Here is a 144,179-nt window from a genome sequence, read left to right on the forward strand (position 1 = left end):
CTCAGTCGTAGTAGCTGAATAGACAAGTTGTGCAAACATTATTATTGATGTAAAGATTAAAAACTCTGTCTTACCATAATTATTGATGACAGACAAATGGGCAAATGTGCCTGCTAGAAACAATGCTTCAAAAACATGTTGTAAATCACAAAAATGAATGGGCCCACGGAGTGACGGAGAAGCAATTGTCTACATTGGATAATTCTTGTACCAACTGATTGCTTATGGGTCATCAGTGGAGGCATTTAAATCTGACCAAAGAGTTCTCTCATCTAATCTTGAAGAATTGTCTTAAATTGAAGGACCTGTAACCAAATAAGAATTCATCATCATTGCCCCACTTAGGGGCTACTACTCACTTAGGGTAAGTATCTCATCAACAGTTAAAAATTATATTGCAAGGTTTTTAAGTTGATCCAAAAAAGGGAACAATATTTATCTTCTCCTGGCATCTGGCTCCCTTTCAGCTACAAAATTTTATAAAGTGTAGTGTTTACACCGAGTCACCAGATAATTGGTATACATGCACAATCTGATGCAATCAAATGCAGCAGTTTTGCACTACCCTTATAAAGCCCACCATATTCAGTTTTCTGTCATGGAGTTTTTGATTCAACTATATGGTCATTTTTGAGGTGGTACATTGGTTGGTATTGTATTGCATTATATAATATGGAAAGGTGTTCCCAATATTTGTCCACTTCATTAAGATATGTGAGAAGCAAAAATATTAGAAACGCACTAAAATATGATGCCGTCCACAACAGAGAATCAACCCCTCTCTGACACATGTCAACAGGTGGAGGCATTGTATTGTCACAGACACAGGTGTCTACATGTACAAATACGATTGGTCTTAGTTTTAGGCTACATTTCTCTTCCAAGTCAAGTGTATCGATTCCTGGCAGATGTAATAGCTGTGACTCAGAAAATTATACTTGAACTTTTTCCATTATTGGGGTTAAGTCTCTGGTGGTCCTTCCCCAGTCAACCATATTGATCTCCTGTTAAATGCAGCTTTCGCCTTCCTTTCACATCTTGCTATCTTTTTTCAGATCCTCCACAGATCTCTTGTTTTCAGGTTGATTTGGTTTTCTCAGCTGTTTTCTCACACCACAGTGTGCAGTTTTTCAACATTTGCTTACATAACCACTTGCAATTAAAGTGACTGGACTGGGGCCAGCTTTACATTTGTTACTCAGAATAAATGTTTGACATGCTTTTTTCAGGAAATTGCTAGGCCTGACATACCTCAGTTTTGTTCTTAAATTAAGAACTTCTTCAGATAGAAGAAAAGAGGGGGTGGAGAAGGTAAGAAAGAAGAGAGCGAAACGGAGAAGAAATGAGGATGAGGGAGGAGAGGAAAGTCGAGAAGGACAGCAAAAAAATAACAAAACAATGAAGTGGTGCCACCTGCCACTAGATCTTTGAAACATACATGCAACCACACGCTCTCTGCAACCACCCACTACACACCTACAGACTTACATGCTCACATTCCCCGGACACACACACAACTACAGACACATACACACCACTGTCTGGGTGTTCGGGGAACTATTTAGGCAAGTTGAGCAACGATCTGTCTCACTCATCTCCAGCGTAAACAAGAGCAGTTGCCGACGGTCTGTTGGCATAGAGACTTTGTGTGTGTGATCAGTTGTTTTACGAGTGTTTGCATGTGTGTGTATGTGTGTGCAGGAATCATGCAATGTGGGAATGAGAGAACAGTAAAGAGAGAGAGAGAGAGAGAGAGAGAGAGAGAGAGAGAGAGAGAGTGGGAAGGGGAAGCATGGAAGAGAATGAGTCTACTCATGATAGGTGACTAATGAGACAAAGAGACACTCAAGCCCACACTCCAGCATCTAAACACACACGTGCACCTGAAACACATAACCACACATTCAGCAACTACTTAGTATGGAATATGTGGGTCTCTAATATGGATTTGATATGGATTTGCAGACACTTTTCACACAGAGGCTTTTTAATCACAGACACACTAATCAATCCCCCACATTCATGCAGAAATCAGTCCTCCGAGTTGGTTTCTCACTGTCTCTTCCTCTCCCTCTCTGATGTGCTCTCACACTCACAAAGGCTGACAAACACATGTGCATACACACCTGTCTAAAGTCCCAACAGGGATGGTACAGGAAGCCATGACGCCAAACTGCAGCCAAGTGTAAACAGTCAATATGGTGCAAGGTTTTCTTTGCTACCCATATTGGCTAATAAAATTATTTGTTTTATTTTTACAGATATTGTAGGATATGTCATTGATGAGCATTTGCACTGCTAACACGTGATTTGTTTAACAATAGGCGTCCTGGGTGAAAGATACAGTGGAAAAGCAAATTCAAACCTGATGAATGGGATGCAACCTCCCATAAAATTTCCCTCAGGCAGAAATGAAGTTTCAGTTTATCTCTTAAAACCTGATACCAGTTGACCTTTATTCTACAATAACTTGCAATTCTTACATAAAAAATGAATTCACCTAGAATCTTTTATTATTACCTTCATCAAACCTATACAAACTGAAGAAGAGGCAGTCAATAAATAAACAGAGGTTACAAGGCAGACAGAAACTGAAGGGAGAGTATAGCGGATAGATGAATGAACTTGAAGAAATATTATTTGTATTGATCAGTGTGCCTCAGGTTGCTAAAGGCGATGACTACCTAGCTGATTCATTCTTGCATAGTCCCACTTTCACCTCCCTGTATTCCTCTTGTCATCTCCTTGCATTCATTCTTATTTTCTGGCTCCTTTGCCTCCCACCTAACCCCATATCTATCTATGACCTGTCACTTCCCCTTTCCCCCTACTTCCATCCAAAGCCCCATTAGTGTGATGTTAGCATCAATTATACCTAAATACCGTTGAGGGGGGAGGTTAGAGGGAGGAAAGGAATGTTGGTGAAATTTTGGAGATTTATATGTACAAAAGTTTCTATCTGCAGAAATTTGTCTTAAAGTAGGCTGACCTTTCAGGATAACTTGCCCCCTTTTTTCTAAATAAAAGTTGGTCTGTTGAGCAACAAAACTACGTGACTGTGAGATTTGTGTTGGATGTGTGTGTAGTTGTTTCCAGGAGTTAATACAATACAAATTGTTTGTGGAAGTATCTGTGTGATTGTGTCAGTTTGAGTGTGAGTATGTGTGCATTATTGTGTGTGTGTGTGTGTGTGTGTGTGTGTGTGTGTGTTTGTGTACTTGCTTTAGAAGATTGTGAGCATTATGTTTGTGTGCATGCTTGTGCATGTTAGTGAGACCACTGAGGTGATAGATGGCAAGTGGCCCGCCAGGTCAGTACAGCAACCACATTCCTCATAACCAATCACACCTCTGACAAAACTACAAGATCAATAACCATGTACTATGTCTGTGTTTCTCTCTTGCTCTCTGTGTATGTGTGTGTGTTTGTCTTTGTTCACCCTATTCACCCCATCTATGGTTACTACATAGTGAGTAAAAGCTTTTTAGGTGCACACGACTGAAGGAATCTGACAGTGTACAGGGAAAACCAGTGGTGGAAGAAGTATATATATATATATATATATATTTCATTATTTTTATTTTTTATTTTAAATTTTACTCAAATAACATACTGTACATATATGGAAAATTACATTTTCAAGTTTACATTATCAATTTAATATAGTCCCCTATAGACTTCCATGTTGAACATCAATTTGATTATTATACATATATATTATTATATATAACACTCAATATGTGATGCTGATTTTAACCCCCCCCCCAAAATGAGGCCTTAAGTACCTAAAATCCTGTACCTAAGTACAGTACTTGAATAAATGTACTTTGTTACTCTCCATTAATTTTGTTCCAACAACATTAGGAACTGTTGGTCTTCAGTTAGCACACGTGTGTTCAACTGCAGCTTATAGGCTGAGACACAAGTAAAAACACAACATTTGCTCATGCAGGGACAGAACCCCCTTTTGGCAGCCTTTAGGCATGGACACACACACACACACACACACACACACACACACACACACAGGAAACTCATTTCTACTGTGTTGAAATACTGGTTGAGAGGTTTGGGACAATGGAGAAGATTGTGCTGAAACAGCGGTGACTGTTCTTTGGTTCTTTCCCTGTGGATCTTTCTCCATGTCTATTTTATACTTTGCTGAAACATTTCATATATTTTGTCCAACCAGTGGTACGCACAAGGTACTCTTTAGCGTCTGTATGAGACACGCCGGGCAGTTAACTCAACAATGTAAAACCATCTGCAGCAATATTAGACGCTAAGAGGAACTGCTCCGGCCATCCATTCACTCCAATGTTAACCTGACCGCTGTGCTATAAGACGCTGTGAGCATCAGTCCCATTGTAGAACCTGCTGCCTGGAATTATCATGGACACTTTTTTTCTTTTTGTGTGGAGAAATGTTGATGATATTGTTGAAAGAAAACATTAACATGGGAATTAACAGTGAGGAAAATACTTTTGGCAGGCTTCAGTTCTCCAATGGGACTGACATCAACATTTTCAGTGGCCAAAGAACAGAACAAACCCTTTCACCAAACCTTGCTGGAAATTCAGAGTTCATTTTGCAAGCATATTACACTTCCAAGATCACTAAATGTCCCCATGTTAGTTTAACAAAATAGGCCTACCCACACACTAACACACACACACACACACACACACAACAGAATTTTCATAAGTGGCTTTCAAAGTGGCCATCATGGATTCAGAAACACTCACAAATATCTGTCCACACAGCAGTTCCTAAATACACACACGCAGGCACACACATACACAAACATGTACAGCGCCCCCGCCAGCCCCAACGGAACCGACAATACACACAAAGTCTGCTTTTAACAAACCACACACTAGTGGCTTTGTTCTGAGCGACTGCTTTAATCTTTAATGTGTTTTGGTTGCTGGTGGCTGCAGATGTTTGGGCCTTTAGATTGCTTCAGACTCTACTGTTGTCACACTACAGAGGTCAGTCCAATAACTTACCTCCCCTGGGCTGAAATACACAAACGACGTCAGGCCAATTACACACACTGACACGCAAACACATATCCATGGACACACACACCCGTGCACTCAGCCAGAAATAACCCCCCCTCCCACTGTCACACACATACATATACACACACTGTTGTACTAACACACAATCTCCATTCAGTTTAGTGTCTCTAATGCTCTCCCTTTTCAGTTCACATCAATTAGCGATGCTTTGTGTAAGTGTTTGCCCTGACCTTTCATAGTGAAATTGAACATTATGAGGAAAACTCTGCAAGGCATGTCACTGTGACCTGTCTCACAGCTTTAGTGAAACATAATGCATTTTTAAGTGTTGCGCATTCAAGCTCTTATAAAATACCTATATTCTTCTCACTTCCCTGAAGATTCTAATTAAACACATATATGCATTCACACCCTTAGACTGTCATTTTAATCACTGTGCCAGCATTGAAATGCATACATAACAACTTATTATGTAAAATGGACAAAAAGAGAGCAGTGTGTTTTGCGACACATGCAGAGACAAACACACACACACACACACACACACACACACACACACACACACACACACACACACACACACACACACACACACACACTTACCTTGATCTTAAGAAAAGCAATAGATTTCACAGTTGCAGGGCAGAAAGTAAGACCAAAAGAAAGTACAAAAAGATCAAATATTTAAAACACAGTGTATTCCTTTGATAATAATAGTAAACTCAGAACTTGCTTAATGTTAGTTGTTGATTTTTAAGTCATCTTAGCAAACATCCATTATGAACATGCCACAAGCCTTGGCTGTCACCATTAGTGGTCCTGTTTTATTTAACAGAGAGCTAAACTTGATTTGTGGATTACTGGGCTTACTAAAGTTTACATTTATACAGTAGATAAAGACAGAGACAAATAATCTGGTAAGGCAGAAGGAACATACTTGTTGGGTGATGTTACAAGGTTGTCAGCAAAGTCTTGACTTACACTAACTGTAGATCTGGGGACACAGTGACGTGGGAATTTGAATGTGGCAATCCACCATCACATTCTGGAGGAGTAAATGGCGAGTCTGATGCAGTGGCATGCACACTGCAATATGAGGAGATTGCTGGAAAAAGGCCCACTGCTGCCATCAAGTATAGTCTGGCCAGTCCTAAGAAGCCAGATTGCTAAGCACTAAGGCACATAAAAGAACAGTTACATATGCATCAGACAAACCAATGTTCAGTTATATTGTCATCTGCTGTTACTGAAGGAAAGTGGATGAGGAACGGGTTGATCGTTGCCATTTTATATGGACAGCTCCCAGAGGATTGAATTGGCTCTGGGTAGGCTCTGATTGGCTGGTCCCATACATACAAATTTTCATGATCCATAGAGGTGCTGTTAGAGGGACTAGCCTTTGTGAAATAAAGCAAGAGAGGCCTAGAGACCCCAATCTGCAGAATCTGTGAAATGTACTGTATTGGTGCTTGAATGTCTGTGTGTCTGTTTGGTAGAAAGAGACACAGAACAATGTTCCTAATGCCTTTCAAATGAAAGGAATGTACCTTCTCTGCCATTTATATATTGCAATTTTTGTCCTAACTCCAGAGTACAATAATTGATGTGTATACACTCTTGATAATCAATTCAAACAAGTTCACACACAATAAAATGTAGCTACAGCAGTGTGCCAAAGGCACAGCAATGAGCAGTGCTTAAGTAAAACAAACATCTGCGCTCTCAGTGCATTCAGGATCACATTATCATGAAAGCAGCAGTCAGATTATGATCAAAGGCCTTGCTGAAAGAGCAGCTTCTCAAATGCTGTGTATGCACAGAACTGGGATATTATACAAGTGCCTGCATTCAGGTCACACATGAAAATAGGAACAAAAGGACAAAAGCATTTCACATGGCACACAGGCCAATCACAAACATAGGTCTGCTCTACTATAGTTATATCATATATGTGCACATCTGCTCAGGGGAGAGAATAAAAGAAAGAAAGACACAGACAGAAGATATAAGGCTTAGCAATTAAAAAACACATCTTCAGCTTGATAAATAGCAATGCCACCTTGAGGCTAACAATTGGCCAACCAGCTGAGTGCAGTGACCTTACGGGATATTACTATATGAGTGTAGTACTGTACAACTTGTTGGGCATTGCTAAGCAATGCACTTTGTAATTTAACATATGCATAATTGGAACAACACTACTGCCCAATTGCCATTGTTCAGAGATGCTGCCAAGTGAAGCCACCGTTAAAAGTCCAGTGTCTAGGATTTAGTGTCATGTAGTGGTGAAATTGCAGTTTGCAACCATTTGAATACTGCTCGCCCAACCCTCCCCTCCCAAGCGTGGAGGAGAAACTACGGTGGCCGCGAAACTCATGAAAAACGTGAAAGGCACTAACTAGAGCCAGTGTTTGGTTTGTCTGGGCTTCTGTAGAAACATGGCGGTGCAACATGGCAGCCTCCATGGAAGGGGAGCCGCTCCCTCTCTAGATATAAACAGCTTATTCTTAGGTACTGAAAACACAACGATTCTTATTTTCAGGTGATTATACACTAATGAAAACATACTTATGAATATATTATATTCCATTTCTGCCAATAGATCATCCTAAATGTTACACAGTGGTCCTTTAAGACCTTCTCTTTACTAAAACAAAGGAAGTCTTTTGGTTGGCTGGTCTGATTTGTGACAATTTTAACCATTACAAAAAATATTTATGTGACAATGATGCAGCCACTCACAAACCCAACTTGACTCATTATTGGAAAATGTCTGGGAAATGTGAAAAAATAGGTTGAAAAAAAAAAAAACACTCAACAAGAGTACAATGCATTCTTTATTTGTAATTGTGTCAAATTGTGGGAAATGCTGATCAATATAGAGGTACGTCAGTTATACTTTAGCCATTGAATTTGACTGTCTATTTTCTTAACCATTGATTTCAAATTATATAAGCCTGCATGCAATCAACTCAGCATGCACACAGTCTGTCGACCTATACACATTACAGTGGAATAATGCAATGCAATCTTGTGCAGGCAAAACAGACACAAACACATACACAAATGTACACACATAGAAAAACACAAAGATACCAAAAACTTTTTCACAAAAATCTTTATGTTTGGAAAGAAGTCTTTAAACAAAGCATTACATTTGAAAGATTGTCAACAGGTGTAAAGACACTGAACTACACCTATTCTTTGCAGGACTATTACAGCATAGACTACTCATTTTAGTATTAGAATGTGTTAAAACTTTTACTAAAAAGGTTGTTGTATTATATGAAATATGCACATTTGATGAAATGCAAGGGACAATATAGTGTAATACTTTAAAAGTGTTTATCATGACATTTTCTACATTTTCATAACCCACAGTACAATGTCCTCTGCAGTGCATTGTGGCTCATATATGAATGGCTTTTTATAATGTGATTTTTTTTTAAAGTTGAGTTTTATTACAATTTTACAGCATTGCCTTTCATTAGGTTCAATTAAAGATGAACAACCATCAACTTTATATTTTGGTCCACTGTCCTGTTTTAACCTTTGAATCAGGTACAAAACATGGAAAAATAAAATGTTGGTACTATGGTACTAAATGTGTTCATTTAATAGTATCCATTGCTGTATCTGACAAAACAAACATTAACAGTTTTGGAGAGTGCTGCAGAAAAGATAGTATAAGCCTGAAAACACACTGAAGGCAGTCCAGAGAACAAGATCACAACAGCTTAGTTTATTTGTAGCCCTTTCCCTCTGATTTCATGCCTTGTCAACTACTCATGGGGTTGCCTAAAACATAACAAAATCTGTATTTTGTTTACACTTGGCCTGTTTCCTACTTAGTGGCACACTGCCAGTCTACATAAGCCCTCAACATAAGGCTGTTTTACCTGCAATGTATCTTACATCTTAAGCACATGCATGTTGTAATCTGTAGTACTACTCTTGTACACATCTCTTCATTCTTGCCCACTTAATGGCATTAAGAGTACTTACTTATTTACAGCAAAAACGGCAACCTCTGGCTCAGGATGTTTTTCTGTGATTTTGGAGTTGACCTTGAACTGTGATGTGTCAACAGTACATTTCCAACTGTAGCATTTTTTTAAAACTACAAAAGCAGTAATATAGCAGTAATAAAGAGCAACAATTAAAACAATCTGAACTGAAAACTGAAGTTTAGGCACAAGCATCTGAACCAACTTTGTCTGGGATTAGATTTGTTAGCTGATTTGAAAGGCTTTGGAAGCAGACGCAGGTTGCACCAAACAATGTGAACTGACACATATCGCATAGAAATTGACTAAACAGTTCAACTCAACTGATGCATGGTGAATAGCAAATGACATCCACTGCTGTATTTTACAGAGTGGTGAACATTTTCTTGGCACAGGCTCCCTCTATCTGTCTGCTTTGATTTTTCTCAGAGACACATATACATGTACACGACTACAGCTTGGTTATCCATTACATCAAATGACAAAGTTTGGTCTGCTGGACATATAGTCTCTGGTTCCTTAAATTATTACACAGAATAGAGATATATGGTAACAATGGCAAAATAAAGTTGTACTCCTGTTTTCTACAAGGTGAAAACATGTAAGACTTACAGTATATTCTAACCAACTTTTTCACTGATTAAATGTGAGACATAATTCAAGGGCACCACACACCTAGAATTTTAATACAATCAGCAACATTTTGGGGCTGTTACCCACATTAAAGTTAACATACTGCATTATCTATTTTTCTTTTTTATCTCAGAAGCAGATATTCAAATTCATCCCAAAACATCCATGAGAGACTTGAAAAGAAGAATTGAGTATCTTATCACTGTCAGTCCTGCCAGTAAAACATACCTCAGACTACACTGGCTGATAATATCAGTGCTTGTCATGAATCATGAACTTTGTTGAGGCATGAATTCCTACTTTTATTCATTGAGTTACTCTATATATATTAAGAGTGAATGTTTTTGTTATCTATTTCCTTCAAAACTTTATTCTAGTATCTATGTTTCCATATGAAATCACCCCAAACAAGGAATTTCCATCTGTTTGATGTGTGTGCTTCTCCCTGTCTCCCTCCCACTTCTTGCATCTCCTTTCCATATTAACAGAGATTCTTTTCTTCAGTCTACCTATCTGTGTAGTGAGCTATTCTTGAGGGAAAGCATGGCGCTTCAACACTTTGCGCTTTCTAAGTTAAAAATAGTGCTCTTCAGCAAACAAAAAGGTTATCCAATTAAAAGTAATTGCCTGAGGAGAGGAATGGATGCACTATTCTTCCAGGAAAATAAATAAATAATGACAACAAGTAGCCCATAGTGCCTGTTATTGCATTATTCAGCGTGATGTCCCCTCAATCTACATCCCCCCTGGTCCTTCTCTTTCTTTTCTTATATTTTAGCATGAAAATTGACACATCAAAGATTATTAACTCTTAATTTAAAGAAAGGCGTGATAATATGAAACAAGACAGAAAGAAAAAGGAGACTGTCAGACTTTTAGAAATTGTTCTCCACAAAAACACTGAATATAAAACAAACAAAAAATAAAGCTGACAGATGTGTTTTCAGGCTAAGAATGAAACACTTGATCCAGACTGGTGCAACATATAACAGGGGTCACTTGTGCAAAATATATTTATGACAATAGTCAGCAACACTTTTCACATCATCATCAGGCGTTCAGTCAAAATCCATCATCTTTTCTATTGCTCTGTGAACAGGGCTGTAATCACTTATAGTTCAGTTCTAAACTCCTCATAATATAATACGTTACTTCACTGAGTAAACAATAGCAGAAAAGATTTATAAATGTGCACTGCACCTAAACTCAATAACATTTTCTTGGAAATGTACAAAAAACACATTAAACATAATATGCGACAATAAACATACCTGTATGAACTCTAACTATAAAATACCACTGCATGATCTACTGGGTCTACTGGTCTACTAAACATTTTACCAGACTTTACTGACTCTAAATTATTGTAAACAGTAGCACTTTTACTAACTTGTGAATTGCATATGCTAATCACTTAGCGTAATCGCTAACACTTATATAGAGATCAACAGTGACAGTTATTATTAAGGAACTACACATCCCATAAACCATTGCAAACGATACCTTTCCAACAACTTCCAACCTAATGATTGTAGCACACTTCTTCAACATCCCCACAGTACAGCTAGCTATTGTGGGTAGTGTAGTACTTCTTCATGAGATCGCGAATAAAACATGTTTTTCTTAAAACAAAGTTGATTTCAAACAGACTTGTGGCTTCTACAGGAGCATATACCATTGTTTCACAATCTCATAGCTCATGGTAAGTCTACCTTGGATGGTTACGACATTATGGCTAATAATCAAAATCCCTTATTCAGAATATGAATGGGATTTTCACTTCTGGAACATCACTGTTGAGCTCTATTAGCCCGCAAAGCGCTAATGTTAATCGTTAGCACTAATCGCTAATGCCACCTACACATATCCCAGCCTGGCATGCAAACTGAAATTCACAGTATTATTTGTGACCAAAGCACATACTTATAGTGTCTACAAGAGTTTATACTGTATTTTGTCCCTTTGCAGTACTCTTACCAGTACAAAATGCATATACTAATGGTAATGGTCAGCAACACTGTTTAGTATTTACTCAAGGTGCATCAGCTCTCTGTCAACAACTTTGTACCAGCATTGTGTTTGCTTTGTCATATTACCATGGCTTCTGAAATGTGACAGATCAATCAAAACAAACAATAGAGTATGAAGGTACACAAGGACACACATGGACACACTATGTAAAGAAACTCTCAGACACAGTCACGCTCTCTTATTATATTTCCACACACAGTGTTAATCAAAACAGCAGTTAAACAGCCTGTAGACACTCTAAATCAATAGAGGTCCGTAATTGTAGTCATCACTGTGAAGCTGACAAACAAAACATGCATGTGAGAAGTAGGAATGCCCTGCAGGTTGAAGACAGAGAAGAGGCACTTAGACACAGAGAAGAGACGTGGACTCAGCGAGGGCCAAAGACGCCTTGCAAGATAAGGAATGCAAAAGAAGAGCAGGGTATTGAAACAGGTGTGATTGAAAAACCACAAACATTTGAAAAACCACAAAAAAGCAAGACACATCAAGAATGACAACAAGCTATGATGAGAAAAGAAGAGAACAGAGAGTAAAAAGGAATATCAGTGTTGTCCTCTATTCGTTCGCCGCTCTGCAGTCTTGTTGCCAAAAGTGGAACAGAGTTGTTGCCTCCTAGATTCTCTGCCTCCACCTCTTTCTGTTTCTCTTCCACTTCCACTATTAGTCTTGCTTTCTCCCTCTTGCCCTTATTCCTTTCATTTATCTTGGTTCTTTACACACAATTCCAACTCTGTGATCCTGCCTTTTCTATATCTGCCATATCTCCTCCCCAGTCCTCTTCCACTTTCCCTCTTAACTCTTTTTCCATCCTCCTTTCCTTTTCTGTTTGCCTCTGTGTTCTTCGTTACGTTTGTCTCTCCCACTCTCTAACCCTGTTTTCAACCTACTTACTCTGCCTTCTGCTCTGTTTCCATCTTTCCCCTCCCTCTGTCAATCATGTCTCTATCTGTCTTCCTTTTTCCTCCCTACTGTTCCTTCCCCCGTCTCTCTAGCCTGTTGCATTATTCAGATGTGCATCTTTCATTTTTTTACACCTCTCACCAGCTTGAGATTTCTATAGGAGGCCACAGAAAAGTGAAAGGACAGTCTAGGTCTGCCATTTATCCTGATTTGCTGTCAAACATCTGAGTGATGCCTGTTCAATATAACGGAGTGGGGTTGATAGGATTGGGAAGGGTAGATGAAAGGAAAGAGCTACAAATGGTCAGGAAGTCAGAGGACATCTTGTCTTTATCTCTCTCCACCAGATGCCTGTCTTTTGGCTTGTGTGCCGTTTAAACAGATGAATTGCAGTGCCATCAAGGCCCTTGAAAGGAGTGTGTGTATATACGGGAGGGGATGGGGGCATATGAGTTTTATATAGGGCATATTTGTATTTTTTGCCATCATCAAGTTGCTTTGTGAAAAGGTTGGAAAAGTCCTCGTCTCGGAGAGATTATTTTCTTTCTACTCTGAGTCTCTTTGAGGGAGAAACTGTTTGGGATTGGCAGTGCTGAAAAGGGGCAGTTGTGACCTGAAATCACCACCTCACTGGAATGGCACATACCTGTTACAAAAGCTGCAATGTACACACCACACCACACCACACAGGCGCACAAGCACACACACACACACACACACAGGCGCACAAGCACACCTTGCCACTTCAGCGCCATGGCCAGTGGAAGCCTCAGTGATACAGCCAATGCCAAGAGAGGAGCTTAACTCTCAGCACCTTGGACAACACTCACACAAAAGCTTACAGAACAAGTGCATGTGTGTGTGTGTGTGTGTGTGTGTGTGTGTGTGTGTGTGTGTGTGTGTGTGAGAGAGAGAGAGAGAGACCAAGCCATTTTCCTATAAGCTGCTATGACAGGCATGTATCAGAAAAAAAAGGGTTTTATCCAACAATACATGCGACACTGCTAGTGTATTGTGCCTCGCTCTATAAGGCTTCTGCCTGGTGTGAAATGACATTTGGATGTTCACATACAAGACATGAACAAGCACATACTACCAAAGGTCTTCTTTTTTACTTTATAATCTACTGTTTATAGATAGATTGATTCATTTATCCAATTATTATATGCAAAAATAAATTCCTTGTTCTAACTTAAGCTTATTCTTAACTTAGGGTTTATTCTTGGTGCAAGGGGTTAGCAGTCCAGTTGCAGATATATAGCATAGGTTTTTATCTATAGTTCACTGTAGCACCACCACAATACAGCATGGATATATTGTACATAATCAGATCACGTCATGCTTTAATTATATTCCCCTTAGTAATTGTGTTTACATTCTTTAATTTACCTTGTGATATAAAGAGACGGTGGGCTACACACATACAGATGGAACTGAAGCTATATCCACGTAACTTCTATTTTCATTTAACTTCTAAATGAAATAAAAATAAATAACTGCCATGCAATCATCATATTTATATTCTATTATTCACTATGATAGAGAGTGAACCATTGAGCGTTCCCTACCAATACACCATTTGGTTCAGTCCAAATACCAAACACATTCACACACACACAAACACAAGCCCATCTTATTTAGAATATAAATGCAATAACGCATGCTCATACTTCTTGTCACATCAGACCTAATACACAACCCTTTGTCACGAGTTTTTCACCCTGCTGCTAATTAATGCTCCATATAGTACACACACATCTAAAACGTATGAACTGAGTTCACTGGATTCCCACGCTTCATTTGCACTAACAAACATCAAGAATGTTGGGCAGGTGGTAAAAATATGATGAGTAATATTTACACCCGACATGTAAACAAAGGAAAATAGGCTTTGATGTTGTAAATATAACAGATATGCCAAATTATGAATCAAAGATGCAAAATACTCATTATACTTCCATTATAAAAATGTAATGTAATAATAATGTTTGTACACACAAGGACATAGGAAGGTCAAAGAAGAAAGTTGCTTATCATGCAATTTCCATTTTTAAGACAATTTTCATCAAGCATTATTTCATGTTCATTGCATTTCAAGTGCTGCGTGCTGTTAGCATAGCATTGGCGTGACATATTAATTGAACAAAGTTTTGAAAATTCTCCATTTGATTTACCCCTCAAGCTCAATTAAATGCTTGCACATTCATACACCCAATCTTCACCCATCTATCAGTTCAATTCAATTCAATTGGGCTTTATTGGCATGGGACACAGGTGTTAACACTGCCAAAGCATGTGTGAAATAAAAACATAAACAGAAAAAATGTGTTACTAGGATATATACAGATAATTAAGATAATATTGTAAAAAAATGGACTTGCGGTTAAAAATGCAAATACTACAAAAAAATTGCAACAATTTTGAGAGGTCATTTAGCTCTCTGAAATCTGAGATTACAGAGTTGAACTTGTTAAAGTAAACGTTTCTTATTTTATTGAATGTTGTACATTGGAGGAGGAAGTGCATCTCTGTCTCAACCTCACCTGTCGAACAGTGACCAAATATTCTGTTTGGTTGCTTTTGGATGCCAGGATTGTTTGTGTCTTCCTTTTTCGATTCAGTTTCAGTTTGTGGTCACTGAGCCTGTTCTTGGTTAGGATCTGTCTCTGCTTTCTATCTCTGACAGTAGAGAGATATTCTGCCAATTCGTAAACTCTTTTTAGGGCCAGATGCTGTTGCTGTTGGGTCTTAGCACTGTGCATGTGTCAGAGTTTTTGTGTACCTGCCAGAAGCTTCATCTTAAACTATCATAATTGACATTTTATCGAGTTTTTAAGCCAAGTTTCTACGCTACAATGTTTTCCTGGCCATTGTTTTTACCTATATGTTTTAACTTGGTAAATTTTTCAGTCATCAGATGTATGGATCTTCATTGTGATTTTAAGCTATCTGTTAGCTCAACGTGGTTTACCGGACTGCCTCCACTGCTGCTAGCTCAGCTAGGTTTGTTTTTAGCTCAGCAGCTAGACTAGCCGGTTGCTTTTATTAAGGTTCTTTAGCACTTTTATGGACTTAACTGTGGACAATGATCCCACTCTTCCGTGGCTCAGACTGTAGCCTGTAAGGACAGACATGGTGCCAAGCACTCGACTCCTCCGCTTTCATATCGGGACCTCCCGCTGGCCAACAGGTTTGACATCCTGGATACACAGGACTTTCCTCCACTGGAGAGACGCTCCGTTTTTCCAGCGGTCAAGTCTTCCTCCTCCTCTCGCCGCAAGTTACTGAAAGAGGCCATGATCTCATTCGTCCTGAGACGGCAGAGAACTCCTCTGCTAAGGAGGACGCCGCCCCCTCGCTGCAGCAGTCCCTGGCCACGACTATCCCAGGGACGGCTGATGGAACTCAGCGGTCTCCACGATCATCGACTCTGCCACCTCTCATCCCCCCAACTACTCTGATAGTTGGAGATTCCATAGTAAGGAATATCCGCTTCGTTAATGCGGTCACACACTGCTTTCCTGTAGCTGCAACCCCGACATCCTCGAAAAGCTCCCTGGACTTCTGGCTGCACTCCTACTATCACGAAAATCATAGTCCATGTTGGCCTCAATGACACCGCCTGTCAGCAATCTGAGCTGACAAAAGCAGACTTCATCCACCTCTTTGACCTGCTCAACAGCACCGGAAAGGATGCTTTTATTTCGGGTCCAATTACTACACTGGGGCGTGGAATTGGCTGTTTTAGCAGGATCCTCAGACTTCACACCTGGCTCCAGTCTGTCTGCAGCACCCATGACGTTGGTTTTATTCACAATTTTAACGTAGACTGAGATCGTTCTTCCTTGTTTGCACGAGATGGTCTTCACCCAAACAAGTCAGGTAGTCGCATGCTGGCAGCTAACCTGCAGCCCACTGTGCTGTCTTACTCACGTAGTTGACTATTTCCATCACCTGTTTCCCCTCTCTCTTCGTCTTTTTCTTCTCTGACCTCCAAAAACAACCACGCACCCTCTGCTGCCACTAACTCCCCCTTGTGGACTGAACATAGTGCTGCTATTTGGAGCCTGGATCCCTCTAGTGCTATTTTTAAAATTCCTGTGGTAATTTCAGATAGGTCCTTAATACGAAACAGACACAGCCGACACAGCAATAATAATAATTTAATAAAGATCAGGGCACGAACCCTGCCTCCAATCTCAACATCAGGTCTGACCCAGCACAGACTTTTTAAGATGGCTCTTCTCAATGTAAGATCCCTCTCTAACAAAACGTTTATTTTAAATGATTTTATCTCTTCTGCTGATTTAGATTTTATGATTTTTAACAGAATCCTGGTTACGTCCTGGTGATCACAGTCAGCTTGCTGAATTGTGCCCTCCTGATTATGACTGCTTTAGCCGCTCTAGCCGACGTCGATAAATTTTCTTCAGCTCAACTCAAATAAAACTGAAATTCTTGTCATTGGGCCCCAATTCTTGTCATTGGGCCATCTACTGGTAACCTGTCACAACATATCAAGTCTGTTGCAAGAAATCTTGGGGTCCTGTTTGATAGCAATTTATGTTTTGAGCAACATATCACTAAGCTTGTCCAATCATGTTTTTATCACCTGAGAAACATTGCAAAAACTCGGTCTATTTTAAATCTTACTGATGCAGAAACTGTTGTACATGCTTTTATCTCCTCACGCCTTGATTATTCTAACATCCTGTTCACTTGTCTTAATCAAAATACTTTGAAACGACTGCAGACTGTACAAAACTCAGCTGCTAGGCTGTTAACCAGGACCAAGAGATACGACCACATCACATCTGTTATAGCCTCTTTACATTGGCTTCCTGTTTGTTTTAGAATTGATTTTAAGATGTTATTGATTACTTTTAAGGCTCTCCATGGCCTGACTCCAGACTATATTTTAGACCTTGTAATCCCTTATGAACCCTCGCGTACTTTGAGATCTTCGGGCAAGGGCCTTCTGTCTGTTCCTGAGTCCAGGATGGAAACTAAGGGGGGGCAGAGCTTTTGCCATCAGGACCCCGAGGCTCTGGAACAACTTTCCCAAAGAAATTAAGTTGTCTGAGTCAGTGTCTTCGTTTAAGTCTCTTCTCAAAATGTATTTTTATCGGAAAGCATATCCTAATTTTACCTGAGCTGTCTGTTTATTTAATTGTTTTTATGTATTTTATATTTTAGTGTCAGTTAGTCTCAGCACGATCTGACATAGGGGACTCTTTTCTGGGCTCAGCTCTTGGGTTTGGAGGGCTTTGGAATGGAGGGTGTCTATGGGGCTGGATTTAAGGTGATTAAAACATTTAAGTACTCTCTTTTGAATGTTAATTATCAGTGGGTATCTGCCTAATTCTGCTTTACATACAATTGTTGGTATTTGTTCTCTTGACATCTAGGGTGTTTCTCTAAAATCATGACATTAGTTTTCTTCATATTTACTGCCAGGGCCCAGTTCCTACAGTACTTTTCTACCATGCCCAGCTGTTGCTGTAGACGTTGTTCAGTAGGAGACAGTAGAACAAGGTCGTCAGCGTAAAACTGAGACTGCACCTCTCTATCTAGGAGGGAGAGGCCAGGAGCAGCACACTGATCCAACTGTACATCAAGTCCATTTATATACACAATAAATAAAGTCGGACTTATATTGCAGCACTGATGAACACCTCTTCTCTGGGTGAAGAATTCAGTTTGTTTGTCTCCAATTTGAACAGCACACCTATTTTCCAAATACATTGATTTAACCAGATCATACATTTTGCCCCCTTTATCACGATACAGAAATCTGTAATAGAGCCCTTCATGCTAAATAGAATCAAAAGCTTTCTTCTATGTATCTGTCTATCTCTCTATCTATCTATAAATTTGGTATGAAGACTTCTTGTTCTTACTTCTTACAGGGAACCTTGGAAATAAAGCGAATATTGTTCTATAAAGAGCATGAGAAGGAGTTAAAAGAGAACAAGAATATAACATACCATGTAATTTTCTTCTTAAGGTAATTGTGAGAGAATTATAGACTAAAGCTTTATTGTTTAGACAGTCTTTATTTCTTTCAATTCAATTCTGTTCCCTTCTCATTTTCCGTTCCTTTTCACAGAAACTGTCTCTCACTCTCTCTGTCCCTCTCTCTCTGTTTCTCTCATCTTCTTTTGCCTCCTTTCTCCCTCCCTGGCTGTCTCCAACATTATGCTAACCCATTTAAAGGCAGGCTCCTGCTGTGCAGAGTAATCCTTCAGTGAAGCTGCACTCCCTTAATGTGTCTGCGGGGCCTGAGATTCCTCCCAAACGGATCTATCTCTAGGATGACATCAGCTCCAAGGTTAAACCAGTGTCACACACAGGCCGCACACACACACTTGCATTTACATGCAAGAGCACATTCACACTAAACACATTTGCACACACATATAAAGTATAATTTACACTGTTTTTGTGAGTTGACAAGTCAAGATTTGTGTCAGTCACGAAGCTAAGAAAATGTGTTCGCTTTGATGTGTATTTTCATATAAACACTAATATAGTGTTGAAATTGAAATCTAAATACATTTCAATAAACAATGACGCACACACACACACACACACACACACACAGCCATATATAGAAACATTGCCATGTGCCACTTGCATTACAACCCATGCATGAAATTATGTAAATGTACGTAAGCAGACAGCCGTCCATAAACATACAAGGATGTCTTTTTTCATAAAAGTAAAAACTCATAATTCAATAAACTCAAACCAATGTTTTAATAGTCAAACTATGGCATTGGACTAGCATTGTGTAGTAGAATCATTCAATTACTCTATTTTCTTGATATGATCTTTTAGTGTTTTTAAAATTAGAATTAACTGCTGGTCTTATCATTGTAATAATAATATCAGCCTCCCAATAAACAATAACAAATTGTGTAACATATTGTACTCAAGGTTAGCAATTGAAGGTAATCAGAAACAAACCAAAAAAAAATTCTCATTTGCTGAAAGTGTGACCTCTTGAACAAGGTTCACAAAGTTTGTGCTCAAAAAATCCACAATAAGCTGGAGGAGTTCCACTTTGCCATCCTGTGACGTCATGGGCGCATTTAGAAAGGATTTGGTCATCATCCCCATCTTAGTTAATGCAGCTATTACTTTCATCAGGATCTGAGACAGAGGGGTTTATGTGATGAGGATGTTATTAGAGTGCCTGTTGGAAGGAATGAAGGTGTACGACAGCAGATCCTGCAGGGGTTCAATTCCAAGAATAGCACTGAAGGCAAAGCTGTCTTATGTAATGTACACACACAGGCGATAAAGAGAGCAAGGGCCAGCACTAGCTTGCTAGCATTGAGGATTGTTGTCACAGCTATTCTGCTGTTGGCAGAGAGCAGAGAGCCACATCTGTCATACATGTCACAATCCGCTTCTAGCTAGCAATGAGCTTCACAGGGAGGGCATAACACATAAGGTTCCGGTTCATCTTTTCTGCACCCTCCACTGTGTGGGTTCCCCTGCCAACTTGTCAGAGTCACCGCTATAGTGACATGGATGAAAACCCTTAATGGCTTCAAACCCCTGAACACGGCTACATGGAGCCCTGTGTCTCTGGTGGATGAGAACTTTACCACCCTTTTCTCAATAGGAAGGAACAATCAATTAATAACAATTCTATATATGTAGCCACAACCTAATATAGCTTATTTGTCTATGCCATAGCCCTTCATTGTTGTCCAAAATTATTAAAAACACATCAATGAGCCACACCATTGCACTCTGTGACATGTTCTGTTATTGTAATGACCATGGACACTGTAGTTTATTTAGAGGCAATTCCACATACACAATCATTCTGCCGTAAGTACTCACTGGTGCACCAAATGCATTATTTACTTAAGTCACATTTGCTAAAAACTACAGTGCCCAACATTTTTTTTTATTATTATTTAGCCTTTATTTAAAAATTAAAGTATATATTCATGACCATTTTGTTAAAATGAATGGCCGCCGGGCTGAGAGTTTGGAAAGCCGTTGATGTCATTAATAGTTTCATATTGCCAGCTGGCATTTATAAACACTGTTGCAATGTGTGCGTCTGTTTACACATTGAGATGTAGGGAAATAAAGTTGGTTTTTTTTCTCACTTTATTGAATACAAAACTTCCAAAGTGCTCGAAAAACAAAATCTCAACTTTCCAATGAAGTACCATTGCTTTTGGAATTTCTATGCAGGTCAAAAAATTTGAATATCTTGTGAACAATTTGTTTTTCTGCTGGCAAAATTTACTATTAACATTTACACAAATGTAGATCTCTTGTTTTTGAAGCATTTAAAAAACGAATTGGCCATTTTAAAATCCTTAAAACGCCAGGCTCCACCATCAGTCAATCATACACACCTGCTCCTTATCACACTCCTGTTCTCCATCAGCACATAATCACAACCAGGATAAAAGGCTCAGCACTCTCCTTAGTCAGTTGTCCAACCTCGTTGAACTAAGGACTGACTCCCCATAGGATTCTTCATGACCCCTACATTCCACGCCAGCGTGATTTCCACTTCAGTGTGTTTTCACTCCAGCATGTTCCTACTCCAGCGTATTCCCCATTTCATCCTACTCCAGCGTGGTATCTACTCCATTCCACTCCAGCGGGACTCCCTGTCTTCGTACCTGCATACCTGTCGGTTCTGGATGTAATCAAATAAACATACATCTGTTTCCATATCGGTGTCTCCTGCCTCTCTGTCTGTAACACCTTAATAATAATTAAAACAATTCTCCCAAGAATTGTATTTCAAGTAATCCCTTCTCTCACACTTTTATAAGACACTTTTACAGGACACATCATTTATTTTGATTTTTTGTTCTGAGTTGTATTGCAATGAACTAATGTCATGTTCTACTGGTTTGAACTTTCATATTCAATGAAGTGTGTGTGTGGGGGGGGATATCTTTTGAAGTTAAGCAAATAAATTTGTCATGAGTTTCAAGTTACTCAATGTTCTTTTAATGCAAATAAATTATCTTTGTAGGTGCTGAATGTAGCCATGAAAGACAGAGAGGAAACAGTTCTTGGAGTGCGAATCTGGAGTTTGTGTCTTAGAACTTTCTAGAACATTATGTCCTCGCTCTTGCAGACTGCATAGTATTTAAAATTGTTTGTGCTTGCTCACTCCTTTTTACACATACAGTTGTGTGTGTGTACATGTGTTTGGATGGGTGCATGTGAACTATTCTATTCTACTTTTTATGTTGACATATGTGAGATTGACCATATGTGTACACAGTGCCAGTGCTCTTTTCATTCAGTATGTGTGCCTCCTGTTAAAGCTCAGTGTGAAATTTTGAATCAAAGCTAAGCAGGTGTCACTCTAGCTACAGACAGATGGGAGACCTCATGCTGAAACCAGAATCCTATCTTCTCATCTATTTGTCTCTCCCTCTCTCTGATCTCTCTCTGTTTGCCTCTCCCTCCATTTTTAGCCTTGCATCAGTACAGGCTGGCTTTTCACTCAGGGGGCTCTTTTACTTGCTCTTTTACAATTTTGTAAACCTAAAATACCTGAAAATGTAGAATTATGGTATGAATGCTCATTCCGAACCAGTAAGCAATCCACAAAACTGTCCACTTAAATGAAGCAGTCTGAGAAACAGTCGCACTGTGCAGTGCAGTGCAGTTTATGTGTATTAAGAACATAATTTGTGCTTCCACAGAAGTACCATAGAAGCTTCATGTGTGCATGTCATGATAACATTCATAGTGGCATTGTTAGCAAAAAAAGAGGCGATACATAATGTACTGTATACACATATATACACATACTGTATGTTTTTATGTGAAACACATTGAGGCAACTCTACATAAATATAAACAAAGTTTGCTTTGCTTTGCTTATAATGCCTCACTTCTGATCATTAGAGAATAACATGAGAACAACATAACATGTTCCCTTCAGTTGTGCTCATGTGGCTTGCCGCTCCAACAAGCAGCACAGCAAGCTGTAAACACATTATTGACCTATCATCTGTCACCTTATAAAGTTGATAAGAAGAATTTGTTGGCCTGTGTGTGCATCCAGCAGACAGCAATATCCACTCTTCTTTTAGCTCTATGGAAATATCTTGGTAGGTCCTAAATGCTTCACTTGTTTCAGTGAAAACAGCTGCATGCTTCAGCTAGAAACAAGGTTGATGTGAGCAGTGAAAGTGAACCAAACCAGTACAGTTGCAGGCATTTGCAGTTGTAAATGTCAGGTAAATGTAGTGGAGTACAAGTGTAAGTAAGTGTAATATTTCTCCCTAAAATGTAGTAGTATAAGTATAAAGTAGTAGTAAGTATAAAGTAGTAAAAAAATACAAATATTTAAGTAAAATACAAGTACCTTAAAATAAGTTCCAAGGTTGAGTAACTGTAGTTTCCAGTGCCAGCATCACTTACTCTGATGAAGAACATTTTCTGCAACATTAATCAGAACAACAGTGTAAAGTGTATGAGCAGATCAGCGGGGTTAGAGGGGTAGCAGACTATTGAACTTGGGTTTTTAAAAAAAGTCTCTCTCAGTCAGTTAGCCTCTTCCTCTCAGTATTCCTCCCCAATATTCTCTCTTTTTCTCTTTCTCTTAATTTTCTTCCTCTTGTATACACAAACTATAAATCTTTTCCTTCTACTACTATTGGGTATCACTGGCTTTCTGTATTTCTTTTTTCATTCAGCTGGATGGCTTACTATTTATAATGTTGAAGCTGTGTTAGTCAATTACTTAAAAACTTTTTCTTCTCTCTTTCTACTCTGTTTCAAATTCTGTACACCCCTTTTCGGTATTGGTCCAACATTGTATCGCATGGAGCATATGTATTCCTTTCTCTTCCAGGCTCGCACTTTGTCTTTCGCTTTCCATTTCCCTCACTGTAGAACTACCTACTCTCTTATTCAGCACATCCCACTCACATTGCATATGTGTCTCTCTCTTAGTAATTTGTCTTTCTCTTTTTGATGTATCTCTCTCTCTCTCTCTCTCTCTCTCTCTCTCTACAAGCACTGTCTCTCGTCCCTCCCTGATGAGGCCAGACCCTCCATGGTGATGAGACCGACAGAGGGTGATTAAAGTAGAGTCTCATCTGGTGGGAAAACTGACCCCAATCAGAACTATTCTACTAAGAGGATGCTCCCCTCCTCTCTGTTTCCCTCCATCCATCCCTCCTACTCAGTATATTCCTGACTCTCATCCAGCATCCTTTATTCTCCCTGACCCGCTCCCTCACCATGTCAGTGCTCCCCATCTCTCATCTTCACTCTCTTGCTTTCTACTCTCATTTCTCATCTTCCCCCATCCACTCTCAGTGATCACTCTCAATTTGTCATCATCGGCTGTATTGTTCTGTGATGGTAATCTGTCCTTCTGAGGAACTCTCAAATTTGCTATCATCAGCTGTGTGCAAGAAATCGTATTTATAAAAAAGTCTGCTTTTCAAAAAATGTGTTCAAAGTTCTGGATTGTCTTAAATTTGTTTAAAAGACAACAATAAAGAAAATTGTTAGAGTTATGGTAATAATTGAATTGTATCAATCAAAAATATATTTAGTGGCAAAGTACGAGATGAGGGCGATCCAGTGTAATAGTCAGAAAGTGTACTGTGGTTTCTTTCCTTTAGCTCTGATACTGTATAGATAAAGAATGTACTGTAGTGCCATCAAACTCTGGCATTATATGACTGATAAATACTGCAAAACATTGGGAATCCTCAACAAGTTGTTGCCCGTTAGGTCATCAAGTGAGCTAGCTAAACTGAGACTTATGCTAATGCCATACCACCGGTTACAACCACTCGAAGCAGCCCCCAGAGCAGTCAGGCCAAGATAACTGTCAGGTAAAGACAGGCTTTTAAAGATCTGGGCTGTAAGTGACACCTCTTCTCTCTGAATGCAAATGTTTTGGTGTAATGGAAATGTAAAAAATCCAGGAGCTTGGTTGCTGCTACAGTTCCAGGTTGTGTGGGCATATTGTGTGTTATAGTTGCAGGTTATAAGGCTGGCTTCCACCAGCTCCTGCAGGCTCTCCCATGTCCACTTCCAACTAGCCAGTCAGCATGCTGTTGTCTTCTGTATTATTTTTTAAATAGTAGCATGCAGTGATGAAAAGCATTCATGGTGTTTGAGCGTGTGGGTAGCAATTAATATTTTGGGTTTACTTTTTTTGGAATAGGTAATAAATTTAAATGATTTTTTTTTGTTATTTTGCTGTAGCCCACCCTGAAGCCAAACTTTCTCAACAATCTGAGTAATAAGTAGGCTTCTTTGAGGCTGGTTTGCTGTTTGGTCTAGGAGCTGGTAAATGAGCCATTCTCAACAGTCAACAGTATCTTATTTTATTTTCATTACAGCATTAACGACTATGGTGCTCATTTTTCAGTTAAACCACACACAGGGGCAGGTACTTTGTATTAGGTACCTAACATTGGTGAACACAATTTTCTGTATGAATGGAAATAAGGACATACTTGTGTTTTTTATGTAAATAACATTTACAGTTGCTGTAATTTCTGTCTCTTTCTGTCTTTTCTTTCTCAGTTTCACTCCTCTTCTTAAATATCATAGAGTTGTTAAACTTAGATGATATGATCAGTTCCCCCTTTGGGCTGATTGTCTCTGGTAGAATAATGAGTTAAGGAAATACTGATCATTGTTCACACTTAAATATTTAGCCTGTAATTGCACAATTGATATTTACCAGCATATACTGTGTGTGTGTATATATATATATTTAAATATATATATATATATTTAAATATATATATATATATATATATATATATATATATATATATATATATATATATATATATATATATATATATATATATATATATGTATGTATATATATATGTATATTTATATATATATATATTTAAATATATATGTGTGTGTGTACATTGTATGTTAGGACATAAAAATGAAGAGCGCAATCCCAGTGTGTCCTTTATGAATGTTAGCTAGGTGCAGTGTGTGTTGTCATGGCAACCTTTATCCACAAACTAAATAAAACACTTTCCCATTTTAGTTTATTACCTTTGCTGCATTCTTCGACTTAAAACGTAACATGTATTTCCAAGAAACATTAATTTGCCTGAGCCCACATAAGTATTTGAAGTGTATCAATGAATCATGTACGTCTGCGTCATTTTCTGGGGGTGATTGATTGTAATCTACAGTGAAGCTAGAGTTGGATGCTTCAGTCCCCTTGTTTTTATAAAAAAGGTAAGGAAAACCCAAAATAAACAGAGAGATTTCACCGCCCTCTATGTGTACATAATGAGCAAGGACTATTCATTTGTTTATTTGTCTTCTTTTTTCTTGTCCCCATTTTATCATCTGACAGCTACAGGGAGCAGCTGTCACATGTTCTCTCTCATATTCAGATGAGGCAAGCTCAGTTGCAAAATTGTAATTCAGGAGTTAAGGGCAGTAAGTTTAGCCCTTTATATGTTCTGTATATAATTAGGCAGATTTTTTTGTACAGTCTAAACACTCAAGGGCAGAATGTATTTAGTATAACTGCATATACCCTTGTCAACACTACTGGGCGAGCTTGATTTGAATCTTCAATTTTCTGGTGATCCTGTGTGCAGGGTGATTTGCGACATTATGCATACTATCTGGAGTATTGAATTACTTGGCCACCAGAGGCATTTGACTAGCTCTGCTGAACCGGAAGTGATGCAATCACACTGGCCCCATTTCCAGTGATATTTAAATAATTTTCCGCGTGGATGGTCTGGCCAATTGGCAAATCGCTCTTTCTCTGTGCATACCCTGTTTTTGATTTGATTTGTAAGGAATGTTTGTGTGAGTGTGTAAGTGCGTGGGTGTGCTGTTGTTCCATTTGATGTGATTTGTGAAGATGTGTGCGTGTGGCCATCCTTTGGTGCTTAATCCACAATCTGCCGTCTGCCAGAAAGAAATGTCTTTTTTCCCCCCTCAATTCTCTATTCAGAAAAAATAAATACATTTTTTTCTCAGTTTGCACTGACTCATAAGTAGCCTTGCAGTTGCACCCTCTTTTGCAGCAAGGCCTAGCATCTAATCCATCATTTTGTTCATTTGACTCCAACTAAGGCTTACTGTTAGCTTTGTGCGTAATTGGTTGCTAAGTAATTTTGAAGCCAACAGAAACAGCTGGTCTCTTGTTCACTCACCAGCCAGAGTTACAAGCTGAACAATATCAGTGTTAATGGTCTGCCACTGCTCGATTATCTTTTCTATTATTTTTTAAATCTTAAATAACTAACTTCCAGCAAATTTAAAGCCAGTTTTTGGTAAATAGCTAGATAGAACAAGGTCGAGTTATTGCAAATACGATGTCCTGAAGACATTTTCTTTTTCCTTTTCTTGTTTCTTGTAGATTATTTGAGGGAAGTTATGTTTCTGTTCTCAAAGGAGATATTTTAAGAGTGATGACAGAGATGATCATGATGATGATGATGGTGATTGTTGCAAATTATGATTGCCATGCCACCTGAAGAGGTAGAGCGAGTGTCGACAGATGTGTTTTAATGGCATTTATTAATTATAGTCATACACTCTAAAATAAAATGGCTTGCTAGTGCTCTTGGCAGATTGGTGTAAAATAAATCTCTTTTTTTGTGGTCACCTTTTCATGCTGATCTGAATGAAAAGCAATTGTCATTGTCCTCTGCCTTTTGTCTTAAAAGGTCCCCTCACATGGTTAACTGTCATGTTTTTATGTCTGATGCACATTTCCTCTGCTTCATCTTTGTTGCTTTCAGTTTATATGGTCATACAGATCATATTATCAGTGTTGCAGGGGTGGAACGTGCATTGACTCAAAAACTGTACTTAAGTACAATGTTGAGGTATTTTGCATGAGTGTTTCCATTTTATGTTATTTTATACGTCTACTCCATTACATTTCAAAATGAAATATTGTACTTTTTAATCCATTGCATTTATCTGACAGTTACTAGTTACTTTTCATATTAAGATTTTACAAACAAAACATATGATCAATTAATATGATGATGTTATATATATAAAGTAGTAGCTCCACCTCTACCGACGGTTTCCCAGAGTCACCTCTATAGCTAACATCACAACAACAGCATATCTTGGCAAACTAGAGAGTAAGCTGAATGTCCATGGGCAAGTCATATAACGTTACCTGACACACAAATCATGGCTGGAACAGTGTTGTGTGGCCCGGTCCAAGCCACTTTGTTTGTTAAGCATTTACAGAGCCAGGGTTGTGTACAAACACTGGAGTTTTTTTTCAGCGCACACACAGAACGGACAGCTAGCGGACCGTGAGGAGATATACACTGAATTTGACAAAAAGATGTGTAATAGATTAGAATCGCATACCCCGGCATTAACTACATTTTGCTGATAATACTTTTGGACTTTTACTTAAGTCAAATCTTGAATGTAAGACTCTTACTTGTAACAGAGTGTTTTTACTTAAGTAAAACATATGAGTACTTCTTTCACCACTGCAGTGTTGTGTTTGGTTGTTAATGTCAGTAACTTATGTATAATACTATCACAACCTGCTAGCAGCCTGCCCCTTTGAAATATCATTAATCTCAATGTGATTTAACTAGCCTCAAATCACGCAGTGGAGCGGAAAGACTGCAAACAAAACCTGATGCAGGTGTTGTAATTGTATCAACTTAACATTTCTGTACAAGATCTTCATCTGCAACCTAAGATTTTTAACAAAGAAGAAAAGTGATATTTCAGCCAGATATTTATGTATAATACTGAAGGAGGTATTTGATGACAATGCCAAGAAATGGCAGATGTGAATCAGCTACGGGGTGCACAATGCAATTAACAATTGTATAGAAGATTTCTATTACTATTTATTTTTCCTTTGGTCTAGGTCAGGAACCATGCACTGATGTTCCTTTAATGCAGTGCAGAAACACTAAGTAGCATAGTAGGCTCTAGATATGCATGACTTGCCGGCGTGCGTGACTGCCCTAAATGAGCGGCAGACTAGTGAAGGTGAAAGGAAAATTGCATAGCTTAAGCGTGGTGTCAAAGACATGAAATGGCTCATGACAAATAGGTGAGATTTTTACACTGTGTCTGTGTGCATGTGTTAGCAAGTGTGTGGGTGTGTGTCAAATGGTGAAAGTGGCTGTGAGGATCAGGTCAGGTAGGGTGCTATTGGGCTGTCAACACAGTAGCTATGCTCACTGAATGACTGGATGACAGAAAAAGGTGTGTATGTGTGTGTGTATATGTGTGTGTGTGTGTGTGTGTGAGAAGGAGTATGGAAGAGCGTAAAGAATTGGAGAAAAGTGAGACAAGGACACTTTTATATTCTATATCTGTGTGATCAATTTCTTACCTGTATACATTACATGGAAAGGGAGATGATGACACATGCACAAAGACAAGAAATAACCCATAGACCCTTATGTGCATAAGCATACAAAAGTATATCCAAAACACATTAAGTGCACATATTAATGCATGCACACAAACACCCACACACACATTTCCGTCACATCTCATATCTGTCTTTGAAGTTGTCAAAGTGTTTCCCCTCTCTCTCTCATGTTGTTTTATCTTTTTTTTGTTCCCCCCTTCATCTGTGACACACTTGTATCTGTCAGTCACCCCAGTAACAAAGACACATTGTTACTGCAGCTCATTTAAAAGCATGTTCTCTGGTAAGATGGGTTCTCTTTCAGAAAGTCTGAGAAAAACACATTGATCTATGGACAATAAGACATAAATGAGACTTTCTGTGAAAAGCATTGGACCACATTATTTCACTGTGTGGAAAGAAGGGAACATTTATTAATATATAACTTTAGAAGAACTCTGAAATCATGTGAAGATCATGCTTGTAAGAGAGTTTTTGGACATTGGATGTCAGCTATAGCCTGAGCGATACTGTATTTTTGAGGGCTATACTGATATCGATAGTTGAGTCAGATAACAATATATCACCCAGTAGTTTTTTTGACATAAACACCTAACATAAACAAACAATCTTGACATGGATCCTTTAGATTTGGTTCAGCCTGGCCGATTTATTGCTCTAGCTTTAATGTTGGCCATATGCATACTGTCTGTAAATTGCTGTATATGCAAACATAGCATATGCAGCATAGGTATATGCACAAGTCCTGTTTATATACTAGGTATACCAATTTTCCCTTCCCTTTATTTTTATTTTTTTACTTTTTACACGCACACTCTCACGCTCTACATTTGAGGCAGGGCAATTTTTGTCATAGGTCAAAGACTGCACTCATATATTTACACCTATACTCTGCATGAAATTAGTATTGGAACCCAGACAATTCACTAATTCATGCATAAAGAAACATTTGGGTTTTTTTAAGTGTAAACCAAACACATCCAAGCATAAATAGATCCTCTTCATGTCTAAGAAGAAAGCCAGATTTGACTGCCCCGTTGTGTTGTCTGCCGAGGCAGTTTTTACAAATTTTTGACAGGAAAGAAAACATGTAAAGACACTTATTCACAACAACAAATTCTGATGTTGATAGGTGGGCATTCACAATCAGGTTTCTTTCTCCAGCAATATAAGATATGTAATATTATTATAACAAATTATAAAACCAGAAACCACGAGTATAGGAAATGTGGAAGAACAGATAAAAGCTTTGACTGTTTCATTGTGTTTTCTCTTCTTTTTGATTTCTTCCATGGAAGAAAGCTTAGTCAGATCACCTACTCAATTAGTCCTGCTGGCACTCATGGGTGGCTGGCTTTGTTTTCGAAGTCAAAACAGATAACTTTTTTCTTCTAAATCACATATTACCTGAAGAAAGGGGCTGGAATGAATCATCACAAATCTAAACTTTTTGGACACAATCACAGAAACACACCAAGACACACACCCACATCCACCATTCAGTAGTAACACCCTTGTACATTCCTACCCGCGGAGTGGCAATTAGAGTGGAAATCAATTTCAGGTGCCCATGGCTGAATTGATATCATTACGTTTACTGCAGGCTGAATAATGGATGATTGTATCATTATATGGCAAAGTAATGGGACGAGACAAAGCAAAGGTAGACCGATCGCCGCAGGTGAGAGCTATAATTAGTGTCTAGTTCCTGGCACACTCACAAACACACCCATACATGTGCAGAAGCATGCATGTGTACTGTGGGATCACACAGCTTCCCACACATACTGAAATATGGCATTGGCTCTAATTGTGCTTAAACATTTAAGCTGCACTTAATAATTCCACTTTAGTCATTGTTACTCTGTTGGTGACTGGTGTACTGCGGGGAATCAATCACAGCATCATGGTTCTCTTGAGTCAAAGCATTTCCAATTATCAAAAGCAGACTTCTTAAGATGTTGCATGTGTTTCCTTCCACTGGTCATTAGTCCTTGCTGTTTGTTATTTTATTATAAACACCTGTTCACTCATTTGCACAGCAGTTGGTTGCCTACTGATGCTTCTGTGGGGTGAAAAAAGGGCCAGAACAATTTCATAAAATTCTGCAGGATATGTGTTGTGGACACAAATTAGGTTAAGATTCCTTTCCTCTACTGTTAGATGGATTATGTGACTATAACTTAAATTGGAAACAATAAATACTGTTCATCAAAAAAAAGACTAGAATGTATTCAGAATCAGAATCAGAAATACTTTATTTATCCCCGTAGGGAAACTCTTTGTTACAGTTGGTGTAACACAGGAGAAAGTACTAGCAAACAATATTATACACTATAAAACACTATAAAAATAGGTCAGAAAAAAGAAATTAAGAAATTAAGTATCAGGTCGGTATAAGTATAAGATAAACGTATCAACTACCAAGTGGGTTTACCGGTTGATGATGATAGTACAGTATAATAATACAATGTAACAAAATAAGAAAAGAAAAACTAACATGGGAAAACTAATATTGCACGGGAGTAGTACACAGAATATTGCACAATTATTCAATTATGGCAGAGATGTAATGATCAATGTCCAGTTTAGTGACCTAAGGTCATACAGACTAACCCTTAGAGGGAGGAGTTAAAGAGTTTGATGGCCACAGGCAGGAATGACTTCCTGTGGTGCTTTTTGGTGGGATGAGTCTTCCGCTGAAGGTGCTCCTTTGCTTGACCAGCACGTCATGGAGTGGGTGGGAGACACTGTCCAAGATGGCGTGTAGTTTGGCCAGCATCCTCCTCTCTGACACCACTACCAGAGAGTCCAGCTCCACCCCCACAATGTCACTGGCCTTATGGATCAGTTTGTTGAGTCTGTTGGCGTCCGCTACCTTCAACCTGCTGCCCCAGCATGCAACAGCATACAGGATAGCACTGGCCACCACACACTCATAAAACATCCTCAGCATTGTCCGGCAGATGTTGAAGGACCTCAGCCTCCTCAGAAAATAGAAGCGGCTCTGGCCCTTCCTGTAAACAGCTTGAGTGTTCTTGGTCCAGTCCAGTTTGTTATCCAAGTGTACTCCCAGATACTTGTAGTCTTCCACAATGTCCACACTGACCCCCTGGATGAAAACCGGGGTCGCTGGTGCCTTGGCCCTCCGTAGATCCACAATCAGCTCCTTAGACTTTGTCGCATTGATCTGCAGATGGTTCTGCTCACACCATGAAACAAAGTTACCCACCACAGCGCTGTACTCAGTCTTATCACCACCGCTGATACATCCCACCACAGCAGAGTCATCAGAAAACTTCTGAAGGTGGCAGGACTCTGTGTGGTAGCTGAAGTCCGTGGTGTAGATGGTGAAGAGGAAGGGAGAGAGGACAGTCCCCTGAGGGGCCCCAGTGTTACATTGAAATTTATTCAAATCAAATCAAGTCAAATAGATGGTTGGTTGATGTAATGGATCATTTGAAAGAAACTATACATTATTTATGTCTTGTAGCCATAAGGACAAAATGCATAAATGGCATTTTGAGCCATTCCCCCAAAAGGTGTGAATTATGAATGGTAAGTCATAAGAAGTCTAGCATTAATTTTAGCTACAGTGGCTGAAAAAAACAATATATTATTCTAGTTACTCCAAAAGAGTAACTGGTATGCATGGGTGAAGGAAACAGCTAGCCTGACTGGCATTTGTGCTATTTTTAATCTCTTCATTTGAAAGCGTATTTAAAGGTGCCCTGTGGATTTTTTTTGTAAACAAACCAAAGTTACATAAACAGTCACTGTTACTCACCACAACTTATTGTGTGTATCCTTTAGATCAAACAAACATGTTGAATATATTTCCTTCCTCATAAAACATTTGCAAAGCCAGACATTTATAATCTTGTATTGTTTAAGTCTATTGGTACCAGCTTTGTAGTCTTCTTCTTCCCTGCCTTTGTTGGCACAGTCCTACTTATCTTGGCACATTACAGCCACCTGTAGATCACTGGAATAGCGTGAAACCATTAGCAGGACTTTATTTCGTGTCACATGTGCGTGCACGGGTAAACAAAACAGGAACCCACTCACAAATGAAGAGCTCCATAGTGCTACTAGAGGTCAAAAACTCCACAGGGAACCTTTAATGTAATTTGTAAAAAATCAAGACAGGGAACATTATATACAAGTTTTTCAGTATCAAGCACTTTAATGATTTATAGTCTGAGGGTATTGAAACACAAAACAGTTACCATCCAAAGTTATTTATTGTAAAAACATGTTTTGTCTTGGCATTACTCAGCCTGTACTCAATCTGATGTAATGTTACTTAAGATTTAATGGTACACTAATGTAAAAAAAAAAAGAAAAAAGTTTCAATTAGGTTGTGAAATGCAACCAAAGTAGAAATATATTGGTATAAGGTGATTTTATGTTCAAAAAAACATTGCATTTACTTTACATCATAATCTATGGCAATGTACCATTATGTACAGGTATATTAATTATTACCAGCAAAACACAAAAACTGTCTTCTGATCAGACGCTGGTCCTCCATGTTATAGTAAAATGCTGATCCACACGGACAGACTTTGGAGTAGCATCTATAATCAGCTCCTATAAACAAGGAGAAAGATATATGTAGTTTATTTAAGTATGCACCTTCCTTGTTGTTAAACCAGACATGAGCCATATTTTGTAACTTCCTTCAGAAGTTAAGTCTACTAAATGTGACCAATGTATGAAAATGAACAGTACATTCCTCCACTTCTGTTCTGTACTTTGTATCCAATTTAAAGCAAAATAATCCCATTTCATTCGTGTCTTATGAACAGAATGGGTCCCCAGTAAATTTAAACAAGCCTGGACTTATACATTTGATGAGATATTGTAAATGACAGTATGAACAGGTCTATATAGGTTCAGAATAAAACATCTTGTCCTTTACCAGACAGAAATAGCTCTCCCACCTCTCTGTATTTAAATGACACAGTGCCAGCTGCTTACTGCTTCTTTCAAGTTGTTACCCCATCAGACAATACTTAAGGAGATGAATGGATTGTCTTGCACTGAAAAACCACTTATTACAAAGCGCATACTGTGTCATCCTCACGCTCTCTCTCTCCTTCCTCTCTGCCCTTTTTCCTTCCCTCCACCCATCTTTCATTCTTCCTGTTTATCTCTTTCACCACTCTTTTCCTCTCTCTATCTGTTTTCTGTGATGCATTCTCTTTCTCTCCACCGTGCTCTGCTTTCCAAAGATTGACTGTCTTTCTATCTTTTCATTATTCTCTAGCCATCCTTGCATCCCCAACACACACTCTCTCTCTCTCTCAAAATCCCTCTGTCATTCTGACTTTCTTCATCTGCAATTCTTGCCTTCGCTTCTTGCTTCTCCCTGTCCGTCTTCTCCAAGAACAGTATAAATCAAAGGCTTCAGGGCTTTTTCACCTAAGATTATTTATGGAGCTGCTGTAGCTATCATTTTCATGCTCCTGATAAGTGCACTGAGTACAGTACACAACCTCAACAGGAATATTTTATTAGAGACCAGACGAGGAGAGGTAACACATGCTATCTTCTTAAACTTGGCCTTGTCTTTCCTTTTTCTTCTGCTTCACACTCTCTATAAACCTCTATATCACTCATCCTCCACCTCAACCATTTACACGTTTCACTGTAAGATAGCTCTATACCCTCCCTGCCCACTTCTTCCATATGATCTATATCCTCCTATTTTCCATTTTCTCCTCGTATGACCTAAATTCTTCTTCCTTACTCCCATTTGTGTTTTTATGTTTTTGGGATTCTTATACCTACAGTCTTTGCGACCTTATCTAGTGGTTAAAAAAGCTGTCCTTTGATGTAAAGAAGTGACAACATGCCAGTGTTCAATTTTCACAGTGGCCACTTTAAATGACAGTAACTGTGGTACCGCAAGGCACTTTGGACAAATGCAGCGAAACCCATGCAGCGATTACTGTAACGGGCCACATGGCTTGGCTTTGTGAACACAATTTCTCATGATTCTCTATCACATTTCTTTCCACTCAACCACTGGAGCAGATGATGGAGAGGTCAAGAGGAAGTGACAATCATTTTACATGAGCAGCTTTAAAATTGCTGTCCTGAGTCAAGTCTTTAGCTCTGTGTTCATTACAAAACAACAGTGTCAGGGGGGTGATGCAAAGTTGATTACAGCTATTAGATGACAAAGTGTCACACAGTAGGGGTTGGGTTGTTACTCTGTTTTTTTGTTGTTGTAGTGACTGGCAGGGAAATGCTCAATCAGCTTGAAAGCTGTGGTATGGTATTTATGAAATGTGTGCATGTACTGATGAAAGAGGCTCACTGAGCTATGATATGAATGCACAAAGTTAATTAAATGCAATGATACTTATTGTATGCATGTTAGTGTGGAGTATGTGGGATGCAGCGGAATATGTGCACTTGTATACACTAGTTAATATTGCTCCACTACAATCGAAGTTGCCTGTCCTTGCCAGCAGATGCCTCAGTATAGTATTTATGTTCTTAATGATCAGTGAAGTTTGAAAAAAAAAAAAAAAAAGTTGTTATTGACTAACAATGTCTAAAGTTGATTTTAAGCAAATGCTTTGAGGCAATTGACTGAATTGTAAACTTTCAGTTTTCTTAAAAGGTTTTCTGTGGCTTTAAAGCTGCAGTATGATGCAGTTTGTTTAATGGTGAATAAAATAAATAGGGTATACCACGCTTTCAGTCAATTTCCATCTTCAACTACAGTGGGGCAAAAAAGTATTTAGTCAGCCACCAATTGTGCAAGTTATCCCACCTAAAAAGATAAGGCCTGTAATTTTCATCATAGGTACACTTTAACTGTGAGAGTCAGAATGGGGGGAAAGAATCCAGAAAATCACATTGTCTGATTTTTAAAGAATTTATTTGCAAATCATGGTGGAAAATAAGTATTTTGTCAATAACAAAAGTTCATCTCAATACTTTGTTATATACCCTCTGTTGCAATGACAGAGCTCAAACATTTTCTGTAATTCTTCACACATTGTTGCTGGTATTTTGGCCCATTCCTCCATGCAGATCTCTAGAGCAGTGATGTTTTGGTGCTGTCGCTGGGCAACACAGACTTTCAACTCCCTCCAAAGATTTTCTATGGGGTTGAGATCTGGAGACCAGGCCACTCCAGGACCTTGAAAATGCTTCTTACAAAGCCACTTCTTCGTTGCCCGGGCGGTGTGTTTGGGATCATAGTCATGCTGAAAGACCCAGCCACGTTTCATCTCCAATACCCTTGCTGATGGAAGGAGGTTTTCACTCAAAATCTCACTATACATGGCCCCTTTCATTCTTTCCTTTACATGGATCAGTCGCCCTGGTCCATTTGCAGAAAAACATCCCCAAAGCATGATGTTTCCAACCCCATGCTTCACAGTAGGTATGGTGTTCTTTGGATGCAACCCAGCATTCTTTCTCCTCCAAAGACGACAAGTTGGGTTTTTAATCAAAAAGTTCTACTTTGGTTTCATCTGACATTCTCCCAATCCTCTTCTGGATCATCCAAATGCTCTCTAGCAAACTTCAGACGGGACATGTACTGGCTTAAGCAGGGGGACACGTCTGGCACTGTAGGATTTGAGTCCCTGGCGGCGTAGTGTGTTACTGATGGTAGCCTTTGTTACTTTGGTCCCAGCTCTCTGCAGGTCATTCATTAGGTCCCCCCGTGTGGTTCTGGGATTGTTGCTCACCGTTCTTGTGATCATTTTGACCCCACGGGGTGAGATCTTGCGTGGAGCCCCAGATCGAGGGAGATTATCAGTGGTCTTTTATGTCTTCCATTTTCTAATACTTGCTCCCACCGTTGATTTCTTCATACCAAGCTGCTTACCTATTGCAGATTCAGTCTTCCCAACCTGGTGCAGGTCTACCCTTTTGTTTCAGGTGTCCTTTGACAGCTCTTTGGTCTTGACCATAGTGGAGTTTGGAGTGGGACGGTTGTGGACAGGTGTCTTTTATACTGTTAACGAGTTCAAACAGGTGCCATTAATACAGGTAACGAGTGGAGGACAGAGGAGCCTCTTAAAGAAGAAGTTACAGGTCTGTGAGAGCCAGAAATCTTGCTTGTTTGTAGGTGACCAAATACTTATTTTACAGAGGAATTAATATTATAATTCATTAAAAATCCTACAATGTGATTTCCTGGATTCTTTCCCCCCATTCTGACTCTCATAGTTGAAGTGTACCTATGATGAAAATTACAGGCCTCTCATCTTTTTAAGTGGGAGAACTTGCACAATTGGTGGCTGACTAAATACTTTTTTGCCCCACTGTATGTGCACAAAAATAACCCTCATTTGCCATAAACTGGCATTTAATTTATGTTAAGAGCTTTTGCGGTCATAGACCATTTCCTGTATTTGATGATGTGGCCAGCAGTTTGCAGAATTGTGTTTATCATGGTTAAGCTAGTGCACAATATCATTAGGAACACATAATATTAAGCCTATTTAAAAACTTAGAGGGAGGATGGCACTTTTTTAAGTTTTAACTGTAACTAATTTAATACAGATACACATTTAGATAGCTACATTAACTATATCATGACTACATTTACTATGATAACTAAATGGTGAACATCCAAAAACTCTTCTGACCTGAGTGTCAAGGTTGTGCTGCGGGGTCAGTGGATGTGTCGTTCCAGTCATGTCTGTTAGGGTCACCTCTGTAATCTTAACACTGCCTGCGCCCCAAACCTTAACCACACCCATGGTCACCTGGTCAGCATGGGCCAGGCCATTGTGGAGGACCTGATTGGACAGGTTGTTCTAGAAGTGAAAGAGTTGTAGACAGGAGGATGAGACAAAGAGACACAGATGGTTATTAGAAACAAAAAATGCTAATGACTATTCTATGCTATGCTTCATCTCTTTAAGGAGTCAGAACATTTAACGTCTGAGTATCTTTCTCCATTCATTTTATATCCACCGTATTATAATCTTTACTCTATGCTTTGCTTTTAGTAAATAATCTTCTGCAGGGAGATTCTGATTGTCTGAATAGTTTTACATCTGTGCTTTTATCATGTTCATGCTGTGAAAGACACACCTGCTTGGGCACACACACAAACACACGTCTGAGGCACCTGATTATCAATTAATCAAAGTACTGACAGCCCCTTGAAAACTGAAGAAGACTAAAATGTTCTCACTTTGTAAAAATGGCCTCACTCATGAGGTCAAAAACTCATATGGAGCTACAGATACACAGACAAACACACACACACACACACACACACACACACACACACACACACACACACACACACATTCACACAATCTACATTCAGATAGCCATCCAAAATGGCATACGATCTGCTAATCTGCCAGGCAGCACTGGCCTCATTGCCTAACTTATACTCATCTTCTCACATCTGCCTGTTCACACATGCAATCACACACACACACACACGTGTGCGCACACACACACACACACACACACACACACACACACACACACACACATGCTCTCTTTCTCGCTCTCTCCCCCTTTGGCTGTCAGACAGTGTGCCTGTTTTATCGCTGTGTGAAATTGCTTTGGAATGAGCCTGATGGTAGGCAGAGGACAGCCACAGATGTTTGGCCATGGTAGCTGTACGTGGGTATGTGGGTACTTTAGATGTGTGCATATATGTATGTGTGTATGTTTGTGATTAAACGTGTGCTCATTAATGTGTGTCTGTGTGTGATTGTGTGCCTTTGCCTGGCTAAGAAGCAAATGGGGCTGGGTTAGTCCCATTAGTCCCAGTGATTAGGGAGTGTCTGTCATGTCTGACTCAAAATGTGATCAAACTGTGGCCTGGTAAACACTCGCTTCTCACTGAACCTAGCCATACAACTTACACACATACACACACACACACACACACACACACACACACACACAAACTCTTAGGGCTCAGTCAGCAGAGGTACAAACACAGCCACAATTTCATATTTGTTGTCCTTTATAGATCTATTTTTTTTAAATGATTGGTAATGTAATGACTCCACATAAAAGCACACGTGCCAAGGTCGGCAGGGTGATGGAGCTGAGATTGTATTGATGGGATTGCACAGTGTGATTTTGGTACCCATTTTTGTATTAAATTGCACCCTAATTTCTGCTGCTCAGACCACCTCTTTTTCAAAATGTAAGCACACAGAACAATGTTTGTAGCTTATCTGGCAGACCTTTTTATGCACCTTTGTATCTATCTATTTTGTTGGACCCTTTGCCATGTCCTACTATTAATTAATATAAATATATTGATTGAAGGTTAGGTGTTTGACCTATCAAATTAGAGATTGTAGATGGAGCACATATCATTGTTAATGTTGGTGATGGCTACAGATATTCAGTCTACTCTAAGGGAAGGGCCTAAGGGAAGCATTTGTGGATTAAATTATTGGTAATCAGTCATTAATCTGACCTTTAATCACACTGAAAGTATTTTGATACACATTTAAATCTGTACTATGGAAAAAGGCAAGTGCAACATACATGAAAGGTTTTGTTTGTCATTTTGAAATCAGTGTTTGTGCTTTTGCCAACTAAAGCCACAAAATTGCACTTTGTGCTTGCGTTTGTGATAAGAGGTTTTCTGAGCAGGCAGAAATGCAAGTGCAATTTTGTGCCAAAACAAGTACCAGAAAAACAGCGCGATCTGCATAAACACAACCACAGCTGCTCCACTCCAGCCACCTCTGTGCGAGCTTGTTCTTTTGGAGCCATGAAAATACTAAACAGGTGTGCACACAACAAAAGCCCTGCACCTGATGAAAATAACATTGTGACGTCATTAGGGACTTCGGCTTGGTGATGCCACGAAAACTAAAGTCACACATGGCACATCTGATATCAGTAGAAAATTCTACGAACTGACTCAGCAACATCTTTCTTACAGTATCTACTTTCTTATTCCACCTTCTTAAAATTGTGAAAATTGTAAAATAGTTGTAATGTCACCATGACATGAACAAGACTGCTAAATCATAAATCAAAAGCACAAGACAATAAAATTGCAGTATACAAATAAATAAGCTTCTGTCATATGTGTGTGTGTGTGTGTGTGTATAAATTCTCTCCACTACCTCACCATTACAGTTGTATTAAAGACTGGTAAATCTTCATTGTTAAAGCTTTTATATTTATTTACTTTTAGATGAAAATGGCTCATTCTAAGGTAATGAAAACACAATGATTTTCAGGTGATTATACACTAATGAAAACATACTTATAAATATTATATTCCATTTCTGGCAATAGCTCCTCCTAAGTGTTACATCCTGGACCTTTAAGCGTTTGTATGTCATTACTTTGATACAGGTGTCAAAAGAAGAGTTTTTAAAGTGAGAACTGTCTCAGTCAAAAGGGGCAAAAGCTAAATTCAAATCACCACCCCAGAGTTAGACATAAATTCTGTGCTAATGGTTTCCAACAGTTAGCCTTTGACATCCGGCTACCACAGCCCTGTTGCATGTCAAAGCATGGGCTTATTCTCCAGTCTCGCTGCATTTATAACAATAATGATGATAAGGAAAAAAAGAGATGTAACATGTAGTTGGCCCTTGAACTCACGGATTCTGCTGCAAAGGAGGTCAGCAGATATTGTTCTCTCTCAACTGTGTCTGTGGGGAGAAAATAAGAGTAAATTATATACAGAGTGAGAAATGGAGACAGTGGAGGGACAGAGAAAATAGGTGTGTGACTACCTGAATGAATGAGAGAGACAGAGAGAAATGAATACATTAGGGACTGTATGAATAAGTGAGTATTCATATTGACCACAAGATTAAGTTCATACTCATGTGACTGATTGGATGGACAAATAAAAAATCACCTGATGAGGTGGATAAATGAGTGAAAGTGAAGGGTTTTATTAATAAGTGAATGAAACACTGAGCAGCTGCATGAATAAATAAAAACGTGACTAGCTGAGTGGCTGGATGGATGAGTTAATACCATACAGTCCTGCCACATTAATAAACGTATCCATGCATTGACTCATCACACAGTATTACCTCAACTTATTATAGGTTGATTAAATGAGTTTGAACATAGAACTGGTTGAATGAATAAGGGAATAACTGATGAATGGGTGACTAACGCACAGATGAGTCAGTCTGACTGACAGTAGAGTGAATAGCTCTCTAGCCCTCTGAAGTGAAACTCAAACATGCAGAACTCAAGAAAAGCAGATAATACAGGTAAGCGGGCGCTATAGCAAGAGGCAAAGCAAACAAGAAAGACATAGGGAGGCTACGCTGCAGACAGACAGGGAGAAGCAGAAAACAGGAGCGAGCAAGCAGATAAAAGAGGAGTGATGGAGAGCATATCCAGGCAGCGACACAGGGAATTACTGTAATAGTTTCTGTCACTCCCCTTCTCTGTCACCCTTCGTTCTTTCTCTATCTCTCCCTCTCTTCTTTGTCCCAACACAAACACGCCTTTCACAGAGTGCATCTTCTCACAGAGGCACTTCAGAGACTGATTCTGTTCGTATATCAGGGTGTGTGTGTGTGCGTGTGTGTGTGTGTGTGTGTGTGTGAAAGAGAGAGAACGAGAAAGTGGAGAGAGACTATGTTGTAGTCTGTGTCTGTCTGATAAAATCAATGAAGAAATTCATATTCAGTAAAAATAACTCTGCTTTCTCATACTGTACATGAGTTTAAGATATACTGGGGTGAAGGTGTGGATTTCCAGTTCCTAATTTTTAAAAACTGCTTCTATAGATAAGTAAATGACTGAATTTAAACACCATTTAAACACCTCTGGTGTTTTCATCTGTAAATCACAAAATAAATACAACCTTATGTTTAAGACGGTGTAGTCCCTCATTCGTCCAGGAGTGTTCTATCGTAGAAAAGGTTTCAGTCGTAGTCATCTGGACACTGTTTTCAGAATCAAGACGTTTCGGCTCCCATCCGGAAGTCATTCTCAATTGTGAAAAAATTGGACGGGAACTGGAAATTTAAGCTACTCTGAGTTACATAAGCCCTGCCTTCAGGAGGGAATCTGCCTGAGTATCTGTTAATAGCTAGTTTCACCTGAAACTGACCTAATAGTTTCAAGATGGCCCAGTAATCAGTGTGCCTTTATGCAAACATGCTAACATACTCAAAATGACAATGCTAACATGCTCATATTAAGCAGGTATGCTAACATTAGCAATAAACACAAAGTACAGCTGAGGCTGATGGGAATATCATTAGTTTTTCAGGTATTTGGTCATAAGCCAAAATGTTGACGATGGCACTAGTTGAAATAGGGTTTATCAAAGTTATTAGAATTCACTGTTAGGGGATCATGGATGTCTGTACTAAATTTCATGACAATCCATCCAATAGTTGTTGAGATACTTCAGTTTGGACCAAAGGGGTGGACCAACACATGACAGACTGACATTGCCATCCATAGAACCATGCTGCTAGCATGGCTAAATACCAAAAATGTACTGAAGTCAGTGCCCAAGGTGTTGGTGCATGACAATCTATCTATCATCTATGATTTTTACCCATTTATCCTTCCTGATATTTTAATTTCTAATAATCAAGATATGAGCTTATACTAGCTAAAGGAAATTACCTGCACTAACTCACTGCACTAAAAAATATTGACTATCATGTGTGTGTGTGTGTGTGTGTGTGTGTGGGGGGGGGGGGGGGTGGAAGTTCACGGGTGACCTTTCATTTACCTATTCCTTCTCCATCATCCCAGAAGAACGATCCTTGAGCTGTTCCACTGTCGCTTAGGGCAACGATCAGTCCTAAAGGATTCTTCCGACTGAAACCAAAGGGGTAGAGAGGGTTCTAGCAGATTGCTAAAGGACAACATATATTTATACCTGCTACTGAGGACAAATGGATTACCATTCCAGCTGGGGGCATCCACCTGATCTCACTGCTGCTGGAATACTCATCACCCTTTAACTGTCTCTCTCTCTCATTACCACTGCCTCTTTCTTTAACACACATTAACGATCATAGATGACATTCATTTTGATGAGTGTCGGTCATACATGGCAACCTACCTTTCTATGGAGAAAAAGTATTTGAAACACAGCAGCAATACGTATACTATACACGTATGTACCTCCCCCGTCGGTACAAACAGACAGGAAACACACACACTTCACACCAAATACACATGATGCTGACCTGTAGCTGTGTGCTGTCATGATGTGTCAGCCATGACATGTGTGCACTTACCTGTAATATGTATTGTTCTCTGGTTTCTGCCAGGGTAAGATATATCCTCCTCTGATATGAAGGTTAATATGGTCCAAAGGTGTGGGCATCCTAACCATTTGGCCGCGCACTCCAACATCTTTGGCCTGATGAAAGCAGCAATAATTATACTAAAAGTACTAAAAATAGAAGAGGTAATGAAACTCAGATTCATTTTATTCAACAATTCCTTTGTGGGAAATTGGCATTTGTGCGCTGGTAAATCACAAAGCACGCAGTGGAATATATGACATCTATAAAGGCTACATCTGAAACATTTCAGTAATTTATTACACGCCAAAGGAATTCTTTGCAAACTTTTCCAGTATTTTCCACTTTGTCCTTGGTCCTTACTCTAACAGCTTTCACCTCCCTGCATGTTGAGGGGACAAGTTTAATGGAGGTAACCACTCCTCCCCACCATCCCATGCCCCCATTTATACTGTTGTTTCTCGTGTTTTGTTTGGCTTTATGATGCTGTCTAACAGATGGGGAGTCCCCTAGCTAGAATGAGACAGAGCGATTGGATGTTTGTTTTTGTCATTAAGGCGCCTTCTGCAGTTGTTGAGCTGCAACCCCTTAATGATGTTGTCAAAGATGTCTCTTGTTAATATTGTCATTTGGGGTTTTGTTGTAGTTGTGGTTTTAGTGTCTTTTTTTGTCTTGGTCTGCCTACATATTTGTTTTTGTGAAAATATTTTTTAGACATAAAGCACCTTATAGATGCAGTGCTTTGTACCTTCAACAAAAGATATGATGCACAGACGTATGTTACGAATATTGACATTATGCATACACTAATCATCAGCCAGTCAGATGTGGTTACCTCTTTCAATAATATACACTGTAATTATTCTTCAGTGCTATCTACTGCGTTGTTTCACCGGGGCTTAAATGTGTAGGTGGATTTTCATCTGCAGTATTCCTGCAATGGTTTAGACAAGATAGGGGAAGTTTTGGATTCATTGTGTTTTCTTATTGTTTTCTGGTTGTTATGAACATGGACTCACCGTGTGGAAGTCATACCAGCGTGCATTAGGAACATAGCCATCCACATTCCTGGCTCCCTGTCAATCACAAAGTCATTTAATCAAACAAATGAGTCCAATCAAATTGTAGAGAAATACAAGCCAAGGTGACAGCTATCCCTCAAATGATTGAAAAGTTGCATATGTGATATGTTTTTCAATGCATAATGATATAAGTAGAAGGGTAAAGATGTGTGTATGTGTGTGTAAACCTGGTCGAGGGCAGGGGTGATAAGTAGAGCAGGTCCCCAGAGGAATTGCTTGTAGATGTCCCATGTAGTTTTATCATTCACAAACCTGTGACACAGCAGCACAGATGCCTTTAAGCCCGACTGAAAACATTTTGTGCGCTCTCCTGTGTCCTCAGCCCAGACGACTGTTCAAGTACTCATTCAGAATTCAATGGTTTGAAGATGCAAGCCAAATAACCCTGCCAGACTCACCCTGCCAGCTCCTTAAATACCATCTGTGACTTTAGAAGAGTCTCTTAAAATGAATAAATATGTTTGGTTTTTTTTCCATAAAGTTGCACACATTCACATCTGGGAGCTGCCAAGTATAGCCACAGTCATGGTTGGCATCTAAAGAGTCTCACTTGAATTTGAAACAGAAAGTGCCTTGCTCAAGGGCTTCTTGATGTGCTTGCTGTGGCAGGGAAGACACTTCTAATTGTTCTTACCCTGTCAAGTTATTCAAATGAGCAAATATCACAAACCAGCTTGTATAACCTCACTGTCAAATGTATGGATATGTTAATAAAGGAAACTTTTTTCCTACCATTAACATCTGTAGCTAATAATAAATACTTTGATGGTAACATTTCGACAACTAGTTGAAAATTAGTTGGGCATTAAAACACAGAGGTGCTGAAATCGTGTTGGAGCACTTAAATGAAAGCTCTACCTAAATTGGTTTTTAGTCCAGCAACCACCACATGTGATATTCTGCATACTAATGAGAAGCAATGTAGTATAAAATCAGGTTATCTTGCCAGCAAGTCAGGAGAAAAAAGTATTACCATCCTGGTAACAACTAAATGATTTGATTAAGTGATTACATGTAATGCTTGAGTCATGATGTTAGCAGAAAAGATAAGACCCGTGTGTGTTGTGTGTGCTTACTCATGCAAGAGTGGTCTGACTACTGTGCTTCCTTTGGTATGAGCCTCAAACATCAGTGAGTACAGGTAGGGCAGGAGGGTGTAACGGATGTTCAGGACGTTGCGGGACGCCTCGGAGAAGGTGGCATTCCAGGCAACAGGATCTTGTCTCTGACAGAAAAAATAAATAAAAAGAGTAATTACAGACAGGTTAAGTGAAATGAATAGTAATAAAAAAAGGCTTTTGGGCCTTGTGAACTTGTTGCTTACATTGTTGCTCACAATTCATCATTCGCTAAGCTCCGCCCCCTTAGTTACTGTTGCTACGGCTATCAGGTTTTCTCACATTAGTACAGTTTGCAATGATAACGACCATCGATTTTTCTGGCTGGAATGAAAACTTTTGCTGGCAGATTTTATCAGCTGTATCTAGCTAGCTCCATCCATCCATCCATCCATCCATCCATCCATTTTCTTCCGCTTATCCGGGGCCGGGTCGCGGGGGCAGCAGTCTAAGCAGGGACTCCCAGACTTCCTTCGCTCCAGACACTTCCTCCAGCTCCTCCGGGGGGATCCCGAGGCGTTCCCAGGCCAGCCGAGAGACATAGTCCCTCCAGCGTGTCCTGGGTCTTCCCCAGGGCCGCCTCCCGGTGGGACATGCCCAGAACACCTCCCGAGGGAGGCGTCCAGGAGGCATCCGGATCAGATGCCCTAGCCACCTCAGCTGGCTCCTCTCGACGTGGAGGAGCAGCGGCTCTACTCCGAGCTCCCCCCGTGTGACTGAGCTCCTCACCCCATCTGCAAACAGCAGAGATGAGATCCTGTGGTTCCCAAACCGGACACCCTCCGGCCCCTGACTGCGCCTAGAAATTCTGTCCATATAAATTATGAACAGAACCGGTGACAAAGGGCAGCCCTGGCGGAGTCCAACATGCACCGGGAACAGGTCTGACTTACTGCCGGCAATGCGTACACAGCTCCTGCTCCGGTTATACAGGGACCGGACAGCCCTTAGCAAAGGGCCCCGGACCCCATACTCCCAGAGCACTCCCCACAAAGCGCCCCGGGGCACATGGTCGAATGCCTTCTCCAGATCCACAAAGCACATGTGGACTGGTTGGGCAAACTCCCATGAACCCTCGAGCACCCGATGGAGAGTATAGAGCTGGTCCAGTGTTCCACGACCGGGGCGAAAACCACTCTGCTCCTCCTGAATCCGAGGTTCGACTATCGGACGAATTCTCCTCTCCAGTACCCTGGAGTAGACCTTACCGGGAGGCTGAGAAGTGTGATCCCTCTGTGATTGGAACACACCCTCCGGTCCCCTTCTTATACAGAGGGACCACCACCCGGTCTGCCAGTCCAGAGGCACTGTCCCAGACCGCCACGCGATGTTGCAGAGACGTGTCAGCCAAGACAGTCCCACAACATCCAGAGACTTAAGATACTCAGGACGGATCTCATCCACCCCTGAAGCCTTGCCACCAAGGAGCTTGCCAACAACCTCAGTGACTTCGGCCAGGGTGATGGATGAGTCCGCCTCCGGGTCCCCAGCCCCGCTTCCTCTTCGGAAGACGTGACAGCGGGATTGAGGAGATCCTCAAAGTATTCCTTCCACCGTCCGACAACATCCCCAGTCGAGGTCAACAGCTCTCCACCCGCACCGTGCGGTGTTGGTGAAGCACTGCTTCCCCCTCCTGAGCCGTCCGGACGGTTTGCCAGAATTTCTTTGAGGCCGATAGTCCTCCTCCATGGCCTCTCGAACCTCTCCCAATCCTGAGTTTTTGCCTCTGTGACCGCACGGGCTGCAGCACGCTTAGCCTGCCGGTACCTGTCAGCTGCCTCGGGAGTCCCACGAGCCAACAAGGCCCGATAGGACTCCTTCTTCAGCCTGACGGCATCCCTTACTTCCGGCGTCCACCACCGGGTTCGGGGATTGCCGCGCGACAGGCACCAGAAACCTTGCGACCACAGCTACGAGCCGCCGCATCGACAATGGAGGTGGAAAACATGGTCCACTCGGACTCAATGTCCCCAGCCTCCCGGGATCTGGGAGAAGCTCTCCCGGAGGTGTGAGTTGTAGACCCTGCTGACAGCGGGCTCCGCCAGACGTTCCCAGCAGACCCTCACGATACGCTTGGGCCTGCCAAGTCTGTCCGGCTTCCTCCCCTGCCAGCGGATCCAACTCACCACCAGGTGGTGATCGGTTGACAGCTCCGCCCCTCTCTTCACCCGAGTGTCCAAGACACGCGGCGGAGGTCAGATGATACGACAACAAAGTCGATCATCGACCTCCGGCCTAGGGTGTATCCTGGTGCCACGATGCACTGATGGACACCCTTGTGCTTGAACATGGTGTTAGTTATGGACAAACTGCAACTAGCACAGAAGTCCAACAACTGAACACCACTTGGGTTCAGATCAGGGGCCGTTCCTTCCGATTACCCCTCTCCAGGTGGCACTGTCGTTGCCCACGTGGGCGTTGAAGTCCCCCAGTAGAACAACGGAGTCCCCGGGCGGTGCACTGTCTAGTACCCCTCCCAGGGACCCCAAGAAGGCCTGGTACTCTGCACTGCCGTTCGGCCCATAGGCCGCCACAACAGTGAGAGACCTGTCCCCACCCGAAGCGGGAGGGGCGCGACCCTCTCGTTCACCGGGTAAACTCCAACACGTGAAGGCTGAGCTGTGGGGCTATGAGCAGGCCCACACCAGCCCGCCGCCTCTCCCCGCAGGCAACGCCAGAGAAATGGAGCGTCCAGCCCCTCTCGAGGAGACGGGTTCCAGAGCCCAGGCTGTGCGTGGAGGCGAGGCCGACTATATCTAGCCGGTAACGCTCAACCTCCCGCACAAGCTCAGGCTCCTTCCCCCCCAGCGAAGTGACATTCCATGTCCCTAGAGCCAGTTTCTGTGTCCGGAGATCTGGTCGCCGGCCCCTGCCTTCCGACCGCCGCCCAGATCTCTCTGCACCGGCCCCTTACGGATCCTCCTGCGGGTGGTGGGTCCACGGGAGGACGGCCCCACGTCGCTCCTTCGGGCTGTGCCCGGCCGGGCCCGTGGGGAAAGGCCCGGCCACCAGGCGCTCGCCGTCGAGCACCCACCCCAGGCCTGGCTCCAGGGTGGGGCCCCGGTAGCGCCAATCCGGGCGACGTAACTGGCCTTGGTTGACAATTCATAGGGGGCTTCTGAACCGCTCTTAGTCTGACCCGTCACCCTGGACCTGTTTGCCATGGGTGACCCTACCAGGGGCATAAAGCCCCAGACAACATAGCTCCCAGGGTCATTCGGGTACTCAAACCCCTCCACCACGTTAAGGTGTCGGTTCAAGGAGGAGATCTAGCTAGCTAATTAAGCTAATGTTAGCTCCAGCTAGTTGGTTGAAAATGCTATTTCCTGCTGACTTTTTAATGTTTCCAGCTCTGTCCAGGATCATACATAATATCGTGCTAAAAGACTGACGGTGAATTCGTATGTCTCTGGCAAAAAAGTTAGCATCCTCACCAGTGATGATCCACATAGAAGACCTGGAATAATGAAACAGCATTGTTCTTGTATTGCAGCGTAGAGCTAGTTAGCCCTAGAATCATGAGTATGATAAGGAAAACTGTAAGATCAAACTGTTATTTTGTTCTGACATAACCCTGTTTGGCTGCTTACATACTTGTCCATATTTTCAGTAGGCTATGTTTCACTTTTTAACGTTACAAGAGAAAGGGCGTTTAGGATCAGGACTAATTGATATGTCACTATAATGGGTAACAATGGCTGGCCACTAAAGTTATCCTTAACTCTCCAGGAACAGCTTTCAGACAGTAGGGAAATACTGCACAGTGGATATGCTAGTCATAAACAGGCCTTACTTTTGTACATTTACTTATGTAAAATTCTAAATGGTTCTAAGCATGTAAGTATTTCTGCATTGTGGTATTGCTACAATTACTTAAGTAAAATATCTGAGTACTTTTTCCACCACTGGCTTCTGTATGTGGAGAAATCCAAAGCTTGACCAACCGACCATATGCCTATGATTACGGTTGCTAAGCTTCAATTGGACAATCATTGTCTGGGGGAAGTGTTTAGCGAACTGTCAATTTGCAGTGCGCATTTGATGTTGAAATTGTATTTTAATTGCATTTTTGTCCCCCTATTTTTATATTATTGAGATTTTTTGCAATATTCCCTGAATCATTCTGTTTATCAGGTGATCCCATAGTTAACATGTAGGTGGACAACCTGTTTTAGGGAATGCAAAATGCAAAGTCAAAATATCTGTACAACATCCACTGACTGATATTGTTTCCATGTAGCTAGAGACAAGTTGTCAGTGTTTGAGTAAACATATTCGCTGTTTCAATAGATATACACTTCAAAAGCTCTGTCTATGGTTCATTTCTTTCAGTTACAAGTGCAAATACACACCGACATGCAGGTCTATGCAGAAAAAAGCCAGGGGAGTGTGAATGTATTACTTTTAGATTTGTCTGTGAAATAAACATACATTTACACACAGCTGCATTTTTCTTATCTTGTCATTGTTTGCAGGGTTGACTCTTTCCTATTTGTGTTTCACAGCATGCTAAAAATGAATAACTTTAAAATGTTACCAGAAATTAAGAGAGACTGACAGCGACACCAGCTAGTTTGCAGCATGCCAGAAGTACTCAAATGGCCTGCGTATTTATTCTGATAAATGATGCCCAAACTATTCTGTCCCACACTGTACTGACATGTACCTAATCTTAATTGCTAACAAGTGTCACCTTAAGAGACAAGGACAGAAAAAGAGGACACAGTGTACTGTCATTTTGTATATATGGGCCAATCTAAATGTATTAGCTCATTTTCTAGAACTGCTGTGAGGACAATAATCAGTCTGGTCAAGTACATACATACACACACACACACACACACACAGAGACTGAGGATCATGAAAATTTTCATCTGAAGCGTGTCATCACCATATGCTCCTCCTTATGATACTGTGTGTGTGTGTGTGTGTCTTGGTGTGTACTGCATTTGCATGATTGTGTGTGCATGCATGTGTTTGGGGGACTTCTCTCAGTGTGTTAAGTGTGAATCTGTGTCTGTGTGTCTCCTGTCTTTGAATTTAAGAAAAAAAAATCATAAAATATTATCATAAAAATCATCACAGAGAGTAATACAATGACATTTTCTTCCCAGCTGCAATTTAGCTGGGTCAGATTTGATAATAGTTATTCACTGTAGCCCAGTGGTTACTAAGTACAGACCTAACAGCACATGATTGAATACAGAACATTTCCATTATCTTATGACCTAAGGAGTTTACCAGATTATCATTTAATTTTCTGAGGAAATTTACAAGATTGTAATTATCTGGAAACCCAGGAGTTCTTCTACCTGCCTCCCTTTTCAGTAACCCTCCTTTTGCACCCTCATGCCTTACAATCAGATGTGTTCACCAAGAAGTAATTACCATGGTAAGTTGTGAGTGTGTGTGTGTGTGTGTGTGTAAGAAAGCGATAGAAAGAGAGACTGATCAAATGAATCTGAATGAGTGAGTATAAGCTTGCTTTGCTTTCACAATTAGAAAGAGGACAGATACAGTTGATGCAATGCAGAGAGAGTTAGAGGTCAAGGGACACAGTAGAGTTCTACTACCCAACCCAAAGATCCTGTGTCCAGACAAAGGATCTGGTTTTGGGGCTAGCTTTTGTTATGTAAAGCTGCAGGCTCAAGTCAGGTTTGGTTTGAATTAGCCTGGCAAGCTAGTAATCAGGTACAATCATAGCGAAATAGGAATAGTAATAGTAATAAATATATGTGTATTATGGGGGGAGCCACTGGGATCCTAAATGAGTGACCTCATTTAGGATCCCAGTGGCTCCTCTTCCTCTTCTTAATTGTTAATTACTTAATTGTTAGTTTTTTGTATTATTGTATTTGTAGGAAGTGAACATAGATGAATAATGGCATACTCATCTCCAATAACTAAAAAGGCCACATTAGCAATATCGATGATTAGTAGTGATAGAAATGCACTACTTTTTATTTATAGTGTTCTTACTTTGAAATGTTTATTAATTCTAGTCCAGTGTGCACACATTAATGATTTCGGTGTTGATGCTGTCATTATGTAAGATAACAGGATAATCTCCCAAAAAATTGTTTTATACTTTTTAACATTCAGTCACACACATCTTGCATGATTTGACAGTTACACTACTGTCTGTTAGGCCCCCAAGGTAGACTTTTCATCTGTGAAAAACCAGAGGAGGGATTGATGAAAAGATGAGAGCAGAGAATCTATCTTATGAATTCACCTAATTTATGGCCACATTTATAGTGGCAAAAGGCCTCGTGACACACACTGATTATAGACAGATTCATATGTGTGTGTGTGCACACACGTGTGGCTTCAAGGAAAAATTAGGTTATCTGGCTGTGACAGCCTTTCTCATCTTTTCCCTCTACTTGGTCTTTCTCTTCATTTATCTGTCTGGAATCTAATCCCTCACATTATCTAATAAACCTTTGAGTTTCTGTTTTGCATTGCAGAGCTCACATCATAAAAAGAAAATATATTTAGATGAACAATATGTCCCTTTAGGTGAAGAACATATACATGCCTCGAATATGAGGCTGAAACAACTATAGTGGAGAATACATTTTGTTTAATTAATTTTGCATTGTTCTGATATGACTGTGGACACTGCAGTATATTGCTGGTGCAGTGAAATTATCTCAAGGTCAATATTGAAAGTTGTCTGAGGGCAAAGAGACACTAGGCGTGACGGGGCTCTGGGAATGACTCTGCAAAAACTCTCCTCTCTCTTTCTCTCTCCACTGTCTCTGACCTTGTGTACCCTCTGGTCTGGTTTGTGGTGTTAATACCTTGTTGTCAAACGCCTTGTTAAGCAGACTGGAGGTTACAGTCACTAACTGTCTGGTGATTGGGGATTTTGTATGGCTGAATGGAAAAATAATACAGATTTTTTTTACAGTGGACTACATAAATAGCTGACCTTGATTACCTTTTCTCCCATCTCTCAGTCCTGATTTTGATCTCTTTTTTCTCCTCTCACCAATCACCCTCCTCTCTCACATCCCTTCTCTGACTTGATCGCAGGTGTTTCAAAATCTGTAAATTGTTTATTTAGCCTTGTCCCAGCTCTCACATCCTTATCACTACCCTGTGTCACCACCATTTAACTTGCTAAATCGCGATCTTGTTTTATTCCCCGCCAATTTTATCCCTCATCATTTTTTTTCTCTTTCTCTGTCTCATAGCCTATAAACTTCTCTTCCCCTCCCTGTTCCTTTATCTGTATTTGTTTGTCAGTATTTGACATTTGGTCCATCTGTTCTTTTTCTCCTATTTGGTATAAATATATTTATTGTTCCCCCACCAATTCTCTCTCCATCCCTCTTACTTTTTGTCTTCCTGACTTTGTCTGTTCCTCTCAAACTGTCATTTTGTGCTGCCCTCTCCTGCCGTGTGCATGTTTTTTTCTGTCAGTTTTCTCCATGTTTAAGCACCCATTTGCAAGCAATTATTAAATGATTGGAATCATGGGGTGTATGTGTGTGTGGAGTGGAGGTTAGGTGGCGTGCAGTGGTGCCCAGATCACCTTGAGAATTCAATTATATCCCCACTCCATGCCGTTAAAAAGCACAGGCACTGACACACATACACACATACACACACTGTGTCCTGTCTAGTATTGCAGACTCCAGTGCAGAGAAAGTTCGCCCGGTGGGATCGATCTCCGGACGGGCGTTATTGGATTTCTCAGATGTGTTCCAACGCTCTTAAAGGTCACCACTAGAATGAATGCCACCGACACTACAACACCAAACAGGTCTATCTTTTTGTGTGTTTGTGTATGTCAGACACAGATTAAGAGAGAGACAGGTGCAGAAAGCAACTTAGTTTGTATTTTTTGCAAACAACAGGAGTGTTGGTAAATGTTTTTTTTGTACAACTATATTCATACAAATTGAGCCCCTATTTTCAGAGCACAATATACTAGCTAAAGCCATCTCTTGAGCTACAGTGAGCACCAGCTTGGTATAATTTAAGGCCAGTTAGTTAAATCAGCTCTCACACCTTTTGAAAGCATCAAACTTCTTTTACAGAGCTGTTAAAAAGAGCATGCACATTTAGAATGCAACAGTTGTACTGTGTTGCGTGATTTGTGTTAACACTTTTGTTCCTGTGATTCTAATATTACTTCCTGGGAATATACTGCATCACTCTTTTCATGGGATTGCTGGATTTCTCCCCAATAAATGATTGATTTTAAACACAGAATTGTGGATGATTACTGAAAAAATCTTATTTTCAATTTCATAGTGTTATTCTTTCATATTTATTAGATTATTGGTAGTAGAACAATTCCCCTTAAAAGTGCATCTTTGAGGTGGAAAAACACAATGGCAACCATATACAGTAGAATCATCCAATCCTCTGTTTTTCAGTATATTATTCTTTTACCATTACCATTATGATTATACTGTGTGAAGTGGCAGAAAAAATCTGAAGCATGCAGCCATTTTGGTATGTTCATTCTGTAGTTTGAGGAACCACAGAAGGAGAATTGTTCTTTGATGTGTAGGTGTACCTGCAAGTATTTCTCCCAGGAAACAGGAGTAAAATTTGGTGAGAATTCCCTGGAAATACCAGAATCTCAATTCCCAGCATGACAGTAAATGCTAACAAACATTTGTGGTTGCAAATATTTTGCATCATTTTGAGTTTAAGTCAAGTTAGCTTGAATGCACAAAAGTAACAGTGGTTATGTTGTGGCTGCTAGTTGGCCATCAGCATGAAACAAACAACCACAAATAAGACCGAAAATGAGTATTTTTAGGTAGGAAACTGAAAAACAGCTCAGTATATCTGTATCAGAATCAGAATCAGAAATACTTTATTGATCCCAGTAGGGAAACCCCGTGTGTATGTGAGTGTTTTTCTCCTGTTCTGAATTCACTCACCATGTTACCCTTGCCGTTGTGGTTGCGTGAGTATGGATAGAAGGCACCCAGCTGCATCCAACGGAGACACATCTCATACTCAGCATTATTAAAGAACCCACATATGTCTGCCCCGGTCTGAAAGAGGGACAGACAAATAGTGTCAATGTATGTGTGTGTGTGTGTGTGTGTGTGTGTGTGTGTGTGTGAGGAGACAGAGATGAACAGAAAGATGGGCGTCAGGGCGCAGGTGTGACCACAAAGAGCACCTTCCAACCACAGGAACTGGGGTCACACTACTTTTGTTGCATGTATCATGTTTCTGAAGTGTCCTTGAGCAAGACACTGCAAGAGTGAGGGATGTTGTGTATCTGACCCTGTGGCTGGGCTGGAGGCATGCAAAAGATTTACCATACAGGGATCGATGAGGTGTCAGATTATAATTATTATTAGATGCACTGAGGAGATACGACAGAAGGACAGTATGTAAGGGAGAGGAAGAGATAGAAATACAAAGAGACAGAGGGCAAACTAGCAAAGACAGAGTAAGCCAGGACAACAATGTAGAAATATAAGTTTCATTAAAGACTATTTAATTAAGTTTTTATAGGTCATGACGAACTAGCGCTTGGCCTCTTGGTTGGGGTGGGGCTTGTAATGACATGCCTCACAATGTATCTCAAGATACATTGTGATTCCTAGCAAACAAAATAACATCACTCAGGCCGCAGTAATCTACTTAGAGACGACAAGGTCACATCAATAAGATTATGTCTTGTCAAAACCAAGATCAGATGATGATACTTACATAAGGGATGCCAAACAGACTGAACTCCATCATGCCTGTAGAACAAAGGAAAATGGGGAGTTCAGCCAAATTAAAGATTCCTTTTTTTCTTCTTTTTTTCTCTATGTTGCACAGATTGTAAGTATGTGTGATCCATCACATCAGCCCCTTCTCATAAGTGTGCAAGACCCTAATATTGTCAGATTACTGGTTGCAATGCAGACTGCCATCACCATTTATGAGAACCAAGTTTTGTCCCAAATAGTATATTTACAGTATATGTCTATGTGTACCTATTATGGATTTGTATAGCTGGTCCCAGCTGGCAAAGTTGTCTCCCAGCCAATGTCCAGCCCATTTTCCACTCGAGGGGTAGGTGGACCTAGTCACCACTATGCCTCTTTTACCTGTCACATTCAGCAGGGCACTGCACAGAGAAGAGAGACTCAGGGATTTGTCTTACACAACAAAAAAACACACATTCATACAGTAAACTAGCAATGAGTAGAATGTAAAAGTGTCTTCTCCCTCTTAAATAAAGTACATTCATTTCAGAAGTGAATTAGCCAATTAATTGTGATTGTTAAATTCAGCACTGTGCTAAAATGAAACAATTCATAAGCTCCTTAAGCACCTGGGCTCAAGGCCCAATGGTACCTAGCATCCCCAGGCTCTTCTGCAGCTAACTCTGCAATCTGGCCTCCCTGTGGTGAGAGGAAAATTTCCCCACAACGACCAATGTAGCTTCCCATTGGTGATTATTATCACAAAGATTTGATGAGACTGTATTTCTGTGGATAGCTGGAAGATATCAGTTATAGATCCCCTGTGGCTGCATTTTCCTTCCAAATGTGTTTGCAATGATAGTTCCTGCTCTTCCTGTTCTCTTTTCTCTTCACCTACATCTAATTTGACTGTGTTCAGATTATGTACACTTAGATGATTACACTAATCTGTCTACTTCCAAATGTTGTCTGGTTCAACAGGCAAAAGAACTAAATTTCTTGCGCATCATGCACATCTGCCAGATAATGTGTCCTGTCTGCTGTATTTAAAGTATTACAAAAGTACATTAAAACTTGGTCATCGGTCATCTGTACACATTCATACGGACGTTTTATACTTTTGCACAACAATATGTTTAATTAAAAATACTACCTGCCTAGACCTATAGACCTATAGTACAACATCATACCACCTACAATACAGAAGGTGGCATGCGAGAAGACATGCATGCACACACACACACACACACACACACAAATCTAAAAATATATTCACTTACTCATAGGTGGGCTTGGTGTGGGACCAACCATAGAGGTTGTGGACATCGTAGTGTCTGACTTTCTTTCCATTGCTGAGTATCTGCTCACTGTTCATGCACAGAGTCTTATGGTTTAAGCCAAGATGTTTAGACTCCAGTGCTTTTGGGAGAGAGCACAAACACACACACAAAAAACAAACACAGAATCCTTTAAAGGCATACTCCTAATGTTGATATCATAGCTAATCTAATTACAACATCAGGAGAATATAAAATAGAATGTGCGTCTTACATGGCATATATGGAGGGTGTTCTAGAAGTGGATTACCAAGACACTTCCCTCCAACTGTGCCATGAACGAAACTGGCAGGCTCATTCATGTCCTACAGATGAAAACAGAGTGTAGGAAATTAAAGTAAAAAAGAAAATTAGGTAATAAGGTCACTTTATTAAAATGTTTTCTTTCGAGTCACTCACAATCCAGAGGCCATCAAACTTCATGGTATTCTCATAGAAATCCTGGATTTCTTGATTCCACCATTTTGCTGTTGTATTGCGGAAGAAGTCGGGGAATGCGGTGTGCGCCCTGTATTTCTGGAAATGGGACAGTCAAATGGAAATCAGGAAATGAAATGCTGAAAACCTAACAACCCAACCAAGTCCAAAAGATCTCATTCATTACAATTGTCTCTCACTGAATTTCCTTAATCATTACATAAGAGGCAATTTCAGATGCTGTCTGTCGGCAGCTGGGATGTTTAGGCCTACTTTCCAATATGTCGGAGGCTAGGAAGTGTTATGTGTCAGCATGGTGAATATGGAAAACATTTTACCTCTACTTGGGTATCCCAGTCCAGAGATTCATCTACTGTGACATTGGGGTAATCTGGCCAGACCTGCAAAAAAAAAATGCCGAATCATACCACCACACACTATGCAAAAGCATAATTTTGTCTGTTAGTTTGGATCTCTCTTTATCAATACATGCTGGTGTATTTTTCCACTTGTTTGTTTTGCCATCCATTCCCTCTTACCTTCCCCCACACAATTTCATCACTGATATTTTTGGGCCATTTGATGAAGACATCCGCTGCTTTACCTCTCACATAGGCAGGGTAAGGTTGTGTTTCATTGCCTGAGATGGCTGGATCCTGGAATTATAATACACACAACTCTTAGTATTTAGTAGCAGGGTAGTGATTCAGTAATTTAACATTCAGCCTTCACAGATATAAGCTTCGATATCTTTAATATCTCTATTTATTACACGGCTTTGTTGAATACTCGATTCTGATTGGTCATTTACAGCAATTTTGCAATAATGACTGGCTCGCTGTACATTATCCCTTACATAATATTTACACCTGCCCTATGGTTGCTGATCCTTGAGTGCCCAATCATGTGACTGTATCAACAGTTTATGATATAATGTCATTACCAGAATGAAGATGAACCTCATGCCCTCTGCCCTCATTTGGTCAACCAGGGCTGGCAGTCCATCAAACTCCAGGTCCAGGACAAAGTCCAGCTGACGGTTCATGTAGTCAATGTCTGCATACTGCACATCCTGCAACAGCAATATCTTCCTGAATTAAAATCAACTAAAATCAGTGCTATCAGCAAGACAAAATAAGTAAGAGACATAGCTATTTATTAGGATATGCATTTCACTTTAGTCCTTGGACAACTGTTTGCTGCACATTCAGCTCCCAGAACTTTACAGCTAGTAAAGAGATGGCATGCTATGTGAATGCAACTACAGTTTGAATTAATGAGTGACTGCTGCAGGGGGAAAAAAAGAAAATAATAATTATAACTTAGATTTCAGGTCAGGAAAAATAATTGCACATTTTTCTATAGTGATGTCAAATATTGGGATTACGACTAATAGATATGGAATTCTGGAAAGTTTGTTAAACATGTCATGCAACACCTAAGATAAAACAAAGTGAGGGCGCTTATTTCTTACAGTGAGAACAAAACTTTGTCTGCTTTGGTTTGCCTTGTATGTCTGTGGCAGTCACTTAGTCTGTTAAACTAGCTGATGTGTAGCCTTTGTAAGTAGCTGCATTTTCTGTTTCTTTCATTCCAGTTAATGATGCAGGATTCTTTTTGGCTGATGTCAGCTCCTTGCAGGTTAGGGCTTTGTGAAAGCATATTCAGGGGATCACTTGATTATCGATGGAAATTCACAAGTTCTGTTCTGCATGCTGAACAGGATGGGATTCTGGCTTGTTTCCACATGGGACATCTTGTCATGGTCAAACCCAATGCTCTCAGAGATGAATATTATGTTCTGTTTTGTTACTTGGTTCCTTACACAGTTTGGCAAAAATGTTCAAATGTGAACACCGGATTTGACTGTCAGAGAGAATTACATGTTCTGGTACAAACTGGAAACGTCTAGAGGCTGTGGAACCTACAATGGAATGGATTTCAAATGAAATTAGTTCACATTTCATTAGGTTAAACTGTGTGTACCCAATGTAATCCATAAAGTCAAGTTGCCATTTTGCTTCATCCCAATACTTCTTTTATCTAATTTAGTTTTATGCAGTTATTGTCCACATACATTGAATCATATTGTAAATAATTGGTAGAGACTGTGTTGGATCTAGCTCTGTCTATTCCACTGCATGCATGCCCCTATACTGGTCAACCTACAGTGGGCAAGAAGAAGCTATCAGATTGCATTTGTTCGGATGTGAAGAATTGTGAAGAATTCTTAAATCTTCTCATTTTTTCTCTCGTCTGTTAATGGTGGAAACAGGCATATCTTTAAAAGCTGACACTGTGTTGCACTTACAAAAATATACTGTAGATTATAAACTAAATTTGGATGGGAACATATGAGATGAGGATTAATGATTTCTTGTATTGTTTATTCAGTGGTTACAATATTCTTCCCTGCCACATGATACGGCAGGGAAGAATATGCGTGTGGCTGTTGCTGTTGTTAAAAAAAAGTCTTTGTGCGGGCACTCACATAGGGTATACCCGCTGCCCTCGTGTCATTGTATAGATCTGCTATTTCCTGGTAGTTGGCGTAACCATAGCGACAGAGCTGGAACCCAAGGGACCAATAGGCAGGTAGAACAGGTCGTCCAATCAGCTGTTAAGAAGAAAAACAAACAAGGAAGTCAAAACAGTTCAGCACAGAAAAAGTTGTTTTGCAGGAAAACGGGGCAGCGTCCATGAAGTGTTTGTTTGATTGTTTGTGTGTGTGTGTGTGTGTGTGTGTGTATGTGTGTTTAGATAGGCTAAATGAGAGAGCTCAATGAAGCGAGGAACTCCCAGCTGCTGCAGTCCATCAACAGCGGCCCAGGGCCAGACACAAAACACACACACACAAACACACAGGTGCAGAAGCACACACAAATGCACACAGTTACACACACAAACAGACCAGAAGTCCAAGAAGACTTACTGCAGTGTACTCTTGCACCACCATTTCAGGAGTAGGTCCCAGGACCATGTAGAAGTCCAGGATGCCTCCCACAGTTCGGTAGGTTAAAGCTGGAGTAGGCTGCAAAGTCACATCTGGACACAAAGCAAATAAGACATTTATGTCCCTTAAAATTGTATATGAAGTGGTATGTATGTGTCCATGCTCACTTACTGTGTGGCACATGCACATTTTAGTACTTTAGTAAGAGTAAGCAAGCAATGCAGCAAGGGAGGAAAACATTGGAGAACAACCAGACCATTTTATTCAACATGAGTATACTATATATATATATATATATATATATATATATATATATATATATATATATATATGAAAATACTGGCACATAATGAGTAACTCAGCTCTTTGTCTTGCAAAGTGAGAAATGCATGGATATTGCATGTGTGTGTATGTGAGACGCTTGTTCATTTGCTTGTGTTTTTAGAGAGTGTGTTACTGTTCACTATGCAAATATACAAAAGTGCTTGTGAGGGTGGTTGGTTGCATTTGAATATGGTGTATCAACATGTACAGTATGTGTATGCACAAGCATGTGTGTGCCTTTGTGCATGTATGTTTGTGTTTCTCTCACCCATGGCATTGCTGTTTAGTAGCAGCACACCGTGAGCATCAGCAGTGGTTTCAAGGCCCATATAGAAGGGATGCACTCCATAGCAGTTCATCTTGTACTGTAGCAGAGAGACAGAGCATAAGAATGAAAGAGAAAGTGGGAGATGGGTGAATGTTGGTTAAAGAATTGGTCTGTTCTCTGGTTTGTACAAATGTTTGCTTGGGCACGTTTTGTTTATTCATGAGCATTTTTCTTTACACCTGACAGGGCATTTCTCATTGTATTTATGGGTATGACAGCAACACTGCTCCACTGGGCTTGCTCCCAGTGTTGTCAACATTTAACAGTTTTCCCAAAGGTAGGGAAAAATATTCCTACAACTATCCTCTATGCAAATGAATGTGCACTGACTGAAAGATTTATTTAAATATATACTTTCCGTGTTAGTTATACCACCCAACAGTGCTCCCAAATCCCAAGAAAATCTCTGGCCTGAATTGGAAGACATCAACAGAGAACGAAGATGTTATTTGGGGATTTGAGTTGCTGCCGGGTGCTATAACAAAATCAGGAAGTCCTAAATGTGGCATACAGAACATTGAAATTAATGACAAAACTGTAGCTTGGTGGTTACCAAATTCAGTTTGGCAAGATGTATTTTTGCATTTGCTTGCATTGATTTTCTGCATGCACATACAGCAGTGTGCTTCAGTAATTATGCATATGTAACAATATATTGTTCTAGTGGGAATGAGTTGAGTTTCAGATTATGAGAGTTCTTTCTGTAACTACTGTGAGGGTCCCAGAGTTGTCTAGAGTGTTTAGATGAGGATGGAACAAGACAGACTGGGCTAAGAGGACTAGATAGAAAGGTGGCGTGGGACAGGAAATCTGCCACTTTTAGATGTCACCGTCCTGCAATGAAAACTCATGGGCACATCACACTCCATCAGCCTCCTGCACCTCTGGTACATAAGAAGTTGTTAAACTGTAATATAATGGCTCTAAGGACTGGCTCTGTATCTGTTTTTTTGGGATGTGTGCTTTTCTTACTTTGTGTGTGCTTGTGTCCCTGTGGCCCTGCTACATGGTGCGATGGCCTGACTCAAGAAGGAGAAAGGTCATTAGCTTGTCCACTAACAAAGAGTGACAGTCAGGGACAGTGTTTTCTTGGTCTCTCTCTGTCTTTCTCGATTTCTCACTCAAAACAGACACACTCATTCTGGATACATTTACATGGACTCTACTAGTCCAACTATGGACACTCTTCTAAATAAAAATTTGAAATAAGCAATTTACTTGGTGAATTATAATTACATATTTATGTCTGAGCTTCCCTCAACTATCAAGTGTTCTTTCATGTTGCTGCAGTTGTGTAAGTTTTGAACAAAAATGACCCATGAGAGTAGAATCAGACAGTATGCTCTGTATTGCATATGTGTTCACTTTGTTTTTCTGTTCGGTTTGTGTCTGTTCTTTTGAAATTATCTCTTTATTTCTGTGTAATTGTTGGTTAGTCTATAAAGCTAAAGACAATGTAATCTCAGGCAACGTAACTTTTTAGATAAAGGTTAAGATGGTTCCACTGCAAGGTCACACCTTTAAGAAATTGGCCACCCATCATTTTTTTGTTTGTACTTGGTAAGTGGTAGAGAGGTCTCATAAATGGTGAAACACTGTATGAGAAAAAACGTTGTATGTCTTTCTGAGGAACATTTTTGGCCTGCACGGTCAGTAACCTGGATAGTACTTTACGTCGTGCTAAACTGCTCTTAAAGAGCAATTTAACAACGGGTTTTAGCTTAAATACACCACCGTTCAAACCCAGACTCTCCCCACTGACATGTTTCAGCTATTTTCAGCTGTGTTATTGCCTAGATCTGGCAGCCATCCCCAATTTACGGAACTGTAGTTTCATATGTAACTGTTGTTATGTATACCGGCCGACAATGGCTCATGATTCACTCACATGACCTGAAAAGTCTTTTCATTTTACCTGCCGACATTGAAAGCAGTGACAGTGACTTCAGTCTCCACGTTCACTTACAGGCAAGACTGTGGTTCAGAGATGTTTGAACTGCAAATTTAGCTCAGTGAGGCTTTAGCAGATGCTGCAGAGGCAATGGAGAGTGACAGAAGAGGGGATATGAATAAGTGATTGTAGATTGAGTGTAGATTTGTCCCAAAACTGATCCCAACTGTTAACTACTAGCTTGGCCTAGTATTAGTGGTAGTAGTAGAAGTAGTAGAAGCAATATTTCTATTACTATTACTCTCAGCTGCACACTCTCAATCTCTCCATGTCTTTGCAAATTACACCTCCATACAAATACAAATTACACCTCAAGACTGTGTAAGTACAGAGTCCATGTCATCCTGTCTGCTCTATATTTTTTTTCTAATTTTCATCCGCTTTCCCTTTTCCTTCTTTTTTTTTTTCTTTCAAACTCTAATTCCCTTGCTCTCCAAGGGGTCCCATAACATTTGTCTGAACCCTGTGGAGCTGTCTTGACAGCTCAGCAATTAGGCTTGATAATGCTGATGCAGGTGGAAACCTCATCCTGTCTGGCCTTGACACCTGTGGGGAAAACATGATGACACTCCGCCGTTCATATCAACAGCACCACATCAAAGCGGCACGAATATGAGAAAGACAAGTTTACATACTGTGCAGGAAGGCTGTTTACAAGTCACCTCTGCAGTCTCTAGAGGGTGTGATGTTAAAGGCATTCAATGCAGAGCGCTGTGTTACATATGCCATAACAAGCACTAAATTACTTGTGATGGAACATGCCAATGCTTTAAAAAGGATGGAGGGGGCGCGTTGTTTCTGTAAACAATAATGTAATTCAGTATCAGATTTTGCTCATGGAATTCATTACTAGTGAAACAGATGATATGTTTACTATTCATCAACAGCAGTGTGAAATAACAGCTAAATCTCTGCTTTAGTGTGATACTTACACCAGGAGGCTGGTCCTTGGAGAACATACCCCAGGTGTGATAGTTGAGGTTGTGTTTATAGGTGGGATGCTCGGTCTCTCCAAAGCCGTAGACAAACTCTGATGACAGTCTAGTAGACACTTGGATGAACATGTCTGAGAATGTAAAACCTGGCACAGAGGAGTCCCAACTGAGAAAAGAGACAGGGGATTACATCAATGCGAGATGGAGAGAGAGGGGGAGAGGGAATTATTGTCAAAGGCAGTTATTCACAATATGTTTGACACAAATAAGCATAATAACCCGTAGGAACTGCAGACATCCCTTCAACATACTTCATAAATTTTAATTAGTAAAAATTCAACTGACACTTCTAAAAAACACGAAAGGCTTAACTACAAAATAATGTCACCCTTGCTTAAAGATATGCTTTGAAAAGACTCTCAGATGCTCGACTGCTTCATGTGACATCATCACGACTTCTGAACAAGAGGAAACTACTTTAAGTGCTGATACACACGGCAACCTTCCTGAGCATATCTGATTGGGTAACAGTGGCAGAGGAGTTGACTCAGCATTGTTACTTTAAACTAAAATTAGTTTCTTGCCTGGAAATAGTTGAACTGAATTTTTATCCCATGTCTCACTTGATTGCTTGTTAATGGGAGCATCTATATTGCCCAAAATTGCATGGTGAATCACCACCCTAAGGGGGCCAATTTAAAGGACAACGACAAGGGATTGCGTCGTCCTTGTGAAAACAAAATATAGCATGGAATACATATTCATTTACCTTAATGATTAGGACAGTATATATATTTTTTTTAATTATTAAACCTTTATTTAACCAGAAAACAAATTCATTATTGTTTAACTTTAGCAAGTGCTATAGTGGATGTTAATTTGTCTTAGAATGACAGAACCCCAAAACAACAGCGATAAACCCAAAACTTATGAAACAGAATAAAACCTCTAAAACACATAACAACAACCTCAGCCCAACTGAACCACTCGTACAAGTGAAATACTCACATCTTGGTTCCTGTGCTTTTCCTTATGACCTGGATGCCGAATGGGTTGTTGGTAACAAGGACCTTGTAAAGCCTCTTGTTCTCGTTAGTCTCAGGAGCAGCAGGAACTGACAGCGGCACTGGAACCTCATAACGATGAGTGGCCGGGTCCTGGATCTGGACAAGGAGGGGATGTTAGTGTGTCTGTGTGTGTTTATGTGGAGCAGGCAAGCAGGAAATAAAGAAAAACAGTCAGAGAAGGAGCGTAGAGAAAGACACTAAGAAAGAAAAAAAAATATATGCAAGAGAATGCACCCCTACTAGCACAAACAAATAAACACACACCTTGAACTGCAGCATGTCACTGCTGTGGTAGTGGATCTCAACACGGAGTGTGTCAATGTCTGGTGACTCTGGGCGACCACTGCTCCTGTACTTCTTGTTCCGAGTGATATCAACTGTCATGCCTGAGTTGCTTTCTTTGGTTGCTGTAACAGAGTATCCAAAGTCTTTTGGATAGAAGCACCATGGAACACGTTCTATGGTGCTTGTCTGAATGGGAACAGAAAGGAAAGCGTATCAGAATTTTACAGCTGTTTAAAAACAAAACTTTTCCGGCTGTTTAGTGATAGATGAACCCTCACCTCCCAGATGCAGCCTCTGGCCTTGCACTTAGCCTCATCTGCATGCTCCTCTGGATAGCAGTCAAAGCGCTGGTACTCCTCTGCCTCCAGTTCCCACTGCACCAGATAGGTCTCCCCCACCGTCAGGGAGAGGCCACTCAGGAATAAAACCTGTGTGTGTGTGTGTGAGAGAGAGAGAGATGAAGTGAAAGGGAGGAGAAAGGTGAGAAAAAGCAGTGATTATTTAATCCAGAGATGCCAATGAGAGAACATTAAGCCCAGACATGCTTCCTTGAGACAGAATGTGTGCTTGACGTTGCATGTGCTATCAATTAAGACACAGCTGTTAATTTCCCTCGCTGTTTCAACAGCCTCTGCCTGGAATTATGAGTCATTCCCAACAAATCTCAGGGAGCCCCTTTCACTCTAGTCACTATAGTCACCCTCTGATACATTCTCAGCTGGTAAGTAGACTTCCGGGATCTTTTTTGCTTGTCTCATTTTATTTTGGATTCATGCTTCAATTCTATTGTGTAAAATGCATCTTGCAGGACATAAAAACCCACAAGAAGGCATATTTAGAAAGAGGAAAAGAGCAAAGAACCAGCAAAGGCAGGAATGGGCAGAGGGATACATACAGAAATTGAAGGGACAGGGAAGGGAGGGAAGAAAATAACGGATAAGAGAAAGAAAGAAAGAAAGGAAGGGATAAAAAGAGCTCAAAGAGACTGTCTGGGAGGCATTTTACACTTCCACTGTGAGCACTGTACTAGGCATTAAGGCTCTATAGTAGGCAGGAAATGGTTAAAAAAAAGCATAACGCAATCAAGTGAAAAATCGAAATAAAATACAAGGAGCTGAATGTGACTCATTGTAAAGTAGTGGTGGCTGTGAGCTATATTCAAGGCCCAGTCTGACTAGGCATACAAAGACTGATGGACATGACAAGCCAGAGTTTAGGTTTAACAGCACATTTACCCTTCACCCCCAGGAAATGATTACCGCTGAGAGTCATTTGATAAATGCATACTTGTGTGTGTGACCAGAGAGACCTTGAGGATCTTCACAAGCATTGCCACGACCACACACACATGAACACATGTGAGCACGCAAATATACACACAGACACAAAGCAAATCTATATAGTATTACTTAACTGAACTTTTTGACACTTTATAGACTTTGTAGCCTTTCGCTCAGAACCCTGGCCGCTTACTGTAGGATCATTGCTCTTTTTCTTCCTCACTCTCTTTCTCACACAACCACATATACTCAAACAAAGCTTTTATGTTCCTCACCTAATGTAAATTGTTATATTTTCTTACACTTATAGGCGAATCTTGAAATGTACAGTAATGGTTTAACTCCTGGTCTTATTGAAACAAATGGCAAACACCTACAAGAGTAGCCACTGTATAACTCATCCACCCTGCATCTGTCCTGCATCAGCACAGCAAGGTTTTCCTGATGTAGTGGAAATATTTGAAAATATGTGTGGTGGTTTTGTCATTTGTTATGACTATATAGTGCTTATCCATTATTTATTCATTATTATACTAATACAACCAACAAAGAATTGATCATTTTCAATTATGCTATTTGACATTCCCAAATGTGATTAACTTAATACTAGGAATGCAGATTAAAAGCCAAAAATGTAACAAACAACAACAACATTTGTTTTTAGTAATTTCATTTTTAAAGCAGTAGTTAATCACTTAGAGGCAGCAGGACAAGCTGTAAAGAACTGACATCATAGCACTGACATATCATATTATAAAGTTGATATGGTGAACTTGTTAGCAAATAGTTGCCTATTGACACATTCAGCAGACATGGAGAACCATTAGCTTTTATTTTGAGTTGTATTTCTGGCCACCTGATGAATGTAAGACCAATATTCACTCTGTTTGGCTCTGATCTGGTCTCCATCAACTCCTGAAATAGAGACAACTCCTGAGTCCCTAACTGCTTAATGCTCCACTATGTTCACTGGCTAATCACTAACTTTGCCTGTCTGCTGTTTGGTGCTGGGCAGATAGTGTACAGTGGGTTTGTCAGAGCTTTTTTTGTTAAAACTGCCTCTCACAGCTGCTGGAGACAAAGTTGTAAGAGATGTAAGACTGAACTAAAACATCAAAAGTAAAACCAAAACAAGAAGCTGAAAGATGCTAAAATGCTTTGTACTGGGTTCATCACTACAAGCGAAGCCTTTCACATTACACATTTAATCCATTGTTCATATAAAATAATGATTAGCGCAGTCATATGCCTGAACACTTCCTCGAAAGTGTAAAAAGAAATTTTACATTGTTAGAATTGTTACATTGTGTTAAACTTATATGCAACATTTAAATGCCTTTTCTGTAAAAGTAATTTCCCCTGGCATGGTTGCTGTTTTTATTTTGCATTTGTGCATGACGATGTCTATGAACATGTGTGTGTTTACCTTCTTGGCTCCATTGTACTCTATGTTGGCGTTCGGCAGTGTGGTGGTAGAGTTTCCATGTGGTCTGGTGCTAACATGAGTCACAGAGACGGAGATGGGAGGATGAGGCACACCCAGTACAATAATGTTCTCAAACTTCAGGTTGTTTGGGTCCCTGTAGCCAGCATGGGTCACCTGCATTGTCAGCACTCCCTATAAGGCAGAGGACACACAATTATATGTCTAATTTGAATCCATTAAAGTTATTGCATGCTCTCAAACTTTAAATGCTTATTATTACTGCTAAATTTACATTCTTTTTTTTCTTTTTTGCTGTTTTCAATAGATAGAAAGATAGATTGATAGATAGAGTCTATTCCAATGTACAACAACCACAGCTTACATCACTTGCTGTTATCATATATAGCCTACTGAGTTTCCTAAAAGAGTTTCCCCTCGGGGAACAATAAAGTATTTCTGATTCTGATTTCTGATTCTGGTAAAGCAGCCAGCTTATAAACTCCACAAACTCATGTCGGTCAGTCAAACAGCTGTTCCGATAGATTTCCTGTCTGTAAACCCCCTACCCCAGTACAATGCTAACGTGCAGGAAGAACATCACCAGCCTACATTAAACATGCAAGGCAAACCTCAGTGCTGTGTGAAGCAGGAACATGGGGTACTTGATCCAACAAAGCTTCAGCCGCGTAACATGGATCAATTGTGCTTGGTGTTCTGGACTAGAGTTCAGGTCAAAAGGAATATGTGGGCTGGATTTAAAAGACGGTTTGGATGCGTGCGAGGGAAACTTACATAGACAGCGGAGAACATGTAGTGGATGTGGTTGCCTGTTTTTACGGTTTCTGTAACAAGAAAAAGAGCAGATGTTAATGTTTGTCACAGCAGTTTGACGCAACTGATGTACAGCCACACAGTAGAGTCACTGACCTTCACTTGTTAATGTGTGTGAGCTGACTGTTAGTGTTTGAACAGTACTGACTCATGTGATGCATTGTGCTTAACAAGACAAGAGCTTCAATTCGATGCTCATAAAAATGCCTTTAATGAGTGGTAATAAGAAGATGCAGATGATCCTGTCTCACACATTTGCACACAATACCTCTGGAATCTCCATCATCCCAGAAAAGCTCCCCAGCTGCCTGGTTGTTGTCATCAAGAGCAACGATCAAACCCATGGGGTTACGCCGACTAAAGACATACACATAAACACACACAAAAATACAATCACCATACGCACATGTCATTACAATTCAATGACTCTACTACTACTAAATACATGTGTGCACATGAACCAAATGTAACAGGAGACAAAATTTGATACATTTATGATTATGTGCACTTGACTGAAAATATGTTGATCTGTGTATATGCTTCTGTGTGTACATGATAATATGAATGTACATGCCATGTAATCACTGTATGTGATAGCTTGAGTGTGTACCTGTATGTGGTGGTGACATTGGGTCTCTGTGTGGGGAGGATCGCACCACCTCTGATGTGTAAACCAAGCTTGTCAGCTGGTAGATGCATATCAACATGCTTTCTGCGGTCTGCCAGTCGTTCCATCTGATTGGTAAGACAACATAATCTATTAACTCACCTAAATTCCCCCATGTGATGCTCTGAGGGCAAGACAATCTGCATACCGCCCATTTCAAGGTTAGGACAGTGGCCATAATTTTTCACATAACTGGGCTGGAAAATACTGGCTTTGGGCTTCTGTGATTGCCGTCTCTACAATGCAGTTTGACTTTAGCTGAGGCCCCTTTAACACTGAAGCAGAAATGCGGGGAAAACCTGTGTTGTAAATGGATCAGTTATTAGTCTGGGTCTGCAACCCTGCTGGGACATTTATTGGGTCCAAAGCTACTTTGCAGTCAAACACAGTGAATACACACACAGGATACTATACTGAATCTTGAGTTACAACAGCACAGTAAACCTAAAGATATTGATGATGACTTTCAGCCTCCACAGCTATAAATTCCACTCTTAGAAATAGGAGATACTTGAACCTGATTGCATCAGTTGTTGCATTAAGTTTCATTGCATAAGCTTACAGAATAATTCAAAAAGTAATCAAAAAATGCTTTGAAGGATCAGTTTACAAACAAATTAATTCTCACTTACCCCTAGTTGTATCTAGACTTGCAGAAGTTTTCAAGTATACCTGTCTGCAGCCTGCAAAACGGGGCGGGTTCAAAGTCAAACGTTTAATCCCATCCACCGTGGTTTGATCGATAAACGTTGATTTTCATTGGTTTACACTTGGGTTTGGGCGGGGTTAAACAACACCAGTCTGTTCATAAAATGAAAAGGACCTATCGGTATACGTTACTAAGCTAAGAATGTCATGAGGGGAACTGTTCATCTGTAAACTCTCTGATTCAAATTTTAAACGTAATGATCACTTTGAACCATGAGTTGACAAGTTAAACATCCATAATATGCACCTCATAAATTGATAACTTTGACATTACATATTGTTTTGATCACTTGAAAGTTTGCTAGCATAATTACCATTGAACCAGCCATTTCCTCATTAGATTTCATTAATTGAGCTAGAATCATTTAGCTTCACAGATCCATTTAGCCAGTTCTCTGACGGCATGAGGACACATAACTCCACTTGTACTACCCGTTTCTCCTTCGGGAGCAAGGACAATCTATTGGTGGAGGAGTGGAGTAATGTTATGCAGGCTGCAGCCAGGTACACCTCAAAGTTTTTAGTTATTTGTTTACTCCGGATACTCTGTAGACCTTACTGTGGACACTTTCATTGGGACTACTTTCTACTGAAAAGAAATGTCCCTGTGATATCTGTTCAAACTGATATTTGTGGAATATATATGCAGAGTCATAGGGTTTTTGTATTTTAATTTCTAATACTGTGAGCTCCACAAATACAATTCCAGTAATCTCCATTGTATTGGGGTTGCAGCAGAAATGTTAGAGTAGAATATCTGAAAACCTGAGTAAAAATAGCAAAAACCATCTACATACACTAGCTAAGCCACTAGAGGTAAGTGAGAAAATAATGTAATGTAATTTGGGTGAACTGATCCTTTAAATGTAAGTCATGGGTTAAATAGGAAAATACTGCACGTCCTTGTAGTTTTAGTTATCTAACAAACAAATTTTGTACAATGGGCTTGCTCACAGTTGAGTTTTTGAAACATTTTAAATTCTTACAAAAAAGTTTAGAAAATGCAGTGACTGGGTCACTTGAGGATGAAGTCAAATGTGTTAGTTTTGGCATTGTAATGATAAAATGTCAGACTGGGCTGTTCTGCTAAGAAGCGCTTTTTTTTAAGATGAGAAGACAAAATCCCTTTCTGTGTCTCTCTCTGCCCCTCTACTCATTTCTCTGAGGGTCCAGATAGAGCACAGTTAATTTCTGATCCCCCAAGGACTGAATCCTCAGACCAGACTAAAACAATTTAAAACTCTCTTCTCTCCATCTCCTCTCATTCTCTTTCTACCTACTTCCTTCTCCACAACGTGTTATTCTCTCTTGTGTTGCTCTAATTCTTTTTTTATCCCATTTTCCTCCATGGGAATGGAGGAGTGTGTGTGTGTGTGTGTGTGTGTGTGTGTGTGTGTGTGTGTGCGATAGAGTGTGTGTGTGCATGTACCATTTTATGCAGTACAGTAGAGTATGGGCGAGTGTGTGGGCTGGAGTTAGTGGAGCGTCTACAAGCAATTTCAGATCTTATCACCCCTTCATTGTCTGCCTTAAGGAGGTCTTCTCTTGCCTTGTCTTCTCTTCTTCTCCTTATTCCTGCTGGTCAATCCTCTCATCTTCCCACTTCTCTAGATACTGTAATTGTCATCCCCTTTTTCTTCTTCTCATTTTCTCTCTTGTCCTTGCTTTTCCTCTCTCTCCATGTACTATCCTTCTTTTCTCCCTACCTTCTCTTTGTTCGACTCCCGTCAGTTTTCTCTCCTTCATCCCTCTATTGTTACATATTTTCTTTCCTCTGAAACTTTTCATGGTCATTTTCACTACATCAGTACTCCCCCCACTCTTCCATCCTCCTACCCAGATAATCACAGGGGACCAACCAGGACAAGGGGCCGGCGGCAAGACAGCCAATCTAATCGTTCATCTGATCAGTGGGCGCTTTACATTGCCACTGTGATGCCAAAATAAGGTCCCAAAGGAGCTCAACACCTCTTTTATCTCTCTGTCAGGGAGATAGTCTCTCTCCTCTCTTCCCTGTCCCCTCTTTCACTCTATCTTTGTCCTCACTCTCGCTCTGTCTTATCGCTCTCGTCTCCCAGTCTCAAACAAAGAACTTGAGGCAAAGACTTTCATGTGATACATGTTCTTTGTGTATGTGTTATTTCCACCAACATAATACTTATAAGCCTCCTTTCTCATTTTTGTTGAGCAGCACACATTTATATTACCAATTAATTAGGTACACCTGTACAGTCCAATTCATTCTAATGAATCATCATTCTAATACAATAACCCTGCAATTAATTCTGTCATTTGATTTGTCATCCCATTTCTCCTATTTATGAAGCTTTTCTTAAGACTGTATCAGAGAGATGTTGATTCAAATCTATGGTAATTTTGTACGCCTTGTGGTTTTGAATTGGACTGCATTTTATTGAATGGTGTTTTTAATATTCTGTATTGTTCATGTATCTAAATCAGGTGGGACAAACTTCATACATTCATACTGTGCTGTTTAATTAAAGTATAAATTGATTGTTTTCTCACATTGCCTATTTGACCATGTTTTATATACAGGTATCACAACAACAATTTTACCAGATACAATTATCATAATTACAATTATCACACAATTGATAATTTCTCTTGTGACACATCTGGAAATGGATGTGCTTTAGAGGAAACTATTTTAAAGTGAGTAGAATGGCCTTACCGTCTCATAGTCATACCACACAGCGTCTGGGACATATGCCCGCACCTTGTCCACACCCTGCAGAAGAAGAACAAGAACAAAATGTTTCTTCGTGTGTGCATATTTGAACAATGATCTAAATGTTTGTTTTTGCCATTAAATTCGTCGTATGCCTCTGATTTGTGGAGTAGACATCAGCACGTGTCAGCTTTGCGTTTTGTGTGACAGCATGCCTGTGTTTGATTTGTGTTTGCAGCCAGTAACACCTGCTTTAGCTCTCTGCACCAATCCTGACACTTTAATCTTACAAGGCTATAGATGAGAGAAGCTACAATACACCACAAAGGAAGCATAGCTATTTCTCGCTGCCATAAATCACTGCAACTTAATAATAAATAAGAAGAAAATGTCACCTTCAAGGAGTTATTTTAAAACTGCCTATCATCTGATATAAAGTTTCCACAAAGCCCTTGTGACATTTCAGTCCACAGTGCTATGGTGCAACAGATGGAAAAGACAGCATCAAGCAACTGATAGGTGACACCCTTTGATGGCTTAAGGTGGTGGACGGACGGGAGCAATCAATAGAAGAGCGCCAAGCCTTTGATAGCGTTGTCACTTCCCTGACAGGGCAGAGCACAGCGAAAGAAAGAGAGAACCACAGGTCCTTCTCAAAACAGACCAAATTGTGAAATACACTATGTCAGCTGTGTAGGCCAAGGCCTTCTGTCAAAGGCACTGATGGCATATCTCTCCTATCTCTCTCTCTCTCTCTCTCTCTCTCTCTCTCTCTCTTCAGCTGCATGTCCTATTTTGAGGCCCTCTGGGACCTGTTATTAGGAACAAGAAAGGGGGGTGACAGGACACCAAGAAAAAATAAACAGGCAAGAGAAAAAGGAACAAAGGATAATTAAACAGAGGCAAATGAGAGCAAATTTGAAAAGCAAAACATAAAAGAAAATACATGTGAAACACTGTAAAGAGTGAAATATGATAGAGACATATTGCTATAATGGACTGCTAACCAAATTAAATGACTTGATGTCCTCTTTGGGGGCCACATTCGCATTTTGAGGCCGATCACTTGTCACAACTGCTGCACAGCCTGTGGGATGACAGCCCCAGGGAAATGGATGCTCCCCCTATACCTTGTTTTCTGGTGTCTGATTTGCTCGCGGTGCCTATCACTCACCACGCTGACAAATGGGAAAGGACTGCAGGACTTAGCATGGCTGCTAACTGTGATTGAGAGGGACAAGGCGTGAGGCCTGTATCCTCATTTAGAATACTGAAGCTCAGTTAGCCATAAGGTAAGATTTGATCAGGTGGGCCAAAGATTCATACTGGCAGACTGATCAGATGGTAGCTGAGGTAGATGAGAGGGGCAGAGAGAGACACAGGGAGGGGGTGGGATGAAATGAAATGGGATCACAAGGGTGAGTTGACAGCAGCTGATTAAGAGAATGCAGATGAGATAAAGGAGTCAACGTTTGATGAAAGGATGAGCTAAAAAGAAAAGGGAGTAATGGGCAAGAGGAGGGAGAGTGGAAGCATGGATGAAGACCAGAGGGGATGACAGAGAGAGAGTGCAGGAGATCTCCCCAGTTTATCACAGAGATCAAGGTTAAAGCATCGACTGATCTGAATGATAGAGCAAGAGCATCATTAGAGAATGGGAGAGGCAGGCGGACAGAGCAATAAATAGAAAGAGACAGAGAGATGAGAATAATGAAAAAGAAAAGTGAAGGTAGGATGTGAAGGGTTGTTAAAGATCAGCCTTTGACGTCACTCGAGTGGCTGACACTATCTCTTCATATGGCCCTTCACAGCCTGATGCATCTGTAACAGATAGTATGTTCTTAATGCCTGCCCTTACCGTGGCTTAGACCAAATCACCACGACTCAGCAGCACCCTGTCACCAAAAAAGATGAATATTCAGCCACATCGGATCTGTCATTTGGAAATAATCCTTTTCAAGTGGTGTAGCAGAGGTCCGAAATGCTTCTAAAGCTTTTGTCAATGTGCTACACTGTGCTGCTATGTTACTTCTATGGGAGATTAAGGTTTTCATGTCAAAACACAACAGGCCATGTTTCGTAAACTGATGTTATTTGCATACATCCTGGAAAAAAACGCTCCAACATAATATGTGAGAGGAGACAAAAATCCTAATTTACAGTTAGTCTCATTTAGACACAACCTTTACCTTTACAACAACGCTTATACAGGTAGATTTAGGTTACATTATCACCCTAAAGTGTGAGAAACGCAATGTAAATACTTTACATTGCTCAAAACCACCTTGACACTAGTTTTCAATGTATAACAAACAGTGTGCGATTTTGTGGCTGTATTGGCTATGTTATGCTGTTAATGTGGCTTTTCTATCAGATACAGTTTTTTTATTGCTTACTTGTCCCTGTTTGGTATTTCTCTGCCTGCCATGAACTTCAGTATGCAGGAGTAGGAGGGGAGGTTCAGTATGGGTTTTTGTCAGTACTGATCATGCAGCATGGTGCATATTTGGTGTTTTGGGTTTGGTTTGACCCAAGTTCTGGGCACATGAACACATGTTACTCATTTGCTTACAAACTCTGTTTATGAATGATATATTTGCAAAATTGATATTAAATTTGTACTCCCTCAAGCTAAGAAAAAATAACTCTCATACCAGTTGTAAACTGTACATGGCTGTGGTGTGAATGACTGGTTTCGAACATAGATCTGTCAGAATGTGCCATGATGCATTGAGTGAGAATTGTAGGACTGAATGTATCCTCTGTACATATCAGGAACTGATTATCAGATGCCCCCTTATAATCACACTGTCCTTTGTTTACAGTGTCACACAAAGAGTTTCCAGATGAGGGCAACATGGTAAGCAAATGTTTATCTAATTCCTGAATAAGTTTATCTAATGTACAGCAAATCCATTAATTTCTGTGCCACGATAAGCAAGGTCATAATGTTCCTCCTAGGAGGAATTTGCAGACATTTCTCTCTATTCAGTTATCAGGGCACTTTGATGCAGGGCACATTGCTTTTAAAGAGGAAGGAAATGAGCAGTTGGTCATAATTGATGCCAACACACCCACTGATAATGGATTTATTTTTATCTTATCCTGTTTCCAGCTGCACTACAGTTGAGCTGTGCCTCTGGCCTTGAAAGGACCCAAAGAAGGTACAGTTTGCCATTGTCTTTTTGATCCATGTTATGGCCCTTCCTTTTCGCATCTATAGTTTTTCCAACCTGAAACCACGGCCACTTCCATATGACGAAATCCTTGACGGCTGCATCCCCATGGAAACCGTGCTCATGCGGGTTTCGCATCCTTTTCCCCACCCTTAGGACAGCTCGAACCCTGAGTCACTGCAAGCATAAACCCTCCACTTCTTGTATTAGAAACTTTTCCACAATCACACTGATTGAAGTTACTTTATCCCCGGGCCCACTATGAATCCAATTCGCTTTCCACTATTCCGTAATTCACAAGAGGCCATGCTAAATTGCTTATTAATCAGGCCACTTTGACATGACCGCAATCGCTGTGTACACACATACACACAAACACTGAGACAAACACACACATACACACTTCTATCTACACTTCTAATCTGCTAGTAATGAGGTCAGTGCTCTCATTAGAGCTGAGAGAAAAGAAGGAGGATATGAAAGAGAGAAGAAAGAGGGATGAGAGGAGGGGAGGGCAACAAAGAAAATCCCATGTCATCTTTTCCCAGTGGAGGTCAGGGTGTGTGTGTGTGTATAACTGTGTGAGTGTGTGTGTGTGAGTAACTGATCATCTCATCTGCATCATCTGCAAGACACATTTCTCTACTACATGTACATTTCTATATGTGCTGTATATCATAGTTTCTGTGTCTGGATATGATAAAGTACATGCAAGTGCATTTTGAATGAGCAAATGTATTTGAAGGCCCAAAACATGTATATACTGTATATGTATGTGTGAGTATTCTGGGATGTTTTTTTTTGTGTGTGTGTTGGCTGACCGGGTCCAGTACAGGTGTGATGAGCAAGTGTTTTCCCCAGAGAAACTGGTGTTCCACTGTCCAGGTGGCGCTGTCAGAATAGAACCTTGGGAGTGACAAAGACGAGTATTGAATCAATTAGATATATTTTTCATTATGTTCGGGCAAACAAATACATATTTTAGACAATACCTGTCTGAATTTTGCTTCGGGCAATGTATGTTAGTATACTAAATGTTATATTACCACCATTTCCACCCTCATCATTCATTATTCATTCGAGATTTTTCAAATTTAACACAGAAAAACAAAACTAACAAGAGAAAAGAGTTAGGGCTACATTGTGGCCCACTTAAAATTTCCACTATAACTTACATCCTATAATTTTGGCATCACAGCTGTCTGTAATATCCTTTACAATGATTGGCTCATTCACAGCTGAATTACACATAATAAGTGATAAGTGACATTACAACATGTCAGGCGACTTTTTTAAGGACGTTTGCTGCCCACTGTCCGCAGTGGTCAGCTGGTTGTCAAACAGCCATCAGTCCAGATGCCAGGACAGAAGCTGGGTTTTTCTGTGTTTGATATCGGACCATGGTCGCTCTGTCAGAAGACTAACCAGATTTCCACTCACCATTATACTGGGGCCTATGCTAACCTGTGCTGCTTGTGCTTTCATTCATTGCTAGTGACATGGCGTGTTTAGGCTCAGTGCAGGTTGTGTTTGCTTGGCAATGTCAGTAAGCTGGCTATGGCTGCATTGTTGTTGTTGGCTATTTCTCGGTTCAGCTTTGCTGCTCTGCTGTTGCTGTTCAAGATTCAATTTGTGATATGCAAGAATGACTGGCATGTATGGATTCTGCATGCTCGTTTGGGATGTTGTATAGCTGGTAGGGGAGAAAAATCCTTCATCTAGGGCCAGATGTAGTTAGGTTCCCTACCACACTGTTTACTTATCTCTTATAGTAGCCTAGCACAAACAAGTATTAGAGTTCAATACGATGTAGGTTTAATGTAATATCAAAAAACAGAGTACATAAACCGAGCTGGTCCCACAAGCAACTGTCCGTCCTGGGAGAGGGATCCCTCCTCTGTTGCTCTTCCTGGGGTTTCTTCCATTTTTTCCCCCTTTTAAAAAAACTTATAAAATTGGAGGTGGGGAGTTTTTCCTTATGCAAATCGAGGGTCTAAGAACAGAGGGGCTATATAAAAAAAATTGACTTGACTTAATGTCCAAAGACGATGTAGTCCCTCATTCGTCCAAAATGATGTCCAAAATAATTATTTGAGTACTCGTGTATGGGTTGCATTGGTTTTGGGCATATTATCTGCTTGCGGTTTGGAGTTGTTTTGGGGGCGTTTCTATTAACTTGCATGCTATTTTGCTGACCTGTACAGAATAGTTTACTCTAACTTGGTTTATGGTTGTTCATATCATAATAATCATAATAAAAAGCTAAACTCCTGCTCGTTGCTGTTTTTGCTTGCACAAAGAGGAGGAGGCCTGGCTTGCATAAGAGCAACATGTGTTTCTCCACATCTACTCTACAGTCGAGTACATTAGACTATTTCCCTTGCATCAAGATAACTATTAGTACCTCGCTAAATGTTCATCTGAGGTAAACTGCTTGAGCTACTAAACAGGTGAGAAGGACTTTGCTAGCAATCAAGTGGAAGCGCAACATGCTGTTGTTTCACATACAATAAGTTACATACATCCATCCATCCATCCATTTTCTACCGCTTGGTCCCGTTAGGGGTCGCGGGTGACTGGAGCCTATCCCAGTGACTTTGGGCCTTAGGCAGGGTACACCCTGGACAGTGGCCAACTCGTCGCAGGGCTAACACAGACACAGACAAGGACAGACAACCATTCACTCTCACATTCATTCAATACGGGCAATTTAGAGTTATCAATTAACCTACACATGCATGTCTTTGGACGGTGGGAGGAAGCCGGAGAACCCGGAGAGAACCCACGGTAACACGGGGAGGACATGCAGACTCCACCCAGAGAGATTGTGCGACGTTGGTCTGGTCCGGGAATCGATCCCACGAACCCACGATCTCCTTATTTGCTTAAGCTTTAGCCGCTCTGCCACCGTGCACCCCCAAGTTACATACATATAGTTTATAATATCCCCTTGAATTGGGATACTGTTAGTATTGTGCTACATGTTTATCTGAGGTTAGCCAGGATGTTTTTTGTGCTCATCTCACATAAGAAGGGCTTTGCTAGCATTGATTAAACTAAGACTGATGCTCACATGTTTTGCTCTCTCAGCAGACTCCTCGTCGTTGCTTGGATTCTGTGAGAGCTCCCTCACAGAGACATTTTAACGCCAAATCTATCTGTATAACCATTTGCTATAAATGATAAATTCCTTTACGCAAGTGTCTCTGACTGAACAGGTATTACAATGACTTGACAGTATACTTACAATATTTTGAATGACTTACTCGTGCATGACAGGACGTACAACAGTCTCCCCTGTGGTGTGGGCTTTGTAGAAGAGTGTGTAGAGGTAAGGCAGAAGTGTGTATCGTATCCTCAGGTAATGTTTAGAGCTCTCCACCAGCGTTGAGCCAGGGCCAAACGCAGCTGGATCCTGGGGCTGCAGACAAAAAGATGGATTAAAGGGATGGGGTTGTTGAACGAAAGAGTAGAAGGGCGGAGAGAAAGTAAAGATTTGTCTTTTGTCCACCGGGAGGAAAAAAGAGAAGGAGATGGGAGGATGAAAGACAGGACTTGTTTGAATGAAGGAAGGAATTAATTGGATGGAAAATTAGGGAAATTAAGAGTCAGACTTTGGTGGAGGAGGGATGAGAAGCTGGGAGAAGGGGGAGGAATTAAAACAAGGACTTTTTTTTAACATTACAATTTATTCATGATGAATAAGTGGACATTAACCTTATTTATAATGATTCAAATGGAAATTAACTTTACATAGGACTACTCTAAAAGCAGTAGAGTTTGCAAAGAGAATGAGCAAAAGAGAACTTGATAGAAAGAAACAAAAGGAAAAAGTGTGTGAGAAAGAAACAGAAGTATGATTTAATTTCTATGATAGTGAGAGGGTGATTAGCTGCTAACAGGCCGTGCTCCTCTCATCTGGCTAATCATTTATGCCCTTGGCACCTCTGAGAGTGCGATGAGAACTGTGTGTGTATGTGTGTGTTTGGACTGGCCTGCACGGCCATGTGATGAGAGCCATGATTAGGGCAAAGCAAAGGTCACACATTAGCTGTCTCGTTTCGTGGAAATCGTACTTCAAATTCATCATCATCATGTCCCTGTCCTCCAGCAAATATAACCCCCCCACCATCCCTCTTTCGAACACACACAATTTCTTACTCGACCCCCCCTCCCCCCAATTCCCTACCTCAATGCTGTGCTATTTTTGCAGCAGTGATGATCATGGAAATGTCACATGGAGAATGTTGCGACCACATCAATTTTCACATTATTCAAAGCTTGAAGTTATTTTTGTTCATCTACAATAATATCAATATACACACTGATGTAGGCTCAACAGGTGCTTTTCCTGTGACATTTACAGGTATAGTGTGTTTGCTGAAGATAAACATAAATATCACTCTATTTTCATTATAGTCCAAATTATTATTATTATTATTATTATTATTATTATTATTATTAATATTATGAGACCTGTTGAGAGTTGTTGACATTGTGAATCTGGTCTGATTCAGTCTAGAAAAGCTTTTAAAATACCTAACCTAAACTAATTGACAATTCGCTAAACCCCTCCCCTGAACAGCGATTGTCCAATCAAAGCTTAGCAACCGTAACTAGGCAAGGCAGGCGTGTTAAGCTTTGGATTCCTCTGCACTATGACGTGGTGTGCATGGGGCTGTAGTAAGAGTGATACTACATATATAAAGAGTTTGGATGGTGTTTTATGTTCCCCGAAACAAAAAACAAACATGTAACATTAAAAGTGAAACACACAATAAAGCATACATCTAACTTCTGTCTTGCTTGCCCAAGAATATAAGCTATACAGGGTTATTTTGGAATGAAATAACAGTCACAATAACAATAACAAACATTAAATAGTCAGCCGGAGACAATGTTTTAACCAACTCAGCTAACGTTAGCTTAATTAGCTAGCCGACAAAATGTCGGCATCTTGAAATGAGAAGCCTGCTTTTGTCTGCCTCTGTCTGAAATCAAGCAGCAATATGAATTGTGCGGTGTGAGAACTGAAAGCTTGACAGGTGTAGCAATATTAACTAAGCAAGGGGGGCGGGGCTCAGTGAATGGTCAATTACAGTAGCACTTTTTTTCTAATGTTAACTCATCACACAATTTCATCACCCAAAATCTCACGAAAACAAGACATTAGGAAAAACATCACATGCTGCTGTTAGAGTTGAAGATGTGCTTTGCATCAGTGGGGAGAGATACCACTACCCATTCAAAGGTTAGTTAAGGGTCTAATGCCTATGGGGGCCACCTAAGCTGAAATTGGCTTGATATTTTACAATATGCTGGCCATGGATCCGCCATATGGCACATCATATTATAGTAATTTAACGTAATTTAGCATTAACGTTATCTTTTACTGAAGTGTAAAATCTCAGCCTCTTTGATGAGTACCAGTCTGGCACTGAGCTTTTGAGCTACGTTTTACTTCAGGCTCAGATGTTCTAATACCCACTGCAACTATAATGATTTTCAACAGCTAACATTCCCAGTGTTAAACCCAAAATCAGAGTTCCCACTGCTCCCATTTTATAACACAGTTGTACTAGTGCTGGTATGATGACAATCTCCATGGTGACAGAAGTTTCTATTTTTGACCACTTTGAGTTTATAGCACCTATATAATGTACTGGAATGAAGGGTGTACCCTGCAGCACTTTAGACCAAACAATGGCTTTGTGATACATAAATCTAAAACTGACAGTCTTAATATAAGAATTGTAGAACAAAATGCCTTTACAGTACCTTGTAGCCCTGAGCGTTGTGGTTCCGGCTGAAGGGATAGAAAGCTCCCACCTGCATCCAGCGACGACATAACTCTTCACTGGAGTTGTCAAAGAATCCACAGATGTCAGCTCCGATCTGAAACACATGAGGGGATGACAGCTTGACATTTAGCCAAAACAGTATTACAGTACTACAGTATTTTTCTATTATTTTAAATGTTAAATTCAGTGTATTGGAATCCCACATTTGGCATGCCATTTTACAAACTCAGAGAAAAAGGGGTTGCTGTGGTTTCCAGTTGAAGATTGTACATTAAACTGAAATAAAATAAAGTAGCTCTGTGTATATTATAAATGTCAATCCAGGCACTGTCAGACAGACAACTGAATCTGAGGTCAACAAATCTCCTGCAGTAAAAATGTGATGATTGCTGGCCACATATTTGCCTTTCAAAATGTCTTTCTTGATGTCAGTTCAATTCAGTCAAGAGTTACTGGCAGACAGTAGATGTGGACAGTGATCTTTATTTACATTAATTGCACAATGGAGTCCAAGAAAGAGACTTCAGTCAAAGCCCAGTCCACAGAGACTGCTTGCTTTCTATTGTTTACTACTGGCCACATTTTACAACAGACTCAATGGGAGGGAATCGATCCAAATCCCATTTCTCCTGCTGTCTCTCTTTCTGTCTCTCTCTTGGTTTGTGTGTGTGTGTGTGTGTGTGTGTGCGCCAAAGAACTTAAAATCTGCTTGACACAGTCCCACCAGGATGTAGTTGGCATCTATAAGACCACCTGATGTGCACAGCTGGAGAAGTGTGTGTGTATTTGCGTGTGCGTTCGACTCCCTGTTGTTTTCTTACCGCTGTTTGGACTCGGTGTGCTAGGGATACACACATTCAAGTACACAGTACAGAGTACACCCGGGGTACTGACTAGTGGTGTGTTTTTTTCGAGTCTATGTTTTTGAACATAGTGGTGTTCCTGCAAAGAGAACCAGTGTTCTTCGAATCATTTTAATGGATCTCAATCCAGACACACTTTTTCTTGCCCGCCCCTCTGTCGTTATGCTTACGTGTTAACATAGAGCTCAATTAGCAGCTAAATCCTCTTTAAGAAGACAAAAGAAAGACAGTTCCGAATGCCAGAAGTACATGTTGACTGAACTGAAACGCATAATAAGAGCTACGACAGAGATTTGTTACAAGCTCTTTTTTGTGTGATACAAGCGTTCTACATACCTAATGGCATTTCTGTCTGTTTAATTAATACTATCTGAGGGGAATCTGAGCCTCAAGTGAAATGTGTCTGTGTCAATGGATATTTGCTCTGAAATGAACCAAACTGCATGGAGCGCTGGAGTTTTTCTGTTTCCAAAATGTATGGGCAATTTAAATCAAACAAAACATAACTTTTTCTTCTGCAAGTGTGCTATGACAGTATCAAAGTTGACAGGGCTACAACACAAAACTGCAAACAGCAACTTGAGTAAAAAGGCTTGAAATGAGGGCCAAATTAAAATGTTAACCCTGAAATGTATGATGTGATGTTTGAATCTGTAGCTCAAGTGAAACACTGAAAAGATTACTTCTTGCAGTCCTGTGAAGCCCTGTCATGGCAACCAGGTAGAACATGTTTTTTCCTGTCAACTTTACTTACTTTAAGCATAATACGCACAGTATTTGCCCTTCTGTGAAGGTTTGCTACTCACATAGGGAACCCCAAAGAGCCCAAACTCAAGCATGCCAGGGATGGCCCATTTTATGTCATTCCAGTTGGCAGCATTGTCCCCCAGCCAGTGACCCGAATATTTTCCCACACCTGGAAAGGAGGAGCGGGTCAACATCAGGGTACGGTTTCCTCCAAACACACGCTGCAGAGCTCTGTGGGATGGAGAGGAGGCAGCAAGGAGAGAAGCAGAAACAGAGGGGAAGATGGGGAGTGAGAGCGAGAGCGAGAGAGAAAGAGAGGTCATTAAGATAAAAAGGACAAAGGGACAGAGAGAGGAAGGGTGGTTCAAACGGCACAAGGGAGAAACAAATATCAAATAGATCATACACAAACACAGAGAAGAGCCAGATAGAGAGATATTAGATGGGGACAAAGCCAGAACTAGTAATACTTTTCCTTCCCCATTGTACATTATTATTTTGTTTGATGAGGGAAATCGAAGATGCATTGATTTCTATGACAATACAAAGCCCTGATGATGTTTACAAAATATGTCTCCTGCCAATAATACATTTCAATTAGTGGACAGAGGGAGAAAACAAAGGGGGGAGTGAGAAAGGAGACAAAAAGAGATGAGCTGGCTTTAATACCAAAGGAGTGAGTCAGCAAGTCGTCTTCAGAGGGCTTGTATGTCATGATCTCCAGTGCATATGTATGTGCCCATGTGTGTGACTATGTGTATGTAAGTATTATATTATATTTTCATTTTTGCATATATTATGTGTGTCTTTGTAATACTGTACCAGGAAGTGTCATAAGTGAAACAAGCTGCATTCATTTTGCAGTCAGTATATGTTGTCTACAATCTACAGAATCTACATGAATCTACATGAATATGAAAAGCCTTTCTCTTTGTATACATCCAAGTTGATCAGTGGGATGTCTCGCAACCAAATGTCATTACAACCTTTTAAGATTTTACTTTAATATTAAAAAAACATAAAAACAAATACATGTGCCATAATAATATCATTGTGAAAGAATATCTTCTTCTGCTTCTGCAGACACTGTACTAAGCAATCTTGAGGCTATATTTGGGAAAAATGTAATACCTGAAAGGTTAAAATGGCATTTTATTAAAATGCAATGATTTTTATTGGCATTTGAGGTATATCTGAAAGCATCTGGCAGTGATGAATCAGCATCAAATAACTGCACAATATCTCAATAAGTGGGGGAAAAAGATGAAGGAACCCTTGTAATACTGACGTGAGAAAAATAACCTATTGTTGGAAGTTAATTGTTATCAGTAGTTTGACAATTCATTTGTCTTGCTCAGGCATCATCTTTGCTACTTTTTGACTTTTAACCTCAACATATGATGTAGCTCTGCATCAAGGGATGTGCATTGCATTTGTTTAGTTTTATGGGGTGTTATTTTCCATCAGCCAAAAACCCATTAGTGCAGGTGTGTGCTGCTTTATAATTGATACAATTTCCCATACCATCACCATTAGTGCATATTAAAATTCTCGCAACTGACGCCAACTTTAGCCTTGTGTGAAATGACTAGCTGAGGGCTTTGAGACTATAGAAATTCCTGTACTAAGATAAATGTGACTGCAGGCTTTATACCCCATGTGACATTTAAGTGGTTTGTGTTTTTGTGCAGTACTTGCTCATGTGCCAGGCTTCCACGAATTTAGTCATCTGACTATCTTTACTGTACTATTTTGATTGTTTTTGAAGGGTGAATCTGATGTGTTCTGTTGAACCTCCTCTGCTACTCTCTTTTTCAAATTGCTCTGTGCTTGTTTGCGATTTTGAGATGGAAACAGAGATTAGCTACATGAATTTTAGACCCACCTCACTCATCACAATATCATCACTTGTATTATCGGTGTGGTACCCAAGCACAGTTGCAGAGGCAAGGCAAACTTTATGTAACATACTTTATGTAACTTGGTAGGCTTTAAAATCCATTAGCATAACCTGAATTTAGGATATACAAAGACTGGTGTTCCACCTGCATGCATGATGCACATTATGCATAGACATAGAAAGGGTTTATGGGTATAACAGACAATGTTTGTACTCAAGCAAGCATGTGTGCACTCAACGTGTATAGACATCCATGTGTTTCCCTAAAGTGATTACAGCAATATCAATGTATGAGTATTCTGCCTATATATCAATAAATGACGCATAAATCAGGTTAAATAAACTTTAACCTGCTTTATGCTTTATTAATTTCCGTATCTCAACGATTATATCCTATACTCACATTTATGCCTCTCTCTAGGTTTGTGTAAGTAATGGGCCCTTAAATAGTTTCAGCGCCAGACCCAGAGAAACTCATTCACTCACCCTGGGAGCCTGGCTCATTAAAATATATTTCTACACTTATCACATGGGATCCAACTTGCAAATGGTCTGCAAAAGTCACAGGCTGTGATTTAGTGGAGGGCATAAGTCACTGCACAGAACTGATAGATTTCTCCGTTGAACTTTTGCATGTCAGCTCCACAATTCTGTTCCAGGGCCATTTCTCAATAACCTCTGATTCTACACATGATTTTAAAGATTTTGTGTGTTACACCCATTTGACTTTACACAGTCTGCCAATGCCTCATTGCTCCAAAGGCAGCAAGCTGGCTTCCATAGCGCAAGCTGGCCAAACTCCTATAACTGATGGTAAATGCACTCACTTTTCAGTTGCCAGTACCATAGAGTAGCCATACAGACTGTGGACATCATAGTGGTTCCCCCAGGCCTGCTTGGCATCCATACACAGAGTCTTACTATACATCACCTCATCCAGAATCTCTGGGGGGGAGAAAAGATGAAGGAGGTAAAAAAGATGGGGTAAGGTGAGAGTAGGTATGGATTGAATATAAAATATAGGATGCAGTGAGGGAAGGAGAGAGATGAGAGGAAAAGAGGAAGCAGGGGAGAGAAAGAACGAGAGACATTGATATATACAGCAATAGGAAGTGGGAACAATGAGGAAATGAGAGACAGCAAGAGCAATGGAAGAAGAGGATGACTAAGGAGGAGTGCAATAAAAAGGTGGCATCAGGGGAGCATGCCTTTTCCAGTTATGATCATCCTGTCTGGGACACAGTTGGAATAAAGGACATGGCAGAAGAGTCATTTTCAAAATTCCTCACCAGGGACCCACTATTTTAGATGAGTTTTCCTCTGGACCTGAACTTACTTTATGAGCTATTGTGGCGAATTTATCAGCTTGTGCCCAGCATTTGGGCTTCAAGCTGCAAGCCTATGACATCCTCTATTTCTTTGTAGTAACTTTAGTGTAAACTGTAGATCTAACTGTTTTGAGACTCAACCATGTCTGTGAAGGAACACAGATATTTCTGGATATTAAAACCGTATAAGATTTTATGTATTTAAGTATTTAGTATGATTGTGGGTCAGAACATAGAAAAAAACATGTCTTACTTGGAGTGTAGGGAGGGTAGTTGAGGTTGTTATCAGCACAGCCCTTATTTGAGCCTTTCTTGAAATTAGCTACCTCATTCATGTCCTGCAAGTAAATCAGAGAACATTATTTGTTAAAACACAATTATATGTTTACTAATAACTAATCATTTGAACTAATATTTACAATTATTTAGGACATAACATAACAGTGGTGTGAATCCAAGATTCCTCCACTAAAGTAATAACATGCTGAAAAGGTGATTTATTCACATCCAAAACATTTGTTCCCCTAACAAACATTAGTAAAGTGACCTGGGTTAAGCCAAGGTGTTTGAAGTAAAATGTGAAATTGTGTGTACTGTAGCAAAGAGCCCCGAGTAATGAGTGAGCCAAATCCAAATTTTCAGCTGAGGAATCATTAACAGTATAATTTGAATTTGAGTCTGTTTTTTGTGTCTGTGTTTGGTGCTCTTTACTGGTGTTCAACCCACAGTGAAGTAATTGCCACCAAAAATCACAAAAATGTAAGCTCACCCTGCCCCTGTGCGCGTGTAATTGGCTGCAGAATAATGCTGGTTTCAGAATTTTGGTTTAGTGAACAGCTAGGCTAATCAGTGAATACACACCTTCATTTTACGTGTTTAAAATGGACTTACAATCCAGAGGGCATCATGTTTGATCTCCCTGGAGAATCGCTCATACTCATCAACCCACCAGTCAATGCAGTTTTGGCTGGTGTAGTCTGGAAATACAGTCTCTCCTGGCCACACCTGAGAGGGAGAGAATGTGAGATGGTATGTGTTTCTAAGCACTTTTTTAATACTTTTAGAATAAAACTCTGAGAACATTAGTTTGGCATTACTGTATGTTTTTTGACAGGACTTCATTAAAAATTGTACTAAAAAAAATAAATAATTAAATAAAAAAATGTATATATATATTTCTGTTTTAAAAGCATCAGAAACATGTCTTTAACCAGGCAAGAATCTAGCCTGCATGTAAACAACATGATGGGGTACGATCAGCTAAGATGGAGTAGGCGTAGTGAGCTCCACTGAGGCAAAATCTAGGCCTATGGAAATGTCAGAGAAACAGCTTAGAGATGTGGAAATGACAAAGAAAAGAGAACAGAAGAGAGATGAAGTAAGGGAGGGGGCGGGATTGATGAGAGAGAGATAGAGAGAGATGGCAAAGGAGAGAGGGGATAGAGAGACAGAAAAGTTCAGGGAGAAAACAGTGGAGAGGAGAAATCGATAATGCAATAGAAATCTCTAGATGTGACTGTGTGTTAGAAGTCGTCCTTAATGACATGTATTGAGAAAAATGATTAATCCACAGAGAAAGGAGATTTCGTGTCTCTTTTGCGGTGTGTGTGTGTGTGTGTGTGTGCATTTCTGTGTGAACCCTTCTATAGACCACACTAGATATTAAATCTCAAGGTTGCTCCACGCTAGCTATCTTTTACCTTTTACTTCCACTGCCAATAACTTCACAACCCAGTTTGTAGCAGACATGAAGACATGAATCATGCTTATGTACGCTCACGTGCCCACACGCACACCCACACACACACACACACACACACACACACACACACACACACACACACACACACAGATTTATAGGCAGATGTTTTTGGCAGGTGGTCAGAACTCCAAGGTCAGAGCTTATTGATAGTCCCTCACAGTTGCCATCATTCTTTTCCCAGTCATTTCTTCCTTCCTTTTAACTCCAGATTTTGTCTTTCTGACGTCTCCAGCTGCTTACTAATGCTGACACCTCAGTAAACACTTTCAGCAAATCTGCTGGCATTTGTAGCTGCATATCTCACTCCATCTTTATGCCTATTTGTCTGGTTTTATTGCTCTTCTGTGTGTCAGCCTGCCTATCTATGTCATTGCCTGTCTATCTTTTGTTATACCTGTCTCGATCTGTGCCTCTGCTCCAAAGTGTCTTTCTACCCTCCATCTTGTCTGTCCCTTTTTTTGTGTTTACTTGATAATCTGTCTTATAGTCTCTTGTCTCTCACTATGTCTGACTTCCTGTGTACCCCCCTGTCACTCTAACACTCAGGAAGACAGCCGGTCTGTCTCCCCTGTACATTACTCTCTAATCTATTATTTGTGACTGTCTGTCTGCCTGCACCTGCCTTTTCCTCTGCCCATGTTTCTGTCTGTCATTCCTACCTTTAAACCCACATAGACTCCTTTCTCTCCCTGCTGCTTTGTTTACTCTCATCCATTTTTTGCCTCTGTGCTCTGAACAGAAATGTTCATCTGTGTGAGTGAGGTCTTGCTATGATTTTACTTGCACACTGAAACATATGGGCCACCAGGAAAAGCTTTTATCCTTATCTTTGCGAGCAATTAGCTGTCTTAAAAGCAAAATAAATACAAGCCTGTCGCTGTATCTCCTTTATCAGTGAAACAGCTACCGCAAAGGTCATTCTGCAAAGACCCCACTGTTTTCATAACCAGGACACATACTTTTATATGAAAATAACATAGAATCAATTCTAATCACACACATGCGTGCACAGACATAAAGCACAAACAACCAAGAACAACTTCTCATTTAGAGAAATGGATAGACATAGATGAACACACAGACAGACTTTATATTTTTCTCTCTCTGTCTCTCCGACATACGCACACACACTCACTTGCACACCTAATCTGTGATGCAGTGATGCAGAACGTTTTAAGATTAAACACTAATGCGGAATCAATGCATATGTTTGACCTGTTATAAACAGCATGAAAAAGCGATTAGCTGAGGGACTGGGCCTAATCGTGTGCGTAATCAAAAGCAACACTATAAAAGCATGGAAGCAACAGACTTTTACCCCCCACCTTCACCCCTCTCTGCAGGGGAGAGCTTTTAAAACATGTGCTCTGTGGGGGAAAGGGATCAAAAATAACATACTGGAGACTTTAACTTCCATTAGGGAATAATATGGTTTGATGGAGACTGTGGAGAGCCAGTCACACATAGACGTGCATACACACAGCAAATACATATATTTATGCTATTATATTATATACATATATGTTTATGGTATTATTACATGGTATATTGTATAATACAAAGGCTTGAATACTCAATGGCATGTAACAGACCTGTGCAGATGGATTTCTGTGAGTCATGGAATATGCAAGGTCCTACATACATTCAACAGGTATCTAGCCAACATTATATATAATGTTGCTCAGATCATGCTGCGTCTTCGATGGCTTATTCATGCTTCTCACGTCTCATTCTTCCTCATCCTATTAATGGTTGAGCAGGCTCAAATCCTTGTATTGCGTAGATTATTGGAATTTTATTTAATCCTGGAATCATCTTTAGCATCAATTTCAAAACAGCTAGACTTTGACCTTCAGCAACAACTTTGTACAATACATGGCTCAGTTGTGCTTAGGGCCAAACGTGTGCCAAAAAAAACAAAACACTTCCATTCCAAAAACTGGTATGGAAGCATGGAGCGATGATGTTACTACTCTACAGACTCTAGAGTGTCTGCATGCCACTGTTATAAAATATACAACATATATAACAGGTTAGGTTGGTTATGGTTAGAACATGTAGATAATCACAATTATTCCCTAACAGTGACATGCAGACACTCTAAACATATCTTAGATTAACCATATTGTAGTTGCCATGCACAACTATAACTTATACCTTTTGCTTTACAGCATATGAATGTATAATAATATATAATGGCTAACACCTGACCCATGCAGGACTTTTTCACAACCTGATGACCTGAATATCACTGTGACTAGCCATTTACAAAAGATGCAGATGTGGGACATACGTAGGATGGAAGCTTGGTGTTAAAGAGGCATTACCATCTGGAGGAGGGAAATCTTTTCTTGAATGGAGTATCTAATTAAGGGGCCACTAAGTGTATTGTTTCATCTGTATGCATGTTTCAATTATCTTTTGCACCCAAATGCAGCTCACCTCTCCTAACAGAGGAGTTTTACCATCTGATTCAGTGACCCAGGCATTCTTCTCAGTCCCACGGTCGTAGGAGTCATATGAAGCATCCCCTACCCTCTTACTTGTAGCTACTGCAGGGTCCTGGGGACAGAGGAATACACTTATAAGAATATGAAGGAACAGAAATGCTTTTTCAAATTAACTGTCAATGAAGAACAGTCATTTGGTGCATATACTGCAAACTACATAGCATGGCTGCCTATACGTTTTGAAATTGCTATATTAGAAATTTTCACTGGTTAGTTGGTGTAAATGACTCGTATAAAAACCAGCATAATTTTGGATCATGTTTAAGTGACACATGATAATTTTGCAGCGTTCTGGGTTTTATGTCAGAAACTATAAAAGATAAATTGGAAGTGGCACTTTGAACTCTCACTGGGTAAGCTGATCGTTAATGGAGTCAGTGATTTGACCTGGAGTTTACTTTTACATGACAGCAAGCTCCTACAGTTAAAATATTCTTTGTTGTTAAACTTCATTATATAATATATTAACCTAACATCACAGCACCAACATTTGTCCAGTAATACACAAATAAGATTACTTCTCAATAATCAAATAGGACTCAGAAATTCAAGGTAAATTGTTGTGTAGTTGCACAGGGATGTTTAAAGGTTCAACTTACTGTTAACGTGTCAAATACACAAATTGCTTTATTCACAGTGAAGTACTTCTCACCAGGATGAGGATGTATCTCTGTCCATTTTCATGAAGATAGTCGGCAAACTGAGGCAGCTCGCTGAACTTGACTTTGTCGTAAGTGAAATCTTTCTTATCCTCCATGTAGTCAATGTCTGTGTACTGAATGTCCTGCATGGGAAGAAGAAAATGCAACACCTGTTAATGCAGTTCAGAGACAAAAAAGGATTCCAAATTCAGAAATTTCTGTGTATAACTGGACACATCCACTCAAAATTCAGCATCTTCAATATGACTTGAATGCATCCTCCTAACACAGTATATTCCCATCCCAGCATTGCTAATAAACACACTGTTAAGCATTTGCACTGTGGGCCTCACTGCAAAAATAAGTAAATAAATAAATAAATAAAAACCTAAACTAACTAACTGTTAGCTTGTCTGTTGACCTGCCTGCCTTTGCTGGAGTTGGAGACCTGATGTGAGGGCAAATAACGTGGTTAATGTGCTGCTAAACCTTGGGAGGACAATGTGAATGTTAACACGGTTTTTTTTTTGGTTTTTTTTGGTCACTCTCTGTCTATCTGTTGTCTGCCAAAATCTACTTCATATCGATAGAGCAGATGGTTTGGAAGGCTCTGCCAGATCCTTCCTCTAATGGTAATCAGCTCCAGACATATTAGGGAGAATGTGATAATGCCCTCTGTGGTCTATCTAATGGTTATCAAATATGTCCCTGAGTACAGCAGGAGAGGAAGCAGCTGCATCCTAATGTCTTTGGATATGAAAGAGAGATTGGAGATTATCAGAGTGAAATATTGAGATGGGTTAGACATTTGTTTGTATCTCATCTTTAAATAAGACAGAGTTCAAACCACGTCGTTGATTGGTGCAGGCTTTGCTGAGTTGTGATACAGCTGAAGTGTTTTATGGGGACATGTAAAGATAAGGATTAGGAGTTTACTTTAGCAATTAAGGAATAGAAAGTACATGAAACATCCATGCTCTGTGTGGAAAGGACTTCTTATAGTTACTAGTGGCAGGCCCGGATGAAGATTAGCAGTGAGGCTCATTCCCAAGGAAATGTCAACCAGGACTGGTATTTATCAAGTGTCTCAGAAGGGAAGAGGTGTTGGAGTAGTTTTAACATTCAGATCAGGATGAATGAGATAATGAAGGGAAATCGGTTTATTGATCTTCGATCAGTGCTAACATTCAGTGATGCTTGAAAAATAGTTGTCCCGGGATTGAACCTATAGAGCCCAGCAGACTCTCCATTATTTGACAGAAAGCTGGATTACCCCGTCTAAGCTAAAGGCCATCCCTATCACTCTCACTGTCTGTCCAACTCTTTCTTCAACCTTCATATCACGTCTTCACAGATAGTGTAGTGGTTAAGGCTCTTTCCTCTGGAACCACACAGTAGTGCATGAACGGTTCAAATTTAACAAGGGGTGCACAAGGTGAAGTATTGATTTCCTTCACCCCCCTCCAATCCTGTACAGATGAATAAAGAAATCCCCCACTGCACAAACTATGCACTGTCACAACATGATTTTAGACAGTTGGTCTTTGAAGTGCATATTTTGCCTTAAAAAAGTATGATCCTCCTTAAAATGTCTCTCAGCATTTAACATCTGAATTCAAATTAAAAGACCTGCCTCTGTTTTGTGCCCAATTTGCATTTCCAGCTTTGCAATGAAAATCAATGACTGAAATGCAAAAGACAGGCCAATATTAAGAAAACCATGTCGCATGTTTTCATTTCCCAGACTTGTCCTCTGAAATCTCATGCTTCTGATACTTGGTGGATACTGGGTGGATTTTGTCACGTAGTTTCTCAGTAACAGATTACCTATTTCTTTTTGTCACGGCATCAGAGTTGTACGAATGGACCGGAGAACTTGCAAAACCACCTTACACCCAGTCTGATATGAGTTTATTGTGCATTTTTATTGTGATAATAAACGCTGCGCAAACAAAATGTGACAGTAATTGATACGCTTGAGATTTACAACATAGAGCGGAGATATTGAGTGTGAACGTGACAAACACGTGAAGGCATTTATGCACCTGAAATCCATGACATATCATGGATAGTAATATATGATATTTGTAAAAACAGTTATTTCCCATTTTTATCGCACAAAATCACAGACTGCAGTGGTGGCAGCAATAGCCTTGATGGTAATTATAGATAGGCTTGAAGACAAACAGATCGTCAGACACAGTGCATATAGACAGCCTAAAAAATAAAAAGAAAGAAAAGCAAGCAGACAGGATCTTACATATGGGAGGCTAACTGCACGATTCCTCTCCACTGTTTTCTTGACCTCACTCAGGCTGCCGTAATCCCACCGAGAAAGCTGGAAACCCAATGACCAGTAGGGAGGAATGACAGGCCTGCCAATGAGCTGAACAACACAATTGAACATATTGTTAATGCAATTACTGCACCAAGGCAACTCACAAACCACTTTTGCACAACAGACTTGCCCAGAAAAAAAAGTAAATATTTGTGCCTCACCACAAGGAACTCCTGCACCACTTGTTCTGGTGTGTCTCCAAAGAGAATGTAGAAGTCAAGGACTCCTCCAATCGTTCTGTAGGTCACAGCAGGAGCGGGCTGCAAAGTCACCTCTGAAAAAGGACACCAGAGGTGGAAACACTGCTAACTTAATCCTAATACCATTCTTAACTATAAATCATAACCCTAAAATGCCCTCTCAAACAGTCGCAAACCAGCAATACCTATAATTTGAGAGTTTTCCTCATTTTTTTTTATACTTTGAAGACTTTTGGTTCACACATAAACACCCATCATCTATATATCCGTCAAGACAATCCATGAGAGGCAAAAAAAAACAGTATGTAAGGAGACTATAGACGTGAGCAAGAGAAACATGTCAGCGGGCACTCCCATTGCTTTCAGTCATCTCCTTCATAGAATAAAACAACAGTATATCCATTTGTGTTAGGAGGATGAGGCATAACTGATGGCTCATGTGCCCTTGAACCATTTTGAATTCTTTTTTATGTCCACATGTAATTCTTTGGCCGTTATCTACCTTTGTTATCTATTCTACTTTTTTTTAACACACTGCTGCCTTTTCAAAATATTATAACTGTACATGGATGCATTTGTGGTTTTGTGTGTGTTTTTATCTTTACCCATAGCATTGCTGTTCATGAGAAAGACCCCAAATGACTTTCCACTCTCATCTTCCAGACAGAGGAAGAAGGGATAGTGTCCATAGAGGTTATGGGTTCCCTGCAGGGATGACATAGGGAGATAGAAGGATGAAGGGACTTAGAGAAGAGGTGTGAGGCACAGGAGGGACGTGGGAGACTTATTGAAGCTGAGGGGGTGACTCCACTCCCTAATCAGCTTACGAGGCATTCAATTATAAGCCCTTTGGGAAGGAGAATACACATGTTGGGAGCACATGTAAACATGCCACTTACATGCACACACACACACACACACACACACACACACACACACCATAGGTTGACCTTTCAAGTGTAGGCCTTAAAGCACACAATATGTCATTGCATCATAGAGATCGATGTATGTATAGATGTGTTGCAATGTGTATGTACATGTGCATGCACAAGTGTGGCTTAAACCATGCATATGTATATCATTAAAAAGTGATTTGTTCATTTAAGATCTTATCCTGCTGTGTGTGTGTGTGTGTGTGTGTGTGTGTGTGTGTGTGTGTGTGTGTGTGTGTGTGTGTGTGTGTGTGTGTGTGTGTGCGTGCCTGTGCGTGTGTTTGTGTGTCTGTGTTTGTACTCCTCACCCCGTTAGGGAAAGCGTCTCTGGTGAAAATGGGCCAGGTTTTCCAGTTTGTGTCATGGCGATACTGTCTATGTACATGCTCTCCAAGGCCATAAATATTATGGGATGGAAGCTTAGCAGAAAGCTGTAGGTACTGGTCTGCAAACACCAGTGGGGCCATTGTAGTGTCAAACCTGAGTTTATTTAAAAAAACAAAAGAGAACAGTAGATAATGACAAAACAACGGTTCACCACTGGGAAGTGAGAAGACAGACTGATGTGAGAAAGAGCAAAAAAAGAAAAAAAGAGAGAGCAGGTGAGAGAGAAAATGTGAGAGACGAGGAAGCAAGAAAGAGAGTGAGATGCAGCGAGAAGAGAGTGGGAGTGGGAACGAGACAAAGACGCATGGAGGAGTTGAGTTGTAGAAAGAAAAACCAGGGAGAAGACAGACCATCCCATCAACTCTAATAAGCCCTCTGGGTAGCATTTCTCTAGCCTTCAAAACAAGACGTACACTGGTAGTTGAAATACTAAGCCTGCTCTAGCTGCATACAGTTGCCAAAACAAAGCTCTATAGTATGTAGAATATACAAGTAAAGGTTGTAAATGCAGTAAATATACATTGTTATTGAATAGTCATGACAACATATGCATGCACACACAGAAACACCCAAATAGACATAAATAATGACTATTTACATTAGTCTTTAAACATATGACATGTCTGTCACTGTCAGTTTGAGTCAATAGGATGACTAGGAGTGGCTACATTTGTGTTAAATGAATATGTCTGTTTACAAGTAGCTTTTATTACGAGAAGAGAACTCCCACACACCAGCCAGACAGGTCAAAGAGCAGAATGATGAGTATATTTACTCCAATTATTGGCATGGGAAACAGATGTTAACATTGCCAAAGCATGTGTAAAATAGAAACATACATAAAAAGAAGAATTGTGATATTAAAATATATACAGATAAGTAAGATAGGATAATAATAAATTGTAGACTTGCAGTTAAAATACAAATACTAAAAGTGAAAACTAGTATTTTTAATTTTGAGAGGTCATTTAGCGCTTTGAAATTTGAGATTACAGAGTTGAACTTGTTAAAGTCTCTCTCTATCAATGATGAACAATGAACATTATGGTACGAAAAGTAAATGTATAAACCCTGTTATCTCTCTAATTTATGGACTTGGTCAATTGTTGCTCATGTGACTATCAAATAGTTATAAAAACAGTGAATGCAATATAGCTCTTGAAAATTATAACTGCCAAAGCAGAAACAGATTTTCAGATTTTGTTTCTGTTGTTGTGTTCACTGTCTGACTTGTACTCCTTGTCGAAAATGAGTCTGAAAAAAGAAAGGCCACTTAAAACAACTAAAGAAAAAAAATCACTTGTGAGCATAATAATACAATGAAACTATTAAATTAATAAAACATAATGAAAAGTGTTGAGCAGTTGTATGCATTTAGCTGCTACCACCTGTTATTATTTTCCTGTAATAGGTTAAATATGATTAAGCCACTTAAAAAGTACTCCTTCAATAGAACAGTCCTACTTATAAATGCTGGTATTCTGATTAAGTGCTAGTGAACACTTTACAAAGGACCTGTAAAATGTTCATTTCATTTCAACATTTCATTTCTTGGTGTGGGTGTTAATATGTGTTTTTGTATTCCTGTGATCTGGAAGAAACTATTGTACTAACCTCAAAAGTTAAGTACGTTTCTGTGGCTATCCTTCCCTAAAAGGTTATGTTGAGTATAATGCAGAGAAGAAAATTTTCCCCTTTGGAATTAATAAAATATAATCTTAACAATAAAGGAAACCTAAATTCTGACTTGTTGCCTGAATACACCGCAAAACACAGTTTTGAGTGGTAATGGTGATTCACATGACACAAAGACATTTATGAGAGCAAAAGAAAGTTAGAGAGATTTAACTACTAAATAGCTGCTAATCTGCAGAGCAATCTCACTGCTTCTAGTTGAAGGTCATGTGCAGTGTTGAGAAAGACAAAGCTGCTCGATACACCAGTAAGTGATATGTTGAGACAAGCCAAAGGTTGTCATTTGATATACGAACATTTCACAATGACAATAAAATACTTCAGTGACAAACACTGAACTCAGAATTGGAATACATGGACAGAAAGCAAGTATAATTGCCGCTAAATGTTTGTATATATAATATTTGTAATATATAAGTCTTTCAATGGAGAAGCTTTGGCTTTCACCTTCCCATAAAAGAAACATCTGAGTCTAAAGATAAAAGATTGATAAATGTTTGCCTTGCAGGAAAAATTGACATGCACCCTAAATGGTAATCAGGTCTCATTCACAACAACAGAACGTGTAAAACACCATTAGCATATGAAGTCATGGTTATGGTATGTGCAGCACATCCTAGTCATAATAAATATGAGGGTTTTTGTGCCCTCAGATGCCCTATTTGTCACAAAGTGCCATTTTCTATATAGCATTGACGATAATAATGGTTTAATGCCTTTTGTATGTTTTATAGGAAGTGTGTGTGTGTGCAGCTCTGAGGGGTAATTGATCAGTGTTGTCACCCAGGGCTCACCAAGTGGCCTGAATTGACATGAACATAATTACTTGTTGTTGTGGGAAATCATCGTAACATGGGAAGGTGTTTACATGTCATTATGTGGAAATTATGAGATTATGTGGAGCACAGACAACCTGTGAGGATTTCTGACATAATTGCATCAAATAACATACAAAGAATCAACGTAAATCTATTGACAACTGTCAATTCTCAATTCTGCAAGGTGATTGTGAGAATACTGTGAAAACAACTGTAAGACAGAAGCAAGACGTGAGACACCAAATCATATATTCAACAGCTCAGCTTATAATATTTTTGGGCACTTACTGTATTTTGCCTCCAGAATTAAGTCTACTGTGAACATAGCTTGCAGCATCATCTTAATAATATTCACCACAATCTCCTGCTACAATATATGCTTCAACTAGGGGAGTGCCCACATCCCTCTCTACAGGTGCAGCCATACATTAGTACCCTACGTGTATGTAGTAAATTACAATACATAGCAAATGTACATAATGTCATTTTGCTGAAAACATGCAGTATGCATAGTCTGCTGTTTATTGTAATTCCTTCATATTCCACATGGCAAACAATGCAATATTGTAGTTCTTCCCCATCCAACGCAAACACATACACAATGAACCCCCCCACACACACACACATACTGAGCACTCACAGGACTTTTTTGTTCTCCTTCCTGCGCACAGTAAGGCCAAAGGGGTTGTTTGTCATCTCCAGTGTGTTGCTGATGGGGCTGGATGGGTCACTGTTGAGGCTGCTGATGTGCTCATGGGGGACCTCGAACCTCTGCCTGTGGGCATCATAGATCTGAGGAGAGGAAACAACCATACAGGCAATGTGAGCGTGGCCTCATATCTCACGGTCATGTTCGTACTTTGTTTTGCATATCGCTATTTCTGTCCTCATTTGTTCTCTACAGCATTCGTGTTAAACATGCTTTGATAAAAACTGCTTTTAAAATTAATTTGACTGAACTAGTTTTATCTCACAATGTCCTCTGTTGCTGTTAAAGTGTGTGTTTGTGTGTGTGTGTGTGAGAGAGAGAGAGAGAGAGACAGACAGAGAGAGAGAGAGAGAGAGAGAGAGAGAGAGAGAGAGAGAATTTGGGTGCAAGCAAAAAAAAGGTGTTTAACAGAAAGAGGAGGGAGAGAGAGATAGTGTCTGGCAGTGTGTACCTTAAATCGGAGTCGATTGTTTGACTCCATTTCTGCGTGAAATGACAGCTCTTGTATATCAGCCCCAAATAAAGAAGGAGAGGCCATTCTCTTCAGCTGGGCTTTCATGACTGCAAAATTAAACACATGGCAATAGGAGGTTAAAGGTTATAATACAGTAAAAATATTTACAAATAACACAAATGACACAAAAATAGTACTACTGTTGTGGGACTACAGTGGTACTACTAGTATAGTCGTTATTTTAGTCAAAGCACAAAACAAGTCGGCAAAGATGACAATCTGTTTTTTCTACACTCTCCAGTTCATTCACTAAAATTGTACATAAAACTAAGTCAGCACTGTAGTTTTAGGCATCGTGATGATTTCCTTAATTTTGGGATTTAAAGGAATTTTATGACATTTAGGGAAATAAGTGTATTCACTTTCTTGCTGAGAGTTAGATGAGAAGATTGATACTACTCACATGTCTGTGCAGTAAATATGATGTTAACGCCAGCAGTGGGTTAGCTTATGTTAGCACAAAGACTGGAAGTAGTAAAACAGCCAGCCTGGTCCAACGGTAACAAAATCCGCTTTGATCACGTTATAAAGGTCACTAATTTACATGTTATATCTTGTTTGTTTAATATTATAAAGAATACGGTCTAGACTTGCTCTATCGGAAAAGTGCAATGAGATAACTTATTTTTATGAATTGGGCTATGTAGATAAATTGAATTGAAAGTTCATCCGTCAGAAACCTGTGTAAAATCGACACATTGTGGTTTTACAGGTGATTATGTCCTAGACTATTTCTTATCTGGGGACGGGAACTTCCTGGAAACTCTGCTTGTTACCTGGCTACGTCATGATGACGACAAGAATCCCAGGAAGTCAAACTATTTCTTAAATACTTACGAAACATCTCTGACACAATTCTGACCAATATTCTGTATTAATATTCAAGAGGCCTTAAATGTGAGTGGTCTATTCACACTATGCCTCACTGACATCCAAGCTCTAGAGAATAATTGTTGGGTGAGCTGGGCGCCAACAGCATTAGTTATTCGGGCAACATAAGTGGATTAAAAAAATAAAACATTTAATCATAACATGACAAATACCTTTTCCCTACAATGATGAGTGATGAGTGCAACAATAAAAACAAACTGCAACAGTCCTTCATTTGAGAACTCCACATAAAGTGCATCAGGTGAACTGGGATGGGATGGGAATCCATTCAAACACAGATGTATTCCCAGGTTATTCGTTTACCAGTAAGATCAAAGGGTGCAATATGCTTACAGAGTCCTCAGTTGCCTCTGAGGTAAATGGAGGTAATTTGCATAGTAGCCTTGAGCGATACCATGGCAGAATGCATGTAAAAATATTTGAAGACAGTTAAACTTATATAAGAAGGAGTTCTTTCATTTTTTATGTATAAGTCCCTGTTGAATAACATCAAGCCTTTCTCAGGCAGACCAAGCGATATTATTGTTTTTATGCCTCTGTGCTGGTGATAGCCGTGGCCGGAGGCATTATGTTTTTGGGTTGTCTGTCCGTCCCATTCTTGTGAATGCGATATCTCAGGAACACCTTGAGGGATTTTTTTTAAGATTTGGCACAAACGTCCACTTGGATGGAGGATGAACTGAATTGATTTTGGTTGTCAAAGGTCAAGGTCACTGTGACCTTGTCTTGATGTTTTCGGCCATAACTCAAGAATTGATGACCACATTTCATAATTGGTCAGACTATTAATTGGTGACACTTTTGACACAAAAAGTGTCCTTGTCCTTGACAAACGCGTTTTTTGCCATAACTCAAGAAATGATGCGGTAATTCTGACAAAATTTCACACAGATGGGATACAATCATGAAGTGTTGACATTTTTTTTTACAAACAAAGGTCAAAGGTCAACTTCACTGCAACCACACTTTTTTGGCCATTAATCGACACCATAACTCAGGAACAGAAGGGGAGATTGTGACCATATTTGACAGTTGGTGGGACACTGAATAGGTGACACTCTTGACTCAAAGGCTCAAAATAGATTTTTAGCCATAATTTAATAATGAATTTGGTGAGTCCAGCTTTCATACACACGGTGACTGGGACGACATAATGAGTAAACAATAACTAGCAGAGTACGGGCTTTCCTCCATCTCATCCATTCTGCCTTTCACTTCCTGCCTCATTCTGAATTTCGAGCGTCATCTGAATCACATGACTGCAAATAACGTATTGGAGCGAGTGAGTTTCACCTACAGATCATAGAGAATATAAAAATGAAAACAAAAACACAAGCACCACATTTTGTCTAGCAATACTCTATAAGAATCAGAAGTACAAGTATAAGAAGTACATGTGTACCTGTCTAGCCAATACATCTATGATGATCCTTCATTAATCAGTTCAACAATGTATATTCACTGGAATCATTAATATCATTAATATGGTGATAACGTCCATTTAGCCAAAAAATACACTTTACAGTATACCTTTCAGGGCTCCAGGGTGTGACCATTTTCGCACATGCAACCAAAAATCTGTCAAGTGCAACTAAATATTTTCCATCTACAGGCCCCGCGGGTATAACTGCGATCCACGCATCACTACTGGGAACATTCTGAACGTTCCGATTTGAAACATTTAAAAAGCATGTCTCAAATAAACACGTCCTGTGCCGTGATAGGTGCATGGCCGGCAGAGCAGCCCCCTTTCCGCAGCACTTCAGCACCAGGCAGCACTGAACTGAAGCAGTGAGGAGTCAGAAATGATAATAAAATTTAACACTGCTCATAATATAGCCAAAGAAGAGCTGCCTTTTACTAAATCTAAGTCCATTGAAAAAATGAATATGCATCATTTATTCCTGTTTACAATCATTTACATGTGTTAAGAAATTACCAATGTGTATGGGAACTAATGACTAAAAAAAGGTGACACCTAAAATGTATTATTGGGTGCACCTAAATTACGTGCTGGTGCACCTAAATAATAAAGTTAGGTGCACCAGTGCCACCAATGTAAAAAGTTAGTCTGGAGCCCTGCCTTTTGTTCAATTCCTTCCAAGTATTCACTACATATTTATGACTCTGGATAGACATGGATGTAAACTGCACTTGACTGTTTGGTGGAGGCATACAACCACAGGGCGGTAATTCTAGTTGATAATGTTCCTTTCCACAAAACAAGTCCCAAAATATTGTTTTTTTTTCTCTTCAAGAAAATGTTCTTATGCTATTCAAACAATGTGACTGAAAATGCTGTACTTCAGACTTTAAATGTCCCATGGTTCTTCTTGCTTTTACACAATAACTGAGTTCACATAAGGCGGTGAAATCAAGCAGAAAATGGAAAAACCTGCAAAGTCAATCATGTTTTCTGATATGCCATCCATGTCATATTTCACAGAAAACCATGCCTTAGGCAAAGTAAGTGAAAAGGGAAAAACGATGTGAGGAAAACAGACAGATTGAAGGAATGTGGAGCTGTTAGAATGAGAAAATAAGCTAAATAGAAAGCCAACTATTTTCATCATTCGGTGCGCACATGAGTGGGAGAGCAGCGTAGAGAGAGAGGAAAGAGGGATTTACCATAAGGATTTGCTTTCTCGACTGATTTCACTGTGTATCCATGGTTGGTTGAGAAGAAACACCAGGGAACATTTCTCTCATCCAATGGGCTCCAGCAGCATCCACGCTGCTCACATTGTAGCTGTTCAAGTAGGAAGGTTGATGTTTTGATTATCGTCATCCATATTGCCATTATTGTCATTGCTGCTACAATAAACAATGTTGTTATCATAATCATCATTATCACTATCATCATCGCCATTGCTCTAATAATCATTATAACCCAGCAGAAATAATTGTCATCATCAACAACACTATTTCAATATTGACAATACTAAGAGTAAGAATTGAGTTAATGCATGAATTAACTACTCATTATGGAATCATCAACGCCAATTCTGTTCAAGGTCTTTGGAAAAACCTTCTCCAAAAACATTACTTGGACATGATAGTGACTCATACCTTTGAGGCTCCAGCATCAGGAAAACAGTCTACTCTTTCAGCCAGAGGAATGTTGGGACACTGAGGAATGAATACTTCAGTAGTTTCTGCCAAAAGATGAAATGTTTATTTAAAACCAATTCAAAATGAAAACCCAGTAATCCAACTGATAAATTAGTATTTGCAGTAGTTTATGAACTACACATGTGAGCAATGAACTTATGACCCTCACCAATTGAGAAAAACAACATTTCATTTCATCTTTCTAGTGGCTGTAGTAGTTATGATGGTAGCAAAGGAGGAAATGAGGTGATGCTATGGATGGATGGGGTCAATAAAATGTTGGACTCTGACAATTGTTACCTGACCATAACCTGGTGGTTATAATTGTAACCATGATGACAAAGGTCCCCTAACCTAATGCCAGACTTGAACGCAAGAGGCTGCTGTCCATTTCCCATCTCCAATCATACAAACTATTTATTGTTCAACAGTGATTTCTAACGGTTTTGGAAGGCACTGACAAATGATGACGTCCTGCTAACAGGGACGTAAAAAACACGCTTCTATGTCTTGTTCTCATGGGCAGTTACAAAGGACATTTTGAACATATTGTAGTTTGTTTTGGAGGACTCCAATTATCATTGGACATTTAAGAAGTTAAGTTCCTGTTATTTTTTTTAACTATGGCTGAAAATATTATTATTGTCTTGTGATGATTACCTACAATGGGTATGTGGTGTTGGTATATTTTAATGTGCTTTGGTCTGAGAGCAAAGCAAAATTTCTATAATCTCAGGCCTCAGACTCGGTTCCAGAGAAAACAAGTTTAGGTAGCCATGCTTGAAGCTAGGATTAGTCCAAGTTACCTGGAAAATGTGATCAATTACTCTTGGCTTTTGACTGATTGAAAAGAGTAATGATTATTACTTTATTCCACCTCCATTAAAAGGTGCCTCTCAACAACTCTAAGGCTAGCATAAACAGTTTTACAAATACAGGGGGAACATGGTGAAGGTTTAGGGCTAAGGTTTTTTAGTTGTTTAAGTTTAAATATGCATCTTTGTGTATGTGTAAGTGTGTTTACCTACCATCTTTAAGAACCCCAGGTTCTCCGGTGAAAAACAGAACTATGAGAGTGATGGCTGCCACAGACATCAATGTAAACATGACCATTAGGGTCACCTCCAAACCTGAGAACCGTCTTTTCCCCATCTAACACACACACAAATGCATATATACACACATACACAGAGAGTGATTACAAAGGCCAACATCATTAACACCCAATAATGACACCACATTTACTAAAGGCAAGGTCTCAAAGGTCTCAAAAAGTCCCTGCTTAATGAGTCCCATTGGCAGGACACACATACACACAAACACACACAAAACAACTAAAATATAGTAAACACAGATCTGACGAACACCTTTTTTCCTTGCATTAACCTTGGACTCTGCAAAAGCTTTCTGAAGTAGAAAAAAAGCACTAAAATGAAAAAACTCAGAGGAAAGGAAAGAGAAGGAGAAAGAGAACAAAACTTTGAAACAGGGAGCTGACAAAACTGCCCGACAGGCCAGGCCTAGTCTTTGCAAAGGCACCCATCATATCACTCAAGCAATTAGGCTTCACTCCAATGTACTCTTGGAGACAAAAACAAGGTGAAAGTCAGTATGTGTATGTGGGTATGTGTCTTTTTGTTTGAATGAGAGGCTTACAGCCATCTGGTTTAATGTGCTGTGAAGAGCAGGCGAGGGCAAAGAGAGAAACAGAGAGCCAAACGTGTGCATGCCCCCCCTGCACATCATACAGAAACACTGAGAAGCGCCTGCAAACATGCAATATAAAACAGAGACGCACAGACTCAGAAAAAGACACACAGACATTCATACAGTGCAAACCTTTTAGCCTCTCCCGTCTTCCATTTTCCAAGTACCTAAAAATAGCTTCCACCCATCACAGCATATCATTTTACTTCTCAACACACAGACGTTCTGATATGTGTAGATACACACATGCTTAACAACAAACAGGGGCACTTTATGCCTTCACTGTTGAGATTCCCATGAGCACAGGCAGTTTAGAATATTATCTGATATTGAATTTGAACTTTTACTTAATACCTTTAGTTCACTGGTTACTGTGAGACATAAAAGTTAATGTCAGCCCAAGAGGAGGTTTTTCACCTGTAATAATTTTCAAGAGTGGCATAATAAATGTGGGTCAGTGCAGTGTACATCTGAGCAAAGAAAAAACAATTTGTCTACACATCAGTATTCAAAGCCCTCCATCTGTTCCTCAGGGCTGCATTGCAATTTACAGTGGATTATTTACTCTACTGGCAAAGAGCTGCACATAACGAACATTATCATTAACAAACTTGGTCACAGTCTGTCCACAGTAATGTGGATAGAACTGCATAATACAAACATTTGCAAGCTACAGAAAGTTGAAAAAAAAATTATGATGGCAATGAACTGAACAGTGATCTGTTTCATGCAAGTTTGTATCTATAACAAGAAGGATTTTTGAATATAATCATTTTTATTTATTCATTGTCATACATTGATGTTGTAGTTATTCAAAATTAATCCCACTAGCATCACAATCATCCTGCATCAAATTGTAAATCATGCTGTATCATCAACAAATGCTATAATCTGTATTGTAGAGTGTTTACTTATTGTCAAGTATAATAACTGTAATATAAAATAAAGATGATTAGTAGAACAGCTAGACAGCCTGCAGCTGCAGTCTTACCTCAGCTCTCTCCAGTGTTCAGGGCAAAGTGCTTGCTGAGTTCAAGAGAGATAGCACCTTATAATCCACAGGATGTATTGTGGTTATGGGGGCTCACCATTCCTTTACTGCTTAGAGTGTGTTTTTATATGTGTGTGTTTTACCGTCTCTGCATGCAGACCCCAAAGCCATAAAATGTCAGATAACCATCTACAATCTGAGAAAATAACTGCAGCCTAAAATCCCCATATCAGCTTGTAACTATCAATCCTGCTATCATGTTTGATTCCACAGTGCTTATGAGCATGCGTGTGTGGTGCGTGTGCGTGTGTGCGTGTATGGTTATGATTTACCTAGAGATTATTGTGTATTTCTGTTGTTTTATGTAAGCTGTGACTCAGCACGAGTAATCTCTACCCCACTGTTACCACATCACAGCTTCTCAGTCATTCACACACACTCACACACACACACTTGGCAGTAGTTAGTCTACTGGGTGCAGTAGAACCAAGCAACTCATTGGAAAAAAATTATATATATATATATATATATATATATATATATATATATATATATATATATATATATATATATATATATATATATATATATAATGTTGTAATAGATCAGCTGTGATTAAACTTTCAAAGTTTTTTATTTTTATTTTTAAATACTGGTGTTTATTGTTATATGTGGCAGGCATCAGGCATGGTAACTTTACATGTTTGATATTATGCAGATCATCTACTCTTTTGCTTCAGCACCCATTTCTGTGTGTGAAATTGCATGAAACTACTCAGCCATCAGGATGATCTACTTGACACCACTGGGCAGCAACAAGACCATTTCTTATTAGTTAGTGTTCTTAAAGCGTTCTTATGTGCCAACCAAGAAGCATTCAAGACGGATTAAAATCCACTATCTCAAACAAAGTATGGAGGTGGTTTGGTACGCATTCTTGCCAGATGTTGATAAGGTATAAGGTGTGCTTCCATCTCTCCAAGACCCATAATTAATCTTTACTCCTCCCACAGCATAGCCATATGCCAGTAAGCAGTCTCTGGAAATAGCCACTCTATCTGATTTTCTTAATACATCCATGGTGATGACATGTGATAACAGCAGCTAAAGTTACACTAAAATTACACTTAAGTTAACAATTGTTATGTCTCATTAAAGCAAGGAAAAACAGCTCCAATCAGTTCTACATATATGATCTAATACAAGGCGCACCAAGCTGCTGTAGCATTAACTGGTCCTTGATCAGTTCAACCACTGAATGATCTGTATGGGTGAGGGAGTAAAGATGACAAAACCTTTGTCTCACTCATAGTTCATAAATAAGATTAATTCATGTGTTTGTGTTAGGTCATGGATAGCTAACCGTTAATGTTATAACATTGCTGAAGATGACAATGATGAACAGCACTCACCTCCTCTCTGGTCATCACACATGTGGGAGTCGTTGGGACCCACAGAAAACCAAAGCAGGCAGTTGGCTTTCCGCCTTGACACAAATAGTTCCACTCTTTGCCTTCCCGAACAGGGATTAAATATGACGGGATGCAGTCTTCATTTGTTTCGACAGGGGTCTGCCTCTGAACATGATATCATGAGCATGAAGTTTCCTGAGCCTTGTATTCCAAGTGCCAAGAAAGAGCTAAGATTCTCGGTGGTCCAGCGCCATGGGCTCTATGCAGCCTTCAAAGGCAGAGCTGAACAAACTCCATACTGCCTGCTGATTTATTTTGTCAGGCTAGAAAGGACTGCAAATCTATGGTTTAAATTGTGTACAATTTCTATGGCCAGACATCCATCCATGCCAATACACTCTGCAGTTTGGTGATGGCTTCAGTCCATGTCACCCCAATAAACAGAATGGAGAGGATCAACTGAATGAGCTATTCACTATCTAGAGACACAATCATCCGCTCTTCCAACACAGAGCTTGATTGCCATGGACCATACGATCGAAGAAGCCAAGGTGAGCTCTGGGTTAGTGCGTGTGAGTGGGTCCATGTAGGTGAAACGATGAACGACAGTGGGCTTTCATAACTGTCTCCATAGTTTCTAAGATACCATGTGTGTAGCAATGGTATAACGAACATCTTATGTCTGTGTGTGTACGTGCATGGAGATGTAGGAGTCCGAGTCCTTCTCTGATCATTCTGCTCACTCTTTTCTCTCCTTACAAATTCAATTGCACTCTGCCACTGCCAATTTCAGGTGCTCTCCCTCTAGAATGCAGCGCCAGCTGATTTCAATAGAACAAACTGAAATTGGCAATTCACTCCCCTGTATCGATCCAGTCACTTTAAAACTAGGCACTCAACATTGAAAGCTGCCAACCAACTAAGTTTATATGTTCATGCATGTGTGTTTGTGTTTGTTTGCACTTGGGCTGACAAGGAACCCTCACCAGTATCCTAGAGACCCAGTACCTGGATTGTCTACTCTGATACCAGATCTACATAAACCAAGAAGCTACTTGTAGATGGCTTCCCCATTACCTGTTGAAACATTTCTTTGCTGGTATCATTTAGAGTTGGAGCACCTGTGCTGCAAGGGATATTTTCTGCATGTTATTGCTTTTGCAATGTTTTATCATCTACATTCCCATTTTGTAACTCTGTTCTCTCAAAGCACAATAAAACACTCAAGGTCTCAACATAATAAATATGTTCATACTGATTTTTATCTGGACTTGGCTCTCTGACTATGTGTCTCTACACTAAATTATTATATCCAGTGATAAATGCCAGGTCTATTAATAACTGATCATATGAAGGTATAGCAAATGTTCACTCAGGAAGACTACTGTTCTAATGGACACTCTAGACACTCTAATGCTTTAGATAGGAGACATTTCCATGCAGTGTACATTTCCATTTATCCAAACAAACCTCCCCACATGTCATGACAAAATAATCACCCCTGCTGTTGCTGGAATTTAAAACCTCTATGTTTGTCTGTAATGTATAAGGGTAACTTTTGTAATAATTTGTTTACACAAATCAGTAATTTTTACCCTTGAACTGCTAAATAAAATATTTTCCTCAAATGAATACTGTCAAAGTGTCTAAGCAGAAACTGAAGTTAAAGGTTTGTTTGGTTGGTTTGGAGTGTTAGCAGCTGGCTATCAGCTATATGATTTAGTGTGAAGTTCCCCTAAAATTCCTGATTTCATTTTCACAAACTAATATTGTCAAGTTATTGCATTCAGTCCATTTGTCCTTGTCCCCTCTGTACTCTTTCTCATACATTTTTAAATGGACATTGTTTCAGCACACATGTCGCAGTGTAATACAGTGCAAACAGCCACATGGAGTTTTAATTTAGACTGTGATACATGACAATACAGTACTGTGAGTTTTGCCTGTTAATAACCCTTTGACATCTCTAGTTCTTTGGTTCCATCAGTTTTTGCACGTAATTACTTAATTGAGGGAAGAAGTTTCAATCAATGCACAGGATTTATTATTTTTTATTATTTAGGCTACAATAGTAATACGTGCACACACATTTTAAACCTTTTACCTGCTGGGGTCTGTAGTGCTCAGCTGTTATCTCAGTGCTGCTACACACCAGCCCCTCCTTTGTTGATTCACCTCTTCACATGTACTAAGTCCATCTGGAGAGTCCGGTGCATGAGAAGCTATTCGAAACACCACCCGTTTTGTTAGCATTCTTAGCACTAATGCCATTGCTCAGAGACCTTGTAGCAGTGTTGATTCCAGGTATCATAACAGCAATATGCTGAGTCCATGGTGGTCTCTGTAACCACCTTGGGTGAGTCTGCTACTTAAAATTAAGGCATTTGCTTAGCAGAACAAAATGTCAATGGAACAATAACACAGTATAGTACAGTACATTCACATCTAACCCCAGTGATAAAGAGTCTTTCTCAAGGAATCTGCAATTGAGTGAGTTGTTTCCTGAAATGTCTGCCTCCTTAACAAGCATCTATGTTCTGTTGGTGGCATAAGGGGAGATGTAATTATAGTCCATGCAAACATGCTACTCAGACAGCACCATCATTAATTAACCTGGTGTCCTGGGCTTTTGTATGTGAAAATGAATGTTAGCATTGTGTAAGGCTGGTAGAAGAGAGTGTCTGTGAAATCAATGTACTGTATATAGTATCCATATAGCAGGATATTTCTAATAATAGCTAAATGATGTGAATAGGGGTGCTACTTTGCGCTTATATTGGCATTTGATTTGCGTTCAAGTGTGTTGGGTCTCCCACTGCATCAGCATTTACCCACACTATGTTGTAATATGGCTTGTGATAGCAAAGGGATAACCCCTTCCTGCCATTAAACTGCTGCCACAGGATAAAGTTTAGTGGTGGAAAAATGATTATCTTTGCTTTCTGCCTCACAGAAATCAAGCCCAGGAAATGGCAACATAACAATGAACTGTCCATGTTGATTTAAGGCGTTCAACCTCCTAGGAGACAAAGTCATCAAGCAATTATACTGTGATGTTGCAGTTCTCTGTGTGTGTGTATGTGTGTTTGTTTATAAGTGTTATATCACCAATGGTTGCACAAGCCGAAATCTGCAGGTGGCCTATCTAAGTGTTCCCATTATGCAGTTTTCCCCATAAGCATGGCACAGATGTTAGACCCCTATGGCGGACAAACAGCATAGTGAATGAAGAGGAAAATGCATATGCACGACTAACACAAACACACAAACACACACACACACACACACACACACACACACACACACACACACAAGGCTTCTGCTGCGTCATTGCTAAGGGAAATGTCTTCTATCCCTGCTGTTACTCTCTGCATATTTTGACAGGAATATACTCCCACACACACACACTGACACACAGACTCACATGGGCACATGCACACACACTCTCATAAAATAATCAGTATGCTAACAACTGTCAGTGTTAAGCCATGATAGTTGCTTTAAATGCACTGTGTGCTGGATCCGGTATAATCATTAACCACTATTTATTTGTTTGTGTGTTCGTGTTGCTATTCATGTTCGGGCAAAGTTCACCAGCTGCTATTATCTGTCAAAAGAAGGTCAAAGTGTGAATATTTCTAATAAATCTCCTTCTCACTGTCTTATATCAGCCATGTTGTGAAACCCGGAAACAAAGTAGAAAACAAAGGAAAACTTCTCGCTCTCCTTTCATGTGTTGAGGTCTCAAATTTACTACTGCTGCTGAGCTGCTCACGGTCTGTGGAGTATCAGTATTTCATTTCATATCTGTGTGCTGAGCAGAAGAGGAAAGCGTGCGGTGTGTGCATGTGCACAAAAAAAGATTGTTTGGTTCTTAGTACTCCCTTTACCCCCGCCGTTCTCTCAGATTGCAAAGCAGATTTAAAGCTAATGTAATCTGACAGCTAATTATCTTAAATTGAATGTGCTGACAATAGCAAAATAGTCATGCCATTAAAGGATAAACACTGCACAAATAAAACTCACAATCATCCAAAGATAATTATTTCATTATTAGTATATTCACATTTTCTTCCTCTATATCCCCACTGAAACATGATACTTTACAATCATTCAGAAAAATGTTTACAAGAAGAACTAATCAACTCTGCAAAAATCTTCTTGATCTGGACTTAAGAGACACACTGAGATTTCCAGTAAAAGTAAACTGAACTTTGTTAGCAGAGGTATGAAAGATAACATCAGCCATAATTGATGGGGCACTAAGAGACAAGGCTTTTTTTTAATGCATAATGATTGATGTAAATGCATTTAGCAGGTTGGCAGTCACCAGATGAACCTGGGTTCAGCTCTTGAACTTACAAACATCTGCCCTGCTTAAGAGTTCCCTCCAGAGGTGCTGTTGTGCAGCTGATCCAGTCCTTCAGCCTGCCTGGAAAAGGTGTCTTCCCATGCTGATCAATGATGATCAATTATGAATTTGTAGGCCTTCATGTGTAACAGAAAATTATGTCTTTGTGCGTGTCGTTTTCTTGTATGTGGAGATTTATCTGTGTAATACAATATGTGTGTGATCTTTTCTAGTATTTGACAACGTTGTATTGTTAAATTTTGCAGCCCTATAGAATGTTCACAGCAACTATAGCCTGTCAAGCAAACTCAAAGAAGAAAAGATAAAAGAAAAAGTAAACATCAAGAAACTAGGTGAACCTTTTTGACAAGTTGCTGAGACACAATCTTTCTGGTTCTATGTGTTTTATAGGACAGATTACCTACACATACTTGGAAAATGAGAATATGACATTGATGTTTTAGATTATTCATCAACTTTAACTTTATTCTTGGTACACAGGGATGTTTAGCTGTCATTTTCCTATTTTATTATAAAGTATTAAGATATTTAAGTTATTTTGACGTCAGAAGAATAATTTTACATATATTTTCTCCAGCCATTTCTCCAAAGATATGCAGTATATCAGTGAATAAAATTCTTTTTCTATTATTATGCAGACTATTAATCCTAGAAATGAATCCTATTTCTGCCTGACACAGAAGATATGTGAATGTTTAACATTAGTTTTTAAATCTATGTATAGTGTAGTGAAAAAGATCAGAAGACATTTATCATAAATTTAAATGAGGACCCAGTTTATTAATATTTGACCAACATTCTAAATGCATCAATCCAAACAGAACTAGACAGACAAATTCAATATTTAGCTTTTTTTTTTGTCAGAACTGGACTGATGATATGTGGCTGTCCTACAACTATTTTAAGTTTACAGACACACTTAATGTATATTATTGATCATAGTATAAATCATTATTTATGGCTTTGATCAGACAGAGAATGGACTGCAGTAATATGATCTCTGATAGCACTGCACCACAACATTCCAAGTCCAATAAATAATAAATGTTTTTTACCAACGCGAAAAAAAAAAAAAAAACCTCAAAGCTAGGGTAGATAACATTGTAGAAACTAGCAAGAGACAGCTAGATTTTGAAAGTATCCAACCGAAAATCCCACCCCCTCCCTTCAGGCCTCCCTCCAAAGCTACTCCCCCAAAACACATATTCATGCACAATGAGTGGCTGAGTGCACGCAGGTAAGTAGACAGACAGGTTGGCCAGCCAATTTCATCAGACCGATCAAAATGTTTGGATGTGCTTATTACAGGTCTGTGACAACCACAGATACCAGATTTTTTTTATTTTTTTTCCTGAGCATTTGATTTATTGATTGTTGTCAGGATTTATCTAATCTGCTGACTTATTTATTAGTATTTCTATTCTACTAGTACTTCTATTCATTGCATTGACGTGATAGTGAGCAGCTGTAACAAAAGAGTTTCCCCTCAGGGATCAATAAAGTATTTCCGATTCTGATTGTGATGTAAAGAATATTTCAACAAATATCACAAAAAATGCTTAAATTCATTCCCTACCCTGCTTTAATTGTATTATTGATGTTGTAATAGCAACATGTTGGTCAAACATTAATTAAAAACCACTTAACAAATATAGAATTTTTGTACCATGGGATTCCAATTTGCTCAGTTTTCTAATCAAATTAACATCCTCATCTAAAGTTCAATTAGCTGTTTTATCTCTTTTTTTCTCTTCACTTCTCGCTCTCTCTCATCAGGCTGTACGGGTAGCAACAACGAACCTCCACGTTGCTATGGCAACTCTGAGCGGGTGAACTTTTGTCAGGTGCCAAGTGTGACTGTGAGTGTGTGTGTGTGTGTGTGTGTGTGCACACTTGCACATGGTGCCACTGTGAGTGTGAGGGTTAGCAGGATAGAAAGAAAACAGTGTGCTTATCTTTGGGAAAGACTGCAAATCCCTCTTCGCTCTGTCACGCTCATTCCTCCGGCAGTGTGACTCTCTTTCTCTTTCTTTCTCAGCTTCTCTCTCTGTATCTTCCATTATCTTTCATTTAGAAACGCCATTGTTGCATACTTCTCCATATCACTGAAAATGACTTTAAGGGACTCCTCAACTTTGCCCCCACCCCCGGGGCTCTCACCTGCTCCCGTGTCTCTTTCTCCCTCTTTCCCTCCTGAACACAAGGAAACAAAACTTGACAACTTAGTATGTGTACTTTTCTGTTTTTCTACACCTACTTTCCTCCCTCGCCCTGTTCCATGATATGCCGATTTTTAGCTCTTAAAGTACAGACTGTATTGATCTTTCCTGCCCTCCCTCTCACTCTCTCTCTCTCCGTCTCTCTCTGCTCCCTCTACCCATTATGCTCTATTCATTCTGCTCTTTTGTCCTCCTTCCTCCCTCCATCTCTAATGACCTCTGCTGGTTCAGAGGCCATGAAGAGTTATGGCATATCTCTATTCCTATATGACTGTAACGATAATTAGAAAAACGTATTAGTCTCCAGTGAAAGTTCAACAGCATGCAGCACTGTAGCTGAAGACAAAAATGTTATTTTCAAAACATCTTGTGGTGCAACGTGTGCATGCAGAGCTATCAGAAAGATTTTGGAGTGAACATGTCTGTGCGTGTGTGTGTGTGTGTCCTAAATTAGGTGAATGACTTGTTGTTGCTGTGTGTTGCCAACACAGAGGCCCTCTCTTCGACTTCACTTAATCAGTATGCAGCTCCTCTCTGCATCACTGTCCTTGTGTTATAAATACTTAGACGCACACTCACTCTCAGACACTCACACACACAAAAAGGCAGATAAACACACACACTTCATCGAAATTCTGTCCCTGACTTCATCGCTGTCCTTGTGGTATAAATATAATGTATAAAAAGCGAAGGAGAAAACACAGAACTTGGATCGATTCCAGAGTCCCAAAAACACATACACACATGTGTTTGGGACCCCCTCTCTCCTTGATTCACTCATACATCAGAACACACAAATACAGACACTCTTGTGAGAGGCCCAAATATGTGAACACATACATGCACACAAACACACTTCAGGGTGATAAATAAAGCAGTGCGAGCTCAGCAGTAACCCTTTGCCATGTCAGGCTTTACTGATGTCTGGTTCAATCCAGGGGAGTGGTTCAATCAGGTCCCACAATACCAATCTAATCTAAGACAGCCAACATGCAGACACACACACAATCACACACATATACACGTAGTAATCTTTCTCTTACATACAGTGACTTTTCTGTTTCTTTAGCTGAGCCAGCTGTCAAAAAAATTTCATAACATTTTCTTGATCAAATCATCATAATGCTGTCACTGTGTTTCTTTGGATTACTCAAAAAGAGAAGACAGCATCTTTTAAATTTCTATTTGTTTGACAAAACATGAATGGGGGAGGCCAGAGATGAAACTTGAGAATCAGAGCAAATTAAAAAAATGAATGACACAAAACTTTTGGAGCAGCGTTAGAACTGAATATAAATTGGAAACTTTCAAGATAATAATGCTGGAATAGGAAAGGTGCTGTCTGTAACTTTGATGTTTTCTCAATGAAGATAATGAGAAAGGTAAAAACTTAGAAAAGAAAACCAAGTCTCTTCAATTTCAAACATCCTCTGAGAACACAGGCATGAATTTAGTTTGCTGAAGTTTGTGCTGTCATACTGACAAGTAAAAACAGTAGTCACAAACAGAGATCCCAAATCAGGTCTTTGCTGAAACCTGAGAAACAGCCACATCCTGGAATCCAGCAATCAGGTATGCAGGCACACAGAAGAAAATGATAACTGTGAGAGAGTACACCAGAGAGAAAAAAAATCATGTTAAACATACTGTATGCATTTCCATATACTGTTTGTTTTTATTCCAATTTTGGAATATGTATGTACTGTCATATGTTCAAACTTTGGAAACATTGTGTACTAATGACAATAAAGCACACTGAACTGAATTTGATTGAGAGAAGTATGAAGTATGAGAGAAGTATGAGCCCAGTCATACTGCTCTCTCTGACTGTAACTCTTTTAACTCTAATTGTACAGTTTTTTTTTCTTTTAAATATAGAAATTACAAATACAAAATAAATATGTGTTTTTCTCAAGAGCCTCTATCCTATTCTGTGACCCACTGTAGCATGGTTTGTATGAGTTCCCTCTGCCTGCCATAGAAAGCCTACAGCTTTTGGCCACAACCTCAATATTAGTCCTCTCCAACCTCTTAAAAGACCCTGGCTTTGTTTACTCATGCATGCTTGAGTGTTTATTCATCAATTTAAGAGTCTAAAATGCAGAAAAAAATCTGTTTTTATTTGTTTGTTCTGCCCTCCCCACTCCGTCAAGATGATCAATATCGGTGCCGACCCGAACACCAGAGGAAGGGTAAACACTCTGATTTCACTTTTGTGTGCTGACATGGGCAAACTGAAGATAAAATCTCTATTTTATCTTTTAGGCACAAAATATAGGCTTAAGTATCCCTGGAGGTAATCAATAATTTTCTGCTCTTAGTTTGACTCACCAAAGATCACTGCAACATAAATGCTCTATCAAAAGCTCTTCAGTATTGCATGTAAGATTGTGCACTGCTGAGACCACTATGCTTACATCTCCTGCATGAGATTATGTGTCCAAGGGTTAATTGTGTAAAGTAAAGAGCTTTAGGATTTAATTAAAGGTTGAATGCCTTCCTTTAAGGTAAAGAACTATAATGTGATTAGCTAACTAACATTTAAATTAATGCAGTATCAGATGGTTATGGGGGAAACAAGGGACTGCATGTTGTAAATGGGCAATATATAATGATGATACAATAGCTCCCAGCTACACAAATTGCATGACAAATTTGGAAAATACACTTATTCGCTTTCTTACCAAGATTATTATTATTATTATATCTGTCTGGTAAATATGAAGCTACTACCAGCAGGAGATTAGCTTAGGTTAGCAGACAGACTGGCAGCAGCTAGCTTGTCACTGCACCTGGCCAAGAACTAGCCCAGCACATGACCCCCTGTAAAACTACAACTTTTGAAACAAACAAGACATGACATGTTAATTTGTGAGCTTTAGAAAAGATGGTAGTCAGATATTTTTTTACATTTCGACAGAGCCACGCTTGCAGTTGTACCCCATTTCTAGTATTTGTGCTAACCTAAGCTAACCGTCTCCTGGCTCCAGCTTTGTATTTAGTGTACAGACAAGAGAGTGGTATCAATCTTCTCATCTTACTCTCGGCAAGAAAGCAAATATATCCTTAAATCCTTAATTAAATGTAAAACGTATTTCTTTAAATGTTATTACCTATCTGTAATTAGTGAGTAAATACAATGTTTAGAGAAATGTTACAAGCTAGAGATTTGTATCAGCAATCTCCTGGTCACAGGCCTGCCTCTCTAGCCTCTGGGCTACAGCTGCTCCCAAACACTCCCGTAAAACCATGACATAATACAGAAAGAGGGAGAAGGATGGGAAAAATAGATGGGGTCAAAGTATCAGCAGGTGATTTTTGAAGTGCAAAGTATAGGGGCATGGAGGAAAGAGAGCAAAAAAAAAAAAAATAGAGGGTGAAGGAAAGAAGGAAAGGTGTGTGTGTGTATGTGACAGAGTTGAACTTGTTAAAGTAAACATTCCTTATTTCATTGAAATCAGCCCCCGCCACCACCTTCCTCCCTCCCTGCCTGCCTGTCAACCCCTCCGACCTGAACGAACCATCAACTGCTGCTGCTTCAAGAGATGGAGGGAGGGATAAGGATGTGAGGTGAAGGACAGAAAGAAGAGAGTGAATGAGAGATTCTGATCAGAAAGAGGGACACCCAATTCTATGCTGCTTCCAAGATACAATAAAACAACAGACAGGCTGAGGGAAAGGTGGGGTTACTTTTTGCCTCTGAAACCCTGGAGGAACTAAAAGAAGCTTCATCTGCTACACGTGCATCTCTCTCTCATTCTCAGAGTAGTTTTCCTCTCTCATCATTCACCCTATTACCACTCCTCCTCCTCCCATATCCCCAACTATTTGTCTGCCTCCATTTTTTCACACTCAGAGAACTGATGCTAGCAAAAATGCTAAATTCTCCAATTAAATGAAGCAGCAATCTCTCCCTGTGCAAATTCTCTGTGACGTCTTTTTTTAAAATGCAAAATAATTTGGTGTAATGACCAGTGCAAATTATGATAAATGTCCCTTGCTTTTGCTTTAATTGCCAGTCCAAATGCCTGAGTCCGTGTTGATAGAAGGTACAGTATTACAGCTTTACATTTTACAGTTCATCTGCCTGTCAATCACCCGCTCTGCTCTTTTCTTCACTGCTCAGTCATTCTCGAAAACCAAATTATTCATGGAGCCCAGAAAATTACTCAGTCAAAGCAGTTAAGCATGCTCATACATCAGACATTTATAAATAGTTCCTACCCTTTACCTCTCTGTCTCCTCTCCCTCGCTTCTCCACCCTTCAATTTTTTAGTCTTCTCTTTAGGGGTCCATAATTTCACTTGTCTACACTGTTTATCTCCTCTCTTCTCCTCGCCTCGCCTCTCCATCTCATCACTCTCCCCTCTTCTCCCCCTGGTTTCTTATCACACCCTGCCCTCTCCTCTCTGGGCAAGATGGAGAGAAGGGGAGAAAAAAGACCAGGGTGGAAGAGGAGATAGTGGAGAGAAGAGTGACAGCAGCTTACGGGGAAGTGGGTGGGGGCTTTTTTCTCTCTGTTTTTCTATCTCACTATCCAACTCTCGCTCTCCCTTTCTCTTTCTTCACACACACACACACACACACACACACACACACACACACACACACACACACACACACACACACACACACACACACACACACACACACACACACTGCAGGGGTCTCTGTTCTTCTCTGTCTAGTTGTGTTTCCTTCAGGGTTCTCAGCTTCCCTGATACACAGCTGAGATCTGCCTGGTGCAGCCCTCACTGCCTCACAACGACTATACATGCACACACACACACACACACACACACACACACACACACACACACACATATGCATGGACGAATACCTTGCATGTCTGCAAGACACACATGCTGATTTGCTAAACCAGTTCCCATACACCCATGCAGTGAGCTAAAGCAAACATATTGCTTTTGTCCTGCCTTTGACCGTGAATCAGCATTCTACCTGAATTATAGGGCTGCATTATGGATTCTCTCCACAACCCACATACTCTCTAGACATTGTTCAGAGAAACAAACACAAGCACACACAGCAGCAGCTAGTAGACTATCAGTGAAACCTTTAAATAACAAAAACAAGCGCTTAACGTCAATTTTCCCCCGTTGGTGAGACTGTTTTTACACCACCAGAAATTATACAATCGCTTAGCCGTGACAAGAAGAAACACATGCTCCTCCTACGTTCACACTTGCAGGCAGAGCTCTATAAATTCCAAACATGATGATAACCTTTTCCTTAGCAAAATTAGCACATCTACAATGTTGGTTTCCTTTCTGCTCATGTTCTAAAGGCCTTTGCTTTGTGTGGTATTACAGATTACATGGCGACAGTCATGGTCTTATCAATTGTTTTTGGGTTTTGGGGAATAGTAAGATAGAATTAAAGAGATCATTTGTGCATACTCAAAACTATGGCAAAGTGCTCGATGTAGTTAGTAGGAAGAGGAAAGGGCCGTGGTGATATAGATCAAACTATTTCAAAGATTAGATATAACACACTCAGATATTTCCAGTATGTGATCCAAGACCATTGTGACAATGATGACTGTCACAGGCTACCAGATTACATTCACATACACTGCTTTGTGATATACTCATGATGTATACACATCATAGTCAAACAACACATGACCAATTAAACATAGTTTCCTCTACCCATTAAAAATACAGTTTAAGGTAATTCCTCATCTCATAAATGTTTGGCTAAACTGTATGGCTATACAAATCCTCTGGTACCTGTGGATTTGTGACTATTAAGATACTCATTACCTATAGAAATGTTTTTGCGTGTGTGTCTGTGTGGGTGAGTGCTGATCCTCTAAAAGCAGTCAGGCCATAATTAAGCTAACTCCTGTATAGTTGAGCTAACGCTAACAATGCAAGTGATCCCTGCTCATTAGGTAGAAATCTCCACAAATCTTTCCCCCTCTCTGCTGTAGTAGTAGTTACAGAGCACTCACTAGCACAACAACAGATCCACATCATTACACACACACATATGCATGCACAGTCATGGTCATACACACCATACAGTGTAGAGACACATTATGCATCATTACGCTCACTAATAAAGCAGAAATGTTTGGCTAACATTAGGTCAGTGGGCGAGGACACACCAGTGTGGTCTGTCTTGGTAGGCTGAAAGGCAACATTTGCCTTCACACACACACACACACACACACACACACACACACACACACACACACACACACACACATAATAATGTATTTCTAAAAGATAGAATTTGGTATGCTAGCTAAAGTCTTGTCCACTAACCCCAAATTAGAACACAACCCTGTAGACACCTATCTCTTAAAACACCATCTAACTAGACAACACTTACTGTATATCTGAGTTGCCAGCATTTTCTGATGTTGTTGTTGTCTGTAAATGCAACAAGAAAAAAGTCACATTTTCAATTAAGAACAGCTAAGCAACACAAAATGCTGATTTTTGACCTATAACTCACCAGAAAATGTCTGTAATTGATATAAACAACAACAAAAAAATGAGGGATTGGACCTTTAAGCATTAAGGACTGAGTGTGTTGCAGAATTACTGTTGCAAATAGTCAGCAACACCCAGATTCAGCAACAAACACACACACACACACACACACACACACACATACATGTAAACATAAACCAAGGTGAGTCCACAGAAGTCAACTCTACTCAGTTTTAAAATCCTGCTGTTTGTCCTGAGTGTGCAAGCAAATACCGATATATTTTATTCATATACATAACCATGTATTAATGCAATACTTTTATACTAACTCTAGGTATGATATGACAACCTCACTTAATAATAAATGCTGCTTTGCATCATGTTGACCCTGCTAAAAACATTAATCATTTATTTCACATGCTAATGCACTTTGCTGTAGTCTGTGCTGCATTTTTTAAGCATTAGTGCGGGGTGTTCCATCCTCAAGCCATCTGAGCAGCCAATGAGTGCACCACAAAGATCGACTAGTCTGTACTGACAAAGAGCAGAATGAGAGCGACCCAGCCCTCTCTCTCCATCTCTACTTCCCCTCTCTTTCTCTCTTTATCATCTCTTCTTCAGTCATCACCTCTGCTTCCCTCTTATTTCTTTTTCTCTTCATTCACTGTTCCAGTGTCACTCAAATTTGTAGGGTGTGCTGGCACAGCAGTCTTCACTACACTATTCAGGGCTGCTTTATTGGCGTAAATTTAACACACACTTTGATGCTTTTATTTTTCAATCAGCAGCTAGATCTTGCTTTCACTAAATCTCTGAATACCAAAATCTGCAACAGTATTGAACGCCCTGAAGGCTGTTTTTACATAAGAAGCATTATACACTTTAAATAACCAGGCACATTAGCTACACCAGCCACCAGCAGGTGTCCTTGGCTAACTAAACCATTCACGATCTGAGTGGAGCAGCTGAATATCAAACCACCACACGCAGGCCCAAAAGAGACACCAGTCTCCTTTATCTTGAAGTTTATTTTCTCTAAATAAAATTTCATGGAATTCAGGCAAATTTTTGATGCCTAAAGATAACATTTAATTAACAGTTTTAATTTAAAGTAAAAATAAAAAGAAGATTTTTTTTAAGCCTGCTTCTAGAGACTGTGAAGCAATACCAGTCAATTTGCTGATTGATCATCACAATATTTTGTACACCACTTTGCTGTGAACTTCTTTGCCAACTACACAAGAATAGTGGCATTTTAACAGCAGAGACTCAATACCTTGGATGTAAAAAAGAAACACTGAAAGTTGGGTTATTCTGTTACTCAGTTATCAGGCTCTTATTTCAACCAGTTTGGCCCATTCTCTTGGGTCACTTGTAGATGTGATGGAGCACTCTCTAAAAAGCAATGCACCTGGCTAACACACACAGACAGATCTACACACACACACACACACACACACACACACACACATCCCTGGAGACTAGCTGCAAAAACAGTTGTACCGTGTCAGCTAAAGCAGAAGCACAGGATACATGACTGAACTAAACTAGTGTCAGTGGAATATTACCCAGCCGAGCACAACACACAGACTAGCAGCAAGGTCAGCAGGTCAACAGTTGGCTGTTTGTCCGTGTACTAAATAAAAGATACATGGATGGGTAGATGTACAGATGGAGATACGGGCTGAACAAAGAATGGAGGGGACAAACAAGTGTAAAGAGAGGGAGGATTAAAAAAAGAAAAGGGAAAAAACAAAAGTGCAATAGAGGGAAAAATTGAAGAGTAAAATATGAAACCACATGAAACTAAAAGTCGGGAAGCTACAGATACACTTTGTGCAAATGTCACCTCATTTGTAATGGTTATGTGAAAAAATAAGTAACCAAGCTCATTGCTGTTTGAATGCAGAAACCATGAAGAAGAAAGAGAAGAGGAAAAGTCCTTAGGAATTTCACTGCAGGCCACTCTAAAGCACAAAGTAAGCCCCACACTGCGGAACAAAGACAGCGATGGGCTATTAAGAACACCAGCCAGGGACACTATGCTCCATATTTTATTTTATGAAATTATGCCTCTCCTTCGGTGGATCACCTCCCCTTCCCTGAAATGAGTGATAACGACACCGATTGCTAATCTTTCTTACATACAGTACAGAAGCTAAGACTGTAACACACTGCTGAGCAGCACAAATGACTGCAACTTTTCCCAAACTTGCAGCATTTTTTAGACAGGAGAGAGGGCCACAATCTCCAGGGACCCAAAATTCACTAGGCAAACAATACGAATGCAGAGTTTTACGGTGCAGACGGAAGCAGAAGAAGCAGAGGGTTGAGAATCACCCTCTCTCTCTCCCTCTCTCTCTCACACTCACTCTAGCTCTCCTTTTGCACCCCCCCCACTCTCTCTCTCTCTTTCGACATACTGGGTCAGTTGAGCTCCTGCACTGCAGCACAGTCGAGTGATGTGTTAAAGGCTTTTTCATGATCTCAGGACTAAGGAAACTACCAATTGGAGTGGTTCTCTTTTCTCTTTTTGGGTTTTCTTTTTTTCACTTCTCAGTTGTTTTATAATGTACCATTTGTTCCTGAAATGTTTGTAACATAATTTTAGTAACAGCTAGGCTAATGTGTGGCAAATTCGTCAAATGACAGTCGTCTGAGGATTTTCCCAGTCGATACACTTGGTGCAGGATACAGTATAGCACCAATAGTAATTGTAGTGCATTTATAGAACAGAAAAAACAAACAAATCAAAACTGCACTCTCCTTTCAAATAAGTCCAGCTTTGGCCAGACCCTGTCTTTGCTCTAAAAGATACACAGCACCACAAAGAAAAGCAGAAGTAAGTTGAGCCATCAGCATAACCACACAAAACTCAAGTAAGCTCCTAGACACATACACACAAACACAGGCAAGAGAGCCTTCCCCACATTTCCCACCATACACACAAACAAACACGACACGCATGCACAAAAAGTGGAACGTGCCTTTCTGAATGCAGCACCTGCAGTATACTGCAACTTCAGCACCATGGTCAGAGACAGATTGGCTTTTTCAGCAAACTGGAGATAATCCCCTGTTTCCCAAACAGAGAAACCATATCACACACCACACACACACACATATAATGCAAAATATAAGTGGTCACAACCCTCTCTCAGTCCTTTCATAACATGCTCTCTCTGCTTTGGACTGTCTGTTTGGTTAATTGGACAATTACAGCTTCTTTCAGCAACAAAAGAGCAAAAAGAATCCCTACTTTCTCTGAGTGGCACATCCTTCACAATCCTCTACTGACAACTCCATGTTCTCTCACCCTTCCCTAAGCCGCTTGTCTGTGCTCTCCCTCCCATCAATGGCGCTCTCAAACTGATCCCTTCCTCCCATTTTTTATTCCTCTCACTATTCATTCCGTGCTGCCATTTTAAATCGTGTCTGGGCTAATTAAGACTCTTGAATACCCATCAACAAACACACACTAATAGAGCAGAGAAAAACAAGAGAACAGAAACACAGAGCAAGCTTGTAGTCACCACAATGACAGATAGGCCTGTGTATCTATCTAGCTGTCTATCTCTCTCGCATTCACTCTCTCTCACATTTCACAAACACATATGCATGCATGCGCAGACACACATAGGTGCACTGACAGCACCCTTCTTCCACTATGCAGTGCAGGAACATACCAGCCAAACAACAACCAGAGGCCCAAAATATCCTGAGCAAAAATGCTAGAGGAGAGAGGAGAGGAGGAAAATTTAAGACTACACCACACATGAAACCACATCCCTGGGGACAACCTAAAAAGTGTCCCTGTAATCCACACAGTCACATCCACATTACCGCCGCCACTCAACACAAACAATATCCACTTATATTTCCTGAGAGCAAGTGGCTAGAGTGAATTCTGAACTGGTGTGAGAGCCTACAGAAGCTTTTCTAATAGGCTTATGTTATCTCATATCTCTTAAATGAGCTAATTTGAAACAACTATGTCATGGTTAAGGTCTAAATCAGCCAATTGATATAAAACTATGTGTCATTATATATTATATATATTCTGCATTATGCTCTAAAGCATGCTAAGCATTTTTACAATTTTACTAAAACAAGAGCAAAACCAACTCGAGAAAAGCCTTGCAGAACATTTACAGCACAGTGGCTTATTGTCAGTGTGTTATGTAGTTTTCATCACTGGATCAGTTTAACTGTGCCAGTAAGTAATCAATCAACCACCATCAATCCAGCACAAAATATATCTTAATAAATTTAAGTAGAGCTTAAAGCTAGGGTGTAGGAGATGCATGACACAGCTAATTAAAGTATGTGGGTTTCATTCAAATAATGCAAGTATCAAAGGCTCAAGAGTGTGCAAGAGAACCAAGGTAGACATTTTGTTTCCACAGAAGTTAGAAGGCAGTTTGAAGGATTTAAAATTGATATAAATAAAACCTTCATTAGTCCAAAGACGGGCAACATCTACCAAGAATTTCTCTTTCAACATACTTGTTTTTGAAGTGGTTAAAATGAAAACCCAAGACTTATAAAACTTAACTGACCCCAGACGTATGCGTAAGGGAAGCTGTAACACCAACCAAAGTCCACAAAATAGATCACAATACCAACTCAGCATCAAGGCAGAAAGAAAGACATAAGTAGACAATAGAGAAAGACAGAACAAAAGACGTTGTAGGCATAGAGACACAGAGAAAGCCAAGGACAGAAAGAAAGGCACACACTGCATTTACCGTTTTGAAGTCTTGCCAACGTACAAACCTCAAGAGGGATGTTGAAGGAAAGGTTAACTCCACTGCGAAATTCAAATATCACTGACATAATTGAGAAAAGATTCAAACAAGCAGTGCATGTTTACATTTCACACACAAAAAAGAAACATTTAGCCAACCTTCAATCCCATTGGTTGCCCATATCTAATATTCCACCAAAGTATAAAATCAATTGGAGATATTAGTGCAGGATAACAAGAGGATTTATTGGGATAAAACCACTCAGCATGGTATAATGGGACAAAGCCCAGCACTCATTTGTGAAATATTATGGTGGGTGGGTGACAGGGGTGGAGGATAAAAGGTTACCAAGATATGGGACTATAGCAAACTCATCAATGATCCCAAAACTTTATTTATTTATTCATTTGGGGTGGGGGAGGGGGTGAGGGTTGGGGTTAACAGAGTAATGCATTATGTTTTTAATCAAACTGAGTGCACACTAAAAATGCTGACCATATAGTCAAACCTCTTGGTCAGGGAAAGCAGTGTGTGTGTGTGTGTGTGTGTGTGTGTGTGTGTGTGTGTGTGTGTGTGTGTGTGTGTGTGTGTGTGTGAGTGTGTATAAGTGATAAAGTAATATAGTAAAAAAAAAGAAAAAAGGAGCAGACAAATGAGGTGGGGAAGCAGAACATGGGGGTACAGCATTGTGAAACTTTCTGTGAGTATAAAACAAAGAGCCTTGACTTAATGCTACCATGCTTACAAAAGCTTTATATGAAGGTGACCTCCACTTATTTGAGCAACAATAACTGTCAAAAAAATTAAACAATGAATACAACACAAGGTCAAATGTTCCATATTACGCAAGCATGTAGACTGGATCATTGATGATCAGTACTGGAGATGACTAGACTAGACTAGCTAAGGGCCTTCCCATTTAACAGGGAAGTATGTGGTTTGCTACATATCCTCCACTTAGTGTAAGTTGACACATATGAGAAACTATAACACCCAATTGCAACTGAGGATCACCACTCCTAGTAAACCTATTGAAATCAAAGCAAATTGCATATCATGCCCATTTTAAAACAAAACAGAAATGCACCCTCCTTTCCATAGATATTCACAAATTTATAGACATCAAGATTGCATCATATTTCTCCCAAATTAAATTTCACCTAAGGAAAGAGAAAAAGAAATAGCGCTATGAAGATGTGTACTGTAACACCATATTTACTCCACAGCTGCTTCAACCTTGATTTTTGTCTACTTGTACTATTTGGTCCCAAAAATGAATCAGGCTCGGATAGGGAAATATAAAATATCAAAAATGTCACAGCAAAAAAGTTAAGCAATTAATGTTTGCTGTGGAAGAGACTATTGAGGATTAATTTACCAATTGGGATTTCAATGTAAAAAATTACATTACATACCAGTATGTAAAAGCATTGATCAACGCTTTCAGGATTGTTTTATTTTTTTGAAAATAATGCTTCATTTTGTTGATACAGCTAGAGTGACCTGCTTTAGCCTGCCATTTTCAAGACAACCGGTTGAAATAAAGCAAGAAAAAAAAGAAAAGAAAAAAAGCATGAAACAGATGAAACTGTGCTGAAATGAATAAAATTATCTTATGCCACTTGTAGGTTATATATATATATATATATATATATATATATATATAGAGAGAGAGAGAGAGAGAGAGAGAGAGAGAGAAAGAGAGAGATAGATAGATAGATAGATAGATAGATAGATAGATAGATAGATAGATAGATAGATAGATAGATAGATAGATAGATAGATAGATAGATAGATAGATAGATAGATAGATATTTTGAAATTAATTCATACTGAATCTGAGACTTGATGATCTCTTAGGATAAGCATTTTGTGCATTACATTATACTGTAACTGCATCCAACTTGCTAAATGCCCAATGAATCTGAACGCCTTTTTATTGCCCTCCAGTGGACTGAAGCCACACTGCTACTTTGAAGGGAGTCAGAAATTAGATGCGCAAATTCAGAGCGACTTCCAATCACGTTTTGTCTTGCCCTCTCAGTTACTGTATATTAGCCTACATCAGCAATACCCGTTTAGATAATTAAAAATTGCAGTGTGCCTCACCGATTTGGTATATTCTGTCTTATCATCCACTTCAAAACCAGCTGTGTTCACTTGACATGTTGCATTTTCTGTATATTTTACCTTCAGATTACAATCAACTAGGACCAGTAATGTAGTGGCAAATAAAAATTGTGCACTATGATATCCAACAGGTGAAGATCATAGGACAAACTACCAATAGACAGAAAAAGTGATTATATTTTTCAGGAAAAAAACAACCCTTTCCCTATAACTTTAATTAATTTGGCACTAATCTGAAATTAATAAGGAGCTGAACTGAGTTTAAATGTTATTGCCCTCCACTACACTCTTTTCTAGCACTCTATTGGTTCAGTAGCTATTCTTCCATCTCCAGCAGCATTATGGTTGGCCACAGCTTCAACATGCCATTTTAACAAGACACCAAATACACAGCCTGTCAACACAGGTTCCCGTGGCATCAACCCTTTCATCATTTGATTGAAGAGTTTGTTTTTATTAAGAAGGCTATACCAGACGCATAATCACTATACATTGATTTAACATTACCTTTACAATTAAATTCTTCACTGAAATTACAGAATAAATATATGCACATTTTTCTTCAAATCTTTGTGAGAGAGAAAACATTAAAAGTGCTTCCTACAAAGCCGTTAGTGGGTGACGATGGGGAATCCAGAAGCAATGGAAGGGGGTCAACAAAGTGCATGGAAATATCCAGAAAACCTTGAGCGTTGTCTTATAATAATATTCACAAATGTTTTACCATCCGTACATCGGCGCGTCCTTTTTACGAGAAGCACCCTGATATAGACAGAAGTCCTCATTAATAGTAATAACCATATTAATAAGATATAAAAATTAAATAGAACACTGAACTGTAAATGCGTTGCAGTATCTCTGTTCATAATGTGATGTGATAGTTCTGAGTAAATCCCCTCGCTTCCTGCACTGAAGCGAGTGCATGCAGCAAACTGCAGTTCATTTTAATACATGTATTTTTTTCTCTCTTTCAATCATTTCCTACAAACTTTATGTGCACAGCCTCCGGGTGTTTGTACATCCTAGTCGGGGTAAAAGAGACAGAAAGAAAACCCCCAAGTCAGGGAGACGTCCAGCTCCCGTGCGTCTTGCACATCATGGCAACTCCATAAAAATGGGTTTTAGTGACAGATGTATTTTAGGATGTTTTGTATGTTATATTCCCTGGTGCCCCTCTCATTCCTCTTTTGCTCTCTCTTGGGCATATAGAGATATTTATATATTATAAAAATAACGGCTGTTGACATTGCTGGCTACTCTGAAAAAAAGGCACTTCATTGAAATATCTGAGAATGGCCTCTCCTCCAAAGTGATTTTTTGGGGGGGGAACTTTGTTGTAACTGTTATATAATATTTTATTTTATATCATGCTGCTTTTTCAAGTTTATTTTTTCATATTGGTTTTGGGTGATTTTGTTTTGAGGGTGGCAAAGTGAATGTGTTGATTTTGTGTTTCATTTTTTTCGCCATGGGCTAGAGATGTTAAAACCGGTAAGATTTTTCCAAGACTTCGAGGTAATCCGGCTTGGTTTGAAGTTTGGCCCTTAACTCGAGGTAATCGCTTTGGGACGGGTCGGGGTAGCAGCCTTTCCCCGCCGTGAAAAGCAATGTCTCCTTCAGCCGAGCATCCTGCTGCAAATCCGGGTACTGCATGCCTGGTGGGTGCGCATGTGCCACATGCATGTCCTTTAGTTTGGGTACTGTCCCATACAAACAGTCTACAAAGCCCACTGTTGGTGTGGGCCTCTGACTGTCAATTACTGTAGGGCAGAGCCCTCCATTTTCATGAAATCCTGCCATGTCAGCCGTGGTGTGGTTGACTGTGACGATGGTGTTGAGTTGAGAGTTGGAGACGGCCAGGGTCCATTCTCTCTCTTTCTCTAACAAGGTTCTGTAGTTACTGTTGCTACTGCTGCCATTGTCTTTCTTCTCTGAAAACTGCGCTCTGTCGTCCTCTGCTATCTCCCCCTCTCTAGGCTTATAGATGGGGTTGTTACACATCTGAGTCACAGGGTGTGGGATGTAATCATAAACATGACCATGGGCATGTGTGTGACTAGTGTGAGTGTGTGTGTGCATACTGGGTGTCGGTTTCTCTGGTGTGCCAGTGTTACCAGCACTACTCTGCCTTGGTGGGTCCTCAAAAATCCTGCATTGCATTTGGATCCCCGTCAGATCTACTTCAGAACGTTTCCGGAAGGGCAGCTTCTTCCTGCGACGAAGAACAAAGGCGAATAGCCCTGCAGCCACAAACACAGCAGAGATGAAGAGGATGAGTAGGCTGAGGATGAGGACAGACAGTGGGACAGCCCCTCTCCCACCTGCCTCCCCCGTGTCAGAGCTCCCTGTGGTGAGGTCATCCCCCCCAGGCAGGGCCGGTGAGGGGCCTGAAGAATATTTGAGCTCAGGACAGATGACCTCAACCTCCAGTGAACGCAGGTCCTTCCCAAAAGCAAACTGAGGTGTCTTGCAGATAACATCTCCAACCACAATGACAGAGGAGAGTTTTTCGAGCCACTGTTTGAGGGGGATAATATCACAGGAGCAGTCCCAGGGGTTCTGATGGAGATCAATCTGGACAATGGAGGTCAGATGCTCCAGAACGCTACGCACAGGCAGGGAAAGGAAGTAGTTGTTACGGAGGTTGAGGCGTGCAAGGTTTGTGCCAGCAAAGGCGTCAGTGGGGAGGGAGCGTAACAGGTTGTCATTGAGGAAAACCAGCTGGAGGTTTGGCATCAGGGAGAAGGAGTTAGGTTGTATCTCACGTATGACATTATACTCAAAGTAAAGATAACTCAACATCTGAAGCCCCCGAAACATACCAGGGGAGAGTCTCTCAATGTCATTCCCATTTAGATATAAACTTTTCAGGTTTGGCAGGTTGATAAAGGCACCCTCCTGTACGTAGGATATCCGATTATTCCCTAAATGCAGTAAATCCAAACTTGAGAAGTTCCAGAAATCAGAACGGTAGATTTTCTGTATTAGGTTCCCACTGAGATACAATTTCTTAGCATTGAGGGGCCGAGGCAGGAGCTCAGAGATGTTGTGAAAGCCTTTCTCTTTACAGTTCACTGTTAGCCCCAGGTCATTGATGTGAAGGTTGCAAGTACATCCAGCTGGACAAATGATTGGGATGGGAGGCCTTGTTTGGTAGCCAGCAATGGGGGGCTGGTTCATGCCTGGGTAGATGCTACGAGGGGTTGGAGGGTTCTTTGTAGGCCGAGATCGTTTGGTAGGCTTGACAACTCTTTCCTTGTATTCCACAGAAGAGGCTGTGTTGTGAAAGGAGGAGAGCATGGAGGAAGGTTTAGTAGGCCATGTGTTCTCATTGCTGAATGGGACCCGGGGAATTCCCAGCTTGGCCTCAATCTCTGCATCGGAGAGCAGCGGACAGAGCTCACTGCGTTTGATTTCCCGTAAGTCTTTCCCATGTAAGTGGAATGGGTACTCACATGTGATCTCACCAACTAGAGCTGTATAAGGGATTCTCTCCAGCCATGTTTTTAACTGGACAATCTCACACACACAGTTCCAGGGGTTCTCCTCCAGCTGGATTTCCATTAAGCTCCTTCCAACGTACTCCAGCGTGCCCTTATACGGCAATGTCTTTAGTCTGTTTCCTCTTAGATCCAGATGTGTGAGTGACACAGACCGGAAAAGATAATTTGGGAGCACGGGGATCAGATTGTCATTTAGTATGAGCACTCTCAATTTGTGAAGGTGTCTGAATGCACCACTTTCAATCCGTTTGATAACATTGTAGTCCGCCTGGAGATACTCTAAACTCTCCAACCCCAGAAAAGTGTCGTTCCGGAAAACTTCTAGTTTGTTTTCATGTAGGAACAACCGTTTGAGTATTCCTAAGCCATTGAACGCTCCAGCGTGGATATCTTGCAAGGCGTTATTACCCAGATTAATGGATATAGCATTGTTAAGATGGAGGAAGCTGTTAAAGTAAAGCTTCCTCATTGAGTTTCTCTGCAGGTTGAGCTTGAAGGGACGACTCCATATCTGGGAGATCTGGCTGACATTTGTAAATCCTTTGCTGTCACAGTGGACGTGGAAAATGCCCTCTTTGACCTCGCAGTAGCAGGGCTCGAAGCAGGGTTCGTCGATCTCCTCGGAGTCCTCTAGTAGTGGGATTGGGGTGGTCCATCCTAAGGCTATGGTGCTCAGCAAGGTAACCCACAGCATCCTCGCTGACACCAAGGGGATGAAGTCTCGGCTCCAGGGACAGAGCCACTTCACAGCACTGCAACACAGAACAGAGGGAGAGAGAATGGAAGGGAGGGACGGAATGGGGGTAGGGAATACACACACAAGTACACACACCCCCTCACAAATCGAAGTCCAAGGTGAGAGACAGGCAGGAAGAGGAAGGAGAGAGAGGAAAGGTGCATTAGTTTCAGTAGAATAGAAGACAGCTTTTAAATGAATACCAATGAGTAATAGAATGACATTGAAGACTACTTTAGATGTTACAATATTGCAGGGTATTTCAAACAAAATATAAACCAAGCACTCTTGGATGGGTAATAGGATACCCAGCAACGCAAACTAATTTCTACATTCAGACAGTTAATGTCAGTATATAGGGGGGATTGCCATTTATTATACAGAAGATGTGCTGGTAAGGTTGCAATAAATCACCTCAGAGATGCTTATTGCTGTGAATAAACGAAGGCAACAGCAGGTGGGTGAGGTAAGTGATGAGGAGACACCATCCCCCGGCTGTATTTATTACATAACAGGGACCTCAATTCCTCTTTCGGTAAATTAGAGTCCAGAAAAGCATGTTGGAAATTAGAGTAGGTCTAACACAGGAAAAGAACGGGACGGAATAGGTGTCATCTTGGTGACCATTAGTGGGACGAGATGAGGGACTTGCTGAACATCCATCTCTAAAATTATTTTCAACATATTTATATATGCTCGTCTGTAGCTCATGAAAATCAGATAATAAAAGGTATATATATATATATATATATGAACAGTGCCACTAAAGCTACTGAAAATGCAACGTTTAAATATACCAGTGTAAACATGTCAAAAAACATGTCCAAAATAGAGGAAGAAAAGGAATTGTCCAGCATGTCCAATGATTCCGACGTGAACAAAACGGCAGAGCCTAGGCTATTTTGCCCTCGGCGTTTTCTTGGGTTAAATGCCACACGTATTAACCCAATGAATAGGGAAAACTGTCGACTTATTCATTGCAATTGAACCTGTCATTTGCCAAAAACACAATCAATACAACTTCTTCTGGCTTTCCCAATCGGTGATGCCATTTGAGGATTAGAGGAGCAACATTACAAGTGAAAAGCGCAGTGGGCGAAGCTGCTGCTCAGAGAAGCTCAGTTATGAGGCAGTGTTTTAGTAGATCCGGCCGGCCTAGAAATAAATAATATCCTATATATAAGAAGAGGACGGATAAAAAAAAAGTATTAATAATAATAATGATCATAAAGGTCTCTAAAATGTTGCTTTGATTTAAAAGAGATGATCGAAGATTCCGTTCAGTATAGTGTTAAAAAGTCACACACACACACACACGCACGCACATAGCATCTGAATATCTTTTCAGTAGGCTGTGACTTTTCATACACGCACGCACACATGCACGCAAAGCGCTGTCAGTTCAAACGATGGTGCTGAAAATCCAAAGGAAATGCGCTGGGACCGTCTGCCGTAGCGGAGCCGCTGTCCACGGTGCTGAAACCAAAAGCCCAGCGACAAGAAAAGACAAACGGAGGAAAAACAAAATATATTGTAATCCCCCTAAAAACGTGACAATAAAACAGGAAAATATAAAAGCTCCTTGAACACGATCTCCTCAATGCAAAATGCACTGTTTTCATCCCCTTCTCCACGCGTAATCCTCCAGGATTGATTGATTCCGCTTCCATGATAGAGATCAAAAAGCGCAGATGCGACGTCAAAAAAAGTAATAGCGACATTTACATAAATTAGAAACATTTCGTGCCTTATTACATTCCCTTGGAGTGTATCAAATCTGGTGTTTTACGTACTTAGTTTAGTGGGATTCCAACTTCACATATCCTCCTGCGGTGTGCTCTGTTGTTGCCCGTTGTGTCCCGCTCACCGTCCGATGCCGGGCTGTGAGGAAGAGAACAAGAAATGGGGGTGACCGAGCCGTTAGAGGAACAGGAGGAAACATAGAGGGAGAGATGGAAAGAGAGAGCAGGGCATTGAGGAGGGAGAGAGAGGAAGAGATGCGCATGTGAATTAGCCACGGATTCAAAACCAAGCTGGCGAGTTTCTCCACAGCCCTGTACTTAAATGAATCAAAAGTGCTGCTCATCGTGAGTTCCAATTTAATACGTATTCAAAGATTTCAATCTTGAATTTATATTAAATCAAACTAAGTTATTGAGATACGATGGCATCTATCTATCAGTCTAATCAAACCTGTCAAGAAATCTTGCTCTCATTACTGACATTTCCCCCAAAATAACCTTGCTGTCAAATACAGCGGAGAGCGCAGAGCGCTTATTGAAATACATGCCAAGCATAATGCAGCAGCCTTTCGTCGTGACATTGGCAGGAAAGCGGTGAATAAAGAACAAACGGCTATTGATCAGTCGTCTGGATCCCTACGATCCGTTATCCTCGATGTATGGAGAGCGCTTGCTGTCCCTTTTTGAAGTCCATGGCTATACAGACACCAATAAGCACATGAACACACACACACACACACACACACACACACACACACACACACACACACACAACACACACACACACACACAACTGCATGAGATTTCCCTTATGATACACTCCAGCAAAGACAAATATATCTTAAGCGCTCACCTTAGTTTCGTATTGCAATTGGAAAGCATCGGGAAAAAAGACCACTACTATGAATCTTGTTAGATCGCTCTCTTGGTCGTTCTCTCTTTCTTTCCCTATCTCTCGCTCTCTCTCTCGCTCTCTCTCTCTCCTTCTCTCACCCTCTCTCACTCTGGCTGAGGCAAAAGAGAGGAGAGAGGATAAATGAAGACGTGATAGGAATGCAATCTCCCCCACTCTCGCTCGCCGGTGACTCTGACTCTCTCCCCTTCTTTCTCGTCTCCTTTTTTTTTTCCTAAGCAGTTTGCTTAAAATGCAAACCCTCGACTTGTACCCAGTCCGCTTTCTCTTCCTCCCCTCTCCTCCTCCTCCTCCTCCTTCTCCTCCGCCGCCGTCGCCGCCCCCCGGGCGAGCGCTCAACAACAGTGTAGCCGGGTGAGAGTGTTCTCCTCTCGGTTTCAGGACCGTGTCTCTGTCCGGTGCAGTAATAGCAGGAGTCTGTGGATCATATCGACGTTGGGTCAGCTGCTGCTTTTTTTTTTTTGGCTTTCTTTCTTTCTTTATTTCTGTCTTTCTTTCTTTCTTTCTTTCTTTCTTTCTTTCCTTCCTTGGGATCCGTTTCCCTGTCGTGCGTCAGAGGAGTGAGGGGCTGAGCTGGGGCGGGGGGTGGGCAAAGGGGTGAGAGACGCAGTGGAGAGAGATCTGGCGGTGAGAGAAAGAGGAGGAGGGGAGGAAAAGAGTGATGGGGACGGTTGCGCTATAGTTCTGGATGCTGTCGAGAGGAGGAGAGGAAGCGAAGTGAGGAGAGGAGAGAGTGAGGAGCGCTCTGGCTTTCGCAGCGGGGGCGCGCATCAAGGGGAAAATAAATAAATGAGAGTCAGGGAGCGCGCCGTGCGGGGTCGGGGAGACTTCCAGACCTGTGGATGACAGTGAGGACGCAAGACGACTCTCTCTTTGCACGAGTTTAATTGTGTATCATTGAGATTGATCTAATAATGATCACAAGGATACTCAATTCTTCTACTGAGGGTAATTTTCTCCGCTGCAGTTGGGCGACCAAAATGTGGAGTTGGCAGCCCTCACCCTGCCAATACCTCTTCTCTCTGCTGTGGAGACGAAGAGGTTGACCGCGGCTATCTACAGCAAGCGGGGAAGAGGCAGGGAAATACGGAGCGCTTCATCTTTCCTCGCCGTTTGCGTGCCTTCCCCTGCTTCGCCTCCAGCGGGCAACACAAGCCCGTGTTGTGAGCAACAAGCCAAGCCGGAGCTCAGAACCACGACTGAGACACCATCACGATTTCCAGTTCCTCTGGCAGCTCTGCAAGGAGGGGGCTGATTGCAGTAGGAAGTTGAAATCTCCTTACAGTGTCTGGTTATAACACAAAATCTGTAATGTTGCCAAAATTATGGCATTTTACAGTAGAGCCATGATATTAGGCTGCAGTAGTATTTTATATTTGCAGTCGAGCACAGCAACTGCATAGAGAGGATACCTGGTATGTGTTAACAATCTGCTGTCTAATAGTCTATACTGCAAGGATTGTTACACATTTCTCAGGAGAACCTTCAACAGCAGAAAAGAACAACCAAAGTTGATGACTTATACTATTAAAGTCTTAGATAGCTTTAGATGAGATATTATAGGTGGCGAAAATGGTGGCCTTTGCTATGTGTTCTCTTTCTGTGACCATTTATGTGAATTCAATCTTTCTATAGGGGACACTGATCAAGGCCCCCGGTGGTCCCCTCACCCCACACACAGAATCCACTGACCTTCAGGATTATTTCTGAAATGATGCTGTTGTAGGATTAGATGAGTAAACCCTTATCCCATTTAAAACCCCTGTTGAGATTTATCACTTTCCATGTCACGGTGGATTAAAATAGGCTAAATGATTGAGATGAATGAATCTGCACTGCTGTTGTGCTCCTAAATGTCATTTTGTGGAGGTCAGGAGACACTTCTATTCATATTTTAAATGTATTTTGCAATTGCTGGGTAGTTCAGTGCAGAATCAAAGACAATGCATGTGTACCAGATCATGCCCTACATGAAAAAAAAAAAAAAAAAAAAAAAAAAAACTCTACACATACACATCTACACATGAAAATTAATAAATGAATACATTTATAAACAAATACTTTGGGATATCATCATTACAAATGTGTGTTAGTGTGTTACAATAATAATCATTTGCTTTGTCAGTTTTTTGAATCAGTCCCTACTTTATACAATTAAAGCAAATATACACAACCCAAGCCTCAGCCCATACACACCAATCCACACAAGCATACCGACACCCACCCACATACACGAGCAGTGGATGGGAGGTTAGATAAGAGTGTTTGGGAGCAGCTGGTGGTCTGTAAAACTGCCATTCTTCTTCATAAAAAGCCATCATTCACTCCTTCAGCCTGTCAGCTAATGTCAGACAGATTGACATAAGGCCACTACAAACCCTCCATTCAGCTTACAGGACAGAGTTTGTCACAATGAAGCTGTAGTAACCTTAAGATCACAGATCGGGGCTAATAAGATCACTGGTTAGAATTTCCATCTCGGGTGACACAGCAAAAACTGGACATTGATCTGTTCGGATTTGGGTTTGACAAGTATCATGTCAAAACAAAAGCCCTTGCTCTAAAATGAAAATCTTGGGATTGAGTGGCAAAAATGATGTTGTAATGACATAGAAAGATCCAGTCCTGAGGAGTTTGTTTGCTTACTTGATAGTTACTGTTTTATAGGGCTCTGCAGCACCAACAATATTAAATAATGAATGTAGTGAAAACAAGAAATATAAAACAGGAAACACAACAGCATGGTCGACGTACCAGAGTCTGTAGTTCGCATCCCATCTCCTACCAACAATCAACAGTACTTTCTTTAATCATGACCATAATCTTTTCATAACCTTATCCAATTTCTTCGGTTGTCTAAACCCTGACTATGGTGATGCAGATCAGAAAAAGAATATTGAAGTTGTGTTGCAGTGGTGCAAGATCACATAACACACATATGGGTTGATTTGGAAGGCAATTACTGTACAAACAATCTATTTTGCCATTTGGATCGAGGGACTTGTAAGAAAAAAACACCTGCCAAATGAGACTTTCAGTAAGAACAAGTTAAAGAAGAATTCAGAGGACTAAAAATGAGCTAAACTTGTGGAAAGGCCACAAAGCACAGAGGAATCATCTTCCACCCTAGACATGGGTGCAAAGACTGAACGATGTTCAAAGCTGTCATTTGATTGTAATGTTGAAAACAAGAAAAGAAAAAGCAAAGTCAACGTTGGGCATTAAAGTCAACTCAGTCATCACTGACCTTTTAAAGTCATCACTGCATGATGAAGGGACATCAGTGACAACTCTGTCATCGTGGACAGCAAGTAGCACTGCAACCAATGGGGAAGGAAATGGCTGCCAGTACTGCTCAATTCTGCAATGAAAAGAGACAGGAGATGCACCCGTACAGTACATACACCAGAGGGACGCCATTAATTCAGTCAAGTTTACAGTACGTGGTACAGCTACTATGTGGTAATCATAAAATAAAATGAAAAAAAATATATGCAAGAGTTTGGAACAAACTGTTTCAGACGAGGGTTAGGGTAAAGATTTGGATTTTTCATATTCCATTAATATGGTAACATAGTCAAGAGGTTAATGTGCAGAATTGCTGGTAGCTACAACACTTATACTACAACAAAAATGGGGAGAGAGAGAGAGAGGAATATCACTTTCATTTTAAAGGCCCAATTAGTACTTCAATAACCATATAAATTATAGGTACATTAACATATCATACAAGAGTTTAACTTCTTAATGAAAAATAACCATTTTCTGTAAACTATGACCTTCTAGCCAATGAAAAAGTTCACGCTAAACCCCCCTCACCCCTTTTAGCTGTCACCTTTTGAAACTTTCCATTACACCGTCTTTGCTTGTCATCGGGGGTTTGAGTGACATACCTCTTGCCACCTGCCTAAGTCCTTTGTGCACCACAAGGGATGGTGGGAGGCACAGTCAAATAATTCCCTATATATCAGTCTGTCTATCTGCCTGTCTCTCTTCCTGTCAGTCTGCCTGACTACTTGGGAGTCAATACGTCTGAATGCTGGTCTGCCTTTCCTTGCTGTCCACTTACATCCCCGCCTGGCTGCCTGTCAACCGGACCACCTGCCTGCCAGTCTCTCTACTTGATGGCCTGCCTATTTGACCGACTGGCTGCCTGCTTTCTTGTCTGTCAATGCGACTGCCTGTCTGAGTTCCTTTATGTGGCCATAAGTACGTGCCTTGGTCTTATATATAGCACAGACACACAAAGAGTGATTCAATCATACAGAGGAAGATTTTGGGAAAATAGTATGACATGGATCATTGTTTATACTGTTTATAATGTTTGCAGAACCCACCGACAGAAAAACCACAAATATCAAAACAAAATCAACATGTTGTTGTTTATCAATGCCTGAAGAACAAAAAAGAAAAAAAAAATTAATGATGCAGCAACATTGCAAAGAAAACTGATAACCAACTATCTATTTTTTTTTCTTTTTTATACTATATTCAGTGTGGATTGTGCATTCCAGTTTAATTAAGAAGAATGTATAAGGGGTGCTGACTGACAGCCACAAGAAGCTATAGATAAGGCTATAAAGGCCATTGTGTGGAAATAAGGAATCTGCAGCTGCACTCACTTTAAAAGTTTTCTTTGTAGTTCAGGGCCTGACCTTGAAATTTCAGTGTGTTTCCAGAGTGAGAATATGGTCTGGCCTAGGCTTTAAGAAGCAGTGGCTGGGGAAAACTTTGACTTGGAAAACTGAAAAGATTTTTCTTTGAGAAGATCAATTTATGTTTGTATTCAATTTGAACAATGCTCTCATTGTTAGCACCACAGAAGATTTTTTTTGCCGTTGAAGCCTGGAGAAAATTCTTAGTGGAAATTAAGCTAAACCCCATGTGCTCCTTTTAATATCAACCCAAGTATTATAAGTTTCTGTTGTAGAAGCGGATTCTCACAGGATTAGTCACTGCAAATATACTGGTGCCACAGAATAAGTTAAATGTCACGCTGGGGTTTGCTTTGGTGAATATTTCTTAAGTTTATGAACTCTGTGTGTGTTGGCCGCTGAGCAGAACTTTAATGTGGTCACGTCTGAGTGATTGGCCCGACCGTGCGAATGAAGTTCATTGAAGGACAAAAGAGCATCCAAATATAAAACGCAGACAAGTGCTCTCTCACACACATACACAGATACCTACACACACACACACACACACACACACACACACTATCTGACATTGAGACGGACAAAGTCAGTGTAGGAGTCATTGTCTTATGGGAACATTGCATTGTAAGGTCTCATAGTGTTTCTATTCTGACCTCATCATAAAACTCAGGAACAATATTGTCACTGTTACTGAAGTTTCTGACACTGTTCCAGTGTACAACAAGAGACCAGGAGAAGCATACCTATGGTAATGCAATGTTTTTCATTAGCTGCTTGCATACTTGCAGAATTAAATATAGTGATTTAATGGGGCACACTCTGTCCTGTCTGCCCATGTCACTGCATTCCATCTGTCTCTGCCTCTGCATCTTCTGTGTCACTAGATACAGTGAATGTACACACCTTTGCCTCTATACACACACACACACACACACACACACACACACACACACACACACACACACACACACACACTTCTGTAGTGTTAACACCTTTTTATGTTATGTTTGACATTTGTATCACAACAAATGGAAGCCTACACGCATATGTACCAAATAGGCTTATTTAAAAAATGAATACATTTTCTTATCTGTGTGCATTAAGAATTGCAGGCGGGAACAATTCTTTTTCTTAAAAAAGGATTTTCCAGTGCACAAAAAGTTTATTTTAGTTCACCCTTTCGCTAGACAAGAACATCATCATTGGACAATTCTGCAAAAACCCCGGAGTACGTTCAATGACAACTTTTTTTACGTCCAATGTCAACATTTAGAGAAAGATCGTGGATATGGTGGCTAAACTAAGGTTAAGGTATGGTTAGGGTTAGGCGAATAAAACACTTGGTTAAGGTTAGGGAAAGAGCGTGGTTAAGGTTACTAAAATCCTGAATGTTAATCTGTGATGGGAGGCAAATTCTGGTCTCCTGCATGAAAGTTGCACTCACTACACGCCAATTCAGCACCGTGACCTCCACACCCTGATTCCTCCTCACTACATAAAGGGAATGCTACTTCCCGCACTAGCAATGAACTGTGGCACGGGACATAAATCGTCCAATATGGACATAATTCCAAGGGGACACTGGGCCGCTATACTAGAGGTCTAACCATTGACATTTACTAGTGTACATTGTGCTTTCTCACTATACTTCAAATTACAAGATGTATTCCACAGTCTAGCCCAATGTACTGTGAATTTTGTTTTGCAGACACTTCAATTAAATCATATTTCACATCTTAACAATACAAGACTAACTACATACAACCATTTTGTTCCCCACGTTATTTTTGTATAAATCCCTCATAAGAAGGTCTTTCACACCAGAACATCTTTCACTAACCGGTAATGACACCAATCAGATCATTGACATGATGCGACAATTACCACTGATGATGTGATGATGTGATGATGTGTGTGTGTGTGTGTGTGTGTGTGTGTGTGTGTGTGTGTGTGCATGCATCCATGCCTGTGTCACGGCATGCACCTTCCATGCATGCGTGTTTTGTTTATCTTCTAGCAGTCATGCAGGATGAGTTTTTGAGCCCGTGGCCAGATGGTTGTCTTCGCCAAAAGCCTGTGTGGCGTGGCACACTCTCTTTTTCTTTCTCTCTCTCTCTGTCTTACACGCACACAAACACAGACACACACGTTCAGAGTCTACAAGCCTACCATGCCATCCACTTTCTCTCTCTAGCTTGCTGTAGCCCCAAACTGTCGGAGCAAAAATACAACACGTCTGCTGAGAGACCTAATTTTCACACACTGCTCTCCCCGGAGAGCTAAAGAGAGAGAGTGAGACAGAGAGAGAACAGTAGTTGCTGCCTCAACGAGTTTTTTGGGGTAAATTACAATGGCAAAAGGAGAAAGAGAATGATGGAGAGAGGTCTAGTGAGGATGGGGTGAAATCAGAAAAAAACCCACAAACACACACATGCACACACACAGCAAGGGAGGAAGAGACTAATGGTTGTGAATTTAGTCTTGTAAGCGTAAATGCCAAACACCTCATCAATGTTGGATTCCAACTCAGCTTTGGTCTATGAAAAGAAAGCAGAAGGAAATGAGACAATCAGGGGAAAAATTAGGGAAGAGGGCAAAAACTTGTTGGAGCCTCATGCTGGCTTTGGAATTCATAAAAGTTACTATTTCAAATTTTATCTTTCTCTCGTCTTTCGTCTTTCATTCATTTTCATTAGCCTTTAACATCTTTTCCTAGAGTTCCACATCTTAGGCAGAAGGCAAGGCAAAACAAAGCAGGAAGCACTAACAGGCTGCAGACTCAAAGATCCAAAACTATACGTAAGTTCAAGTTAAAATCATTGTCTTGTACCTACCTGCAGAGTCTGTCCCAAAATCAAAGAGTGATACTCCAGCAACATGTTCTTCAACAGACTTGAAAAGACAATGATGTGATGTTGTGATTTACAAGTAAAATTGCATAAATGTAACATAATGTGATGCTCACAGGAGAAGGGATACTGTAGGCTAGTGCTGGTCCCTGTATAAATATGGCTTAAACTAGCCTAAAGCCAGATGAATCAGAGCTAAAGCATGCAGCCATTTTGGGGTGTCATGAAATCAAAGAATGAGATGGTAATTCTCTTTTGTACTTTTCTTGGTGACATAGTGACACACAATGATCAGACTGTTGGTCTCAGAAGACAATGTAAGGCAGTGACGTTGCTCGTTGTTTTTTTTGTGTGAGTGCCTTTGACAGAGGGAATGAACCCAGAAACATGAATAAACTGGGTAATCTCTGTGACAAGATTAGCTCTGGGTTTTGGACAGTTTTTGTCAGTTTGACTGAGATAGAGAGGCTACACTGATAGAGTTGTAAGCTGTGACAGCTAGATAATCATAAACCAAATAAATGTCTGAGGTACCATTTGAAACTCGTGACAGATAACAGTTGAAACTCCTTTCGAATGCATCTGAAACATGCACCACGATAGCCCCTGAAGTTCCATCTCATTTTAAATGAATGCCACCTGCTTGTTTAGTGTCCAAATAACCATGTAAAAATAACCATCAAATGTCTCTGAAGAGCTTGCACAGTGTTTGTGATCAAAAGGCTCATATATAACCTATTATCCCACATTTTTAGTTCACCTTACTTACTAATAATTATCTGCACTATTAAGCGCATGAACAGAGTTGCATGCATGGCTTTGCCAGAATACTCTGCTTGGTCACTGTGCTGCAGGCATAAACTTTAACCACCATTATAAAAGTTGCAAGGTGATGAAGTGAGTCAGACGTTATATTTAGCCCAATGTTTTCATGTCCATGGGCATAATACGTAAAAAAAATCTAAACAATGAATTAATTCTGAAGAATTAATTTGAAAAATATTCCTTATTCTTTGCTGAATATGGCATTGATTTGGAATAATCTGGAGGAGGTTTTAACTAGATAAAACCAAGATATGTATTAATTGAAAACATGGTACAAAAAGTAAGTAGATGCCTTAGCAATGTCAGGTGCAACTGAAGACCAGTGTCTATGGTGCATGTGCTGTCCAGCTACTAAGGCAGCCATTTTACTTTCCAAGTTGCATGTGTAATGCAATAAATTTAGTTTTAGGGTTACAGGGGAGCATCATTAGATGTGCAGTACTGCATGACACACCAAATAAAGGGTCCATCTTTACTTATAACTGGAACCGAGAACTCTACTCTCTGCATGAATACCAATATTTGGCAAAATGTGCACTGTTACCTTAAGTCACTTCAACAATGACTCAAGTCACAAGTTGTACATTTGTTACTAAAAACTAATTTAGAAATGATCTTTTAGACATGAGTTTACAAGATGTTCATTCTTAGATAGAAGCTATCATGTCCAATGAGCAAATCATTATTAAACAGTAAGTATATCTGATGTAGTAATAATTCTCTGTTTGAGTTTTTGGCTTATATCGACCGCATTGTATTTATGTAGCTACAAAATCTGTCTTTGTTATATTTTTGGGGACAAGTTTACCCCTGGTGTCCAAAGAAGATGTGAGGAGCAGATGTATGGCATTGACATTGTTTTTCTCTCTTTCAGTCCCTCCCTGACATGTTTCCCCTGCATCCCAGTTTTTGACAGAGGGAATGGACCCAGATACAGGGATAACTGGGTCAACTCTCTGACCTCTATGTGGCAAGAGTAGCTCTGGGCTTTGGCCAGTTTTTGAATGTTTGACCAAGAGAAAGAGGATATGCTGAAAAAGGGACCCATAAAAACTGGTGTAATGTCTACCAGCAGCATTGGACAAACAAGATGCAGCACAACAGTAACACACAAACTCAAAGTTAGTAAGAGCATTTTTTCTTAAAGGTCTAATGCAGTGGCATTGGGATTATAATTGTCTTCATGGTTTGACATGTTTCTAATTGAATGAATTAATAAATGAAGTAGTAAGGGCAAAGACTACAAAATGGGCACTGATGTTAGCATTCAGTTTACTGTTAAGGCTAACCTGCCTCGTGTATTATGCTTTATTCTGTATAACTCATCTATAACTATCACATTAATGAAGGACTTAAAGCCAACTGACAAGACAAACCATGTTATGGCATAATCTAATCAACAGAAAATAAAGATTGGAAAACACCCATCATCATTCATTTACATTTTCTAGTCAGAAAACTATACTGAAACTAACTGGGAAATAAATGACAAAACTAGCTTCTTGGTAAAATAGGTCTTGAATTAGTAGGGCAGTCACATCCTTTTAGGGGGCCATAGGTGACTCTTTTGATTAACTGGGGTGGGACACATTTGGAAACCATAACCAGGACATGTGCATAGCAGCACAGGTGCTTTGTCCATTCACACCATTAGAAACCAGCAACTCCACCACATCTGATTATACACTCAGTTGACAGTTTTCATTAGGTACACCTTGTTAAAACTAATGCAGTCTAATACAACAGTCCTACAATAATTCCTACCTTCACAAAGGTTATAATGTTTAAGTTATACATTTTTGTTATAACTATTTTAGAGAGGTGTCAAATAAACTGTATGTATCATTTTGGAGGCTTCAGTTTGTGGTGCTGTTGAATTGAATTGTGTTCTACTGACAGGTGTTTCTATTTTTTTGTCCACCGCATTTATATCAATGAGAGTAGGCTAAATAACGCCCAATGCAAAATAAATCAACAGCACCCCAAACTACATTCTCCAAGATGATCATAAAGTTGAATCTACACCTCTCTTTCAACAAATACTGAACATTATAACATCCATGGAGGGGGGGAAGTATTGCAGGACTGTTAGTTTTAGCAAGGTGTGCCTAATAAACTGGCAACTGAGTGTGTTCTATTAGAAGAAGTCAGGTGTAGGGCAGAGGCTACAAAAGCTCTCATAACCATCTTTGGCTTTTGCTGCTACCAGTCTATCCCACCATCTGGCCATTGGGTGCTGAAGTTGAAAGGGCTATCATGCGCATCATCCAGTTGGTGCCATTGAAGCATT

General features: G+C 40.1%; 2 protein-coding genes across 3 annotated transcripts; both read right to left on the bottom strand.

Annotated features, from left to right (window-relative positions):
- Positions 1-33,160: 33,160 nt before the first annotated feature.
- On the bottom strand, positions 33,161-105,482 carry si (sucrase-isomaltase (alpha-glucosidase)). Of its 2 annotated transcripts, none has more exons than XM_044202952.1 (48): positions 105,325-105,482; positions 103,655-103,778; positions 102,585-102,670; positions 102,144-102,264; positions 98,562-98,671; positions 98,042-98,193; positions 94,810-94,981; positions 94,175-94,274; positions 93,531-93,643; positions 93,292-93,417; positions 91,043-91,174; positions 90,323-90,442; positions 87,010-87,123; positions 86,372-86,456; positions 85,618-85,735; positions 82,950-83,121; positions 81,258-81,374; positions 78,746-78,900; positions 76,301-76,385; positions 72,307-72,363; positions 68,850-68,974; positions 68,508-68,596; positions 68,201-68,250; positions 67,409-67,600; positions 64,981-65,130; positions 64,682-64,888; positions 64,359-64,513; positions 63,348-63,516; positions 60,405-60,501; positions 59,792-59,904; positions 59,351-59,476; positions 57,803-57,931; positions 57,399-57,515; positions 57,198-57,260; positions 56,842-56,958; positions 56,657-56,747; positions 56,386-56,524; positions 55,394-55,527; positions 55,122-55,156; positions 54,335-54,451; positions 45,384-45,532; positions 44,475-44,559; positions 44,245-44,301; positions 43,217-43,341; positions 42,703-42,791; positions 40,587-40,636; positions 37,625-37,795; positions 33,161-33,593 (listed from the first exon to the last, which is right to left on the bottom strand). In XM_044202952.1, the coding sequence occupies exons 2-48, from the start codon at positions 103,776-103,778 to the stop codon at positions 33,516-33,518; spliced, it is 5,478 nt and encodes a 1,825-aa protein (XP_044058887.1). In that variant the 5' UTR covers positions 105,325-105,482; the 3' UTR covers positions 33,161-33,515. The 2 variants fall into 2 exon arrangements, with proteins under 2 accessions (XP_044058887.1, XP_044058888.1); XM_044202953.1 differs by lacking the exon at positions 105,325-105,482 and adding an exon at positions 104,466-104,782.
- A 21,591-nt stretch (positions 105,483-127,073) lies between these two features.
- slitrk3a (SLIT and NTRK-like family, member 3a) lies at positions 127,074-137,201 on the bottom strand. Its single transcript, XM_044203181.1, has 3 exons — positions 133,501-137,201; positions 132,699-132,786; positions 127,074-130,921 (listed from the first exon to the last, which is right to left on the bottom strand). The coding sequence occupies exon 3, from the start codon at positions 130,861-130,863 to the stop codon at positions 128,149-128,151; it is 2,715 nt and encodes a 904-aa protein (XP_044059116.1). The 5' UTR covers positions 130,864-130,921; positions 132,699-132,786; positions 133,501-137,201; the 3' UTR covers positions 127,074-128,148.
- Positions 137,202-144,179: the final 6,978 nt, after the last annotated feature.

The sequence above is a fragment of the Siniperca chuatsi genome, linkage group LG7 (assembly GCF_020085105.1).
Source record: "Siniperca chuatsi isolate FFG_IHB_CAS linkage group LG7, ASM2008510v1, whole genome shotgun sequence".
Lineage (NCBI taxonomy): Eukaryota > Metazoa > Chordata > Actinopteri > Centrarchiformes > Sinipercidae > Siniperca > Siniperca chuatsi.

Bases quoted from the DNA above. Each gene is read 5' to 3' on its own strand.
- si (XM_044202952.1), bottom strand. From the start codon at position 103,778: ATGGGGAAAAGACGGTTCTCAGGTTTGGAGGTGACCCTAATGGTCATG. The intron at 57,516-57,802 runs GTAATGACATTA...TTATAATTCCAG, and splicing joins TGAGGTTCATCTTCATTCTG to GATCCAGCCATCTCAGGCAA. The intron at 55,157-55,393 runs GTACACATAGAC...TTTGTTCTACAG, and splicing joins GCTATACAAATCCATAATAG to GCATGATGGAGTTCAGTCTG.
- slitrk3a (XM_044203181.1), bottom strand. From the start codon at position 130,863: ATGCTGTGGGTTACCTTGCTGAGCACCATAGCCTTAGGATGGACCACC.